Raw genomic sequence first — 125,646 nt, 5'->3', positions numbered from 1 at the left:
CAATGCCGTTCTAAGGATGGTAAGGCCTGAGCATGTACAGGCATTAGTCAATTGGGTGGCCGACAGTGGATCCAGCACGTTCACATTATCTCCCACCCAGTCTTCTGCAGAAAGCGCACAGATGGCGCATGCAAACCAAGCCCATCGGTCTGTCACATCACCCCCATGCATATCAGGGAAACTGTCTGAGCCTCAAGTTATGCAGCAGTCTCTTATGCTGTTTGAAGACTCTGCTGCCAGGGTTTCCCAAGGGCATCCACCTTGCCCTTCCCCAGGGGTGGAAGAGATAGAACGCACAACCACTTATTTTTCCTGATGATGAGGACATGGGAATACCACCTCAGCACGTCTCTGATGATGACGAAACACAGGTGCCAACTGCTGCGTCTTTCTGCAGTGTGCAGACTGAACAGGAGGTCAGGGATCAAAACTGGGTGGAAGACGATGCAGGGGACGATGAGGTCCTAGACCCCACATGGAATGAAGGTCGTGCCACTGACTTTCACAGTTCGGAGGAAGAGGCAGTGGTGAGACCGAGCCAACAGCGTAGCAAAAGAGGGAGCAGTGGGCAAAATCAGAACACCCGCCGCCAAGAGACTCCGCCTGCTACTGAACGCCGCCATCTGGGACCGAGCACCCCAAAGGCAGCTTCAAGGAGTTCCCTGGCATGGCACTTCTTCAAACAATGTGCTGACGACAAGACCCGAGTGGTTTGCACGCTGTGCCATCAGAGCCTGAAGTGAGGTATTAACGTTCTGAACCTTAGCACAACCTGCATGACCAGGCACCTGCATGCAAAGCATGAACTGCAGTGGGGTAAACACCTTAAAAACAAGGAAGTCACTCAGGCTCCCCCTGCTACCTCTTCTGCTGCTGCCGCCTCGGCCTCTTCCTCTGCCTCTGGAGGAACGTTGGCACCTGCCGCCCAGCAAACATGGGATGTACCACCAACACCACCACCTGCGTCACCAAGCATCTCAACCATGTCACACGGCAGCGTTCAGCTCTCCATCTCACAAAGATTTGAGAGAAAGCGTAAATTCCCACCTAGCCACCCCCGATCCCTGGCCCTGAATGCCAGCATTTCTAAACTACTGGCCTATGAAATGCTGTCATTTAGGCTGGTGGACACACACAGCTTCAAACAGCTCATGTCACTTGCTGTCCCACAGTATGTTGTTCCCAGCCGGCACTACTTCTCCAAGAGAGCCGTGCCTTCCCTGCACAAACAAGTGTCCGATAAAATCAAGTGTGCAATGCGCAGCGCCATCTGTGGCAAGGGCCACCTAACCACAGATACGTTGACCAGTAAGCACGGCCAGGGACGCTATATCTCCCTAACTGCACACTGGGTAAATGTAGTGGCGGCTGGGCCCCAGGCGGAGAGCTGTTTGGCGCACGTCCTTCCGCCGCAAAGGATCGCAGGGCAACATTCTTTGCCTCCTGTCTCCTCCTCCTCCTCCTACTCAGCTTCCTCCTCCTCTTCTTCCACCTGCTCATCCAGTCAGCCACACACCTTCACCACCAACTTCAGCACAGCCCGGGGTAAACGTCAGCAGGCCGTTCTGAAACTCATATGTTTGGGGGACAGGCCCCACACCGCACAGGAGTTGTGGCGGGGTATAGAACAACAGACCGACGAGTGGTTGCTGCCGGTGAGCCTCAAGCCCGGCCTGGTGGTGTGCGATAATGGGCAAAATCTCGTTGCAGCTCTGGGACTAGCCAGTTTGACGCACATCCCTTGCCTGGCGCATGTGCTGAATTTGGTGGTGCAGAAGTTCATTCGCAACTACCCCGACATGTCAGAGCTGCTGCATAAAGTGCGGGCCGTCTGTTCGCGCTTCCGGCGTTCACACCCTGCTGCTGCACGCCTGTCTGCGCTACAGCGTAACTTCGGCCTTCCCGCTCACCGCCTCATATGCGATGTGCCCACCAGGTGGAACTCCACCTTGCACATGCTAGACAGACTGTGCGAGCAGCAGCAGGCCATAGTGGAGTTTCAGCTGCAGCACGCACGGGTCAGTCGCACTGCGGATCAGCCCCACTTCACCACCAATGACTGGGCCTCCATGCGAGACCTGTGTGCCCTGTTGCACTGTTTCGAGTACTCCACCAACATGGCCAGTGGCGATGACGCCGTTATCAGCGTTACAATACCACTTCTATGTCTCCTTGAGAAAACACTTAGGGCGATGATGGAAGAGGAGGTGGCCCAGGAGGAAGAGGAGGAAGAGGGGTCATTTTTAGCACTTTCAGGCCAGTCTCTTCGAAGTGACTCAGAGGGAGGTTTTTTGCAACAGCAGAGGCCAGGTACAAATGTGGAAAGACAGGGCCCACTACTGGAGGACGAGGAGGACGAGGATGAGGAGGAGGTGGAGGAGGATGAGGATGAAGCATGTTCACAGCGGGGTGGCACCCAAAGCAGCTCGGGCCAATCACTGGTGCGTGGCTGGGGGGAAACACAGGATGATGACGATACGCCTCCTACAGAGGACAGCTTGTCCTTACCTCTGGGCAGCCTGGCACACATGAGCGACTACATGCTGCAGTGCCTGCGCAACGACAGCAGAGTTGCCCACATTTTAACGTGTGCGGAATACTGGGTTGCCACCCTGCTGGATCCCCGGTACAAAGACAATGTGCCCACCTTACTTTCTACACTGGAGCGTGATAGGAAGATGTGGCCTGTTCCAGTGGTGGGTGACGTGAAGCCTGATTCTCTGCTATGACATGAAGACTGATTCTGTGCTGACATGAAGCCAGATTCTCTGTTACGCGACCTCTCTCCTCTGCCTGGGTGCCTGGGCCTAAATATGTGACAGTGGCCTGTTCCAGTGGTGGGTGACGTGAAGCCTGATTCTCTGCTATGACATGAAGACTGATTCTGTGCTGACATGAAGCCTGAATCTCTGTTACGGGACCTCTCTCCTCTGCCTGGGTGCCTGGGCCTAAATATGTGACAGTGGCCTGTTCCAGTGGTGGGTGACGTGAAGCCTGATTCTCTGCTATGACATGAAGACTGATTCTGTGCTGACATGAAGCCAGATTCTCTGTTACGGGACTTCTCTCCTCTGTCTGGGTGCCTGGGCCTAAATATGTGACAGTGGCCTGTTCCAGTGGTGGGTGACGTGAAGCCTGATTCTCTGCTATGACATGAAGGCTGATTCTGTGCTGACATGAAGCCAGATTCTCTGTTACGGGACCTCTCTCCTCTGTCTGGGTGCCTGGGCCTAAATATGTGACAGTGGCCTGTTCCAGTGGTGGGTGACGTGAAGCCTGATTCTCTGCTATGACATGAAGACTGATTCTGTGCTGACATGAAGCCTGAATCTCTGTTATGGGACCTCTCTCCTCTGCCTGGGTGCCTGGGCCTAAATATGTGACAGTGGCCTGTTCCAGTGGTGGGTGACGTGAAGCCTGATTCTCTGCTATGACATGAAGACGGATTCTGTGCTGACATGAAGCCAGATTCTCTGTTACGGGACCTCTCTCCTCTGTCTGGGTGCCTGGGCCTAAATATGTGACAGTGGCCTGACCAGTAGTGGGTGACGTGAAGCCTGATTCTCTGCTATGACATGAAGACTGATTCTCTGCTGACATGAAGCCTGAATCTCTGTTACGGGACCTCTCTCCTCTGCCTGGGTGCCTGGGCCTAAATATGTGACAGTGGCCTGTTCCAGTGGTGGGTGACGTGAAGCCTGATTCTCTGCTATGACATGCAGACTGATTCTCTGCTGACATGAAGCCAGATTCTCTGTTACGGGACCTCTCTCCTCTGCCTGGGTGCCGGGGCCTAAATGTGTGACAGTAGCCTGTTCCAGTGGTGGGTGACGTGAAGCCTGATTCTCTGCTATGACATGAAGACTGATTCTGCGCTGACATGAAGCCAGATTCTCTGCTATGGCATGAAGAGACTGATTCTCTGCTGACATGAAGCTATATTCTTTGCTATGGCATGAAGAGACTGATTCTCTGCTGATGTGAAGCCAGATTCTCTGCTATGGGACCTCTGTCCAATTGATATTGGTTCATTTATATTTTTTTAATTTTAATTTTAATTAATTTCCCTATCCACATTTGTTTGCAGGGGATTTACCTACATGTTGCTGCCTTTTGCAGCCCTCTAGCTCTTTCCTGGACTGTTTTACAGCCTTTTTAGTGACCAAAAGTTCGGGTCCCCATTGACTTCAATGGGGTTCGGGTTCGGGACGAAGTTCGGTTCGGGTTCGGATCCCGAACCCGAACATTTACGGGAAGTTCGGCCGAACTTCTCGAACCCGAACATCCAGGTGTTCGCTCAACTCTATTTTTCAACCCAGAACAAAAAATGTACTTTTACGGTCACTACAAATAATTTGACCAGCTAAAACAGTACAGATTTGGTTGAATATAAGTGTCAGGCCTATTTTTTACGCGCTGCTTGACAGATATACCTTTAATCACAGAATTAGACTTTTATCTGCACGGTAGCGTGTGTGTTAAGTTTTTCAGAATGACACTATCAGCACCTTCAATCTAAGATATCCTTTTTGGGATAGATTTAAAGTAGGCCTGATATAGCAGAAACTACTAATTTTGAGAATGGCAAATTTGGGAATAGTTTTTCAACCCAGAACAAAAACTGTGCTTTTACGGTCACTACAAATAATTTGACCAGCTAAAACAGTACAGATTTGGTTGAATAGAAATGTCAGGCCTATTTTTTACGCGCTGTGTGACAGATATACCTTTAATCACAGAATTAGACTTGTATCTGCACGGTAGCGTGTGTGTTAAGTTTTTCAGAATGACACTATCAAAACCTTGAATCTAAGATGTCCTTTTTGGGATAGATTTAAAGTAGGCCTGATATAGCAGAAACTACTAATTTTGAGAATGACAAATTTGGGAATAGTTTTTCAACCCAGAACAAAAACTGTGCTTTTACGGTCACTAAATATAACTTGACCAGCTAAAACTGTACTGATTTGGAGGAATAGAAATGTCAGGCCTATTTTTTAGGCGCTGGGTGACAGGCTCAACTTGCCCCTGATGTAGTATATGGCCAAAAAATAACCACACTGTTGATGGTTAAATGCACTTGGGTGACACAGGCTCAGCCTGCACCTGATGTAGGATATTGCAAAAAATAACCACACTGTTGATGGTTAAATGCACTTGGGTGACACAGGCTCAGCCTGCACCTGATGTAGTATATGGCCAAAAAATAACCACACTGTTGATGGTTAAATGCACTTGGGTGACACAGGCTCAGCCTGCACCTGATATAGGATATAGCAAAAAATAACCACACTATTGATGGTTAAATGCACTTGGTGATAGCTTGTGCTGGCGCACCACAAGCCACAAAATGGCCACCGATCACCCCAGAAAAAAGTGATATAAAAACGCTCTGGGCAGCCTAAAAAAAGTGAGCAATTCAATATCAGCACTTCAATGATCCACAGCTGGAGATCGATCACTGAATTAAGTCTTTTGGAGGAGTTAATCTGCCTAATCTCGCCCTAACGTCGCAGCAGCAACCTCTCCCTATGCTTGAATCAGCAGAGTGACGTTCAGCGCTACGTGACCCAAGCTTATATAGAGGCTGGGTCACATGCTGCACTGGCCAATCACAGCCATGCCAATATTAGGCATGGCTGTGATGGCCTCTTGGGGCAAGTAGTATGACGCTTGTTGATTGACTGCTTTGCAGCCTTTCAAAAAGCGCCAAGAAAGCGCCGAACACCGAACCCGAACCCGGACTTTTACGAAAATGTTCGGGTTCGGGTACGTGTCACGGATACCCCAAAATTCGGTACGAACTATACAGTTCGTGTTCGCTCATCCCTAATGACAAGGTAAAGGCTCTTAACAGATTGTAGAGGGGTAGAAGAGTGTCGTAACACAACTCTGGAGTGTTACAACAGCACCTTTTGGACTTGAACCCTGTTGTGAGAGGAGAAGTCTGTGATTGCAACACCCTGAGAGAGAGCGATCCCTTACAGTAATCTCTGGGAAAAATCTGGCACCAAGTGTAGAATTTTGTGCCACCACAGGGCAAATAAAGCATTACAACACAATACTAATTGAAATCCATGGACTTCTATGTAATGCAATAGAATGATGAGTCCTCCACAATATCTTCTTTAAATGACTGAAATATTTTATCAATTAATGTTTTGTTTATTACTAGCTATTTTGTTGCTTTGATTGGCTTCCTAGGTCATCTGAGTAGACTGTAGTTATCCAACTCATTCAATGTAAACAGAGTTTATAGGGTCATAGGAGTTTTTAATGTGGAACTTTGAGTCCTGGTGCTGATTTAAACCACTCTAAAACACTTATTAAGATATAATTTATGTTGAGTGTCCAACATTTTCTTAGATTCTGCACAAACAGCTGTTTGATTTGGCAGTCAATGGTGAACCAGGTCACCTGAGTGGAATGTGGTACGCTATCAGTTGTGGTGTTCTGCCAGCATCAATAAAGTTTACAAATTCAGAGGACTTTATAACATAGAACTTGTTCATTTACAACAGTGTACAAAGTTCATATTATGCTTCCATATTCTTCGCTCGGCATCAACAAGTTTACTAGATTCATCATTTATTCATGTGGCCATCAATGGCAAATAATAGTGTTCAGAGCTGAAAGCAGGTTCTGCCTTGGTAGTAATGATTTTTTTTAACTTTGTTAGGAAACGATGTGTTCTAGCAAGGTAACGCTCACCCACACACTGCCCACTCCACACACCATGCTGTTCAGGGTATCCAGCAGCTCCCATGGCCAGCCCCATCACCAGATCTCTCCCCATTGAGAATGTATTGGATTGGATGGATGGGGGAGCCGATCTCCCTTACAGAACATCTATAGGATTTCTCCCTGCATCCCCCATACTCTGGAACTTACTACCCCAGTACATCAGACTCTCCCCTAAAATCCAAACCTTCAAAAGCAACCTGAAAACCCATCTCCAGCCAGATCAGCTTTTACCCTAACTTACTGGATCCTTCGCCTTTCCCTGCCTCGCGGGCAGGGTCCTTACCCCCTCTGTACCAGTCAGTTAATTGGTAAGTTCATGTTTATTGGGCTTGTTTTTGTACTTGCTTTGTATTATATTGTGTATGTATTCCCTCTTTTAGATGTATAGAACCTTGGAATTAATGGCGCTTAAAATAAAAAATAATTATTATTTGAGCACAATTTAGTATAAGGTGGAATATATCTGTAGAAGGTATTACACATAACACCATCCAGTAAATCCTTGTACCTATAAATGATATACATACATACAAGTGAAGATATTTCTTCCTTATCTCTTTTTGTAGATGATTAAAATCGAGATATTACTCATGTCTGTCACTTCTAGAAGAGCCAAGGCATGGCATATACAGTGGACATAAAAAGTCTACACACCCCTGTTAAACTGTCAGCTTTCTGTGCTGTAAAAAAATGAGACAAAGATAAATCATTTCAGAACTTTTTCCAACTTTAATGTGACCTATAAACTGTACAACTCAGCCGAAAAACAAACTGAAATCTTTTAGGTAGAGGGAAGAAAAAATATAAAAATAAAATAATTTGGTTGCATAAGTGTGCACACCCTTAAACTAATACTTTGTTGAAGCACCTTTTGATTTTATTCCAGCACTCAGTCTTTTGGGGTATGAGTCTATCAGCATGGCACATTTTGACTTGGCAAGATTTGCCCACTCTTCTTTGCAAAAACACTCCAAATCTGTCAGATTGCGATGGCATCTCCTGTGCACAGCCCTCTTCAGATCACCCCACAGATTTTCAATCGGATTCAGGTCTGGGCTCTGGTTGGGCCATTTCAAAACGTTAATCTTCTTCTGGTGAAGCCATTCCTTTGTTGATTTGGATGTATGCTTTGGTTCGTTGTCATACTGAAAGATGAAGTTCCTCTTCATGTTCAGCTTTCTAGCAGAAGCCTGAAGGTTTTGTGCCAATATTGACTGGCATTTGGTACTGTTCATAATTCCCTCTAGCTTAACTAAGGCCCCAGTTCCAGCTGAAGAAAAACAGCCCAAAGCATGATGCTGCCATCACCACCATGCTTCACTGTGGGTATGGTGTTCTTTTGGTGATGTGCAGTGTTGTTTTTGCTCCAAACATATCTTTTGGAATTATGGCCAAAAAGTTAAACTTTGTTTTTTATTATAACACCTTTTTCCACATGCTTTTGGTAGACTTCAGATGTATTTTTGAAAAATGTAGCATGGCTTGGATGTTTTTCTTCGTAAGAAAAGGCTTTTATTTTGCCACTCTACCCCATAGCCCAGACATACAGGGAGTGCAGAATTATTAGGCAAGTTGTATTTTTGAGGATTAATTTTATTATTGAACAACAACCATGTTCTCAATGAACCCAAAAAACTCATTAATATCAAAGCTGAATATTTTTGGAAGTAGTTTTTAGTTTGTTTTTAGTTTTAGCTATTTTAGGGGGATATCTGTGTGTGCAGGTGACTATTACTGTGCATAATTATTAGGCAACTTAACAAAAAACAAATATATACCCATTTCAATTATTTATTTTTACCAGTGAAACCAATATAACATCTCAACATTCACAAATATACATTTCTGACATTTAAAAACAAAACAAAAACAAATCAGTGACCAATATAGCCACCTTTCTTTGCAAGGACACTCAAAAGCCTGCCATCCATGGATTCTGTCAGTGTTTTGATCTGTTCACCATCAACATTGCGTGCAGCAGCAACCACAGCCTCCCAGACACTGTTCAGAGAGGTGTACTGTTTTCCCTCCTTGTAAATCTCACATTTGATGATGGACCACAGGTTCTCAATGGGGTTCAGATCAGGTGAACAAGGAGGCCATGTCATTAGATTTTCTTCTTTTATACCCTTTCTTGCCAGCCACGCTGTGGAGTACTTGGACGCGTGTGATGGAGCATTGTCCTGCATGAAAATCATGTTTTTCTTGAAGGATGCAGACTTCTTCCTGTACCACTGCTTGAAGAAGGTGTCTTCCAGAAACTGGCAGTAGGACTGGGAGTTGAGCTTGACTCCATCCTCAACCCGAAAAGGCCCCACAAGCTCATCTTTGATGATACCAGCCCAAACCAGTACTCCACCTCCACCTTGATGGCGTCTGAGTCGGACTGGAACTCTCTGCCCTTTACCAATCCAGCCACGGGCCCATCCATCTGGCCCATCAAGACTCACTCTCATTTCATCAGTCCATAAAACCTTAGAAAAATCAGTCTTGAGATATTTCTTGGCCCAGTCTTGACGTTTCAGCTTGTGTGTCTTGTTCAGTGGTGGTAGTCTTTCAGCCTTTCTTACCTTGGCCATGTCTCGGAGTATTGCACACCTTGTGCTTTTGGGCACTCCAGTGATGTTGCAGCTCTGAAATATGGCCAAACTGGTGGCAAGTGGCATCTTGGCAGCTGCACGCTTGACTTTTCTCAGTTCATGGGCAGTTATTTTGCGCCTTGGTTTTTCCACACGCTTCTTGCGACCCTGTTGACTATTTTGAATGAAACGCTTGATTGTTCGATGATCACGCTTCAGAAGCTTTGCAATTTTAAAAGTGCTGCATCCCTCTGCAAGATATCTCACTATTTTTGACTTTTCTGAGCCTGTCAAGTCCTTCTTTTGACCCATTTTGCCAAAGGAAAGGAAGTTGCCTAATAATTATGCACACCTAATATAGGGTGTTGATGTCATTAGACCACACCCCTTCTCATTACAGAGATGCACATCACCTAATATGCTTAATTGGTAGTAGGCTTTCGAGCCTATACAGCTTGGAGTAAGACAACATGCATAAAGAGGATGATGTGGTCAAAATACTAATTTGCCTAATAATTCTGCACTCCCTGTATGAAGAATACGGGGGATTGTTGTCACATGTACCACACAGCCAGTACTTGCCAAATATTCCTGCAGCTCCTTTAATGTTGCTGTAGGCCTCTTGGTAGCATCCTAGACCAGTTTTTTTCTTGTCTTTTCATCAATTTTGGAGGGACCTCCAGTTCATTGTAATGTCACTGTTGTGTCATATTTTCTACACTTGATGATGACTGTCTTCACTGTGTTCCATGGTATATCTAATGCCTTGGAAATTCTTTTGTACCCTTCACCTGACTCATACCTTTTAACAATGAGATCCGTCTGATGCTTTGGAAGCTCTCTGTGGACCATGGCTTTTGCTGTGGGATGCGACTAAAAAAATTTCAGGAAAGACCAACTAGAGCAGCTGAACTTTATTTGGGGTTAATCAGAGGCACTTTAAATGATGGCAGGTGTATGCTGACTCCTATTTAACATGATTTTAAATGTGATTGCTTAATTCTGAACACAGCTACATATATCACCAGTTATAAGAGGGTGTGCACACTTATGCAAAAACATTATTTTAGTTTTCTTTGTTTTCTTCCTTTCAACTAAAAGATTTCAGTTTGTTTTTCAATTGAGTGGTACAGTTTATAGGTCACATTAAAGGTGGAAAAAGTTCTGAAATGATTTATCTTTGTCTCATTTTTTTTAAGCACAGAAACCAGACATTTTAACAAGGGTTTGTAGACTTTTTATGTCCACTGTACTTATAATATCATTTCTATATAGTGCATTTGTATTCTGCAGCAGTTGTGTGCGGTTCTGCTGAGATACTGTAGCTATACAGAGGGACAAACGCTATTGGAACAACTAATTGCAACTGGTGTGATATACCAGTTGCCCACAAAAAAAATGATTGAGGCAGGGTTGTGATATACCTATTTGATACTTTCTATATAGTGCATTTGTATGGTGCACCATTTGTTTGTGGTTATGCTGAGATACCACAGCTATACAGAGGCGCAAAGGCTATTGGAACAAGTAATTGCAACTAATGTGATATACCAGTTACCCTCCAAAAAACTGATAGAGGTAGAGGTGTGATATACCTATAATATACTTTCTATATAATGCATTTGTACTGTGCAGCATTTGTGTGCGGTTCTGCTAAGATACCACAGCTATATAGAGGGACAAAAGCTATTGGAACAATTGATTGCCAGTTGCCCCCCAAAAAACTGATTGAGGCAGGGGTGCAATATAGCTACAATATAATTTCTATATAGTATATTTATATTGTGCCGCATTTGTGTGCGGTTCTGCTGAGATACCGCAGCTATACAGAAGGACAAACGCTATTGGAAGAAGTAATTGCAACTGCTGTGATATACCAGTTGCCCCCCAAAAAAACTGAATGAGGCTGGGGTGTGATACAGTCCTGATCAAAAGTTTAAGACCACTTGAAAAATGGCAAAAAATCTTATTTTACATTGTTGGATCTTAACAAGTTTCCAAGTAGAGCTTCAATATGCAACAAGAGGAAATGAGAGTGAGACAAAACATTTTTTGAGCATTCAATTGATTGAAAATAAAGATTAAACTGAAACAGGCTGCTTTTCAGCTGATCAAAATTTTAGGACCACATGCCTTTAAAAGGCCAAATCTGTGCAAAGATGTGGATTCATTGTCATTTTCTGTCAGGTAGTCACACGTTGTGATGGCAAAGGCAAAAAAAACTCTCCCTTTTTGAACGTGGTCTGGTTGTTGAACTGCATAAGCAGGGTCTCTCACAGCGCGCCATCGCTGCTGAGGTGGGACGCAGTAAGACAGTCATTTGGAATTTCTTAAATGATCCTGAGGGTTATGGAACAAAAAAGTCAAGTGGAAGACCCAAAATAAAATCAGCACTGAGCCGGAGGATCCAATTGGCTGTCCGTCAAGACACTGGACAATCCTCGACCCAAATTAAGGCCCTTACTGGTGCTGACTGCAGCCCCATAACCATCAGACAGCACCTGAGACTGAAGGGCTTCAAAAACAAAAAACGTCTTCAAAGACCTCGTCTCCTTGAATGCCACAGAACTGCTCATTTGGACTTTGCAAGTGAGCAACAAACATGGGACATTCAAAGGTGGAAGAAAGTTTTATTCTCTGATGAGAAAAAGTTTAACCTTGATGGTCCTGATGGTTTCCAACGTTACTGGCATGACAAGCAGATCCCACCTGAGATGTTTTCTACGCGCCACAGTGGAGGGGCGCCATAATGGTCTGGGGTGCTTTTTCCTTCAGTGAAACAATGGAGCTTCAGGAAGTGCAGGGGCGTCAAACGGCCGCTGGCTATGTCCAGATGTTGCAGAGAGCATTCCTAATGACTGAGGGCCCTCGTCTGTGTGGTAACGACTGGGTTTTTCAACAGGACAACGCTACAGTACACAATGCCTGCAGGACAAGGGACTTCTTCCAGGAGAATAACATCACTCTTTAGGCCCATCCTGCATGTTCCCCTGATCTAAATCCAATTGAGAACCTTTGGGGATGGATGGTAAAGGAAGTTTAAAAAAATGGACAACAGTTCCAGACAGTAGATGGCCTTCGTGCGGCCGTCTTCACTACTTGGAGAAATGTTCCCACTCACCTCATGGAAACGCTTGCATCAAGCATGCCGAAACAAATTTTTAAAGTGATAAACAATAACGGCGGAGCTACTCATTACTGAGTTCATGTTTGGAAGTTGGATTTCTGTTTTGGAGGGGTTTAGTTTTTTTTTTTGGAGATGTGGTCCTAAACTTTTGATCAGCTGAAAAACAGCCTGTTTCAGTTTATTCATTGTTTTCATTAAATTGAATGCTCAAAAAATGTTTTGTCTCACTCCCATTTCTTCTTGTTGCATGTTGAAGCTCTATTTGGAGCCTTGTTAAGATCCAGCCATGCTAAATATGATTTTTTGCAATTTTTCAAGTGGTCTTAAACTTTTGATCAGGACTGTATACCTATAATATAATTTCTATATAGTGCATTTGTATTGTGCAGCATTTGTGTGCAGTTCTGCTGAGATACGCAGCTATACAGAGGGACAAACGCTATTGGAACAACTAATTGCATCTGGTATGATATACCAGTTGCCCCCCAAAACAACAGTTTGAGGCAGGGGTGTGATATACCTATAATATAATTTCTATATAGTGCGATTGTATTGTGTAGCATTTGTGTGCGGTTGTGCTAAGATACCGCAGCTATACGAAGGACAAATGCTATTGGAACAACTAACTGCAACTGGAGTGATATACCTGTTGCCCCCCCAAAAAACTTATTGATGCAGGGGTGTAATATACCTATAATATAATTTCAATATAGTGCATTTGTATTGTGCAGCATTTGTGTGCGGTTCTACTGAGATACCGCAGCTATACAGAGGGACAAACGCTATTTTTTTGCGGATAGGATGCGGACCCATTCATTTCAATGGGTCCGCAAAAAACGCGGACAGCACACCGTGTGCTCTCCGCATCCGTATGTCTGTTCCGTTCCTCTGAAAAAAAAATGGTGCATGTCCTATTTTTTTCTAGTTTGCGGACAAGGATAGACATTATTACAATGGATCCGCAAAAAAAAAACGGATCCGCAAAAAAAACGGATGCCATACTGAACGTCATCCGTTTTTTTGCGGATCCACAATTTGCGGACCGCAAAACACATACTGTCGTGTGCATGTAGCCTAAGACAGAGGTGTGATATACCTATAATATACTTTATATATAGTGCATTTGTATTGTGCAGCATTTGTGTGCGTTTCTGCTAAGATACCACAGCTATACAGAGGGGCAAACACTATTGGAACAACTAATTGCAACTTGTGTTATATACCAGTTGCCCCCCAAAAAAACTGAATGAGGCAGGGGTATGATATACCTATAATATATATTTTCTATATAGTGTGTTTACATTGTGCAGCATTTGCATGCGGTTCTGCTGAGATACCGCAGCTATACAAAGGGACAAACACTATTGGAACAACTTATTGCAATTAGTGTGATATACCAGGTGCCAAAAAAAACTGATTGAGGCAGTGGTGTGATATACCTATAATATACTATAATATAATTTATATATAGTGCATTTGTATTGTCCAGCATTTGTGTGCGGTTCTGCTGTCATACCGCAGCTATAGAGAGCGACAAACGCTATTGGAACGAGTAATTGCAACTGGTGTGATATACTAGTGTCTTCCCCAAAAAACTGTTTGAGGCAGGGGTGTGATATGCCTATAATATACTTTCTATATAGTGCATTTGTATTGTGCAGCATTGATGTGCGGTTCTGCTAAGATACTGCAGCTATACAGAGGGACAAACGCTATTGAAACAATTAATTGCAACTGGTGTGATATACCAGTTGCCCCCCCCAAAAAACTGAATGAGTCAGGGTTGTGATATACCTATTATATAATTTCTTTATAGTGCATTTGTGTAGGGATAGGATGCTGCTGCAGTGAGGGAGAGAATAGGAAATAATCTTTAATCAGAAGTGCTGCCCTGAACCCAGTGACATAGAAAAATAACTTTTATCTGTTAGTTAGGTGGGCTTCGGCGGCCATTTTATGCAAATTTAGTGCACCAATTGTGACAGTCAAATACAAGCTTGAAATACTGCAATTACACTGCTCAAAAAAATAAAGGGAACACTTAAACAACACAATGTAACTCCAAGTCAATCACACTTCTGTGAAATCAAACTGTCCACTTTAGGAAGCAACACTGAGTGACAATCAATTTCACATGCTGTTGTGCAAATGGGATAGACAACAGGTGGAAATTATAGGCAATTAGCAAGACACCCCCAATAAAGGAGTGGTTCTGCAGGTGGTGACCACAGACCACTTCTCAGTTCCTATGCTTCCTGGCTGATGTTTTGGTCACTTTTGAATGCTGGCGGTGCTTTCACTCTAGTGGTAGCATTAGACGGAGTCTACAACCCACACAAGTGGCTCAGGTAGTGCAGCTTATCCAGGATGGCACATCAATGCGAGCTGTGGCAAGAAGGTTTGCTGTGTCTGTCAGCGTAGTGTCCAGAGCATGGAGGCGCTACCAGGAGACAGGCCAGTACATCAGGAGACGTGGAGGAGGCCATAGGATGGCAACAACCCAGCAGCAGGACCGCTACTTCCGTCTTTGTGCAAGGAGGAACAGGAGGAGCACTGCCAGAGCCCTGCAAAATGACCTCCAGCAGGCCACAAATGTGCATGTGTCTGCTCAAACGGTCAGAAACAGACTCCATGAGGGTGATATGAGGGCCCGACGTCCACAGGTGGGGGTTGTGCTTACAGCCCAACACCGTGCAGGACGTTTGGCATTTGCCAGAGAACACCAAGATTGGAAAATTCGCCACTGGCGCCCTGTACAGAGTCTGGAGACGCCGTGTAGAACATTCTGCTGCCTGCAACATCCTCCAGCATGACCGGTTTGGCATTGGGTCAGTAATGGTGTGAGGTGGCATTTCTTTGGAGGGCCGCACAGCCCTCCATGTGCTCCCCAGAGGTAGCCTGACTGCCATTAGGTACCGAGATGAGATCCTCAGACCCCTTGTGAGACCATATGCTCGTGCGGTTGGCACTGGGTTCCTCCTAATGCAAGACAATGCTAGACCTCATGTGGCTGAAGTGTGTCAGCAGTTCCTGCAAGACGAAGGCATTGATGCTATGGACTGGCCCGCCCGTTCCCCAGACCTGAATCCAATTGAGCACATCTGGGACATCATGTCTCGCTCTATCCACTAACGTCACGTTGCACCACAGACTGTCCAGGAGTTGGCAGATGCTTTAGTCCAGGTCTGGGAGGAGATCCCTAAGGAGACCGTCCGCCACCTCATCAGGAGCATGCACAGGCGTTGTAGGGAGGTCATACAGGCATGTGGAGGCCACACACACTACTGAGCCTCATTTTGACTTGTTTTAAGGACATTACATCAAAGTTGGATCAGCCTGTAGTGTGTTTTTCCACTTCAATTTTGATTGTGACTCCAAATCCAGACCTCCATGGGTTGAAAAATTTGATTTCCATTTTTTAATTTTTGTGTGATTTTGTTGTCAGCACATTCAACTATGTAAAGAACAATGTATTTCAGAAGAATATTTAATTAATTCAGATCTAGGATGTGTTATTTTTGTGTTCCCTTTATTTTTTTGAGCAGTGTATATTCTGGGTTTAAAAAAATCACCCATTTTTGGCAATACCCTACATCAGGTGCCTTTTCAGCATTTGTCAGTTTGAAATACAAGCTTGAAATACTGCAATAATATTCTGTTATTAAAAAATCACCCATTTTTGGCAATACCCTACATCTGGCGCCTATGCTGCATTTGTTAATGTGAAATACAAGCTTGAAATACTGCAATAATTTTCAGGTTTAAAAAAAATCACCCATTTTTTGCAATACCCTACATCTGGGGCCTTTGCTGCCTTTTTCAGTGTTAAATACAAGTTTGAAATACTGTAATAATATTCTGTTGTTAAAAAAGCCCATTTTTGGCAATACCCTACATCAGTGGCCTTTTAAGCATTTGTCAGTTTGAAATACAAGCTTGAAATACTGGAATAATATTCAGTTATTTAAAAAACACCTCTTTTTGGCAACACCCTACATCTGGGGCCTATGCTGCATTTGTTAGTGTGAAATACACGCTTGAAATACTAATGTGGACGAACAGCTCACTCCCTTCACAATTCTGGAGTGGGTGCTCTAGTCTCAATTGATTCACTCAAATCAAACAAAGGAATAATCAATAAAGTATAATGAGACTGGCACTCCCTCGTACGGAAAATAATCAATATAGTGGTGTTATCTAGGTATAATAAAATATTTAATATGGCACATGGGCTAAAATACAATATTATAATACTTCACAATTGCTGCAGCATAAAATCACAATAAAATCACAATAATTCCTAAAAATACCCAATATTTCAATAAAAAATCAATAAAAATCCTAAAAGAGGGGAAAACATAAGTCCTGAATGAAAGAAAAGTACGGTATATAATGCAGACCAATGTATAGTTTATCCGATCAGTCTATTCCTTATGCTTGTATTGGTCTCTCATATCCATTTTCCTATAGACAATGTCACAAAACATTCAAGGTACTTTTTCAAAAATTCGAAGATATCCGATTTTTAAATATTCGGTGAAGTATCCAATTGAACATAAAGTTTTTACTCACAAGTCGATGTCAATTTTTCCACAATCCAAATATTCGGTTATCACTCACGGTAACTTTTTCGTATTCCCGCGGTTTCGATGTTTGGCGTCCCACTTAGTTCGTGCGTCTCTGGACTCTCTTGATCGTTAATACACCAATCTCGGATCTGGTCATATAGCCAGAGTGTAATATCGCGAGAGGTAAACTTATGCTGACCAGTTTCAGTAGATGGAATTCCGGATCTTTTCTTTTTATGTTGGATCAGTTGTGTCGTGTCCTTTAAATAGGATCTCGTATCTTTGACTAGTGGTTGTAACCACGTATCCAAATATTTAGACAAGTTGGACGTCAGGGACCCAATCCCTGATACTATGGGACGTCCTGGGGGGTCCACTGGGTTCTTGTGTACCTTAGGAAACAATAAAATACAGGGAGTCTCCCTGGTGCTCCCATTATAAAATCAAATTCTTGCTTAGATAAAATACCCACTTCCAAACCTCTATTACAATAATCTCCTAATTCTTTATTATATTTCACAGTGGGGTCTGATTCTAATGTCTTATAGATGGTTGTATCTAATAGTTGTTTAAAACATTCATCATTATATTTATTTTTATTTTAACATTGAATAGATATATGAATAGACACATTGTCACTTTTATAATACAGTAGATTGTCACATGTATATATGTGTAACACTTTGACATTTGTTTTGTCTTTGTTTTCACTTTTACTTTATTAACACATTATAAGGATTTATGTAATAGTATAAATATATATGCACTTATTAAGATGAATACCACAGTATATAATTTAGAATGGACTCCCCTACAGGATACTTGTATATTGAGATGTATTATCATAAATGTATTATTTAGCAATCTTTTTGGAAGATTTCCTTCATAGACCAGATCAATAAGACCATTTGGCACATCATATCCAAAAAACGCACCATTTTTATTTTTTTCGTTCCAGGCCAGATTTTGGTATCCCAGATCAGATCCTTTACTCCAGACCAGATTTCACATGTATCCTGAAAGGGATATAAAAGGAACCACAGGAAGTTGGGATGTCACCACTGAGGAAGGGGAAAGGAGATCCCCGAAATGCGTTTGGTGCTTTTCCAAGACATCCCCAACAAGAGACCCCCACTGAAAGTTCGCACATTGATATCCGGATATATACCGAAAAATTGGAGCGCTCCAACATAAAAAGAAAAGATCCGGAATTCCATCTACTGAAACTGGTCGGCATAAGTTTACCTCTCGCGATATTATACTCCGGCTATATGACCAGATCCGAGATTGGTGTATTAACGATCGAGAGAGACCAGAGACGCACAAACTAAGTGGGACGCCAAACATCAAAACCGCGGGAATACGAAAAAGTTACCGTGAGTGATAACCGAATATTTGGATTGTGGGAAAATCGACATCGACTTGTGAGTTATAACTTTATGTTCAATTGGATACTTCACTAAATATTAAAAAATCGGATATCTTCGAATTTTTGAAAAAGTACCTTGAATGTTTTTTTGTGACATTGTCTATAGGAAAATGGATATGAGAGACCAATACAAGCATAAGGAATAGACTGATCGGATAAACTATACCTTGGTCTGCACTATATACCGTACTTTTTGTCATTCAGGGCTTATGTTTTCCCCTCTTTTAGAATTTTTATAGATTTTTTATTGAAATATTGGGTATTTTTAGGGATTATTGTGATTTTATTGTGATTTTATGCTGCAGCAATTGTGAAGTATTATAATATTGTATTTTAGCCCATGTGCCATATTAAATATTGTATTATACCTAGATAACACCACTATATTGATTATTTTCCGTACGAGGGAGTGCCAGTCTCATTATACTTTATTAAGCTTGAAATACTGCTGTTATATTCTGTTATTAAAAAAACACCCACTTTGGGCAAGATCCTAAATTTGCGGAGACTGAGGAGAGCGTCAAATAAGGGACATGTCCCCGATCGTGGTGCTGCTAGTGGAGCTCCTGTTAGAGGGAGAGGACATGGTTGATCTGTGCCAGCTTCATGCACAAGTGAAACACCTTCCTCAGGTGCGAGTAGGTGACAGAACCTTCAGCATTATTTGGTCGGGCCTAATGTAGCTCTACGAATGGTGAGGCCAGAACAAGTACAGGCGATAGTAGATTGGGTTGCTGACAGTGCCTCCAGTTCCTTCACATTGTCTCCCACCCAGTCTCCTGCAGAAATATCGGAGTTGGCGACTGCAGCCGATGTCCATCAGTCTTTCACCTCACCTCCTTGCAAATCAGCCAAGCAGTCTAAACCCCAAGTCATGCAGCAGTCTCTTCTGCTTTTTGATGACTCTGCTAGCAATGTTTCCCAGGGCCATCCACATACTCCTGCCACTTATGTTTCAGGATGAGTACATAGGGGGACGACTGCAGCACGTGGTGATGACGAAACACAGGTGCCAACTGCTGTGGCTTTCTGCAGTGTGCAGACCGACAAGGAGGGCAGGGGTAAAGACTGGGTGGAAGATGATGTAGAGGTCGATGAGGTCCTCGACCCCACATGGAATCAAGGTCATGCAAGTGACATCTGTAGTTCGGAGGAAGAGGCGGTGGTCGCACAGAGCCACCAGCACAGTAGAAGAGGGAGCAGGGTGCAAAAGCCGAGCGGCCGTCGCCTAGACAGTACACCTGCTACTGCCCACTGCACCAAGGGGCCAAGCACACCAAAGCCAGCTCCAAGGAGTTCCCTGACGTGGCAGTTCTTCAGACAATGTGCTGACGACAAGACACGAGTGGTTTGCACGCTGTGCAATCAGAGCCTGAAGTGAGGCATAAACGTTCTCAAACTGAGCACAACCTGCATGACCAGGCATCTAAATGCAAAGCACGAGCTGCAGTGGAGTAGACATCTCAATAACCAGGAAAGGTCTCTGGCTCCTCCTGCTTCCTCTTGTGCTGCAGTCTCTGCCTCTTCATCCACCTCTGGAGTGACAGTGGCACCTGCCACCCCGCAAACAGAGGATCTGCCAGCAACACCACCACCTGGGTCACCAAGCATCTCCACAATGTCCCATGGAAGTGTCCAGCTCTCTATCTCTTAAACACTGTAAGAAGAGGAAGAGGAAGTACCCCCCTACCCACTCGCGATACCTGGCCCTGAATACCAGCATTTTAAAGTTACTGGCCTTTGAAATGCTGTCAATCCGTCTGGTGGAGACGGATAGTTTTAAAGGCCTTATGGCGGTGGCTGTCCCACAGTACATCGTGCCCAGCCGCCAATACTTTTCCATTTGAGCCATCCCTTCCCTGCACAACCAAGTAGGGGACAAAATCAGGTGTGCACTGCGCAAAGCCATCTGTGGCAAGGTCCACCTAACTACGGATACGTGGACCAGTAAGCATGGTCAGAGCTGTTTTATCTCCATAACAGCTCAGTGGATCAATGCAGTGGCGGCTGGGCCTGAGGCGGATAGCAGTTTGGCGCATGTCCTTCCACCACCGAGGATTGCAGGGCGCTTCAGTTTGCCTCCTATTGCTTCCTCCTCCTACTCCGCTTCCTCACCCTCTACCGGCTCCTCATCCGGTCAGCGTAACACCTTCACCACCAACTTCAGCATAGCCAGGTGTAAACGACAGCAAGCAGAGGTTCCTTAAAAATTACAGCGATATGTCAGAGCTGCGGCAGAAAGTGCGTGCCGTCTGTGCGCGCTTTCGGCGTTCTCACCCTGCTGCTTGCCTGTCAGCGCTGCAGCTTAACTTCGGCCTTCCCGCTCACCGCCTCATATGTGACGTGACCACAAGGTTGAACTCATCCTTGCACATGCTGGCCAGACTGTGCGAGCAGCAGCAGGCGATAATGGAGTTTTAGCTGCACAACACGGGGGAGTCGCTCTGCGGAAAATCACCACTTCACCACCAATGACTGGGCCTCCATGCGAGAACTGTGTGCCTTGTTGCTCTGTTTCGAGCACTCCACCAACATGGCCAGTATCGATGATGCCGTTCTCAGTGTTATTATCCCACTTCTATGCCTCCTTGAAAAAACACTTTGGGCGATGATGGAATTGGATGTGGCACAGGAGGAGGAGGAGGAAGAGGGTTCATTTCATAGGGTTTCAGGCCAGTCATTCATAAGTGGCTCCGAGGGTGGGTTCCTGCATGCACAAACGGCAGGTACCCAATTGTCCAGCCAGGGAACAGTTCTGGAGGTTGAAGAGGTGGAGGATGAGGAGATGGAGGAGGAGGAAACATGTTCAAAGCAGAGTGGCACCCAAACCAGCTCATTGCCATCACTGGTGCGTGGCTGGGGGGATACAGAGGACACAGACGATACACCTCCCACAGAGGACAGATTTTCGATGCCTCTGGTCAGCTTGGCACCCATGCTGCAGTGTCTCCGTAACAACTGCCGAGTTGCCCACATTCAAATTTGTGCTGATTACTGGGTGGCCACGCTGCTGGATCCCCGTTACAAGGACAACGTACTGTCCTTAATTCCGTCACTGGAGTGTGATCGTAAGATGCGCGAGTACAAGCACACGCTGGTAGACGCGCCGCTGGTGGCATTCCCACCTGACAGTGGGGGCACAGTGGAAGCATAAGGTGAAGGCAGAGGAAGAGGTCGCCAACCAGCTGGGGCACCACAAGCACCTCAGAAAGCAGGGTTAGCATGGCCGAAATGTGGAAAAGCTTTGTTAGCACGTCACAGCAACCAGCACCACCAGCTGATATAGAACATCTTAGCACGAGGCACCATTTCACCAACATGGTGGAGCAGTATGTGTGCACACGCCTACACGTACTGAATGATGGGTCTGCCCCATTCAACTTCTGGGTCTCCAAATTGGGCACGTGGCCTGAGCTTGCCCTTTACGCCTTGGAGGTGCTGGCCTGCCCTGCAGCCAGTGTATTGTCTGAACGTGTGTTTAGCATGGGAAGGGGCTTTATCACAGACAAGCGCAGCCACCTGTCCACAGCCAATGTGGACAAGCTCATGTTCATTAAAATGAACCAGGCATGGATCCCACAGGACTTGTCCCTGCCTTGTGCAGAAAAGACATGTATACCGGCATTAAACAGCTATTGTTATACTACAGCGCAATTGCTCATTGTTGCATTTTTGATATTTCCCACTCTTTTGGCGTGTACCCTAATAAGAAAAAAAAGAAAATAAAACCAAAAACCAGTGTTGGCTACCTCGTCCTGCTCCACCACCGCTTATACCTACACCGCTACATCCACCGCCTCCTCAACCTCCTACTCCATATGAACCTCCACCTCATACATTAAGAATATTTATTGTTAATTTTTACGTATTTTATTTTAAGTAATTTCACTTATATGTCTGATACATTTTTGGGTTACATATCCTAAATTTTTGGCTTTGATATACCCCTGCTCTACCTAGTGGAAAGGTTAATAAATTTCACAAATTTGTCTCTTACATTGTCGGGTGAAATTCACCAATTTTTGGCTGTGGTATACCCCTACTTGACCTAGTAGAGAGATTAATACATTTTGCTAATTTTTCTGTTACATAGTTGGGTGACATTCACCAATTTCTGGCTGTGATATACCCCTGCTCTACCTAGTGGATAGGTTAATAAATTTCACTAATTTGTCTGTTACATTGTCGGGTAAAATTCACCAATTTTTGACTGTGATATACCCCTGCGTTACCTAGTGGACAAGGAAATACATTTCACTAATTCGTCTGTTACATTGTCAGGTGATATTTTACCATTTTTGCAGTATACAAACCCCTGCTCTGCATAGGTGACTGGGACCTTATTTTTTGTAAAAAAAAATCGTCTGTTCAATTGGTGGGTGACATGAACACAGTTTTTCTGTGAATAAACCCCTGCTCTACAAAGTTGACAGGGCGCGAAATTTTTAAAAATCGTCTGTTCCATTGGTGGGTGACATTAACCCATTTTTGCTGATGAAAAACCCCTGCTCTGCATAGGTGACAGGGACTTAAATTTCTAAAATTCATCTTTAATTGGCCCTTTCATTCGATCCTTTAATAACTTGTCCCACATTTCAGCTCGATCACATTGCAGCCATTGACCTGCCTTGGATGTGGCATCCCTTTCTCATGCTCCCTTTCCAGCGTGGAACCCTGATTCGCCGCTAACTGTGATTAACATGGTGGGAGCAGAAAAGAACACGGGGACGTGCGATCAGGCAGAAGTTATCTAGAGTCAACAAAGCGGCAGCAGGGCCTCTCCTGTCTAACATTTCCAAATCCAAAATACCCCAGTGACATTCCCTATAATTTTTTATTAATCATTCCAATAACAGGGCATCTTAATAGTCCTGTATTGTTATTTATCGTCACTACCTCCCCGAGTCGGGAGTGGGTAATTGCCGCGCGCCCCCTCCTTTACTTGGAAGCTTCGGCTACAATAATTTGTTCGACATTTCCGCTCGATCACATTAAATTTCATACACTGACCTCCCTTGGATGTGGTCTCCCTTTCTCACGCTCCCTCTCCGGCGTGGAACCCTGATTCGCCACCAACCGTGATCAACATGGTAGGCTCAGAAAAGAACATCGAAAGTTGATAGAGCAGATATCCAATTGGATCATGGACATCACGGGGACGTGCGACATGGTGGAGCAGTATGTGTGCACACGCCTACACGTACTGACTGATGGGTCTGCCCCCTTCAACTTCTGGGTCTCCAAATTGGGCACATGGCCTGAGCTTGCCTTTTACACCTTAGAGGTGCTGGCCTGCCCTGCAGCTAGTGTATTGTCTGAATGTTTGTTTAGCATGGCTGGAGGGGGTTATCACAGGATATATTTCCCAATGTTTTGGGGTGTACCCTAATTTAAACAAAAAAATTAATTAATTAATTAAAACAAAAAAACTGTGTTGGCAACCTCCTCCTCCTCCACCGCCGCTTCCACCTACACTGCCACATCCACCGCCTCCTCAACCTCCTACTCTATATAGACCTCGTCCTCCTAGATCAAGATTATTATTTTTTATTTTTGCGTATTTTTTGTTATTTTAAGTCATATTCCTATTCACATTTGTTTGCAGAGCACTTGCCATGCTCTTAACCACATTTTGATGCCATTTGCAGCCCTCTAGCCCTTTCCATTACTTTTTTACAGCCATTTTGGAGCTCCAAAGTTCGGGTCTCCAAAGTTGACTTTAATTAGGTTTGGGTTCGTGCTCAAGTTTGGGTCAAGTTCGGGTCCCAAACTAGAACTTTTTTGGGAAGTTCGGCCGAACCCATCGAACCTGAACTTTCAGATGTGCGCTCAACGGCTGATGTGGATGCTCTGAGAAGCGAGGAAACCCTTGACTACTGGGTGTGCAGGCCTGTGGCCAGAGATGGCAAAATTTGCCTTGGAACTCTTGGCTTGCCTCTCGCCGAGTATCCTGTCCGAAAGGACGTTCAGCGCAGCAGGTGAGATCATGACCGATAAGCGCACTAGCCTAGCTTACGACAGTGTGGACTACCTCACATTTCTAAAATTTAATGAGGCATGGATCTCGGAGAATTTCAACACTTGTGATGACCACGTTTAATTGAATTTCCTCATGCCAGCCCACACATATCCGCCACCACACAGAACAAAGAATCGTCCCTGTCTTATGTAAATACAGCTGCATAAAAGGCCTTTTCAGCCTGGTGAATGCCTAATGTTTGGGACTTGGAGGAATTCAACACCTGTGACGACCACGTGTTATCGAATTTCAACTATTATCATTTGTTTTTTTTTCAAGAGGGGGGATTTCGTTAGCCATGTTTTTAATCCAATTTAATATTATTTGTTCTTTTAAATATATGTATTTGACCTGTATTTGTACTGGCCTGCAGTAAAATTAATATCCAATGACCGCATAATATACCTCCAGCCACATAATCACTTGATGTTTTCTGTCCGGTGAATTAATATTTTTGGGGCCTTTAATCTAACTGGCCAACAGTAAAATTGTTATACAGTGACTGCCTAATATACCTCCAGCCACATTATCAATTGTACTTCTATGTAGGGTAAATTAATAGTTTTTGGGGCCTGTAGTCCACTGGCCTGCAGTAAAATTAATATTCATTGACCGTCTAATATATCTCCAGCCACATAATCACTTGATCTTTTCTGTACAGTGAATGCATAATTTTGGGGCCTGTAGTCTACTGGCCTGCAGTAAAATTGATATCCAATGACCGTCTAATATTCATCCAGCCACATAATTAATTACTTGATCTTTTATGTACGGTGAATGCATAATTTATGGGGCCTGTAATTTAACTGTCCAACACAAAAAATTTTATACGATGACCACCTAATGTACCTCCAGCCACATTATCAATTGTTCTCCTATGTATGGTAAATTAATCATTTTTGGGGCCTGTAGTCCACTGGCCTGCAGTAAAATTTATATCCATTGACCGTCTAATATACCTTCAGCCACATAATCACTTGATCTTTTCTGTACGGTGAATGCCTAATTGTTGGAGGCTTGGAGGAATTCAACACCTGCGACGACCAAGTGTTATCGAATTTCACCTATTATCATTTGGGGTTTATTCAAGAGGGGGGATTTTGTTAGCCATGTTGTTAATCAAATTTTATATTTTTAGTTATTTTAAACATATGTATTTGACATTTATTTGTACTGGCCTGCAGTAAAATTGATATCCAATGACCATCTAATATACCTCCAGCCACATAATTACTTGTTCTTTTCTGTACATTGAATTAATAATTTTTGGGGCAAGTAGTCCACTGACCTGCAGTAAAATTGTTATCCAATGACCATCTAATATACCTCCAGCCACATAATCACTTGATGTTTTCTGTCTGGCGAATGCCTAATGTTTGGAGCCTGTACTCCCGTGGCCTGAAATAAAAATTTTCTAGGCTCCAGCAGGCCACATTTTTGACAGTTTCCCTTATAGATACATAAAAATGGCCCCTGATTAAAATACATATTTTTTGTGGGAATTTTTGCCATCGATCCCCCTCTTGTATGTCACTGTCCATGTTGTGGGACGATTTGTGCACTTCTTGTAAGTATTTGGTGGCTGCAATAATGACCTGAATGTTTTTCAGGTTCGCCTGCCATTAAAGGGAATGGGGGGGCCCATTGCAAACTCGGGAATGGTCCCGGCCAATGTTCGTTCATCACTACGAAATATGTCCAAGGTCTAGTGGTCTTTTTGTGGCCTAGATTCAGGCTACCTATTGGATTCTTCCAAAATAGAGGAGTACTTGATTTTGTGAATACTCACTTTAATGAGTAGTCATACATAGGTTTGGAGAGAGACCTCTTCCACGCCTAGGGTCTCCCTTTGCTCCTTTCTTACACCCTTAAGAGGGGGAAGGAGAAAGGGGAGGAATGCACATAAGGTCTCACACGCAACTGCTGACAGGAGGTAGGTGTGGTGAGTAACCTCTTCAACTCCTGGGTTCTCCCTTTACTCCCTTCCTAGATCCCTATATTGGGGAAGGAAAGGGGGGAGAATGCACGTAAGGACGCACACATTCAAAAAATTTTGTCTGATGCACCTGAATAGGCTAAGAAATTCAATTTGGGTATGAATTGATTTTACCTGAATCGAAAGGGCTTTAAATGCCTGGAAAATCCCTCTCTGGAAAAAAATACCTAAATGAATCCGAAGATTTTCATATCGAATTAGATTTTAAAAAAAATCTGGCTAAATTTTTATTCTTATTGATCGATTTGCTCACCTTCTGTAAAGACATTGATACACAAATTAATATAGGGGGAGCTGCCAATAATCCTGTATGGATTTAATGTGCTTTTGTATCCTAAATAATTTCCAATGACATATACCTATAAATCACAGAGCTCAGCTTCTCTCCCTCCATAATATACTGCTATCAGATAGGGCAGCATAAATCACTTCACAGGTTTACTTTGATTGTTGGATGATTAGATAAATGGAGAAGAGAAGAGGTGCTAGTTTATTCAAGATCATTTCACCATGTAATGTTCATAAAAGGTTCCACACATTTGTAGAAGTCATCTCATTTTATTATAAACTGTGTTCACCTTGGTTGTAAATAAGTTGCGGCTAAACTCTGAAAGTCAAGAGCTGATTCAGCACTGTTAAATGCCAAGACCATATATATATCACGGATAATGGGGAAGGGGAAAACACCAGATACACACAAATGAAATAGACAACAGTCTAGGCCTCAAAAGCTAAGTAAGAGGGATGGTGACCTCCTAGTAATCCCTAGGCCTTTCCCTAACTCCTGCCAGTATGATCAGATCCTGATGGTGGAAATGCTCATACGCCGGATATCTATGCCCTGCTAAAACTGACGAGCCCTAGGATAGGTAGCAGGAGACGAGACAGCTGATTCCTTCCCAGATGAAGAAACCCACATCTCCCTGAGGCCGAGAACCAAAACACACCAGAGAACAACAAGCAGAACAGGCAACTAGTACTTAGCTTTGAGATGTATGGAGAAGAAGGAGATCCAAGACAAACAAGCTCTAGCAACTCCAAGAGAAAATATTAACCGCATGGTCAGCAGTGTGAGGCGGACCTAAATAGATCCTCATCACTGATAACCAGTAGAACCTGAGGAGAGGTGAGATCCTGCCAAACAACAACATACAAATAGGAAAACATAGAGACCTGTCAGATAGCCTCAAGTGCAGTAAGTCTATCTGATTTTCTCACCCCTATCACGGGAGGGACCATGACAGTACCCCCCCTTCTATGTGTGACCTTCAGACACCCAGGACCGATCTTATCAGGATGCTCCCTGTGAAAGGCCTTCTGGCATTTACGTCGGTCGCCGGAACCCACATTCTTTTCTCTGAACCGTAACCCTTCCAGTGCACAAGATATTGAAGAGATCCACGAAGAATACATGAGTTCACTATTCTGGCAATCTGAAACTCAAGATTACCATCCACCATGACGGGAGGGTGGTGGCAGGGAGGACGGTTCAGCAGGTTCGACATATCTTTTAAGCAATGACTTGTGAAACACATTAGCCTGCGGAAGTTCAAGACGAAAAGCCACCGGATTAATAATGGCAGAGATCTTGTATGGCCCAATAAACCTTGGCCCCAACTTCCAAGAGGGCACCTTCAACTTAATGTTTCTAGTGGACAGCCACAACTCTCAGGTCCGGACCACTTATACGTCTCTTGTCAGCCATACAGTTTTACTTTTTGGCCATTTTATTTTAATTGTTTTGAATCTTCCGCCAAATAGATGACAACGAAGAAGAAAATCTTTCCTCTTCAGGTATACCAGAAGTCTCAGTACCAGAAAATGTTCCAAACTGCGGATGAAACCCATATGCACCAAAAAATGCTGACTTATCAGTGGACTCCTGTCTACGGTTATTTATGGCAAACTTGGCAAATGACAAAAATGAAGACCACGCCTGATTCTCAGAGACAAAACAGTCTCCAGATTCTGGATAGTGTGCTCAGCCTGTCCGTTTGACTGAGGATGAAAGGCAGAAGAGAAGGACAATTGGACCCCCAGACAGAACGCCTTCAGGAATCTGGAAACAAATTGAGTCCCTGTATCAGACACCACATCAGAGGGAATGCCGTGTAGTTTCACAATGTTATCGACAAACACTTGAGCGAGAGTTTTGGCATTAGGTAATCCTGATAATGGTATAAAGTGCGCCATCTTGCTGAAGCGGTCAACAACCACCAGAATCACAGTTTTCTCCAGAGGAATTAGACAAATCTGTGATAAAGTCCATCGACAAATGAGTCCGGATCCTCCGAATCACCCCCACCCCCCAGAGAAAGCTACGCGACAATGCATCCGGTTTGACGTTTTTTAATCCCAGGGCCATAAGTGACAATGAAAGGAAATCTAGTAAGAAGAAAATAACCATCTGGCCTGCCTTGGGTTCAGACATTTAGCCAACTCCAGGTAAGCCAGATTTTTGTGATCATTAATTACCGTAATGGGATGAATACCTCCTTCCAACCAATGACGCCATTCCTCAAAAGCCAATTTAATGGCCATCAACACTCTATTACCTACATCATAATTTCTTTTGGCAGAAGAGAGTTTTTTTTAGAGAAAAAAGCACAAGGGCTCCATTTGCTCGGAGAAGGACCCTGCGACAAGACTGCTCCAAGCCCTACCTCTGATGCATCAACATTCACAATGAATGGTTGTAACACATCAGGTTGGACCAGAATAGGAGCAGAAGCAAAACATTCCTTTATCGCTGAAAAAGCATGTAATGCTTCTTTAGACCAAACTGAGAAATCCGTGCCTTTCTTAGTCATATCAGTTAAAGGTTTAACAACAGTTGAGTAATTCAAGATAAATTTACGGTAGTAGTTGGTGAACCCCAAAAATCGCATGAGTGCCTTCAGATCTTCAGGTCGATCCCAGTTCAACACAGCACAGACTTTTTCTGGATCCACACGAAAACCCGAAGATGAGAGTAGGTACCCCAGGAATTGCAGTTCTGGGACCGCAAATACCAACTTCTCCATTTTAGCATACAATTTATTCTCTCTTAAGATCTGTAAGACCTGTCGCACATGATCCTCATATGTCTCCATATCAGGGGAATAAATTAAAATATCTTCCAGATAAACCACCACAAACCTGCCCACCAGATGATGAAAGATGTCATTGATGAAGTGTTAAAAAACAGCAGGAGCATTGGTCAAACCAAAAGGCATGACCAGATTCTCAAAATGACCCTCTGGAGTATTAAAGGCCGTTTTTCATTCTTCCCCTTCCTTGACTCTTATCAGATTATTTGCCCCCCTCAAATCCAACTTAGAAAACACCTTGGCGCCGACAATCTGATTGAATAAATCTGGGATCAAAGGAAAGGGATAGGGATCACGGATAGTGATGCGATTAAGCTCACAGAATTCCAAACATGGCCTAAGAGTTCCATCCTTTTTTTTAACAAAGAAGAACCCCGCCGCCATTGGTGATTTGGATGGTCTAATAGGACCGTTAGCCAAACTCTCTTTGATATACTCTCACACGGCTACTCTTTCGGGTTGAGAAATATTATACAACCGAGACTTTGGCAATCTAGCATCGGGAATAAGGTTGATGGGGCAATCATACTCCCGATGAGGAGGCAACTCCTGGTCTCCACCCTCAGAGAAAACATCAGAAAAATCCAAAAGGAAAGCAGTTAACATTTTAGTAGTTACAACAGAAAGAGAAGTGCTGAGACAGTTGTCAAGGCAGTAATCACTCCAATCAAGAATCTGTCTCACTTGCCAATCGATGGTAGGGTTATGTTTGGTTAACCATCGTAAACCTAGCACCAGAGGAGCAGGAAAAGCCTCCAGCATAAAACATGAAATGGATTCGGGTACTACCAGTAAATGACAAAAGTACATTCTCAGATTCCCCAACCACACTACAAAGAGTGAGAAGAGGACTAAACACATTAGTTTTTTTTTTCTTTTCACCTTGATGTTTAACATAAGGACATACGTTAACAAAATGTCCTCCTTTACCACAGATAAAGCAAAGTCTTTTCTTAATCCTAAAGTTTTTATCACCTGGTCCAGGAGTGACCTGCCCCAATTGCATTGGCTCATCACAAGACATGAGCTCGAGTGTCTCTTTACCCAGTGTCAGAAGAGGCCGCTTCCCCATATGATAGTACATCCCGGGCAAGAGGAACTTTATATCTCTCCCTCAGGCATCTATCAATACGTACTGCTAGAGACATGGCTGCCTCCAATGATTCTGGATTTTCGCGAAATGCCAAGGCGTGCTTCAGGTTCTCAGACAGCCCTTGACAGAATTGACTACGAAGAGCTGGGTCATTCCACTCCGTATCAGTTGCCCACCTCCTAAATTCAGAGCAATAGGACTCTGCAGAATGCTCTCCCTGCCGCAAATCATGCAACTTAGATTCGGCCAGGGAAACCCGATCTGGGTCATCGTAAATAAGTTCCAGAACTCTGAAAAACTCATCCACCGACCGAAGGGATTGTGATCCGGTTGGCAAGGAGAAATCCCAAGACTGAGCATCACCTTTAAGTAATGAAATAATAATCCCAACTCTTTGACTCTCGCCCCAGAAGAGTTAGGACGTAGTCTAAAATATAATTTACACGACTCCCTAAACCGAACAAAGTTTTCACTTCCCCTGGAAAACCTATCCAGGAGAGCGACCTTATGTTCAGGGCAGGCTTGGTTCCAACTGCCAGAACCCACCGCTTGTGGTCTCTGAAATTGTGCAACGGCCGTACGGAGGTCAGCTACCTCCAAAGACAGCCCCTGCATATGATCGACCAGTGCAGAAACAGTATCCATAGCTGCACTGAAAAACACAAAGAATAACGTTTTTTTTGGGCGTTTGATAATGTCACGGATAATGGGGAAGGGGAAAACACCAGATGCACACAAAAGAAATAGACAACAGTCTAGGCCTTAAAAGCTAAGTAAGAGGGATGGTGACCTCCTAGTAATCCCTAGGCCTTTCCCTAACTCCTGCCAGTATGAGCAGATCCTGATGGCGGAAATGCTCATACGCCAGATATCTGTGCCCTGCTAAAACTGACAAGCCCTAGGATAGGTAGCAGGAGACAAGATAGCTGGTTCCTTCCCAGATGAAGAAACCCGCGTCTCCCTGAGGCCTAGAACCAAAACACACCAGAGAACAAAAAACAGAACAGGCAACTAGTACTTAGCTTTGAGATGTATTGAGAAGCAGGAGATCCAAGACAAACAAGCTCTAGCAACTCCAAGAGGAATTATCAATCGCATGGTCAGCAGTGTGAGGCGGACCTAAATAGAGCCTCATCACTGATAACCAGCAGAACCTGAGGAGAGGTGAGATCCTGCCAAACAACAACATACAAAGAGTAAAACAGAGAGACCTGTCAGATAGCCTCACATGCAGCAAGTCTATTCGATCTTCTCACCTGTCACAGGAGGGACCGTGACACTTGTAGGTTGTTGAAACTGGCATCCACCTGGTCCCATAAATGCTTGATTGGTGATAAATCTGGTAACTGGGCAGCCAGGAAAGCATTGTAATCTGGCAGAGATGTTCCTGGGAAATGCTTGCTGTGTGAGGGCGAGCATTAACCTGTTGAAAAATGCCAGTTGGATGCCCTGCCATGAGAGGAACGAATGTTCTGCACTAGTGTTGAGGGAATCGAACTTCGGATCATAGATCAAAAGTCAATTCATTCAAAATTTCGTTTTAATGCTATACGGAGACGCAAAATGTATGGACTCCAAAGAGGTGAAATTCGTTATCACTGAAGTCTCGCCAGACTTCAGTGAATAACTTTCGACTTTGCTTTTTAAACTTAAAAAACATTTTAAGACTTCATTCCGAAGTCAGCTTCGGTACCGGCTAGTACCTCGGTACCGAAGCCGACTTTGGATCCAAGGGAGACTTTGATGATAACAAATTCCCCTCGCTGGAGCACATACACTTTAATTCTGTACGGAGACGGGTCTACATACAGCATTAAAACAAAGTTTTGAATGAATAGACCTCAGATCTGTGATCCGAAGCTTAATTAGCTCAATGCTATTCTGCACATATCGCTGAGCTGTTAGTGTCCCTTGTATCACTAGAAGTGACCAATTCTCATATGCGATGGCTCCCTAGCCAGTTGGGCAGTGTTGCTCCACAGCAAAAGCAGGATTGAAGCACTCACCACAAGGCTTACAAACTCAAACCCATTGTGATATCCCAAACAGAACCTGGATTAATCGCTAAAGAGGATACGGTTCCAGCCTGTAGCAGTCCAGGAAACCTAATGGTTATTGTAATAATGTTGCAACATGTATCTTGAGGGTAAATAATGAAACTGTGGGAGCTGCTTGTGCATGTCGGCAGATGAAACAATCCTCTAAATAGGATATGTTCCTTTCCATAACGCACCAAGTTACTCATTCACGGCACCACCTCAAACAGTCAATGGCAGAACAAATAATTGGCACCATGATACCAAGTCTCCTTCTGCTAAGCATCTGGAACTGGTCCAACCAGAGACAGGAATTTGTAATAAAGATGTTGCCAACGAATGGTGATCAACGAAAATATGGAAGCTGATTGTGCATTTTGGTGAATGAAAACATCCTCTCTACTGAGGGCCTGCCTGGGTCATCTGGAGCATATTCGTCGTGTGTGTGTCCTCACATAACCACTGCTCTAAACCCCTCCTAATAGCTACGTCAGAATGCCCTAGATGCCAGACAGGCAGGGCATGCTGGGGTAGAGTTACAATTCTGATCAATAATATATTTACATGCTAGCATATTAAGCTAGATTAATTTAGGACTAGAAAAAGAGAAGTCTTATTTGTCCCTAATACTTTCTCTAATTTTACAATTTTGCCAGCATTTGCAACATACCGTATTATGCAATTGAGCTATAACTCTACACCAACATGTTCAACCTGTTCTTGATGATCACATGTTCACTGGATTGTTGCCATTTACCTGGTCATATAAATATACAGAAGGACATAGTGCAGACAGAGCTGCAATCACTAGTATACAGAATGGCTCTGCACATTGCTTCAACACTTCTCCTGGTTACAGGACTCACTCTCTTAATTTATCTCATTAAATGGTGGAGTGGGGTCAAACTCAAGAACCTACCCCCAGGACCTACACCTCTACCAGGCTTGGGGAATATCCTTCAGATCAGCACCTCAGAACTACCACAGTCTTTAGTCAAGGTGTGTACTATAATACCTGTAAACTTACTTAAAATGTTAACCTAACTAGGACATTGGTTCCATATGAATCTCTACCATAAAACTGTTTTAAAAATAGCTCCCAAATCAGGGTGATCTAGTAATATACAGGAAAGCCTTAGAGAATTCATATCACTTACAGCTGTCCTTCAGGTCCATTATCATATACAAGTTTTTTTATGAAATTATGTGTCTGCAACCATAAATGATAGCTTATATTCTGAGGGGAAACTCTCAAAGAAAGGGGGTCATTAGATTCCCTCACTGCTGCCCAGTTGTGTTATGGGATTGATGCTGTCTAGAAAGGTTATCCTGATGTTAAATGTATGTTAGAGAAATTATGTACAGAATATGTCAATATGTGCACAGTGCATACATTAGAACATAGGTTTCTTTGTGAAGAATTGAAGGGGTTGTGCAACAGTTTTATCACAAGGATCCCTTGACAATAAGCTGATCACAGGAGTTTTTCACAATCAGCTGTTAACTATTGAAAACAACAGCAAATGCTCAATGTTTCTGATGCACCTCCGCAGGATAAATTGAGAATTATATGATGTCCATTGAAATGAATAGGTTGAGTTAATGCACAAGTTTGTTGGGTCCTCCAGAAAGGTGTTCTGTGTAGTTGTTCTCAATTCTGGCTACTAAAAAAGACATGTTCCTCCTCTCTAAGTATACAGATCCTGCTAAGACCTATATGAAAAAAGCCAGTGTTAAGCCTCATTCACACATCAGTGTTTTAGTCAGTGATTTCCATCAGTGATTGTGAGTAGAGTTGAGCGAACACCTGGATGTTCGGGTTCGAGAAGTTCGGCCGAACTTCCCGTAAATGTTCGGGTTCGGGATCCGAACCCGAACCGAACTTCGTCCCGAACCCGAACCCCATTGAAGTCAAGTGCAGAATCTGTCTTCATGTCATAGCAGAGAATCAGGCTTCACGTCACCCACCACTGGAACAGGCCACTGTCACACATTTAGGCCCAGGCACCCAGGCAGAGGAGAGAGGTCGCGTAACAGAGAATCTGGCCTTATGTCAGCGCAGAATCTGTCTTCATGTCATAGCAGAGAATCAGGCTTCACGTCACCCGCCACTGGAACAGGCCACTGTCACACATTTAGGCCCCGGCACCCAGACAGAGGAGAGCGGTCCCGTAACAGAGAATCTGGCCTTATGTCAGCGCAGAATCTGTATTCATGTCATAGCAGAGAATCAGGCTTCACGTCACCCACCACTGGAACAGGCCACTGTCACACATTTAGGCCCCGGCACCCAGACAGAGGAGAGCGGTCCCGTAACAGAGAATCTGGCCTTATGTCAGCGCAGAATCTGTATTCATGTCATAGCAGAGAATCAGGCTTCACGTCAGCCACCACTGGAACAGGCCACTGTCACAATTTTGGGCCCAGGCACCCAGGCAGATGAGAGCGGTCCCGTAACAGAGAATCTGGCCTTATGTCAGCGCAGAATCTGTCTTCATGTCATAGCAGAGAATCAGGCTTCACGTCACCCACCACTGGAACAGGCCACTGTCACACATTTAGGCCCAGGCACCCAGGCAGAGGAGAGAGGTCCCGTAACAGAGAATCTGGCCTTATGTCAGCGCAGAATCTGTCTTCATGTCATAGCAGAGAATCAGGCTTCACGTCAGCCACCACTGGAACAGGCCACTGTCACACATTTAGGCCCAGGCACCCAGGCAGAGGAGAGCGGTCCGTAACAGAGAATCTGGCCTTATGTCAGCGCAGAATCTGTCTTCATGTCATAGCAGAGAATCAGGCTTCACGTCACCCACCACTGGAACAGGCCACTGTCACACATTTAGGCCCCGGCACCCAGACAGAGGAGAGCGGTCCTGTAACAGAGAATCTGGCCTTATGTCAGCGCAGAATCTGTCTTCATGTCATAGCAGAGAATCAGGCTTCACGTCAGCCACCACTGGAACAGGCCACTGTCACACATTTAGGCCCAGGCACCCAGGCAGAGGAGAGAGGTCCCGTAACAGAGAATCTGGCCTTATGTCAGCGCAGAATCTGTATTCATGTCATAGCAGAGAATCAGGCTTCACGTCACCCACCACTGGAACAGGCCACTGTCACACATTTAGGCCCAGGCACCCAGACAGAGGAGAGCGGTCCCGTAACAGAGAATCTGGCCTTATGTCAGCGCAGAATCTGTATTCATGTCATAGCAGAGAATCAGGCTTCACGTCAGCCACCACTGGAACAGGCCACTGTCACACATTTAGGCCCAGGCACCCAGGCAGAGGAGAGAGGTCCCGTAACAGAGAATCTGGCCTTATGTCAGCGCAGAATCTGTCTTCATGTCATAGCAGAGAATCAGGCTTCACGTCACCCACCACTGGAACAGGCCACTGTCACACATTTAGGCCCAGGCACCCAGGCAGAGGAGAGAGGTCCCGTAACAGAGAATCTGGCCTTATTTCAGCGCAGAATCTGTCTTCATGTCATAGCAGAGAATCAGGCTTCACGTCACCCACCACTGGAACAGGCCACTGTCACACATTTAGGCCCCGGCACCCAGACAGAGGAGAGCGGTCCCGTAACAGAGAATCTGGCCTTATGTCAGCGCAGAATCTGTATTCATGTCATAGCAGAGAATCAGGCTTCACGTCACCCACCACTGGAACAGGCCACTGTCACACATTTAGGCCCCGGCACCCAGACAGAGGAGAGCGGTCCCGTAACAGAGAATCTGGCCTTATGTCAGCGCAGAATCTGTATTCATGTCATAGCAGAGAATCAGGCTTCACGTCACCCACCACTGGAACAGGCCACTGTCACACATTTAGGCCCAGGCACCCAGGCAGAGGAGAGAGGTCCCGTAACAGAGAATCTGGCCTTATGTCAGCGCAGAATCTGTCTTCATGTCATAGCAGAGAATCAGGCTTCACGTCATCCACCACTGGAACAGGCCACTGTCACACATTTAGGCCCAGGCACCCAGGCAGAGGAGAGCGGTTCCGTAACAGAGAATCTGGCCTTATGTCAGCGCAGAATCTGTATTCATGTCATAGCAGAGAATCAGTCTTCACGTCACCCACCACTGGAACAGGCCACTGTCACACATTTAGGCCCCGGCACCCAGACAGAGGAGAGGTTCATTCAACTTTAGGTTGCCCCGCTATATAATGGTAAAATGAAATTAAAAATAGTATTGAATGAGGAAGTGCCCTGGAGTAGAATAATATATTGTTAAGGGGAGGTAGTTAATATCTAATCTGCACAAGGGATGGACAGGTCCTGTGGGATCCATGCCTGGTTCATTTTTATGAACGTCAGCTTGTCCACATTGGCTGTAGACAGGCGGCTGCGTTTGTCTGTAATGACGCCCCCTGCCGTGCTGAATACACGTTCAGACAAAACGCTGGCCGCCGGGCAGGCCAGCCCCTCCAAGGCATAAAAGGCTAGCTCTGGCCACGTGGACAATTTGGAGACCCAGAAGTTGAATGGGGCCGAACCATCAGTCAGTACGTGGAGGGGTGTGCACAGGTACTGTTCCACCATGTTAGTGAAATGTTGCCTCCTGCTAACACGTTCCGTATCAGGTGGTGGTGCACTTAGCTGTGGCGTGTTGACAAAACTTTTCCACATCTCTGCCATGCTAACCCTGCCCTCAGAGGAGCTGGCCGTGACACAGCTGCGTTGGCGACCTCTTGCTCCTCCTCTGCCTTCGCCTTGGGCTTCCACTGGTTCCCCTGTGACATTTGGGAATGCTCTCAGTAGCGCGTCTACCAACGTGCGCTTGTACTCGCGCATCTTCCTATCACGCTCCAGTGTAGGAAGTAAGGTGGGCACATTGTCTTTGTACCGGGGATCCAGCAGGGTGGCAACCCAGTAGTCCGCACACGTTAAAATGTGGGCAACTCTGCTGTCGTTGCGCAGGCACTGCAGCATGTAGTCGCTCATGTGTGCCAGGCTGCCCAGAGGTAAGGACAAGCTGTCCTCTGTGGGAGGCGTATCGTCATCGTCCTGTGTTTCCCCCCAGCCACGCACCAGTGATGGGCCCGAGCTGCTTTGGGTGCCACCCCGCTGTGAACATGCTTTATCCTCATGTAGTGTCCCCACTAGATAAGCGTGGGCACTACCCAAGGGTCAATTGGTGTGTGCGTTACTCCTCCTCACTTGGGACAGGAATGTTATCTCTAATTGTGCATTTTATGTAATTTATAAGGTATTGTTTGCATGCAATGTTCCCCTGTAATATATAACATCAGGCCTAGTTAGCTGCAGTTAGTCATCCCAGACGTTAGAGGGAGTTAGAGAACCCCTGGTATATATATTCAGGCCCAGACAGGGAAGGGGTGTTGAAGGTCAGGAGGCTGCAGAAACAAGTCAGAAGGCACAAGGCAGAGCCTTCTCCTGACATGCAACTAGACAGCCCAGGCTTCTAGCTGCTACCAGGAGACTAGTAGAGGGATCCTAGTCTACCTGCTGATCAAGAGAGCCATGGTTAGCTCAGAAGATCTACCCCAAGGGAAGAGTTTACCTCCTGGGAGAGCAACCCTGTAGTTCCCATCAAGCCAAGCAGAGTCAACATGTCCAGCTAAAACAAGTAAGCTGAAGGGCAGAAAGAGTAGAAATGTAAGGCAAGAAGGAGTACCTGAGGAGGATTATTTACCAAGGATAAAAGCCTACAATAAGGTATCTGGGCCTTGGGATCAAAGCCAGACAGGAGTTCTAATGAACGTTGTACACTATCTACGAGGAGTCTGTACAGCCTGATTCTGCGCATGTGGATGTTTACCCTCTGTGTATCTTGTCAAGAAACAGTATACCTGCCATAATTGTGAAACCCTGCTTGCGAAGTGTACTTGATATGTGGAACTGAGTTTGACATCCAACTGTATAAAGTTGAATTGATCGCAGTAAAGCAAAGTTTGGTTCACCCTACCATCTGTGTACCTCACTTATTAATACTACCAATCGGTGTGCCACCGTTACAGGCACTGGCGTCACGAACCTTAAAGGGACCTTGCCCCAGGCACATAAAACACCTGCAACATCCAGGGCACCTCATCCACCACCAGGCCTGGTCCCTAGATACAGAGTGTGCCCCAGAGGACTCCTGTGCCAGCCTCTCCTTCACTGCTGTATGCCTGCCCAGGGTTTCCTTATAGAACTGTGAGTAACCCTCGCTTGCCATTAACCGTGACCTCACAATCGCATTACCCTGCAGGTCTGGCGTACCGCATAAATTGGCGTCACGAACAGGATACGGAACATTCCTGCGCCATTGCGGATATAAAACTGTGTGCTGAAGACTACCTTAAAGTGACAAGCCCTAATTGTTTTGATTGAAAATTGCTGGGCCCAAAGGACTGTCCTAAGTAGCGGTGTGAAAATAGTGTTTTCTGGACTGTTTGCTGCTTGTTTAAGCCACCGCTTGCTGTCAGTGAATAGACAGCGTTTTGTTAAAGATGGCCGCTGAGCTTGTTTGAGTTTACTGCTGCGTCATCTTCATCCTGAATTGGCGGTAAAAGTTGACGCCTTCTTGCTGAAAAGAGCGGGAAAAAGCTCAAAGTCAGTGCCACCGCCTGTCTGGACATTTGCATGTCTGCAGAAATGGACTCCGCCTCCCCCATACTGGAGTACCTGGGGGGCGGCCTCCCAGTGCAATGGGAGGATCTGTCTGAACTTATTGGCGCCCCCCTGTCGCTCTCCAGAGAGGGATCGAGCATGTTGGAGAGTGAAGACTGCTCTGCTGGGATGTCCGCGCCTGATCTATTAAAAATGGATGACATTGGTGTAGAGCCAGAGGAGGCTCCACCGGCCTACTCTCCGGGACCGGAGAGACCCGCCTGCCCGCCACTGGGGACAGAACCGGAGAATTACTACGGCTCCTGGAGGGACTTCTTTCAGCCCTCTTTCAAGTGGTCAGCACTAATGGCAGAGATCCGGGAGGCCGCCATAAAGAAAAATACCAAGACTAAGATATACTACGAGGAACTGGCAAAGACCGTTCACGAGCGTCACACTAACGCCCAACCCCGCCTGGAAAGGAGAAAGGGGTTGGTTGTGTCTTTTGATAAGAACCGTGGCTACGGGTTCATACAAGACTATATTACCGGCAGAGACTTATACGTAAACCGGAGATCCGTCAAGCGGGGTTACCTCCCCGAGCATCTGCATAACCTCCGCGAGGGAGAAGAAGTGGAATTCACCCCTGCCGAGAGCCTGCGAGGCCCATATTCTACTGCCGTGACCCGTCCTAAGAAAGAACCGGAGGACTGGGAGGCAGATGAGGACTACTCTGGCTGCGAGTGCAAACCAGCGCGCTCTCCAGAACCGGCCCATCACGCATTCCAAGAGCGGGGCTCTTTCATTGGCCCTAACGTATTTTGGCAGCCAACCGTGTTAGAGAAATGGGTGAGTCCCTATCCATCCCCCGAGCTGCCTCGCCGGGAGAAAACCATCCAAGAAATGGAAAAGTTAAAAGGACTCCGCGTCACCCTGGAGAATATCCGGAAGGGTAGGAGACCTGATGCGCCTCCGGAGCCTGCAGCGGCCGCGTCCGATGCATCATATACTGTACCTGTGCCGGCGGCGACAGCGGAAGACAGTGATCCTGAGAACGAGAGCCTCGACGACCAGATCGTCCGACTGGAGGAAAAGTTGCGGGAGCTGCGTAAGATTGCCACCGCCAGGATCCAAACGCCGCCTAAGAAGGAAGAGGTAAGGGTGCCTGTCCCCACCCGTCGACCACCTTCTGCTACCACCGCTACGTTGAGGCCCCCAAGAAGGCCCTCTCACCCTGTGACTTGCTGCGCAGAGCCAGTTGTTCCAGCGCCCACCGGACCGCTTGCGGCGGCGGTATCTAGGCAAGCGCCACCTGCGATTGTCATCCCTGCACCGGTGCGGTCAGCAGCTGTCATCACCCCTAGGCCTATGGGGCCAATACCTATTAGGGGTCCCTTCGTGCTGCAGCTGCCCCCTAATACTGTGTTGTGGGCACATCCGCCTGTGGAGGATTATTACAGACCTCATTTGCCAGCGGAGCCAGGGAGCACCACTGAAGTACCAGGGGATTATGATATGCCCCTGTGAACTAGCCTGCTAGGCCCTTGATTTATTTGTTTGGCCAAGGGATTTATTGCTAGTAGATTTAACCCTTTCAGGACAGGAGTCCTTTGTTATGGTCCTTTGTTGCTGCTGCCAGTTACCCACGGCTCAATGGTAGTGGTCACCCACTGAAATAAAGATGTCAGCAAAACCATCTTGTTTACAGGACCTCCTGCCTGCTTCTACGATCTCACACCAAGTTGTGCCTGTTCCTACGTTGCACCTTTAAACCCTTTAACCCCTTTTCAGGTTGATTAAGGGTATTACAGCACTTGTTTTTTTATATGATGCCATTTGAAAAATGTGGGCTATTTTATGTGCTGTCATTCTATTGTGCAACTGGATTCTAAGGATATGTGCCCAGTGATAGACTCAAAAGCACCTGAGCCTCTGAGATTCTTGTTTTTAAAGAAATGTGCCCAGAGATGGACTCCACTGTAAGCGAGCCTCTGTGATTTGCTACCTTGCCTTGCTGGTGAAAGGCGCTCACTTTAAATAAGAAAGGAACCTGGGTACGGACTCATATTTGTTCTTTGAGCCTCCAAGAACTTTTAAATTGTTTACGTTTTCCTGCTGTTTTAATAAAGACAATTTGCACATATGGACTATCCTGGTAATAATGTTACGCTGCGCCAGGTCAGCGCCCCTGTTCCCTCACATGATCCTGAGAGAAGAGAGCGACGCCCTTTTCACCGTTACTTGTTCCTAAGCCAGTGGACTGCCTGATTTATGCATGTAATGTGCTTCTGCAAATGTAGATGTGTTCTTCCTGCTTTGCATTTTTGTCTCTCTTTTCCGGTGCAGTATCCAGTTGGGCAGGGCCCCTCCATGTTGCGCCGAGGTCGGGCAACGTTAAAGCGTGGTGGTATGTAGTGTCCCCACTAGATAAGCGTGGGCACTACCCAAGGGTCAATTGGTGTGTGCGTTACTCCTCCTCACTTGGGACAGGAATGTTATCTCTAATTGTGCATTTTATGTAATTTATAAGGTATTGTTTGCATGCAATGTTCCCCTGTAATATATAACATCAGGCCTAGTTAGCTGCAGTTAGTCATCCCAGACGTTAGAGGGAGTTAGAGAACCCCTGGTATATATATTCAGGCCCAGACAGGGAAGGGGTGTTGAAGGTCAGGAGGCTGCAGAAACAAGTCAGAAGGCACAAGGCAGAGCCTTCTCCTGACATGCAACTAGACAGCCCAGGCTTCTAGCTGCTACCAGGAGACTAGTAGAGGGATCCTAGTCTACCTGCTGATCAAGAGAGCCATGGTTAGCTCAGAAGATCTACCCCAAGGGAAGAGTATACCTCCTGGGAGAGCAACCCTGTAGTTCCCATCAAGCCAAGCAGAGTCAACATGTCCAGCTAAAACAAGTAAGCTGAAGGGCAGAAAGAGTAGAAATGTAAGGCAAGAAGGAGTACCTGAGGAGGATTATTTACCAAGGATAAAAGCCTACAATAAGGTATCTGGGCCTTGGGATCAAAGCCAGACAGGAGTTCTAATGAACGTTGTACACTATCTCCGAGGAGTCTGTACAGCCTGATTCTGCGCATGTGGATGTTTACCCTCTGTGTATCTTGTCAAGAAACAGTATACCTGCCATAATTGTGAAACCCTGCTTGCGAAGTGTACTTGATATGTGGAACTGAGTTTGACATCCAACTGTATAAAGTTGAATTGATCGCAGTAAAGCAAAGTTTGGTTCACCCTACCATCTGTGTACCTCACTTATTAATACTACCAATCGGTGTGCCACCGTTACAGGCACTGGCGTCACGAACCTTAAAGGGACCTTGCCCCAGGCACATATAACACCTGCAACATCCAGGGCACCTCATCCACCACCAGGCCTGGTCCCTAGATACAGAGTGTGCCCCAGAGGACTCCTGTGCCAGCCTCTCCTTCACTGCTGTATGCCTGCCCAGGGTTTCCTTATAGAACTGTGAGTAACCCTCGCTTGCCATTAACCGTGACCTCACAATCGCATTACCCTGCAGGTCTGGCGTACCGCACTCATCCTCCTCCACCTCCTCCTAATCCTCGTCCTCCTCGTCCTCCAGTAGTGGGCCCTGTCTGGCCACATTTGTACCTGGCCTCTGGTGTTGCAAAAAGCCTCCCTCTGAGTCACTTCGAAGAGACTGGCCTGAAAGTGCTAAAAATGACCCCTCTTCCTCCTCTTCCTCCTGGGCCACCTCCTCTTCCATCATCGCCCTAAGTGTTTTCTCAAGGAGACATAGAAGTGGTATTGTAACGCTGATAACGGCGTCATCGCCACTGGCCATGTTGGTGGAGTACTCGAAACAGCGCAACAGGGCACACAGATCTCGCATGGAGGCCCAGTCATTGGTGGTGAAGTGGGTCTGATCCACAGTGCGACTGACCCGTGCGTGCTGCAGCTGAAACTCCACTATGGCCTGCTGCTGCTCGCACAGTCTGTCCAGCATATGCAAGGTTGAGTTCCACCTGGTGGGCACGTCGCATATGAGGCGGTGAGCGGGAAGGCCGAAGTTACGCTGTAGCGCAGACAGGCGAGCAGCGGCAGGGTGTGAATGCCGGAAGCGCGAACAGACGGCCCGCACTTTATGCAGCAGCTCTGACATGTCGGGGTAGTTGCGAATGAACTTCTGCACCACCAAATTCAGCACATGCGCCAGGCAAGGGATGTGCGTCAAACCGGCTAGTCCCAGAGCTGCAACGAGATTTCGCCCATTATCGCACACCACCAGGCCGGGCTTGAGGCTCACCGGCAGCAACCACTCGTTGGTCTGTTGTTCTATACCCCGCCACAACTCCTGTGCGGTGTGGGGCCTGTCCCCCAAACATATGAGTTTCAGAATGGCCTGCTGACATTTACCCCGTGCTGTGCTGAAGTTGGTGGTGAAGGTGTGTGGCTGAGTAGAAGGAGGAGGAGACAGGAGGCAAAGAATGTTGCCCTGCGATCCTTGGCGGCGGAAGGACGTGCGCCAAATAGCTCTCCGCCTGGGGCCCAGCCGCCACTACATTTACCCAGTGTGCAGTTAGGGAGATATAGCGTCCCTGGCCGTGCTTACTGGTCCACGTATCTGTGGTTAGGTGGACCTTGCCACAGATGGCGTTGCGCAGTGCACACTTGATTTTATCGGACACTTGTTTGTGCAGGGAAGGCACGGCTCTCTTGGAGAAGTAGTGGCGGCTGGGAACAACATACTTTGGGACAGCAAGTGACATGAGCTGTTTGAAGCTGTGTGTGTCCACCAGCCTAAATGACAGCATTTCATAGGCCAGTAGTTTAGAAATGCTGGCATTCAGGGCCAGGGATCGAGGGTGGCTAGGTGAGAATTTACGCTTTTTCTCAAATGTTTGTGAGATGGAGAGCTGAACGCTGCCGTGTGACATGGTTGAGATGCTTGGTGACGCAGGTGGTGGTGTTGGTGGTACATCCCATGTTTGCTGGGCGGCAGGTGCCAACGTTCCTCCAGAGGCGGAGGAAGAGGCCGAGGCGGCGGCAGCAGCAGCAGAAGAGGCCGAGGCGGCAGCAGCAGAAGAGGTAGCAGGGGGAGCCTGAGTGACTTCCTTGTTTTTAAGGTGTTTACTCCACTGCAGTTCATGCTTTGCATGCAGGTGCCTGGTCATGCAGGTTGTGCTAAGGTTCAGAACGTTAATGCCTCGCTTCAGGCTCTGATGGCACAGCGTGCAAACCACTCGGGTCTTGTCGTCAGCACATTGTTTGAAGAAGTGCCATGCCAGGGAATTCCTTGAAGCTGCCTTTGGGGTGCTCGGTCCCAGATGGCGGCGGTCAGTAGCAGGCGGAGTCTCTTGGCGGCGGGTGTTCTGATTTTGCCCACTGCTCCCTCTTTTGCTACGCTGTTGGCTCGGTCTCACCACTGCCTCTTCCTCCGAACTGTGAAAGTCAGTGGCACGACCTTCATTCCATGTGGGGTCTAGGACCTCATCGTCCCCTGCATCGTCTTCCACCCAGTCTTGATCCCTGACCTCCTGTTCAGTCTGCACACTGCAGAAAGACGCAGCAGTTGGCACCTGTGTTTCGTCATCATCAGAGACGTGCTGAGGTGGTATTCCCATGTCCTCATCATCAGGAAAAATAAGTGGTTGTGCGTTAGTGCATTCTATCTCTTCCACCCCTGGGGAAGGGGCTAGGTGGATGCCCTTGGGAAACCCTGGCAGCAGAGTCTTCAAACAGCATAAGAGACTGCTGCATAACTTGAGGCTCAGACAGTTTCCCTGATATGCATGGGGGTGATGTGACAGACCGATGTGCTTGGTTTTCATGCGCCATCTGTGCGCTTTCTGCAGAAGACTGGGTGGGAGATAATGTGAACGTGCTGGATCCACTGTCGGCCACCCAATTGACTAATGCCTGTACCTGCTCAGGCCTTACCATCCTTAGAACGGCATTGGGCCCCACCAAATATCGCTGTAAATTCTGCTGGCTACTGGGACCTGAGGTAGTTGGTTCACTAGGACGTGTGGCTGTGGCAGAACGGCCACGTCCTCTCCCAGCACCAGAGGGTCCACTAACACCACCACGACCATGTCCACATCCGCGTCCGCGTCCCTTATTAGATGTTTTCCTCATTGTTCCCGTTCACCACAATTTTGAGAATGGCAAATTTGGGAATGCTTTTTCAACCCAGAACAAAAAGTCTGCTTTTACGGTCACTACAAATAACTTGACCAGCTAAAACTGTGCAGATTTGGTTGAATAGAGATGTGAGACCTGTTTTTTTTTGCGCTGTGTGACAGTTATAGGTTTAATCACAGAATGACACTTCTATCAGCACGCTAGCGTGTGTCTTAGGTTTTTCTGAATGACACTATCAATAACTTCAATGTAAGATTTTCTTTTTGGGATAGATTTCAAGTAGGCCTCAAATACCACAAACTAGTTATTTTCAGAATGGCAAATTTGGGAATGCTTTTTCAACCCAGAACAAAAAGTCTGCTTTTACGGTCACTACAAATAACTTGACCAGCTAAAACTGTGCAGATTTGGTTGAATAGAGATGTGAGACCTGTTTTTTTTTTGCGCTGTGTGACAGTTATAGGTTTAATCACAGAATGACACTTCTATCAGCACGCTAGCGTGTGTCTTAGGTTTTTCTGAATGACACTATCAATAACTTCAATGTAAGATTTTCTTTTTTGGATAGATTTCAAGTAGGCCTGAAATACCACAAACTAGTTATTTTGAGAATGGCAAATTTGGGAATGCTTTTTCAACCCAGAACAAAAAGTCTGCTTTGACGGTCACTACAAATAACTTGACCAGCTAAAACTGTGCAGATTTGGTTGAATAGAGATGTGAGACCTGTTTTTTTTTTGCGCTGTGTGACAGTTATAGGTTTAATCACAGAATGACACTTCTATCAGCACGCTAGCGTGTGTCTTAGGTTTTTCTGAATGACACTATCAATAACTTCAATGTAAGATTTTCTTTTTGGGATAGATTTCAAGTAGGCCTCAAATACCACAAACTAGTTATTTTCAGAATGGCAAATTTGGGAATGCTTTTTCAACCCAGAACAAAAAGTCTGCTTTTACGGTCACTACAAATAACTTGACCAGCTAAAACTGTGCAGATTTGGTTGAATAGAGATGTTAGACCTGTTTTTTTTTGCGCTGTGTGACAGTTATAGGTTTAATCACAGAATGACACTTCTATCAGCACGCTAGCGTGTGTCTTAGGTTTTTCTGAATCACACTATCAATAACTTCAATGTAAGATTTTCTTTTTGGGATAGATTTCAAGTAGGCCTGAAATACCACAAACTAGGTATTTTCAGAATGGTAAATTTGGGAATGCTTTTTCAACCCAGAACAAAAAGTCTGCTTTTACGGTCACTACAAATAACTTGACCAGCTAAAACTGTGCAGATTTGGTTGAATAGAGATGTGAGACCTGTTTTTTTTTGCGCTGTGTGACAGTTATAGGTTTAATCACAGAATGACACTTCTATCAGCACGCTAGCGTGTGTCTTAGGTTTTTCTGAATCACACTATCAATAACTTCAATGTAAGATTTTCTTTTTGGGATAGATTTCAAGTAGGCCTGAAATACCACAAACTAGGTATTTTCAGAATGGCAAATTTGGGAATGCTTTTTCAACCCAGAACAAAAAGTCTGCTTTTACGGTCACTACAAATAACTTGACCAGCTAAAACTGTGCAGATTTGGTTGAATAGAGATGTGAGACCTGTTTTTTTTTTGCGCTGTGTGACAGTTATAGGTTTAATCACAGAATGACACTTCTATCAGCACGCTAGCGTGTGTCTTAGGTTTTTCTGAATGACACTATCAATAACTTCAATGTAAGATTTTCTTTTTGGGATAGATTTCAAGTAGGCCTCAAATACCACAAACTAGTTATTTTCAGAATGGCAAATTTTGGAATGCTTTTTCAACCCAGAACAAAAAGTCTGCTTTTACGGTCACTACAAATAACTTGACCAGCTAAAACTGTGCAGATTTGGTTGAATAGAGATGTGAGACCTGTTTTTTTTTGCGCTGTGTGACAGTTATAGGTTTAATCACAGAATGACACTTCTATCAGCACGCTAGTGTGTGTCTTAGGTTTTTCTGAATGACACTATCAATACCTTCAATGTAAGATTTTCTTTTTGGGATAGATTTCAAGTAGGCCTCAAATACCACAAACTAGTTATTTTCAGAATGGCAAATTTGGGAATGCTTTTTCAACCCAGAACAAAAAGTCTGCTTTTACGGTCACTACAAATAACTTGACCAGCTAAAACTGTGCAGATTTGGTTGAATAGAAATGTCAGGTCTATTTTTTAGGCGCTGGGTGACAGGCTCAACTTGCCCCTGATGTAATATATGGCCAAAAAATAACCACACTGTTGATGGTTAAATGCACTTCGGTGACACAGGCTCAGCCTGCAGCTGATGTAGGATATAGCACAAAATAACCACACTATCGATGGTTAAATACACTTGGTGATAGCTCAAGTCACAAAATGGCTGCTGATCACCCCAGAAAAAAGTGATCTAAAAACGCTCTGGGCAGCCTCAAAAAAGTGAGCAAGTCAATAATAGCACTTCAATGATCCACAGCTGCAGATCGATCACAGAATGAAGTCTTTTGGAGGAGTTAATCTGCCTAATCTCGCCCTAACGTCGCAGCTGCAACCTCTCCCTATACTGATCATAGCAGAGTGACGTGCGGCGCTACGTGACTCCAGCTTAAATAGAGGCTGGGTCACATGCTGCACTGGCCAATCACAGCCATGCCAATAGTAGGCAAGGCTGTGATGGCCTCTTGGGGCAAGTAGTATGACGCTTGTTGATTGGCTGCTTTGCAGCCTTTCAAAAAGCGCCAAGAAAGCGCCGAACACCGAACCCGAACCCAGACTTTTACGAAAATGTTCGGGTCCGTGTCACGGACACCCCAAAATTCGGTACGAACCCGAACTATACAGTTCGGGTTCGCTCATCCCTAATTGTGAGCCAAAACCAGAATTCCAGCTACACAGAGATAAGTTATAAGGGATGGATCTGCACCTGTTCTGTGTTTAGAGTCACACCTGATTTTGGCTCACAATCACTGACCAAACACTGACGTGTGGATGAGGCATTACTCGTTTTATGTTTTTTGTTATATCTCTCCAGCTGAGCGAGAAGTATGGACCTGTCTATACCCTCTACATAGCCAACCTACCAATGATAGTACTGATTGGGTACGATGCTGTGAAGGAAGCATTGGTGGACCACAGTGATGCATTTAGTGACAGGGGAGACATTGGAGCAGGAGAAATTTTCACTAAGGAATTTGGTAAGCATATATAGCAAATGACTAGAGATGAGCGAATCTTTTAAAAAATTCGATTTGCCGGTTCGCCAATTTTTTGGGGGAGAAATTCAGTTTGATACGATAATATTCGCAGCGAATCACATAAAAAAAACTGCTATTTCCTGGCTGCAGAGAGCCTTTATAGTGGTGTAGAACACTGTGCCTTGCAGCAACAGGCATAGGGAGTCTGCTTTGCTAGTGAAATAATACTGTGAATCAGTATGACATGCAGATGACAGGCGTCACTCTTAGAATCTCTGCACACTTCACTTATTTGGGCAGTCACGGGGCCAAAACTGACTAAATAACTCAAGTATAAACTCAGCCTTACAGGTCAATGTTAGAGCCAGGAAGTGCACACCTTTTAGACCATCGTCAGCTGAATCAACAAAGATATCTACAGAACCTGTTCTATTAAACGCTTATACAAGTAGAGCCCCTCCGACACAGTGGAGAGGGTGTCAGCAGTAAGTTTGTGTTGACGTCACTCATTATTTTGCCCTTCCTCTGATCTGTCAGAAAAATAACCCACAATGAACGTATCCTGTCTGTTCAGCATCCGCCTTTCCTCGGTAAGCATTTGCTCAGTAATCCATCAGTATTGCTAATGCAAAAAAAAAAAACAGGAGTGTGTCCAAAACTGAGATAACACGTGAATGGAATATTTGCATGTCTTCTGTGTTTTGTACCCACTCCTGCTTTTGGCTACCAAATCACAAGTCAATTCTGTTGGGACCATACAGGCCTTACAGTTGCTACACAGACAGGATCCATTGTGCGTCTCATTTTTCCTTCCTTTTGAAAGATCAGAAGAAGGGTCAAATAGGCCAACAAGCAAAATAGTGGCCCTGTCATAAAGTGGGGAGGGTGGGAACAGCATGAGAAGTCCACAGAGTGACCCAATGACATAGTGGTGAGGTGGAAGCAGCATGAGACCACAGAGTGGCCCAATGACAGAGTCTGGAGGTGGGGGCAGCATTAGGAGGCCACAGAGTGGCACAATGACTGAGTGTGGAGGTGGAAGCAGCATGAGGAGACCACAGAGTGGCCCAATAACAGAGTCTGGAGGTTGCGGCAGCATCAGGAGGCAGAAGAGTGGCACAATGACAGAGTCTGGAAGTGGCAGCAGCATGAGGAGACCACAGAGTGGCACCATGACAGAGTCTGGAGGTGGAAGCAACATGAGGAGACCACAGAGTGGCCCAATGACAGAATTTGAAGGGGATGGCAGCATCAGTAGGCCACAGAGTGGCTAAATGACAGAGTCTGGAGGTGGCAGCAGCATGAGGAGACCACAGAGTTCCCCAATGACAGAGTGTGGAGGTGGCGGCAGCATCAGGAGGCCACAGAATAACTAAATGATAGAGTCTGGAGGTGGCACCACCATTAGGAGACCACAGAGTGGCCCAATGACAGAGTCTGGAGGTGGCGGCAGCATTGAGAGGCAGCAGAGTGGCACAATTGCAGAGTCTGGAGGTAGCAGCAGCATTAGGAGACCACAGAGTGGCCCAATGACAGAGCCTGGAGGTGGCGGCAGCATTAGAATGCCACAGACTGGCACAATGACTGAGTGTGGGGGTGACAACAGCATGAAGAGACCACAGAGTGGCCCAATGACAGAGTCTGGAGGTGGCGGCAGCATCAGGAGGCAGCAAAATGGCACAATGACAAAGTCTGGAAGTGGCAGCAGCATGAGGAGACCACATAGTGGCCAAATGACGGAGTCTAGAGGTGGCGACAGCATTAGGAGGCCACAGAGTGGCAAAATGACAAAATGTGGAGGTGGCAGCAGCATAAGGAGACCACAGAGTGGCACAATGACAGAGTCTGGAGGTGGCGGCATCATCAGGAGGCAGCAGAGTGGCAAAATGACAGAGTCTGGAGGTGGCATCAGCATGAGGAGACCACAGAGTGGCCTAATGACATATACCAAGGCATATCAGTAGTGTTGAGCAAAGAGCGCTTCAGATCACAGGTCCAAAGTTGCTTTGTTCAAAACTTTCTTTGAATACTGTACTCCGTCTCCATGCAGTAGTCAAATGTATGGGCTTTGCAGAGGTGAAATTCATTTTACAACTTGAAAACCATTTTAAAACTGCAATGCGAAGCATGCTTTGGTACCAAGGTTCTATTCATCACCGAAGCCGTCTTTGGATTTTAGTTTTAAAATGGTTTTCAAGTTGTAAAATCGAAAGCTGAAGTTCTTCACCGAAGTCTCGTAAAACTTCAAACTAAGCAAATTTCACCTCCATGAAGCCCATACATTTGAATGCTGTAAGGTGACGGATCTCTGTACAGCATTCAAATAAAGTTTTGAATGAAGGGACTTTGGATCTATGATCCGAAGCGTGCTTTGCTTAACACTACATATCACACCAAACTGGCGATCTGCTGTTCCCTGCACAACATTTCCCATGGTCAGGTTCCCACTATGGATAACAATATGTTGCTGTTTTCACAACAAACCACCTAAAGTTTTATAATCCTCGACAAACTCTTTAAAGGGTTTTTCCAGTTACTACAGGTTAACTTATCTACTGGAAAGGAATAGTGATGAGCGGCATAGGCAATATAAATTTTCGCGATATTTTGCTAATTTTTCGCATAATATTCGCAATAAATTCTAGAATTCGTGATCTCATCATTATTTTTGAGATTGCGCAAATCAGTACTAATGATGCGTATATTTTTTGCGCAATACATGCAACTTCACATTTTGTCAGGTCTGAGTAGATATTACGGATTGGTGCAAGTATTGTTGTGACATCACAGCACTGTGTCTGTAGCATGTATGTATGGACAGCAGAGAAACTGTTATTCCTATCACACTACCTAACACCCTGCACTGGAATCAGCTACACTATATCACTATCTAACCTACACTGACTATTTCCCACTAACTATCTGTATTATATATATGAGCTAAATAACTATCTAATGTAATTGGATAAGGAATAGGATCCAGATGAAAGCACAGAGCACAGCAATGTCACTGCTCTCTCTCTCTCTCTCAGAACTTTAAAAAAAACAGCAGAAATTGGCTACTGGAGAGTTTCTTATATAGCAAGAGGTAGACAACTTTCCTATTGGTTGCTAGGGATGTTGCTGATCTCTGACAAAGAAATTGCGGCCTTCTCATTGGCCCACAAGCAAAAAGGGAGGTTACTGAAAAAAAATCTAGAATATTCGCGATTGCGTAAATATAGAGCACTAAATTCTACATCTTTGCGTATTCTCGAAGTGCCGATATTCACGATAAAAATTTGCAATTAGAATATTTGCGATCAACACTAAAAAAGGAAATAATAAAGGTTTAATTCCCCCATCCTAATGGAGGAGCCAGTTAACCATGTGCTCTGCCACTCTATTTATTCTCTTTGGAACTGCCATAGATAGCCCAGCATTGCAATAGGCGATCTCTGACAGTCCCTTACCTAATGAATGGAGCAGAAGGGCATGTGTTTGACTGTATGCTCCATTAAGATGATGGAATGAGAACCCCATTCTCTGGGTTGGTGGTGGTCCCAGTGGTCCCTACTGATCAATTAGTTATCAGCTCACCAGTAAAAAAAGGAAAAGTTTGTTGCAACCAGAATGCCCCTTTAAAAGTTTGCTTTAATTTACAGGGGTTATTGCAAGCAATGGAGAAAGGTGGAAAATTATTCGCAGATTTTCGCTGACAACTTTGAGAAATTTTGGAATGGGAAAGAGGAGCATTGAAGAAAGAATCCAAGAAGAAGCCCAACGTCTTGCTGATAAATTTATGAAGGAAAAAGGTGAATTTCTAAAATATTTGTCTTATACTTTCAGGCCACCATAAATATTAGTTTGCTGTTGGACAACAGCCCTCTCTTCTCTATTGAATTTCCCATGAACACATTTGGCATGTGTGGAAAAAATTATCGGGAATGTTAAAAATCACTTGCTTGATTTTTTAAGGTCTGTAATTTGTATACTGCACTATACATATTAGATCAATGACTGAACGCCTTTGTACAGTTAACTTTAATATGATATTGGTGACCTGCTGTAGTAAGATCGCCAAACATACAACACCATACTGTGTAGTAATCCATACCATGGTCCATATTTTTCCAGTGTTCGAATTATACTATATAGTCAAAGCAATGTCTGACCACCTCTTTATATTTACTAACAGATACCCCATTTGACCCAACATATATATTACGACTCGCTGTTTCCAATGTCATTTGCTCCGTTGTGTTTGGTGAAAGATTTGAGTATGAAGACAAAAAATTCTTGACTCTCTTGTCATGTCTTCATGAAATTTCCATATTGTTCAACAGCCGTTCAGGGCAGGTAAGTATCACGAATTACATAAACATTATGTACTGTTGGTGAAATGTTAACATGAATGAAGAACTATTATAATTAAGAACTCAAAGATGGTGGCTCACCTCAGGCGGGGTTCTGGATGAAGGTGCTGCTAGCCCAGACTAGAGGAACACCCCTCCTCTAATAGCGTATATAAATAAAAATCAAGTTTGGGGCGAGCACTCAACACTTGGACCAATAAAATAGGAATAAAAATATTTATTAAATCACAATTTGGAACACGTGTACATTTCAATAAAAGGATAAAATACATACAAAATGCCACATATAGGGATAAGAGTCGTGACAAAGCTAGTCAAGAAACTTGTTGGATACTGTGTAGGATCTAACACTTGTGGTGGAGCAACTGATATGTATTCAGCCAGCACAATAGAATGTAGCCGAGGGCATAAATCCCATGCGCAGATGAATTGATCAATCAATAGTGCTGGCTTGTAACCGCAGCTCCAATGTTGATAACGTAGCAGCAACTGAACGCAACAATTGTTCCTATGGTGTGAACACAGGCTACAAAGTCCTTCAATAGTGATAGTAGATAGTAATAGCTGATATATGCGGCTCCTGTGATGATGACGTGATGGAGCGGCTGAGTTCAACAATTGCTACTAGTGATTAAACACGAGTATCACTGTCCCTCAATAGCAATAGTTCGGTCTAGTAGCCGTTACATTCAATAGTATGCCTGATCGCATACAAACTGCAACTCTAATGTTCCTACCTTCCTCTTTGGTCAATAGCGAGGACGTCTCTATGGATGTGTGCGGTGGGTAAGCTGCAGGTGGATCATTCCGGCGTCTGGATGGTGACTGCTGTAGTTCGCTGTCTCCAGATAACGCGGGATTTAGGGAAGCAGTAAGTGTCCTGGACAGCCCAAAGCGCTGTTTGGCAAATAGTATGCTTGGCGTCCTAGAAATCCATATTCCTCCGATTTAAATTGATGTTTGCATGGCCATGCATAAGGTGCGGAGGTGCTTCTGTTACAGGTGTGCGGCCAAGCATACTATTTGCCAAACAGCGCTTTGGGCTGTCCAGGACACTTACTGCTTCCCTAAATCCCGCGTTATCTGGAGACAGCGAACTACAGCAGTCACCATCCAGACGCCGGAATGATCCACCTGCAGCTTACCCACCGCACACGTCCATAGAGACGTCCTCGCTATTGACCAAAGAGGAAGGTAGGAACATTAAAGTTGCAGTTTGTATGCGATCAGGCATACTATTGAATGTAACGGCTACTAGACCGAACTATTGCTATTGAGGGACAGTGATACTCGTGTTTAATCACTAGTAGCAATTGTTGAACTCAGCCGCTCCATCACGTCATCATCACAGGAGCCGCATATATCAGCTATTACTATCTACTATCACTATTGAAGGACTTTGTAGCCTGTGTTCACACCATAGGAACAATTGTTGCGTTCAGTTGCTGCTACGTTATCAACATTGGAGCTGCGGTTACAAGCCAGCACTATTGATTGATCAATTCATCTGCGCATGGGATTTATGCCCTCGGCTACATTCTATTGTGCTGGCTGAATACATATCAGTTGCTCCACCACAAGTGTTAGATCCTACACAGTATCCAACAAGTTTCTTGACTAGCTTTGTCACGACTCTTATCCCTATATGTGGCATTTTGTATGTATTTTATCCTTTTATTGAAATGTACACGTGTTCCAAATTGTGATTTAATAAATATTTTTATTCCTATTTTATTGGTCCAAGTGTTGAGTGCTCGCCCCAAACTTGATTTTTATTTAAGAACTATTATAGGTTGTATGGAGCGAAGCGAAGCATTCAAAGTGGAATTTGGTCTGAAGTTTTAAGAAAACTTCGATTCGAAACAAATCCTAATTTTCTCTCTCTTCGTGGCAACGAATCAGGCTTTCTTTAAATGGTGGCTGCAAGTGTTACAAAGCGAAAACTAAGTGTAGAGGAGACAAGCCCAGGAAATCAAGATCACCCATAATGTCCTGTAGCCAGCCAATTCGCAGATAGCCATCCCCTATGATGTCACAGCCCTATAAAACACAAATTCCGCGCTCTCTCTGCCATTGTCCTGTTAGCTGAGCATAGGATAGACGTGCCAAGTGCTTATGCGCCAGGGACAGTGTTGCTTCAAATTATTAATAGAAGAATATTGGACAGAGAGAGTATAGGGAGAGTGCAGGGAGAGGTATTTATTCTGTGTCAGTTTTCTTTATTTATTCCTACATTAACTTATTCCTAGTGATGAGTGGCAGAGGTCATATTCGAATTCGCGATATTTTGTAAATATTTTGTAGAATATTTAGTGAATATTCGCGATTTCAAAAATTTGTTATATTCTGTGATTTTTTTACTCGAACAATCGACAAGGTAATGATCACGTAATATGCAAATTTTCATAATGCCAATTTTTTATCGCAAATTTTTCAATTGCCGAGCAAAAACATGATTCCTCCCTGCTTCTTGCTTGTGGGCCAATGAGTCATCGCACTATATCGAATATATTTGTTTTTTCAAATATTCGTAATATTCTGAAACAAGAATATATAGCAATACAGCGAATATTCGAAAAAACTAATGTAGAACAATTTAGCTAATACAGTGCTATAATCTTTTTTTTATAGTTGTAATTTTTTTCCAATCTGTATTTCAGATGAGAAAAAAATTACAACTATTAGGCAAAGAAGATTATAGCAATATATTAGCTAAATTGCTCTATATTCATTTTTTTTTTATATTCGCTATATTGCTATAAATTCTTGTTTTAGATTATTACGAATATTCGAAAAAACTAATATATTAGTTTTTTCGAATATTCGTAATATTCTAAAACAAGAATATATAGCAATATAGCGAATATTTGAAAAAAAAAACGAAAATAGAAAAATTTAGCTAATATAGTGCTATAACCTTTTTTTAAATAGTTGACATTTTTTTCCAATCTGGACTTCAGATGAGAAAAAAATGACAACTATCAGACAAAGAAAATTATAGCACTATATTAGCTAAATTGCTCTATATTCGGTTTCTTTTTATATTCGTATATTGCTATATATTCTTGTTTTAGAATATTACGAATATTCGAGAAAACGAATATATTCAATATAGTGCTATATATTATTTTTTAGAATATTTATCATTTTTCCCATTTAAAGTCATGATTCCTCCCTGCTTCTTGCTTGTGGGCCAATGATTTATTCGCCCACAAGCAAGAAGCAGGGAGGAATCATGTTTTTACTCGGCAATTGAAAAATTTGCGATAAAAATCCGCATTACGAAAACTCTCAATAAAAAAATCTCGAATATTCGAAATTACGAATATATATCACTATATTCTAAATATTCACGAATTTTCAAATTCCCTATATTCGCGATAAAAATTTGCAAGTCGAATATTCGTGATCAACACTACTTATTCCTACATCAGCTGTAAACTAAGATATATAATTCAATATCAATAAGATGGAAGCCTTTATTATTCCACTGTCAGCATGCCAACCAAAACCATACAGTCTGCACCCTTAGGGGGGCAGGTCTTATTGATGACGATCCTCATCTTTTGCTGGCCTTACTTCCTAGAAAAGTCAGCAAGACACAGAGAGAGAAGGAGCTGGATGTTCCTGATGACATATTCTCATCGATATTAGATGATGTGGAAAAGTAGAAATAGCAGATGGCAGAAGAAGGGCTCCCACCTGTAGTGCAAGCACTGGGGTTGGAGAAGTAGGTATGCCAGAGCTTATTAATATTCTGTCTTTACTGTCAAATAACCTGAAGGAGATTGCAGGCCAGAACAGCAATAATTTGCATATTGTGCCCCCACCTAATCAGCCAAACCCCATACTAGCAACAGCCCCTGTTCACAAGTGCATTACAGGTGCCGGGCAACCATTAACAATAAAGACAGACTATACAGTCATTTATCAGTGACTAGAAAAAAAACTTATTAAAATATAACTTTTAATAATACTAATTAAATCCCCACATTATCAATATTCACTCTGATCATAACGCACATGTAGATTTGTTATCAATAACTTTTAGGTTACTATAAACGTTCGGGAATGAGGTAGGGCATAGATATATTTCATATCTAGCCCATCCTTACTCTCGGTTTGCTCTGTGTTTCTACCTCAGTAGTGGTTCAGGTTGGATAAATATTTCCAGCTTACATGCACTTTGTCCAACATCCAATAATCGCTTCCAGTTGCCACCAGAGATGTGAAGTTCCCAGTTGTAGGGTTGGGGTCAGGTCACCTGTCCCTGATTCCTCCCTTAACTCTTCCTACCTACAAGCAGAGGTTTTTCTAGTCAGTGATAAATAAATATATAAAACCTCTTGGTCATATATGCAGACTATACAGTCATTATTAAATGAAAGGCAGCTGAAGGCTAATTGGTCATGTGGTTCTTAACCTCAACGTGGCCGCAACCCGCCCGCTGCATGGGTGCTCCGTGTGGCTGTCTCCTAAGGCGCAGTGGCCTTGGTATACCTAATTTATAGCGACTTGTGATTGATTAATTAATTCAGAATGAATAGAATTTCTTTACGAATTTCAGAGAAGTTGCTGAATCAAACTTTTCAAAACTTTGCTTGACTCTAATTATAGGTTGTACTATTATTTCTAACTTTAGCCTGTAGAGTTAAAGGTATACAGCATGTTGTTTCCATTATACAGTATAAATTCAAAAACTGGTATCTTTATAATGAACAGGTCATTAAAGCCTTCAGATGCCATGAGCAAGTGTGATCACAGCATCTTAAAGCTAAAAAAAAAACGGAAGCTTGTGTTTCCGGGCTTATTACTGGCATCCTTTATGGCCAATGAGGTTGCCGGTAATTGAATTCAATACACTTGGTCTCTCTGTAGAAATCCAGGGTATAGAAGCTGCAATTCTTAATTTGGCCAGCAGATGACAGGTAAACATAAGAAATTAGCAATTCTATTACCAATATGGATCTAAGAAACATAATAGTACCGAATAAAAAAAAATAGAGTCTTGTAGCCTTAAACACAAGATACAAAACCATAAAAAAGTTTAAAAAAAATTCATATAAAAAATATAAAAATTTAAATCACCCCCTTTCCATAGAATAAAAAAAAATAATACATAAATAATAAAAACTTTAAACATCATGGGCATCACCACGTCCAAAAACATCCATACTATTAAAATATAAAAATATTTTTACAATACGGCGAAAGGCATAACAGAAAAAAGGGTCAAAATAGCCGATTAGCCATTTTTTCATAGTTTCTCTTACCCCAAAAAAGTATTAAATGTGATCAAAAAGTCACACACACCAAAATGGTATCAATGAAAACTACAGATCGTCCCACAAAAAATGAGCGCCCACACAGCTCAGTAGATCTAATTATAAAAAAAAGTTATGGGGGTCAGAATTTGGTGATGTAAAAAAAAATTTTTTTTTCAAAGTATTCATTTACCGTTATTTTTACACTATTTACACATAAAAACGATCCATATGTGGTATCATTGTAATCATACTGACCCAGAGAATAAAGGGGACAGATCAGTTTTGCCGCAAAGGGAAAGTCGTAGGGACAAAGCCCGTAAAGCGGTGGAGGAATTGCGGGTTTTTCCAATTCCACCACATTTAGAATTGTTTTCCCACTTCCTACTATATTGTATGCCATATTAAATGGTGTCATTGGAAAGAATAACTTATCCCACAGAAAATAAGCCCTCATATGGCTACATGAATAGAAAATTTAAAAAGTTATGGCTCAAGGAAACTAGGGAAGAAAATATAAATCGCAAAAACAAAAAAACCTCCAGTATCCTAAGGGTTAAGAAATAGACCCCGATGGCATGTGATTAGCTCAAAAGATCACTTAAAATGTGTTTTTTTTTGCTGGATCTTTGAAGCCCACTATGGTAACAGACCCTGCTGGTACTCTGGTGGGCCAGTCTGTCCCTGGCAGCAGTCGTACCCCCATGCTAAAGTGTTTACTCATACAACCTATAGCAACATAAGACATAATTTTTATAAACAACACATGGAAGGTGAGGGGCCCTGTTACAAATTTTGCTCTGGGGTCCAACAGCTTCAAGTTAAGCCTCAATATGCAGACCAAAGTATAATCATGGTTGCAGACTAAAAATTAGCCCTTTACAACTTGATCCTGCATACAATAATCCCACTATCTGTTGCTTACATTTTGGTAGCTTAGAATAAAGTAGGGGACATTTGGAAAAGAGTATGACTGCAGGATCAGACTACACAGGTTTTGTTTGTAGTCTGTAACCATGGAAGCACAAAGGTCAGCATAGGAGCTATAAACTATATGCAAAGTTGGTTATTTTTTATTTTGCCTGCACTAGGTAGTATAAAACATTTTTTAAAAGGGTGGCATACAGTATGATATAAGTACAGTGTATAATGAATATGACAAAATATGGCAATGAACAGAAGAATATTGACGCAGTTTTGTATGACTTTTTCTCTCAATTAGCTTTTAAACATGTTCCCAAACATAATGCCCTACATTCCTGGTCCTCACCTGAAACTCTTTAAAATTATGGACAAAGTCAAACAATTTATTAAGGATATGGTGAAAACCCATCGAGCCACCCTGGATGAAAATTACCCTCGGGATTTCATAGACTGCTTCCTCATGAGGATGGAAGAGGTGAGTTTATAGATAGTTAAAACAAAAGAAGCTTTTGAGAGTAAGACATTTTAGGATTTCAAAATTCAAATGTTTGGGAATTTAATAATATTTGATTGTTAAAAATATTAGGGGTTCTGATTTTTTATTTTTTTAGGAAAAAAATTATCCAGACACCGAATTTCACGATGAGAACCTAAATGGAACAATATTAGACTTATTCTTAGCTGGAACAGAAACTACAAGTTTGACATTAAGATATAGCTTTCTTATACTCTTGAAATATCCGGAAATACAAGGTGATCAGTTTGATGCGTATTATGAATAGCACAAGGTATGTAGGTGGCCTTTTAGATAAAGATTTTGCATTTAGTGCAAGACCTTCAAGTTATATCAGTATCCCCATCTATCTACTAAATTGCCCAATGTTATTGGTCCCTCTAAGGTAGTATAGATATATCCCTCTCTTCCCTCCCACCAGAGCTACAGTTTCTTATACATACAAAACACAAAAGTCCCCACCACAACCTTCATCCAGAAGCCATGAAATCAGTTTTAACAGAATTCCTATTAGTGAGTTTCAGCTATTTCTGAGTTGCTTGTACTATATAAATCTATAGAACCTACTGTAAGGCTCATTTTATAGGTGTAAGTTAGGGAAAAAAGGGATATCAGGCTAATTAGAACCAAGGCAGCTCATTGTATCTTTTCCCAAACTAATGGCAAGCCTAGTCATGGCTCCACGTAGCTCATTCACATAGAATTATAGTGCTCTAGGCAGTCTGTGTGCCACCATACAATGTCTCTGTTTACAATGGGGAAATTATCTCTGCATATGGTATGTGATGTAGCATGGTAAGATTTTTTTCATACAAATTCCATATAAATGCGTGAGGAAAAAATAAAACTCTGCATGTCCCCAGAATCTGAAGCATATGGAACTAAATCATGGGCCCACGGATTTCAATTGGAATTGTATTATTCATCAGTGTTTGCCATGTGTATGAGACCTAAAGGGGTTGTCTCACTTTAGTAAATGGTATTTATCATGTAGAGAAAGTTAATACAATTCCCCTAGCAATGTATTCTGATTATCCATATTGCCCACTTTGCTGGCTGAATTCATTTTTCCATCCCATTTTATACTGCATGTTTCCAGGGATTTCGACCACTAATGCAGCACAGATACCAGGTGACTGAGACACTGTGTATGCATGCTTATGCGTGCTCCCAAAGTCCTGGCCATCAGAGAGGTCACAAATGTTTTCTATAGTGTGTAAGCACGGCAATTGCTGCTAGATTGCAGGGCGGTCATAACCATTTATATGAGCAGTGTATAATGTGATGGAAAAATGAATTCAGCCAGCAAAGGAAGCAATATGAATAGTGTTGATCGAGCACCAAAGTGCTCGGGAGCTCGAGTAGAACACTTTGGGATGCTCGGGTGCTCGGCAGAGCACCTGAGCACAATGGAAGTCAATGGGAGAACTTGAGCATTAAACCAGGCAACCCCTGCTCTGAAGAGGGGAGGGTGGTTCATGGGAAAAGGTCATAAATGGATGGAAACACCACTGAAAACAGCATCGAGAGGATGTCTGGATGCATCTTGGACTCCCAGGTCGCTGCTGGAAACGATGTTGTCCGAGTAGTACGCCACTTTTACAGACTGACAATAATATGCACAAAACCAAATATAAAATAGATTTTAGAGGAAAAATTGTTAGGAAACATACATTCCTGTATATTTACTTGTATGTAAAGTGCAAGTCCTGCCAAAAACTACAAGGAAGAGGCACTCCGATACAACCTGTATATCACATAAAGGAGGGCCTCATTCACATTGTGGTACAATTGTTCAGGTAGTGGGACTCCTGCACTCATAAAGCCTTTTATCGTCCGCACTTTCCTCAAAAAAACGCAAGAATTCGGAACACCAACCCCATGGCAAGGGAGATTGCCGCAAAGTGGTGCTTAGGGGAACAGTTGCGAGCCTGTTTGGTGTGGCCCGCCTTCTCCCTTTGCCACCCCACTACCTCTTCCAGCCTGTTGTGGTGCTGCGCATCCCTTCCCCTCTGTACTGCTGTCCTCGCTCTGGTTGCCACCTTCACAGGTTTGGTCAGTGATTTCATCGTCCACAACCTCCTCTTCCACTTCCTCACTCTGGTCATCCTCCTGACTTGACCTAACAACAACCTCACTTATTGACAACTGTGTCTCATCCTCATGATCAACGTCTTCAGACACTAATTGTCGTTGACTTATTGGCAACTGTGTCTCATCATCATCATCCACCTCGTGAACCACTAATTGCCGTTCCCCACTATCATCTTCTTGTGACTGCGGATGCTCAAGAGTTTGGGCATCAGTGCACACAATCTCTTCATGTGCCTCTTCAAGCGATCTTGGCGAGAGGCCCAAATCAAGTAATCGCGATTAAAAGAGCTCCTCGGAATGTCCGAGTGTGGGATCACTTATTTGGCAAGACTCTCCATGGTGGGAGGAAGGAGGATCAGGTGAGGATTCTGTTGACCAGACTCTTGGCTACTAAGACTGGACTTTGTGGAAGACAGGGTAGTGCTTAACCGACTGGAAGCATTATCCGCTGCAATCCAACCGACAACCTGGTCGCACTGGTCTGACTTCGAGAGTGGTGTCCTGCGCCACCCTGCAAACTGGGACATGAAGCTAGGTATCGTGGATGAGTGTGTTTCTTGTGCTCTGGCAGGAGGCACAGTTTCACCGCTCCCAGGGCCACGGCCACTGCGTGCACCATCAGCATCACGGCCTCTTCCCCGTCCCTTACTGCTCGCCTTCGTCATATTAAATGGTATATACTGTATGTTTGCAAGTATGTCACACGTACAGTAGTGCAGGTTTTATAAGTGTATGCGCAAATAAATTAAACTGAATGCCACTGATATTTAGGATGTGCAAAAGTTATACAGGAGCTATAGCGCAGGTAATGTCGCTGTCACCAATGGCAAAAAATTTAACTGAATGTCACTGATATTTATAATGTGCAAATGTTATACAGGAGATCTACCGCAGGTAATGTCGCTGCTGTCACCAGCGGCTAATAAAAAATTACAGGGAATGTCACTGATATTTATGATGTGCAAACGTTATACAGGAGATGTAGCGCAGGTAATGTCACTGTCACCAGCGGTGAAAAAATTTAACTGAATGTCACTGATATTTATGATGCGCAAACGTTATAAAGGAGATGTAGCGCAGGTAATTTCGCTGCTGTCACCAGCGGCTAATAAAAATTTACAGGGAATGTCGCAGCTATTTGGGATGCGCAAATGTTATACAGGAGATGTAGCGCAGGTAATGTCCCTGCTGTCACCAGTGGCTAACGTTATACAGGAGATGTAGCGCAGGTAATGTGGCTGCTGTCACCAGCGGCTAACGTTATACAGGAGACGCAGGGCAGGTTATGTCGCTGCTGTCACCAGCAGCCAAACAGTTGCACGCAATTTAGCGCACATTGCGCTAATATATTTAGCAGCCAGATAAAACAATAGTCCTTAAAAAGACTGTTGGGTCTCTAACACCTTTCAACACTCAAAACTCCCTTAAAGAAAAAGCACAATTCCTCTCCCTACACTATCTGTCCCTTCTGCTGCAGCTCTATGAGCCGAACCACGTATCATCTAGCACCCGGTGACGCGTTCCGGCCAGCCAATCACTGTAATGCCAGTAACCAACATGGCTACGCTATTATGTTGAGTGGCAGCAATCTCCCACATGTTTATTGGCTGCGTAGCAGCCAACAAACGTGTGCGGAGGAGACTCGAGCATCGCGCTCGAGCACACGCAGTGTTTGGCCGAACACCGCGATGTGCTGAGCATCCCGATGCTCGAGTGAAAAAGGTGGTCGGCCGAGCATGGCCAACACTGAATATGAACAATCACAATGCATTAGTAAGCATATGTATTCAGTTTCTCTACATGAAAAATGCCATTTACTAAAGTGAGACGACCCCTTTAAATATTGAAACTGAAAAAATCTTGGATCATTAGTTTGAGTGTAACTGCCCAATGATTCAATTATAACATAATTATAGATTAAAAATATGTTTTTTTTTTGTTCTGCCTAGAAAAGATCCATAAAGAGATTGACAATGTAATCGGGAAAGATCGTTGTCCATCAATAGAAGACAAGAGTAAAATGCCGTATACAGAAGCTGTAATCCACGAGATCCAAAGATTTGCTGATATTGTCCCTTCAGGATTACCCCATTCTGTCAGCAAGAACATAACCTTCAGAGGATATGACATTCCAAAGGTATCTGGAAGAATAAATCTTCTTATTCTGGAGGCCATCAAGTTGCAACAGAGAGGTTTATATGCCAGGAAGTGCATTCTGGGAAACAGAAAAGTGCATTCTGGGAAACAGAAAATGTAAATAAGCTCTTCGGAGGACAAAAGATGCAGTATCTAGTGTAATTGATTGGATGGTTATCCTTTAGGACAGGCATGCTCAACCTGCGGCCCTCCAGCTGTTGCAAAACTACAACTCCCATCATTCCCTGACAGCCTACAGCTATCATCCTACAGAAGGGCATTGTGGGAGTTGTAGTTTTACAACAGCTGGAGGGCCGCAGGTTGAGCATGCTTGCTTTAGGACAAAACCAAATTTTTTTTCATAAGAAAAAGATGGAAATCCACAGGTAGTTCTATTTTTACACCCTTATTGGTGTAAAGCTGTGTACTGGTTGGGCTGGGTGAGATGTCTTTTTCAAACCGTATACTTCTCTATCTTAAAACTAGCATGTATGTATGCTTCATGGTTAATCAGGCCTCACTATCTAAAAAGGGTAGTAAAAGTCCTGCTGATCTTCTGAATGTCTTGGTTCAATTCTTCCTATAAATTACCAACCAGTCCCACCTTTTAACACTTCTCTTTTTCTAGATCTACATACTTTATACTTTTACTTTCAGGGTACCATGGTGATTCCAGTCCTGACCTCTGTCTTGAAAGACCCAAAACAATTCAAGAACCCAGATGAATTTGATCCTGGACACTTTCTCAGTGAAAATGGTTCCTTTAAGAAAAACGATGCATTCATGCCATTTTCTACAGGTAAGACATGATCTTCATATTAAACCGGGTTTGGTATAGGAAAATATGGTGAGGACAAACATTATATGGTCTGGTGTGGAACTAAGCTGTGTTTAAGAAGTCCAAAACATGATTTATTTTGCCGAGGGACCTATTGTCTTGACTCTTCTTTACATACCCACATATTAATGTAAATAACAGCCACATCACATAAAACACTAAAATGGTTACTACCTTTTCACACAACTTTGCATACAAGCAACTTTGTAATACGTCTTATCAGTGGAAAATGCCTAGCTCACATGTTATCAGCTGTTTATCCACCCTAAGCCAACAGTTCTCTTTACCAGACAACCCCATTGAGTTTACCTTGACTTCTTATTGCATATGCTTGCTCTGTCTTCTCAGGTAAACGTATATGTATGGGAGAAGGCCTGGCTCGCATGGAGCTCTTCCTGTTTCTAATCACCATACTGCAAAAGTTTACCTTGGAGCCTACAACAGACAGAAAGAATCTCAGCATAAGACCAGAGCCCAACACCAACGCTTCGAGACCTCATTCATACCAGATGAAGGTTGTGCCTCGTTCCTGAGCTTAAGATGGACTTGATGCATAAAGGAAACCTAGAAGATCTAGAACTTGCAAACAGAAGGCAGTTGTAATTTTTGAAGACTATGAATTTTTTAAATATTCATATATTCTTTCTTTCTTTTTAGCACTTGTCATATCTGCATGAATGTAAACCATATAATACAATTCTCATATTTTGTAACTATTTTGTGTTTATAAAAAATCAGACTGTACTGTGTATTTTGTCTTTATTGGGTACATTCTACACTAAGGGCACATTCACTCAACAGTGGAAAACGGATGTGTAATTGTAAAATCAATGGGCCCATTTTTATCTGTCATTTAGACAGAAGTGCACCCATCTTATGGCTGTTAAAAATGGGTACATGAGTGGAACAGAGTAAAAAAAAAAATTACTCACGTCACCAATGGCTCTCAGGGAAGCCCTTGTTCTTCACTGGATGCAGCAAGACCTGACACTTCCAGTGTTGTGATGTCACATGATCTCACTGGAGCATCAGGTCCTGCTGCCTTCAGTGTAGAGCAAGTGTTCCAAAAAGTAGCATAGGGGTAGTGTTGAGCGAGCTCGCGATGCTGGGTGTTCTACCGAGCACCCAAGCACAATGGAAGTTGATGGGAGAAACCCAGGAACCCCTTGCCCTGAAGAGGGGAGGGTGTTGGGACTCTAGTTCTGCTTAGAAGTCCCTGATCTGACTTTGGGACACCACAGTGTATTTAAATCTAATTTCTGAAAAGTTTCTGCCAGAATTTGAACTCCCATTGTTGTACATTAGAGGCAAGGACCTTATCCACTCAGCTATAAAGCTTAATGCTAAACTGTGTCAGAAAAACCTCATAGTAATTTCTGATTTTAGTGAGTATTCCTATTCAGCAGAAGACTTATTTCATATTTCTGTGCAGGTTAACATGTATCTATATAGTGTAGTGTTTAACATCCATGCCTCTAATGTACAAGCTTGGGAGTTTGAACTCTGGCAGAGACATTTCAGAAGTAGAGATTAAATTTATATATTTTATATTTTTTTAGTAATTGTAAAAAATTTATGGCACAAAATAAATGTGTATTTCCGAAAAAAATAAATAAATAAATAAATAAATATATATAGATAAAATCATACTTCTGATATATATGAATGCATAATATGTGGGAAACTACTACTGATGTTTTTAGCCATAATATATTTATATATATTATATATTCTAAATATGTAATAATATATGTAAAAACGGCGAAATGATGGCAGCACTCCGGTCTTCAAGTGAAAAAAAGGTGGATTTTATTAGACCCAACAGCTTGACAAAGGCTCCATTGAGAGAGCTGAAATGCTGCATTGCTGTTGGGTGTAATAAAATCCACCTTTTTTTTCACTTTAAGACCGGAGTTCTGCCCTCAATTCGCCGTTCTTATTTCACTGTTCCTGGTCCAGGAATTTTTTGTGGGAATTGCACCTGGCATTTTGTGGGAATTGCACCTGGCATACTTATAAAGTGCTGCTGCTTTTTTTCTTTTTATAATAGTATATGTAAACAGTGTCGGACTGGGGTACCTAGGGCCTACTAGTAAAATTTATTTTGGGGGCCCACCATACGGATACATTCAAATATAATAAATAATTTAACAAGTTTTTTATATTAACATAGGCTGGTTGAGGTGCTGTACATTGAATATATGTATGTAGTGCAGTAAATCTAATGTGTTATGTTCCACTTGTGCAGGGGGTGGGAGACTAGGGGCCCACCTTGCTAAGGGGCCCACTGGGGGATTCCCCTGTACCCCTGTGGGCCAGTCTGAGCCTGTATGTAAATATATTATGGCTAAAAACGTATATATATAAAAAAAAAAAAATCTGAAATGTTTCTGCCAGATTTTGAAGTCCAAACCTTTTACATTAGAGGCAAGGACATTATCCACTACACTATGCAGCTACACATTAACATGCACAGAAATATAAAATAAGTCTTCTGCTGAATAGGAATCCTCACTAAATCAGAAACTAATATGTTTTTTTTTACATGGTTTAGCATTCAGCTTTATAGTTGAGTGGATAAGGTCCTTGCCTCTAATGTACAACATTGGAAGTTCAAATCCCGGCAGAAACTTTTCAGAAATATTTATATACGTTTTTAGCCATAATATATTTACATATATTATTATTAGAGTTGATCGGACACCTGGATGTTCAGGTTCGACGGGTTTGGCCGAAATTCACAAAAAAAAACATTGACCCGAACATTTGAGCACTAAAATGGCTGTAAAAATGTAATGGAAAGGGCTAGAGGGCTGCAAATGGCATCAAAATGTGGTTAAGAGCATGGCAAGTGCTCTGCAAACAAATAGGGAAATGACTTTAAATAGCATAAAATACATAAAATAAATAAATAATAAACTTGATCTAGGAGGATGAGGTCCATATGGAGTAGGAGGTTGAGGAGGCGGTGGATGTGGTAGTGTAGGTGGAAGCGGCGGTGGAGGAGGAGGTAGCGTACACTGCTTTTTGGTTTTAAATTTATTTATTTATTTTTAAATTAGGGTACACCCCAAAACATTGGGAAATATAACCTGTGATAACCCCCTCCAGTCGTGCTAAACACTCGTTCAGATAATACACTGGATGGGGGGCAGGCCAGCACCTTCAAGGCGTAAAGGGCAAGCTCAGGCCATGTGCCCAATTTGGAGACCCAGAAGTTGAAGGGGGAAGACCCGTCATTTAGTACGTGTAGGCGTGTGCACACATACTGCTCCACCATGTTGGTGAAATGCTGCCTCCTGCTAAGACGTTCCATATCAGCTGGTGGTGCTGGTTGTTGTGGCGTGCTGAGAAAGCTTTTCCACATTTCGGCAATGCTAACCCTGCCTTCTGAGGTGCTGGCGGTGCCCCAGCTGCGTTGGCAACCTCTTCCTCCTCCTCTGCCTTCGCCTTGTGCTTCCACTGTGCCCCCGCTGTCAGGTGGGAATGCTACCAGCAGCGCGTCTACCAGCGTGTGCTTGTACTCGCGCATCTTACGATCACGCTCCAGTGAGGGAATTAAGGACGGTACGTTGTCCTTGTAACAGGGATCCAGCAGCGTGGCCACTCAATAATCAGCACAAGTTAGAATGTGGGCAACTCAGCGGTTATTGCAGAGACACTGCAGCATTTAATCGCTCATGTGTGCCAGGCTGCTCAGAGGCAACAAAAATCTGTCCTCTGTGGGAGGTGTTTCGTCTGTGTCCTCTGTATCCCCCCAGCCACACACCAGTGATGGCCATGAGCTAGTCTAGGCATGAGGCAAACTGCTATTCGCCTCAGGCCCAGCCACCACTGCATTTACCCAGTGTGCTGTTATGGAGATATAACGTCCCTGACCGTACTTACTGGTCCACGTATCCGTAGTGAGGTACACCTTGCCACAGATGGCGTTGCGCAGTGTACACCTTATTTTGTCCCCCACTTGGTTGTGCAGGTAAGGGATGGCACGCCTGGAAAAGTTGTGGCGGCTGGGCACGACGTACTGTGGGACAGCCACCGCCATAAGGCTTTTAAAACTCTCCGTCTCCACCAGACGGAATGACAGCATTTTAAAGGCCAGTAATATTTAAATGCTGACATTCACGGCCAGGGATCGTGGGTGGGTAGGGGGGTACTTCCTCTTCTGCTCCAGTGTTTGGGAGATGGAGAGCTGAACGCTTCCATGGGACATTGTGGAGATGCTTGGTGACGCAGATGGTGGTGTTGCTGGCAGATCCTCTGTTTGCGGGGTGGCAGGTGGCACTGTCACTCCAGAGGTGGATGAAGAGGCCGAGACTGCAGCAGAAGAGGAAGCAGGAGGAGCCAGAGACCTTTCTTGGTTTTTGAGGTGTCTACTCCACTGCAGCTCGTGCTTTGCACATAGATGCCTGGTCATGCAGGTTGTGTTCAGGTTGAGAACGTTTATGCCTCGCTTCAGGATCTGATTGCACAGCATGCAAACCACTCGTGTCTTGTCATCAGCACATTGTCTGAAGAACTGCCATGCCAGGGAACTCCTTGGAGCTTGCTTTGGTGTGCTCGGTCCCTTGCTGCGGTGGGCAGTAGCAGGCGTACTGTCTAGCGGACGGCCGCTCCGCTTTTGCACCCTGCTCCCTGTTCTGCTGTGCTGGTGGCTCTGTGCGCCCACTGACTCTTCCTCCGAACTACACAGGTCACTCGCATGACCTTGATTCCATTTGGGGTCAAGGACCTCATCGTCCTCCACATCATCTTTCACCCAGTCTTCACCCCTGCCCTCCTTGTCGGTCTGCACTCTTTCGAAAGCCCCAGCAGTTGGCACCTGTGTTTCGTCATCTTTCGAGATGTGCTGCGATGGTCCTCCCATGTACTCATCTTGAAACATAAGTGGTTGAGCATCGGTGCACTCAATCTCTTCCACTTCTGGGGCAGGGATAGGTTGATGGCCCTGGGAAACTCTGCTAACAGAGTCATCAAAAAGCAGAAGAGACTGCTGCATGACTTGGGGCTCAGACTGCTTGGCTGATTTGCAAGGGGGTGAGGTGAAAGACTGATGGACAGCAGAAGCAGGTGCCAACTCTGATCTTTCAGCAGGAGACTGGGTGGGAGATAATGTGAAGGAACTGGAGGCACTATCAGCAACCCAATCTACTATCGCCTGTACTTGTTCTGGCCTCACCATTCGTAGAGCCGCATTAGGCCTGACCAAATACCACTGCAGGTTCTGTCCCCTACTCGCACCTAAGGAAGGTGTTTTACTTGTGCGTGTAGCTAGCACAGATCGACCACGTCCTCTCACTGCAACAGGAGCTCCACCAGCAGCACCATGACCTGGGCCACGTCCCTTATTTGACACTCTCCTCATATTTCTCAAATTTAGGATCTTTCCCTAAATGGGTGTTTTATTAATAGCAGAATAGAACCACAGTATGTAAAGGGTGTATCTCACATGTACAGATGCAGACTAGGCCGCAATTAAAGATTTTTGACCAAAATGGGTGTTTTTTAAATAACAGAATAGAACCACAGTATCTAAAGTGTGTATCTCACACGTACAGATGCAAACTAGGCCGCAATTAAAGATTTTTACCCAAAATGGGGGTTTTATTAACCACCTCAGCTCCCCTACCTTAAACACCCTTAATGACCAGGCCACTTTTTACACTTCTGCACTACACTACTTTCACCGTTTATTGCTCGGTCATGCAACTTACCACCCAAATGAATTTTACCTCCTTTTCTTCTCACTAATAGAGCTTTCATTTGGTGGTATTTCATTGCTGCTGACATTTTTACTTTTTTTGTTATTAATCGAAATTTAACGATTTTTTTTCCAAAAAAAAGACATTTTTTACTTTCAGTTGTAAAATTTTGCAAAAAAAACGACATCCATATATAATTTTTTCTCTAAATTTATTGTTCTACATGTCTTTGATAAAAAAAAAATGTTTGGGTAAAAAAAAAATGGTTTGGGTAAAAGTTATAGCGTTTACAAACTATGGTACAAAAATGTGAATTTGCGCTTTTTGAAGCAGCTCTGACTTTCTGAGCACCTGTCATGTTTCCTGAGGTTCTACAATGCCCTGACAGTAGAAAAACCCCACAAATGACCCCATTTCGGAAAGTAGACACCCTAAGGTATTCGCTGATGGGCATAGTGAGTTCATAGAACTTTTTATTTTTTGTCACAAGTTAGCGGAAAATGATGATTTTTTTTTTCTTACAAAGTCTCATATTCCACTAACTTGTGACAAAAAATAAAAACTTCTATGAACTCACTATGCCCATCAGCGAATACCTTGGGGTGTCTTCTTTCCAAAATGGGGTCACTTGTGGGGTAGTTATACTGCCCTGGCATTCTAGGGGCCCTAATGTGTGGTAAGTAGTTTGAAATTATAATCTGAAAAAAATGGCTGGTGAAATCCGAAAGGGGCTCTTTGGAATGTGGGCCCCTTTGCCCACCTAGGCTGCAAAAAAGTGTCACACATGTGGTATCTCCGTACTCAGGAGAAGTTGGGCAATGTGTTTTGGGGTGTCATTTTACATATACCCATGCGGGGTGAGATAAATATCTTGGTCAAATGCCAACTTTGTATAAAAAAATGGGAAAAGTTGTCTTTTGCCAAGATATTTCTCTCACCCAGCATGGGTATATGTAAAATGACACCCCAAAACACATTGCCCAACTTCTCCTGAGTACGGAGATACCACATGTGTGACACTTTTTTGCAGCCTAGGTGGGCAAAGGGGCCCACATTCCAAAGAGCACCTTTCGGATTTTACCGGCCATTTTTTACAGATTTTGATTCCAGACTTCTTCTCACGCATTCGGGCCCCTAAAATGCCAGGGCAGTATAACTACCTCACAAGGGACCCCATTTTGGAAAGAAGACACCCCAAGGTATTTCGTGATGGGCATAGTGAGTTCATGGAAGGTTTTATTTTTTGTCACAAGTTAGTGGAATATGAGACTTTGTAAGAAAAAAAAGAAAAAAGAAAAAAATCATCATTTTCCGCTAACTTGTGACAAAGAATAAAAATTCTAGGAACTCGCAATGCCCCTCACGGAATACCTTGGGGTGTCTTCTTTCCAAAATGGGGTCACTTGTGAGGTAGTTATACTGCCCTGGCATTTTAGGGGCCCGAATGCGTGAGAAGAAGTCTGGAATCAAAATCTGTAAAAAATGGCCGGTGAAATCCGAAAGGTGCTCTTTGGAATGTGGGCCCCTTTGCCCACCTAGGCTGCAAAAAAGTGTCACACATGTGGTATCTCCGTACTCAGGAGAAGTTGGGCAATGTGTTTTGGGGTGTCATTTTACATATACCCATGCTGGGTGAGAGAAATATCAACTTTTCACATTTTTTTATACAAAGTTGGCATTTGACCAAGATATTTATCTCACCCAGCATGGGTATATGTAAAATTACACCCCAAAACACATTGCCCAACTTCTCCTGAGTACGGCAATACCACATGTGAGACACTTTTTTGCAGCCTAGATGCGCAAAGGGGCCCAAATTCCTTTTAGGAGGGCATTTTTAGACATTTGGATCCCAGACTTCTTCTCACGCTTTAGAGCCCCTAAAATGCCAGGGCAGTATAAATACCCCACATGTGACCCCATTTTGGAAAGAAGACACCCCAAGGTATTCAATGAGGGGCATGGCGAGTTCATATAAATATTTTTTTTTTGCCACAAGTTAGCGGAAATTGATTTTTTTTTGTTTTTTCTCACAAAGTCTTCCTTTCCGCTAACTTGGGACAAAAATTTCAATCTTTCATGGACTCAATATGCCCCTCAGCGAATACCTTGGGGTGTCTTCTTTCCGAAATGGGGTCATTTTTGGGGTGTTTGTACTGCCCTGGCATTTGAGGGTCTCCGCAATCATTACATGTATGGCCAGCATTAGGAGTTTCTGCTATTCTCCTTATATTGAGCATACGGGTAATGAGATTTTTTTTTTTTCGTTCAGCCTCTGGGCTGAAAGAAAAAATGATTGCCACAGATTTCTTCATTCGCATCAATCAATGTGGATGAAAAAATCTCTGCCAAAAAAAAAAAGGAGGGGAAAGGCGTCTGCCAGGACATAGGATCTCCGCCCAACATCCATACCCACTTAGCTCGTATGCCCTGGCAAACCAGATTTCTCCATTTACATCAATCGATGTGGATGAATAAATCATTGCCGGGATTTTTTTTTTTATATATACAAAGTGTTTGCCAAAGTATATGAACACCGCCACCTCCTCAGCTCATATGCCTCGGCAAACGTATCTTTTACTGCAGAGGAGAAATCTCGTCTTGCAGCGCCGCATACACTGACTTTTGTGTAATCTGACAGCAGCGCAATGCTTCTGTCAGAATGCACATCAGTGCTGCAGCTAGTCGATCGGTTGGTCCACCTGGAAGGTAAAAAAAACAAAACAAAAAAGAAAAAAACAGGCCGCAACGCAATAAATTTATTAACTTTATAATAAAATTTGAACGGAACATATAAACTTTAACTTTTTCAACTGAACGTTAACTTTTTTGCTTACCGGTAATTTTTTTTTTTTTTTTTTACCTTTATAGAACAAACCTCTCCTTCCCCATGGGACAATGTGCAAAGCGCAAATCGCCCAAAGATGTGGCGAAGTACATTATGCACTTTATCCCAGGTGAAAAGAGAGGTTTGCAGCAGCTGTGAGTAAAAGGGCCCTAATAGCCCTATGTGCCTGTCCTGTGAGATGCAATCCCTATGCTAAGTGTACCTGTGTGTGGTACTTCCGGAAACATTCCCCTAAGCATAGGGCAGGGTGGTCAAGGCAGTTAGGAAAGAAATAGCGGGTGTCACGCCTTATTCCACTCCTGCTACAGACACGACATCTTTTTCGGGGTGACGGTTGGGTTGAGGTACCAGCAACGACATTGGGGAAATGTCGCTCGTGTAGACGGCTCACACTGGTGGATGGGGCCACGGAACCTTCTGGATAAAGGAGGTTCTCGATGATCTCTTCCTGAAATTTGAGGAAGGATCCTGTTCTCCCAGCCTTACTGTAGAGAACAAAACTATTATAGGCAGCCAATTGAATCAAATATACAGACACCTTCTTATACCAGCGTCTGGTGCGTCGGGAAACTAAATAAGGAGCCAACATCTGGTCATTGAAGTCCACCCCTCCCATGAGCGCATTATAGTCGTGGACTGAGAGGGGCCTTTCAATGACACGGGTTGCCCGTTCTATTTGTATTGTCGTGTCTGCGTGAATGGAGGAGAGCATGTAAACGTCACGCTTGTCTCTCCATTTCACCGCGAGCAGTTCTTTGTTACACAAGGCAGCCCTCTCCCCCCTTGCAAGACGGGTGGTAACGAGCCATTGGGGGAAGCCCCGGCGACTAGGTCGCACGGTGCCACAGCAGCCAATCTGTTCTAGGAACAAATGCCTGAAGAGGGGCACACTTGTGTAAAAATTGTTACCCCTTGCCAAATAAGGGTGACACCAAGTCCCAGACTGTCTTCCCACTGCTCTCCAAGTAGTTAGGGCAACCGACCGGCTCCAGGGTCTGATCTTTTCCCTCATAGATCCGAAATTTGTGGGTCTAGCCTGTGGCCCTTTCACAGAGCTTATACAATTTGACCCCATACCGGGCGCGCTTGCTTGGGATGTATTGTTTGAAGCCAAGGCGCCCGGTAAAATATATAAGGGACTCGTCTATGCAGATGTTTTGCTCAGGGGTATACAAATCTGCAAATTTCTGGTTGAAGTGGTCTATGAGGGGCCGAATTTTGTGGAGCCGGTCAAAAGCTGGGTGGCCTCTGGGACGAGAGGTGCTGTTGTCGCTAAAGTGCAGGAAACGCAGGATGGTCTCAAAACGTGTCCTGGACATAGCAGCATAGAACATGGGCATGTGATGAATCGGGTTCGTGGACCAATATGACAGCAATTCATGCTTTTTAGTTAGACCCATGTTGAGGAGAAAGCCCAGAAAAATTTTAATTTCGGAAACTTGGAGTGGTTTCCACCGGAAAGGCTGGGCATAAAAGCTTCCCGGGTTGGCGGCTATAAATTGAGTGGCATACCGATTTGTTTCTGCCACAACTAAGTCCAAGAGCTCCGCAGTCAAGAACAGCCCAAAAATCCCAGGGCCGAACCGATCTGAGCTGTCACAACCCGAACTCCAGACTGGGCGGTGAAAGGGGGAACTACAGGTGCGGCTGAAGTTGGTGACTGCCAATCAGGGTTTGCCAGCACCTCAGGGACTCTAGGGGCTCTACGGGCCTGTCTTTGCGGTGGCTGCGACGGGGGAACTATTGAACGTGCCACCGTACCAGCTTCAACTGCCCTTCCGGTGCTCGCCACTTCACCATGTTGTACGGCAGTGCTGGTTCTAGGTCCAGGATGGGCTGCGCTGCTGGTGTATGCCTCACCACGTGATCCGACAGCGCCAGCCCCACTCTGCTGCCCTTGAAACGGATCCTGCACAACCTGTGGTCTAGCGACACGGGGCCGGGTACGCCTGGTGCTATCAGGGACCTCAACCTCCTCGTCCGAACTTTGGGTCAGACTGACACTGCTTTCTACAGGTTCATATTCTGACCCGCTAGATTCATCAGATGAGGGTTCCCATTCCTCATCCGACTGGGTCAGAATCCTGTAGGCCTCTTCAGAAGAATACCCCCTGTTTGACATTTGGACTATTAAATTTAGGGGTATTCCCTGAGACTACCCAACAAAAAAAGCAAGCCTGTCTTACAAATGGGAGGCTAGCGAAGTACCGGAGGCCGCTGCGATTGATAAAAAATATCAAAACAGATTTTTTTATCGCCGCAGAGCTTGGAAAGTGATTGTGCAGTGATCAAAAAATAATAATTTTTTGTCACTGAGGTGGGGCGGGCGTGGGTGAACGCACGTGTGGGCGACTGATCAGGCCTGATCGGGCAAACACTGCGTTTTGGGTGGAGGGCGAGCTAAGGTGACATTAATACATTTATAGATCTGACTGTGATCAGTTTTGATCACTTACAGATACTATAAAAGTACAAATGCTGATTAGCGATACGCTAATCAGCGAATAAGTGACTGCGGTGCGGTGGGCTGGGCGCTAACTGACGCTAACTACCTAACCAAGGGACCTAAACTAACCTAAACCTAACAGTCAATAACAGTGTGAAAAAAAAGTGACAGTTTACACTGATCACTTTTTTCTTTTTCACTAGGTGATTGACAGGGGGCGATCAAGGGGTTAATTGGGATGATGGGGGTGATGGAGGGTGATCTGGGGCTAAGTGCAGTGTTTGGTGGGTACTCACAGTGATGTCTGCTCCTCTGCTGCAACCAACCGACGAAAAGGACCAGCAGAGGAGCAGAGAAGCCATTTAACACTTTATATTTATAAATATAAGGTGTTAGATGGCTTCTGATTCGATTTTTTTAAAATCAGCAACCTGCCAGCGACGATTATTGGCTGGCAGGTTGCTGACGAAATACTCCTTGAACTTTTGCCGGCCCGCGATACGCATGCGCGGGCCGGCTCTGACCGAAATCTCGCGTCTCGCGAGATGACGCACGGATGCGTCCAGGAGGAATGAATCGACCGCCTTCAGGACGCATCCGTGCGTTAGGCGGTCGGGAGGTGGTTAATAGCAGAAATTAACCACAGTATGTAAAGGGTGTATCTCACACGTACAGATCCAGACTAGGCCGCAATTAAAGATTTTTGCCCAAAATGGTTGTTTTATTAATAGCAGAATAGAACCACAGTATGTAAAGGGTGTATCTCACACGTACAGATCCTGACTAGGCCGCAATTTAAGTTTTTTGCCCAAAATTGTTGTTTTTCAAATAACAGAATTGAACCACAGTATCTAAAGTGTGTATCTCACATGTACAGATACAGACTAGGCCGCAATTTCAGTTTTTTGCCCAAAATGGCCGTTTTTTTATTAACAGAATAGAACCACAGTATCTAAAGTGTGTATCTCACACGTACAGATGCAGACTAGCTGCAATTAAAGATTTTTGCACAAATTGGTTGTTTTATTAATAGCAGAATAGAACCACAGTATGTAAAGGGTGTATCTCACACGTACAGATCCAGACTAGGCCGCAATTAAAGATTTTTGGCCAAAATGTGAGTTTTATTTATAGCAGAATAGAACCACAGTATCTAAACGGTGTATCTCACAATGACATATGCAGCAAAGGCTGCAAAACTAAGTTTTTTGTCCAAAATAGGTGTTTTTTTTTTATAACAGAATATGACAGCTGTATATACTGCTTGAATTTCACACGTGCAGATGCAGCAAGGGCTGTAAAATTGTGTATTTTGCACAAAAAGGGTGTTTTTTTAAAACCCAGAAAATTATAGCTGTATTTCTAGCTTAAATTCCACACTGACTAATGCGGCAGAGGCCCAAAATGAAGGTTATTGCCAAAAATGGGTGTTTTTTCTAAGCCAGAAAATTATTAAAGTTTTTAAAACTTTTTTTTAACAATCACAGATGCAGCAAGGGCTGCAATATTAAGTATTTTGCAAAAAACGTTTTTTTTTTTTACTAACATATAAAAGCTGTATATAACGCTTGAATTTCACACGTGCAGATGCAGCAAGGGCTGTAAAATTGTGAATTTTGCCCAAAAAGGGTGTTTTATTAATAGCAGAATAGAACCACAGTATCTAAAGTGTGTATCTCACACGTATAGATCCAGACTAGGCCGCAATATAAGTTTTTTGCCCAAAATTGTTGTTTTTCAAATAACAGAATAGAACCACAGTATCTAAAGTGTGTATCTCACACGTACAGATGTAGACTAGGCCACAATTAAATATGTTTGCCCAAAATTTGTGGTTTTCTAATAGCAGAATAGAACCACAATATCTAAAGTATGTATCCCACATGTACATATACAGACTAGGGCGCAATTTAAGTTTTTTGCCCAAAATGGTTGTTTTATTAACCACTTCAGCCCCCCTAGCTTAAACACCCTTAAATGACCAGGCCACTTTTTACACTTCTGCACTACACTACTTTCACCGTTTATTGCTCGGTCATGCAACTTACCACCCAAATGAATTTTACCTCCTTTTCTTCTCACTAATAGAGCTTTCATTTGGTGGTATTTCATTGCTGCTGACATTTTTACTTTTTTTGTTATTAATCGAAATTTAACGATTTTTTTGCAAAAAAATGACATTTTTCACTTTCAGTTGTAAAATTTTGCAAAAAAAACGACATCCATATATAAATTTTTCTCAAAATTTATTTTTCTACATGTCTTTGATAAAAAAAAATGTTTGGGTAAAAAAAAAAATGGTTTGGGTAAAAGTTATAGCGTTTACAAACTATGGTACAAAAATTTGAATTTCCGCTTTTTAAAGCAGCTCTGACTTTCTGAGCACCTGTCATGTTTCCTGAGGTTCTACAATGCCCAGACAGTAGAAAAACCCCACAAATGACCCCATTTCGGAAAGTAGACACCCTAAGGTATTCGCTGATGGGCATAGTGAATTCATAGAACTTTTTATTTTTTGTCACAAGTTAGCGGAAAATGATGATTTTTTTTTTTTTTTTTTTCTTACAAAGTCTCATATTCCACTAACTTGTGACAAAAAATAAAAACTTCCATGAACTCACTATGCCCATCACGAAATACCTTGGGGTGTCTTCTTTCCAAAAGGGGGTCACTTGTGGGGTAGTTATACTAACCTGGCATTTTAGGGGCCCAAATGCGTGCAAAGTAGTTTGAAATCAAAATCTGTAAAAAATGGCCGGTGAAATCCGAAAGGTGCTCTTTGGAATGTGGGCCCCTTTGCCCACCTAGGCTGCACAAAAGTTTCACACATGTGGTATTGCCGTACTCAGGAGAAGTTGGGCAATGTTTTTTGGGGTGTCATTTTACATATACCCATGCTGGGTGAGAGAAATATCTTGGCAAAAGACAACTTTTCCAATTTTTTTATACAAAGTTGGCATTTGACCAAGATATTTATCTCACCCAGCATGGGTATATCTAAAATTACACCCCAAAACACATTGCCCAACTTCTCCTGAGTACGGCAGTACCACATGAGTGACACTTTTTTGCAGCCTAGGTGGGCAAAGGGGCCCACATTCCAAAGAGCACCTTTAGGATTTCACAGGTCATTTTTTACACATTTTGATTTCAAACTACTTACCACACATTAGGGCCCCTAGAATGCCAGGGCAGTATAACTACCCCACAAGTGAGCCCATTTTGGAAAGAAGACACCCCAAGGTATTCCATGAGGGGCATGGCGAGTTCATACAATTTTTTATTTTTTGTCACAAGTTAGCGGAAAATGATGATTTTTTTTTTTTTCTTACAAAGTCTCATATTCCACTAACTTGTGACAAAAAATAAAAACTTCCATGAACTTACTATGCCCATCACGAAATACCTGGGGGTGTCTTCTTTCCAAAATGGGGTCACTTGTGGGGTAGTTATACTGCCCTGGCATTTTAAGGGCCCGAATGCGTGAGAAGTAGTTTGAAATCAAAATCTGTAAAAAATGGCCAGTGAAATCCGAAAGGTGCTCTTTGGATTGTGGGCCCCTTTGCCCACCTAGGCTGCAAAAAAGTGTCACACATTTGGTATCACCGTACTCAGGAGAAGTTGGGCAATGTGTTTTGGGGTGTCTTTTTACATTTACCCATGCTGGGTGAGAGAAACATTTGTAGTCCTTGAGGGGTATGGTGAGTTCATGTGAGATTTTATTTTTTGACACATGTTAGTGGAATATGAGACTTTGTAAGAAAAAAAATAAAAAATTCCACTAAAATGTCTGAATGGAGCCTTACAGGGGGGTGATCAATGACAGGGGGGTGATCAGGGAGTCTATATGGGGTGATAACCCCCCTGTCATTGATCACCCCCTATAAGGCTCCATTCAGATGTCCGTATGTGTTTTGCGGATCGGATCCATGTATCCGTGGATCCGTAAAAAACATACGGACATCTGAATGCAGCCTTACAGGGGGGTGATCAATGACAGGGGGGTGATCAATGACAGGGGGGTGATCAGGGAGTCTATATGGGGTGATCACCCCCCTGTCATTGATCCCCCCTCTATAAGGCTCCATTCAGATGTCCGTATGTGTTTTGCGGATCCGATCCATGTATCCGTGGATTCGTAAAAAACATACGGACATCTGCATGCAGCCTTACAGGGGGGTGATCAATCACAGGGGGGTGATCAATCACAGGGGGGTGATCAGGGAGTCTATATGGGGTGATCATCCCCCTGTCATTGATCACCCCCTATAAGGCTCCATTCAGATGTCCGTATGTGTTTTGCGGATCCGATCCATGTATCCGTGGATCCGTAAAAAACATACGGACATCTGAATGCAGCCTTACAGGGGGGTGATCAATGACAGGGGGGTGATCAGGGAGTCTATATGGGGTGATCATCCCCCTGTCATTGATCACCCCCCTATAAGGCTCCATTCAGATGTCCGTATGTGTTTTGCAGATCCGATCCATGTATCCGTGGATCCGTAAAAAACATACGGACATCTGAATGCAGCCTTACAGGGGGGTGATCAATGACAGGGGGGTGATCAATGACAGGGGGGTGATCAGGGAGTCTATATGGGGTGATCACCCCCCTGTAAGGCTCCATTCAGACGTCTGTATGTGTTTTGCGGATCCGATCCATGTATCCGTGGATCCGTAAAAAACATACGGACATCTGAATGCAGCCTTACAGGGGGGTGATCAATGACAGGGGGGTGATCAATGACAGGGGGGTGATCAGGGAGTCTATATTGGGTGATCACCCCCCTGTAAGGCTCCATTCAGACGTCTGTATGTGTTTTGCGGATCCGATCCATGTATCCGTGGATCCGTAAAAAACATACGGACGTCTGAATGGAGCCTTACAGGGGAGTGATCAATGACAGGGGGGTGATCAATGACAGGGGGGAGATCAGGGAGTCTATATGGGGTGATCACCCCCTGTCATTGATCACCCCCCTATAAGGCTCCATTCAGACGTCCGTATGTGTTTTGCGGATCCGATTTATGTATCAGTGGATCCGTAAAAATCATACAGACGTCTGAATGGAGCCTTACAAGGGGGTGATCAATGACAGGGGGGTGATCAATGACAGGGGGCTGATCAGGGAGTCTATATGGGGTGATCAGGAGTGATCAGGGGTTAATAAGGGGTTAATAAGTGACAGGGGGGGTGTAGTGTAGTGGTGTTTGGTGCTACATATTACTGAGCTGCCTGTGTCCTCTTGTGGTCGATCCAAACAAAAGGGACCACCAGAGGACCAGGTAGCAGGTATATTAGACGCTGTTATCAAAACAGCGTCTAATATACCTGTTAGGGGTTAAAAAAATCGCATCTCCAGCCTGCCAGCGAACGATCGCCACTGGCAGGCTGGAGATCCACTCGCTTACCTTCCGATCCTGTGAACGCGCGCGCCTGTGTGCGCACGTTCACAGGAAATCTCACGTCTCGCGAGATGACGCATATATGCGTGACTCTGCATAGGGCTGCCGCCTCCGGAACGCGATCCTGCGTTAGGCGGTCCGGAGGCGGTTAATAGCAGAATAGAACCACAGTATGTAAAGGGTGTATCTCACACGTACAGATGCAAACTAGGCCGCAATTAAAGATTTTTGACCAAAATTGGTGTTTTATTAAAAGCAGAATAGAACCACAGTATATGAAGGGTGTATCTCACAAGTACAGATCCAGACTAGGCCGCAATTAAAGATTTTTGCCCAAATTGGTTGTTTTATTAATAGCAGAATAGAACCACAATATGTAAAGAGTATATCTCACACGTACAGATGCAAACTAGGCCGCAATGAAAGATTTTTGCCCAAAATTGGTGTTTTATTAATAGCAGAATAGAACCACAGTATATGAAGGGTGTATCTCACAAGTACAGATCCTGACTAGGCCGCAATTAAAGATTTTTGGCCAAAATGGGTGTTTTATTAATAACAGAATAGAACCACAGTATCTAAAGGGTGTATCTCACAATGACATATGCAGCAAAGGCTGCAAAATTAAGTTTTTTGTCCAAAATGGGTGTTTTTTTCAATAACAGATTATGACAGCAGTATATAACACTTGAATTTCACACGTGCAGATGCAGCAAGGGCTGTAAAAATGTGTATTTTGCACAAAAAGGGTGTTTTTTAAAACCCAGAAATTTATAGCTGTATTTCTAGCCTAAATTGCACACTGACTAATCCCGCAAAGGCACCAGATATTGGATATTGCTAAATATGGGTATTTTTTCAAAGCCAGAAAATTATTGAAGTTTTTAAAACTTGTTTCTAACAATCACAAATTCAGCAAGGGCTGCAATATTAAAGGGGTTATCCGAGTTAATAAAAAAAAAAAAAACACTTAAAATGCATCAGGATATACATATAATTTGGTTAAGCTAGATTTCATCAAGTTAAAACCCATATTTACACCTTTTCATGGTTCTGTCATTGCTGTGTTTACATGCTGAAGTACATGCTGAGGGGGCGTATAACAACAAAGCCTGAGCTCTGCCTCATGAATATTTCTGGGCGTGAACAACCTGACCTTTCCCTCACCCTGCTCTGCACTTTGCAAAAAAAAATAAAAAATACACACTTGTCATGCGGATGGACGGATCCCTCTGTCAGTCTTTTTCACAGTATTCCCGGTTTGTACATGTGCAGACCGGAAGGACGGATCCGCAAGGCAGCTCCATCGTCGGAGCTGCGTGCCTGCTGGATCCGCCGATCAGTGTGACAACTGACAGCATTTGTAGACGGATCCAGTTGCGGATCCGTCTAGAAATTCATTGCAATAACGGATCCGTCTATCCGCTTGCCATGTGGATGGACGGATCCCTCTGTCAGTCTTTTTCACAGTTTTCATGGTCTGCTCAGGCGCAGACCGGAAGGACGGATCCGTCCTTCAGTTGTTTTGCAACGCCGGATCCGCAAGGCAGCTCCATCGTCGGAGCTGCGTGCCTGCTGGATCCGCCGATCAGTGTGACAACGGATAGCATTTGTAGACGGATCCAGGTGCGGATCCGTCTAGAAATGCATTGCAATAACGGATCCGTCCAGCGGCACGGGCAAATAGCGGCAGGGCGGATCCGACAGGGTGAACAGCCTGTCGGATACTTCCTGCCGCTAGTGTGAAAATATCATTAGCATTATCTGTATCTAAGCAATATCTATATTATTCAAATATATATTCAATATGGATATTGCTTAGATAAATACATATATTGGTGGCAGATAAGGATTTTATATAGCTGAATAATGATGATGATGATGATAATAATGATGGCCAATTATTTATTTATATTTCCCAGGCGGTGTTCAATGTGTACTAGTGGGGGAGGGGGGGGGGGACAGGGCTGTAATAACGATCCCCAGATGCAGAGGGGAATTTTTACAAACTGCCACCTCTAGCCCCAGTGAATGCAGGAGGGAATAACATACCCTGATGCCGGAGAAGATATCGCCTCGGCTCTGGTATGTACTGCACATGAGCGATCGCATACCAGAGTCGAGGCAGTGAGAAGAGCTGGAGGGGGGAGGGCACCAGAGGCTCTGACGTTTCGTTTACAGAGCCTGGCCACTCCCTCAAGCAGGGAGACGGCTGTAAACGAGACGTCATCAGCAGAGCAGGCTTGCTGACGTCGGTGGTCACATGACCCAGAACTGAACTGGCCAAATAGTGATAGATAGGTGATGAAAGCGATTTTATGAAACTTTCAGTGGACTACAATAAAAGCAATTAGAATACATTTATTTAAGTCGGATAACCCCTTTAAGTATATTGCAAAGAAAAGGGTGTTTTTTTTACTAACAGAATATGAAAGCTGTATATAACACTTGAATTTCACACGTGCAGATGCAACAAGGGCTGTAAAATTTTGTATTTTGCCAAAAAAGGGTGTTTTTAAAAACTCAGAAAATTATAGCTGTTTTTCTAGCCTAAATTGCACACTGACTAATCCTGCAAAGGCACCAGATGTTGGATATTGCCAAAAATTTGTGTTTTTTTAAAACCAGTGTATTATTGCAGTTGTTCAAACTTGGATTTGAATGTCACAAAAGCTCAGATGCAGTGCTGGTGCACTGAGCTTGCATAAAATGGCCGCCGCCGCCTACCTACTTAACAGACGGATAAAAGTTCTTTTTCTCTGTCACTGGGCTCAGGGCAGGGTAAAAAGATTATGCACTGCACCCACACAACTAAATCACAGTTCTGATCACAGTTTCTTTCCTATTCTCTCCCTCACAGCAGCAGCATGTTCGGGTCCGGTGTCCAAAAATCCTAAAGTTCGGTACGAACCCGAACTTTACAGTTTGGGTTCGTTCAACCATAGTTATAACATTAAATGAATCCTGCTTATTTTGCCAGCATTTGCAACATACCATATTATGCAATAGAGCTGTAACTCTACACCAACCTGTTCAACCTGTTCTCGATGATCACATGTTCACTGGATTGTTGCCCTTTACCTGGTCATATAAATATACAGAAGGACATAGTGCAGACAGAGCTGCAATCACTAGTATACAGGATGGCTCTGAACATTGCTACGACTCTTCTCCTGGCTACAGGACTCACTCTCTTAATTTATCTCATTAAATGGTGGAGTGGGGTCAAACTCAAGAACCTACCCCCAGGACCTACACCTCTACCAGGCTTGGGGAATATCCTTCAGATCAGCGCCTCAGAACTACCACAGTCTTTAGTCAAGGTGTGTACTGTAATAACTGTAAACTTACTTGAAATGTTAACCTAACTAGGACCCTGGTTCCATAGCAATCCCTATCATAAAACTGTTGTCAAAATAGCTCCCAAATCAGGGTGATCTAGTAATATACAGGGAAAGCCTTAGAGAATTCATATCACTTACAGCTGTTCTTCAGGTCCATTGTCATATACAGGTTATTTTATAAAAATATGTGTCTGCAACCATACGGTAGTTTATATTCTGAGGACACACTCTTAGGCCTCATGCACACGACCGTTTTTTTGCGGTCCGCAAAACGGTGTTCCGTTTTTCCGTGATCTGTGACCGTTTTTTCGTCCGTGGGTCTTCCTTGATTTTTGAAGGATCCACGGACATGAAAAAAAAGTCGTTTTGGTGTCCGCCTGGCCGTGCGGAGCCAAACGGATCCGTCCTGAATTACAATGCAAGTCAATGGGGACGCATCCGTTTGACGTTGACACAATATGGTGCAATTTCAAACGGATCCGTCCCCCATTGACTTTCAATGTAAAGTCAGGAGTTAATATACCATAGGATCGGAGTTTTCTCCAATCCGATGGTATATTTTAACTTGAAGCGTCCCCATCACCATGGGAACGCCTCTATGTTAGAATATACCGTCGGATTTGAGTTACATCGTGAAACTCAAATCCGACAGTATATTCTAACACAGAGGCGTTCCCATGGTGATGGGGACGCTTCAGGTTAGAATATACTAAAATAACTGTGTACATGACTGCCCCCTGCTGCCTGGCAGGTGCTGCCAGGCAGCAGGGGGCAGCCCCCCCCTGTAGTTAACACATTGGTGGCCAGTGCGGCCGCCCCCCCCCTCCCCTGTAGTTAACTCATTGGTGGCCAGTGGGCCCCCCTCCCTCCCCTGTAGTTAACTCGTTGGTGGCCAGTGGGCCCCCCCTCCCTCCCCTGTAGTTAACTCATTGGTGGCCAGTGGGCCCCCTCCCTCCCCTGTAGTTAACTCGTTGGTGGCCAGTGGGCCCCCCTCCCTCCCCTGTAGTTAACTCGTTGGTGGCCAGTGGGCCCCCCTCCCTCCCCTGTAGTTAACTCGTTGGTGGCCAGTGGGCCCTCTCCCCTCCCTCCCCCTCCTAATTAAAATCTCCCCCCTATAATTGGTGGCAGCGGAGAGTACCGATCAGAGTCCCAGTTTAATCGCTGGTGCTCCGATCGGTAACCATGGCAACCAGGACGCTACTGCTGTCCCGGTTGCCATGGTTACTTAGCAATTTGTAGAACCATTATACTTACCTGTGAGCTGCGATGTCTGCGTCCGGCCGGGAGCTCCTCCTACTGGTAAGTGACATGACCTGTGACTTACCAGTAGGAGGAGCTCCCGGCCGGACGCAGAGATCGCAGCTCGCAGGTAAGTATAATGGTTCTACAAATTGCTAAGTAACCATGGCAACCGGGACAGCAGTAGCATCCTGGTTGCCATGGTTACCGATCGGAGCCCCAGCGATTAAACTGGGACTCCGATCGGTACTCTCCTCTGCCACCAATGATAGGGGGGGAGATTTTAATTAGGAGGGGGAGGGAGGGGAGAGGGCCCACTGGCCACCAACGAGTTAACTACAGGGGAGGGAGGGGGGCCCACTGGCCACCAACGAGTTAACTACAGGGGAGGGAGGGGGGGGGGGGCCGGCAGCACTGGCCACCAATGTGTTAACTACAGGGGGGGGCCCACTGGCCCCCAATGAGTTAACTACAAGGGAGGGAGGGGGGGGGGCGGCCGCACTGGCCACCAATGTGTTAACTACAGGGGGGGGGGTCACTGGCACCTGCCAGGCAGCAGGGGGCAGTCATGTACACAGTTCTTTTAGTATTTTCTATCCTGAAGCGTCCCCATCACCATGGGGACGCCTCTGTGTTAGAATATACTGTCGGTTCTGAGTTTTCACGAAGTGAAAACTCAGCTATGAAAAAGCTTTTATGCAGACGGATCTTCGGATCCGTCTGTATAAAAAGTAACCTACGGCCACGGATCACGGACACGGATGCCAATCTTGTGTGCATCCGTGTTCTTTCACGGACCCATTGACTTGAATGGGTCCGTGAACCGCTGTCCGTCAAAAAAATAGGACAGGTCATATTTTTTTGACGGACAGGATACACGGATCATGGTCTCAGCTGCAAAACGGTGCATTTTCCAATTTTTCCACGGACCCATTGAAAGTCAATGGGTCCGCGAAAAAAAACTGAAAGCGGCACAACGGCCACGGATGCACACAACGGTCGTGTTTATGAGGCCTAGAAAGGGGGTCATTAGATTCCCTCACTGCTGTCCAGTTGTGTTATGGGATTGATGCTGCCTAGAAAGGTGATCCTGATTAGTGATGAGCGGCAGGGGCTATATTCGAATTCACGATATTTCACAAATATTTTGTAGAATATTCGGCATATATTCGTGAATTTCAAATTTCAATATTTTATTGAATGCGATAAATCGGCAATGTAAAAATTGCGTAATGCAATTTCGTAATGCAAAATAGAAGCGTAGGTCACTTTGGTTACATTTTTCAAGCTGCTATAAGTTTCCTGAGACTGGAGAAAATAGTTGGCACGGCAGAACATTAGAATAGCGTTATATGCAGATAGAGTCCAGTGCTCCAATATATTTGCGATTGCGCTAATCGGCAGTGATTAGAATATTTTTTCGCACTACGTGCAACTTCTTATTTTAGCAGGTCTGACTACAGATTACTGATTGGTGCACTAAGTATTGTTGTGATTACTTGACATTGCTTCCTTCTCATTTTCCCATAAGCAAGAAGCAGAGCGGAATCATGTGTTCAGATGGAAAAAAAATTCAAAATATTAGATATAACAAAAATATAGCACTACAGTATATTCTAAATATTCACGAATTCTCAAAGTGGCGATATTCGCAATAAAAATTCGCTATTCTAATATTTGTGCTCAACACTAATCCTGATGTTAAATGTATGTTAGAGAAATGATGTACAGAATATGTCAATATGTGCACAGTGCATATTAGAACATAGGTTTCTTTGTGAAGAATTGAAGGGGTTGCGCAACAGTTTTGTTACAAGGATCTCTTGCCAATAAGCTGATCACAGGAGTTTTTCCCACAATCAGATGTTAACCATGGAAACAAACCGGCAAATGCTCAATGTTTCTGCTGCACCTCCGCAGGATAAATTAAGAATTACATGATGTCCATTGAAATTAATAGGTTGAATTAATGCATGAGTTTGTTGGGTCCTCCAGAGAGGTGTTCTGTGTAGATATTCTCAATTCTGGCTACTAAAAAAGACATGTTCCTCCTCTCTAAGTATACAGATCCTGCTCAGACCTGTATGGAAAAAGCCAGTGTTAAGCCTCATTCACACGTCAGTGTTTTAGTCAGTGATTTCCATCAGTAATTGTGAGCCAAAACCAGGACTGGAGCCTGTGTTTAGAGCCGCACCTGGTTTTGGCTCACAATCACTGACCAAACACTGACGTGTGGATGAGGCATTACTCATTTTAAGTTTTGTTTATATCTCTCCAGTTGAGTGAGAAGTATGGACCTGTCTATACCGTCTACATAGCCAACCTACCAATGATAGTACTGATTGGGTATGATGCTGTGAAGGAAGCATTGGTGGACCGCAGTGATGCATTTAGTGACAGGGGAGACATTGGAGCAGGAGCAATTTTCACTAAGGATTTTGGTAAGTATATATTGCAAATGACCAAAATAGCAATGTCTTAATTTTAGTTGTTTGTATCTGATTTACTTTAAACTTCTCTACACAAACCATTTTAACAAACATTTGTAATATTTGACAAATAGGGTATAATTTAAAATATATATGCAGTGAAAGTATATTTATCTCAGTTCACATCACAAAAATACAGGCAGAACCTTTTTAACACTTGGATGGTATAAGGAATCTTGGAGAGAAAATTGTAACTTAAACAAGATTAACTTTACTGACTCAAATTGAGCAACAATCTTAAAGGGTTTGTCTCATCTCAGACAATGGGGGCATATCGCTACGGTATGCCCCATTGTCTGATAGGCACCCGCACCTATATTGAGAAAGTGGTGGAGGGCACTCTGCGCATGCGCGACCACCCTCTATTAATTTTTTATTGGGTCTTGGCTATTTCCGTACTGCCAATAGAAGTGAATGGGAGCAGTGGCGGTCATACGCGGTGCGCTTCCATTCACATCAATAGGAAGAGCGCTTTCCGGGGCTCCGTTTCCAACTTACGTGCAACAGGTTAAATGGGTACACTGTCTCTGCAAGTGGGTAAGTGGTAACTGTCAAATAGAACATGGTCCCTTTAAAGGGATTCTGTCACCAGGTTTCACCCCGTCAGCTAAACATATGCTGATGTTCAGGGCCTCATCAGGATTCCTAATGTGGGCTTCTAAATGTGATCCGTAGCCTTATTTTGCTAAAAAAACAGGTTTTACTAACCTGTCACTGAAAGAAATAAGGTGCCCAAAGGGATGTCAAGGGATGCAAGGTGCCGGCCGCACCCACCGCCGTTCGTGCCCAGCGCCGCCTTTCCAGACTTCTGCACCGCCTCCTAATCCTCTGTGCCGCCTCTCGCTCTCCCTCCCTCCCCCCTCCTCCTGCTGTAAGATATCGCACGTGCGCACAGGGAGGGAGGAGGGGGGATGGAGGGAGGAGGGGGAGAGAGGGAGAGCGAGAGGCGGCACAGAGGATTAGGAGGCGGTGCAGAAGTCTGGAAAGGCAGCGCTGGGCACGAACGGCGGTGGGTGCGGCCGTCACCTTGTATCCCTTGACATCCCCTTGGGCACCTTATTTCTTTCAGTGACAGGTTAGTAAAACCTGTTTTTTTTTTTAGCAAAATAAGGCTACGGATCACATTAAGAAGCCCACATTAGGAATCCTGATGAGGCCCTGAACATCAGCATATGTTTAGCTGACAGGGGTGAAACCTGGTGACAGAATCCCTTTAAGAAACAACATCACTCTCCTTCTCGCTTACATTTCTCTCTGCCCTCTGGGCATCAGCACTCTGCATCTGGGCTTCTCAGAGTGACAGGAATGACGACAGTTGTCTCTGAAGTTATCTCCATTGCTCTATCTCCATGTGGTGCAGCAGCACACAATCTGAACAGGCAGGTGTTCCCAGGTGGCGGTATCTCTGATGTAACAGTCGCAGTGCACACTCTTTTCAGTTCTTCTTTGGAACACATAATATTGCACAACATTAGGCTGCAAGCTGGTAAGTCTTAAGCCTGTATTACACTGGCTGACAGTCGGCCAGATAATTGCTAACGAGCATTCTCAATACTGTCGCCGAATACCCGATGAACGACCAAAAATCATCGTTTGCCGGGGCACATAGTACTGTCTAATCACAATATGCTGCCAGCAAACAATGACTCTGTGTGAGGAATATGGATTAATATTTACTGTCAGCCATGGCCTCACACCCCCATGTGCTGACAGATAGCGGAGGTAGTGACCTCCACAGGAGGGCCCTGCTTCCCTGCTTCAAAGCCCCAGGCTTCTTGGCATACTCAGTGTACATGCAAAATTAGGTTCCACCCCCCCCCCCCCCTAGGGGGTCCAGGCTTCAAGGAGAAGGTCACACCTCACCTCCACCAGTTTGGAGCCAACGGAATATTGCAGGAAAACCCCCAGCAGGGGGTATCTGCCTTTGCCCAGGATCAATGAGACCTCCCAGACATGTTGGCACCTACCTTTCATAAGGAATTATGAACCGCCTGGCCATCGCAGGCGCAAACCGGATACATATTTGTGTCCCGGTGGCCACGAGGTACGTTCCCATGGTCTTTGTTTAATGAGACTAGGTCAGGGTAGAGAGATATCCATATCTCCCCATAGAAACCACATAACGGTACCAGGTTTGGGCTCTACTTGTAGCCGGAACCCAGGCAGGTCCATTGGTCCCGGAACCATCTCCCTATGAATCTCTGGTCTGGAGCTATGAACCCTAAAGGGTTTTGTGGGTCATTTGCTGCCAGCCCAGAAGAGGGGGAGTGGACCCCTCCCTGAGGCCGGGAGGGGAGGGGCTGGCTACAGGTTAAAGGTCTGGTGCCAGCAAGTAGGCGCGTCTTTCTCTGAAGAGGGGTCACATCCTACACATGTGTTTAGAGGGACCCAGGAAATAGCTGAGTTCATGGCCCTTCATGTGGACTCCAGCAAAGAACATCTCAAAGGAACTTTCATCATACTCGGTAACTGACTTTTCCACTGTTTAACCCTGTTGTAACCATATAACCTGTAATCTGTAACCTCAGACCACTGTATATATTCTTAGTGTATATTGTGTTATATCTAGTGTGCCATACGGCGATTAAATCTATAATTTAATCTTGTGCTATCTTGTATCTCGATCACGAATCCCCACGTCCGTGTTTTGGCCTAGTTATAAGCTACCGCGGGTTGGTTTCTGACCCTATATAATCCCGTTAGCGGACCGGGCTTATATCAAACTAGAACTGGTGGCAGATACCCAGGCTGAGGAGTCGCTGTTTCACTGCGGCAGTGAAAAGGCTCTCTCAGCTTGTTGCCTCTCTGTGCCCGCGTGGACAGAAGGTGTGTGTAAGCTATACCAACCTGACCTTACGTGCTCCCCTGTAGGGCGTAACTTCACGTTTTTGGTAAACCCTGTGATCATACCAGGTCTCGTGAGCTCGGCGTGGTTGACGTCAGCGGGCACGAGGGGTGGTATTCATCACACTCTGTATGGGGACGAGCGATGGCATTATCAATTTCTCCTCCCCATGCAGCATGGTGGCTCAGTGGTTAGCACTGTTTCCTTGCAGCGCTGGGGGCCTAGGTTCAAATCTGACATAGGACAACATCTGCATGGAGTTTGTATGTTCTCCCCGTGTTTGTGTGGGTTTGCTCCGGGTACTCCCGTTTACTCTCACAGTCCCAAGACATACTGATAGGGAACTTAGATTGTAAGCTCCACTGGGAACAGTATAATGCTCATGTCTGTAAAGCGCTGCGGAATATGTAAAAACTATTCAAGTGAGTATAATATATAAATACAATTGTCTGCCTGATCTTTTAATCTAGTGCAGCCCTTAGTTACAGGCCCATCTTTTACTCAGGGCAGGCCTTAGCTGCTTCCATGATGCTCAGTCTAGTCTTCTTCCTCCTGTCCCTTAGCTTCTGTCTAAACTCCTCTGGGATGTTTGGCTTTGGAAACCCTAGCTAGTTCTTGAAGTGTTATGCCCTTATTTCTAGTACCAAACACCTTCACCATCTAACTTTTTGCTTTTATAATTAATGCTGGCTTTGTTCCCAGTACCCGATTCTCTTCTCACTCTCCAATCTCCTGCCTGCTAATCACCATGTGGCATACGTGTACTTCTTTTAATGCTGCCTTCCATGTACTCTACCTGAGCTTTCTACAGCTTAAGGATCCTATGCAAATCCGATCAGGTGACCCAAAGGGTCTTTACACGCACACATAGGGGGTCATTTACAAACAGATATATGCCACTTTTTGGCATATATCTGTTGCAGAGTTATTTGCGCTGCAATCTGCGACTTTTCCCCGGCTCACACCGGGTCTAAAAAAGAGGGCATGGCGTGGGTGGGTAAGGGGGCGGACTGGCAGGACCATTTCATTTATCATTTTCTACACCAGTTTTAGGTGTAGAAAATGGTCTAAATCTACACCAGCAAGATGGTGTATAAGCCTAAGTTATGTAGAGGACAGCGCCGCTACATAACTTAGACGCATAGACTGCTAGTGCAAATGGTATTAAGAACGGCATCTAAAACATCGGTCTAAATAAATGACCCCCATAATATCCATCAATAATTATACAATTAGTCGGTACATGTTAGGATAACCTTGCTTCCAACAATATATCATGCATACATTTATATCACAGTACAATACCTATTAACCCCTTAGTGACCAGCCTGTTTTGGGCCTTACTGATCAAGCGTTTTTTTTTTCCTTTTTTCATCATTGCATTCTAAGAGCTAGAACTTTTTTTATTTTTCCGTCTATATAGCTTTATGAGGGCTTGTTTTTTACAGGACAAGTTGTAGTTTTTAATGGTGTCATTTTTGGGTACACAAAACTTTCTGATTAACTTTTGTTAACTCTTTCTGGGAGGGAGATGGGAAAAACAGCAATACTGCCACTGAGTTTTTATGTTATGCATTTTACGGCGTTCATTTTTTGGTATAAATAACATAATATCTTTTTTCTCTGGGTCAGAGATACCAAATACATATCGTTTTTTTTTCTGTTACTACTTTTGTTCAATAAAACCCCCTTTTCAAAAGGAATAAATTCTTTTTGCATCGCTGCTTTCCAAGTCCCATTACCTTTTTTATTTTTCTTTCTATGGAATTGTGTGAGGGCTTTATTTTTGCGGGATGACTTGTAGTTTTCATTGCTATCATTATGGAGTAAATTACACTTTTTGATCGCTTGTTATTAAGTTATTTAAGTGGAAACTAAGTATAAATTAGCAATTCTGTCATTTTTTTATTTCTTTGTACGGTGTTCACTGTAGTGGATAATTTACATAATATTTATGTAGTGTTGGTTGTTATGGATGTGGTGATACTTAACTTGTGGGGGGGGGGTAGCAGTTTTTTTCATTGAAAAGCGTATTTTAAATGGGAAAAAAAGCCTATTTTTATTTTTACTGGAGTTTTTTTATTTAATAAATATGTATTTTTTAACTTTTTTTTACCACTTAATAGTTCCACAAGGGGACTATAACATGCAACATTCTGATTTATTTTACAATGCAATGCACTATTCCTATAGTGCATTGCAATTTAATGTGAGTGCTTTACTAACATTGACCAGCAGGCTGCACCAGAGAGGCACAGCCTGCTGGAAACTATTCAAGGCTGGTTTGGGGCCTACATCAGACCCCAGCCAGCCTTTACATTAATCGGCACCCTGCGATCACATTTGTGGGGTGCCGATGGGAGACAGAGGGAGTTCGCTCCCTCTGTCAGCGCTTTACATGCGGCAGGCACCATTGCCCACTGCATGTAACGCGTCAAACAGCCCGGATTGGCATTCCAGCCGGTCCAGGCTAATAAAGAAGGACCACGGCTCTCATGTGATAGCCGGCTCTCCGCTCCCCTCATAGACCGGGCCACCATAAAAAAGCGGCGGCCCCGTGGAAGGCCCCTTAGTTACCACCATAAAAAGGCATATGGGGGATCACTAAGGAGTTAAAGTGCATTAACGCATCATACAGTGAGAGTCATCTGTAAAGTTCATCATATCCTATACCAAGGCATATCAGTAGTGTTGAGCAAAGAGCGCTTCAGATCACAGGTCCAAAGTTGCTTTGTTTAAAACTTTCTTTGAATACTGTACTCCGTCTCCGTGCAGTAGTGAAATGTATGGGCTTTGCAGAGGTGAAATTCATTTTACAACTTGAAAACCATTTTTAAACTGCAATGCGAAGCATGCTTTGGTACCAAGGTTCTAGTCATCACCGAAGCCGTCTTTGGATTTCAGTTTTAAAATGGTTTTCAAGTTGTAAAATTGAACTTAGCAAATTTCACCTCCCTGAAGCCTACACATTTGAATGCTGTAAGGAGACAGATCTCTGCACAGCATTCAAATAAAGTTTTGAATGAAGTGACTTTGGATCTATGATCCGAAGCGTGCTTTGCTTAACACTACATATCACACCAAACTGGCGATCTGCTGTTCCCTGCACAACAATTCCCATGGTCAGGTTCCCACTATGGATAACAATATGTTGCTGTTTTTACAACAAAGCACCTATGGTTTTATAATCCTCGACAAACTCTTTAAAGGGGTTTCCCAGTTGCTACAGGTTAACTTATCTACTGGAAAGGAATAGTGATGAGCGGCATAGGCAATATAAATTTTCGCGATATTTTGCAAATTTTTCGCATAATATTCGCAATAAATTCTAGAATTTGTGATCTCATCATTATTTTTGAGATTGCGCAAATCAGTACTAATGATGCGTACATGCAACTTCACATTTTGTCAGGTCTGAGTAGATATTACTGATTGGTGCACTAAGTATTGTTGTGACATCACAGCACTATGTCTGTAGCATGTATGTATGGACAGCAGAGAAACAGTAATTCCTATCACACAACCTAACACCCTGCACTGGAATCAGCTACACTATATCACTATCTAACCTACACTGACTAATTCCCACTGACTATCTGTATTATATATATATGAGCTAAATAACTATCTAATGGAAATGGATAAGGAATAGGATCCAGATGAAAGCACAGAGCACAGCAATGTCACTGCTCTCTCTCTCTCTCTCAGAACTGCAAAAAAAAACTGCAGAAATTGGCTCCTGGAGAGTTTCTTATATAGTAAGAGGTAGACAACTTTCCTATTGGTTGCTAGGGATGTTGCTAATCTATGACAAAGATATTGAGGCCTTCTCATTGGCCCACAAGCAAAAAGGGAGGTTACAGAAAAAAAATCTAGAATATTCGCGATTGCGTAAATATAGAGCACTAAATTCTACATCTTTGCGTATTCTCGAAGTGCCGATATTCACGATAAAAATTTGCAATTAGAATATTTGCGATCAATACTAGAAAGGAAATAATAAATGTTTAATTACCCCTTCCTAATGAAGGAGCCAGTTAACCATGTGCTCTGCCACTCTATTTATTCTCTTTGGAACTGCCATAGATAGCCCAGCATTGCAATAGGCGATCTCTGACAGTCCCTTACCTAATGAATGGAGCAGAAGGGCATGTGTTTGACTGTATGCTCCATTAAGATGATGGAATGAGAACCCCATTCTCTGGGTTGGTGGTGGTCCCAGTGGTCCCTACTGATCAATTAGTTATCAGCTCACCAGTAAAAAAAGGAAAAGTTTGTTGCAACCAGAATGCCCCTTTAAAAGCTTGCTTTAATTTACAGGGGTTATTGCAAGCAATGGAGAAAGGTGGAAAATTATTCGCAGATTTTCGCTGACAACTTTGAGAAATTTTGGAATGGGAAAGAGGAGCATTGAAGAAAGAATCCAAGAAGAAGCCCAACGTCTTGCTGATAAATTTATGAAGGAAAAGGGTGACATTTCCAAAATATTTGTCTTATACTTTCAGGCCACCATAAATATTAGTTTGCTGTTGGACAACAGCCCTCTCTTCTCTATTGAATTTCCCATGAATACATTTGGCATGTGTAGAACAAATGATCGGGAATGTTAATAATCACTTGCTTGATCTTTTAAGGTCTGTAATTTGTATACTGCACTATACATATTAGATCAATGACTGAACGCCTTTGTACAGCCAACTTTAATATGATATTGGTGACCTGCTGTAGTAAGATCGCCAAACATACAACACCATACTGTGTAGTAATCCATACCATGGTCCATATTTTTCCAGTGTTCAAATTATACTATATAGTCAAAGCAATGTCTGACCACCTCTTTATATTTATATTTACTAACAGATACCCCATTTGACCCAACATATATATTACGAGCTGCTGTTTCCAATGTCATTTGCTCAGTTGTGTTTGGTGAAAGATTTGACTATGAAGACAAAAAATTCTTGACTCTCTTGTCATGTCTTCATGAAATTTCTATATTGTTCAACAGCCGTTCAGGGCAGGTAAGTATCACGAATTACATAAACATTATGTACTGTTGGTGAAATGTTAACATGAATGCAGAACTATTATAGGTTGTATGGAGCAAAGCAAAGCATTCAAAGTGGAATTTGGTCTGAAGTTTAAGAAAACTTTGATTAAAAAAAAATCCAAATTTTCTCTCTCTTCGTGGCAATGAATCAGGCTTTCTTTAAATGGTGGCTGCAAGTGTTACAAAGCGAAAACTAAGTGTAGAGGAGACAAGCCCAGGAAATCAAGATCACCCATAATGTCCTGTAGCCAGCCAATTCGCAGATAGCCATCCCCTATGATGTCACAGCCCTATAAAAATTCTGCGCTCTCTCTGCCATTGTCCTGTGAGCTGAGCATAGGAAAGACGTGCCAAGTGCTTATACGCCAGGGACAATGTTGCTGCAAATTATTAATAGAAGAATATTGGAGAGAGAGAGAGTGCAGGGAGAGTGCAGGGAGAGTGCAGGGAGAGCGCAGGGAGAGGAATTTATTCTGTGTCAGTTTTCTTTATTTATTCCTACATTAACTTATTCCTAGTGATGAGCGGCAGGGGTCATATTCGAATTCGCGATATTTTGTGAATATTTTGTAGAATATTCGGTGAATATTCGCAATTTCGAATATTCGTTATATTCTACGAATCGTAATGCAAATTTTTATCGCAAATTTTTAAATTGCCGAGCAAAAACATGATTCCTCACTGCTTCTTGCTTGTGGGCCAATGAGTCATAGCACTATATCAAATATATTTGTTTTTTCAAATATTCGTAATATTCTAAAACAAGAATATATAGCAATACAGCGAATATTCGAAAAAACAAATGTAGAACAATTTAGCTAATACAGTGCTATAATCTTTTTTTTTATAGTTGTCATTTTTTTCCAATCTGAACTTCAGATGAGAAAAAAATTACAACTATTAGACAAAGAAGATTATAGCACTATATTAGCTAAATTGCTCTATATTAGTTATTTTTTTGAATATTCACTATATTGCTATAAATTATTGTTTTAGAACATTACGAATATTCGAAAAAACAAATATATTAGTTTTTTAGAACATTCGTAATATTCTAAAACAAGAATATATAGCAATATAGCGAATATTTGAAAAAAAAAACTAATATAGAGCAATTTAGCTAATATAGTGCTATAACCTTTTTTTTAATAGTTGAAATTTTTTTCCAATCTGGACTTCAGATGAGAAAAAAATTACAACTATTAGACAAAGAAGATTATAGCACTATATTAGCTAAATTGCTCTCTATTTTTTTTTTTTGAATATTCGCTATATTGCTATATATTCTTGTTTTAGAATATTACGAATATTCGAGAAAACGAATATATTCAATATAGTGCTTTATATTCGTTTTTTAGAATATTTATCATTTTTCCCATTTAAAGTCATGATTCCTCCCTGCTTCTTGCTTGTGGGCCAATGATTTATTCGCCCACAAGCAAGAAGCAATAAAAATCTGCATTACGAAAATTCTCAATAAAAAAATCTTTGAAATTACAAATATATATCACTATATTCTAAATATTCACGAATTTTCAAATTCCCTATATTCACGATAAAAATTTGCAATTCGAATATTCGTGAACAACAATACTTATTCCTACATCAGCTGTAAACTAAGATATATAATTCAATATCAATAAGATGGAAGCCTTTATTATTCCAATGTCAGCATGCCAACCAAAAACATACAGTTTGCACCCCTTAGGGGGGGCAGGTCTTATTGATGACGATCCTCATCTTTTGCTGGCCTTACTTCCTAGAAAAGTCAGCAAGACACAGAGAGAGAAGGAGCTGGATGTTCCTGATGACATATTCTCATCGATATTAGATGATGTGGAAAAGCAGAAATAGCAGATTGCAGAAGAAGGGCTCCCACCTGTAGGGCAAGCACTGGGGTTGGAGAAGTAGGTATGCCAGAGCTGATTAATATTCTGTCTTTACTGTCAAATAACCTGAAGGAGATTGCAGGCCAGAACAGCAATAATTTGCATATTGTGCCCCCACCTAATCAGCCAAACCCCATACTAGCAACAGCCCCTGTTCACAGGTGCATTACAGGTGTCGGAAAACCATTAACAATAAAGACAGACTATACAGTCATTTATCACTGACTAGAAAAAAAACCTTATTAAAATATAACTTTTAATAATACTAATCAAACCCCCACATTATCAATATTCACTCTGATCATAACGCACATGTAGATTTGTTACCAATAACTTTTAGGTTACTATAAACGTTCGGGAATGAGGTAGGGCATAGATATATTTCATATCTAGCCCATACTTACTCTCGGTTTGCTCTGTGTTTCTACCTCAGTAGTGGTTCAGGTTGGATAGATATTTCCAGCTTACATGCACTTTGTCCAACATCCAATAATCGCTTCCAGTTGCCACCAGAGATGTGAAGTTCCCAGTTGTAGGGTTGGGGTCAGGTCACCTGTCCCTGACTCCTCCCTTAACTCTTCCTACCTACAAGCAGAGGTTTTTCTAGTCAGTAATAAATAAATATATAAAACCTCTAGGTCATATATGCAGACTATACAGTCATTATTAAATGAAAGGCAGCTGAAGGCTAATTGGCCATGTGGTTCTTAACCTCAACGTGGCCGCAACCCGCCCGCTGCATGGGTGCTCCGTGTGGCTGTTCCCTAAGGCACAGTGGCCTTGGTATATCTAATTTATAGCGACTTGTGATTAATTAATTCAGAATGAATAGAATTTCTTTACGAATTTCAGACAACTTGCTGAATCAAACTTTTCAAAACTTTGCTTGACTCTAATTATAGGTTGTACTATTATTTCTAACTTTAGCCTGTAGGGTTGAAGGTAAACAGCATGTTGTGTCCATTATACAGTATAAATTCAAAAACTGGTATCTTTATAATGAACAGGTCATTAAAGCCTTCAGATGCCATGAGTAAGTGTGATCACAGCATCTTAAAGCTAAAAAAAAACGGAAGCTTGTGTTTCCGGGCTTATTACTGGCATCCTTAATGGCCAATGAGGTTGCTGGTAATTGAATTCAATACACTTGGTCTCTCTGTAGAAATCCAGAGTATAGAAGCTGCAATTCTTAATTTGGCCAGCAGGTGACAGGCAAAATAAGAAATGAGCAATTCTAGTACCAATATGGATCTAAGAAACATAATACTACCGAATAAAAAATAGAGTCTTGTAGCCTTAAACACGAGATACAAAACCATAAAAAAGTTTAAAAATATATATATACAGTACAGACCAAAAGTTTGGACACACCTTCTCTTTCAAAGAGTTTTCTTTATTTTCATGACTATGAAAATTGTAGATTCACACTGAAGGCATCAAAACTATGAATTAACACATGTGGAATTATATACATAACAAACAAGTGTGAAACAACTGAAAATATGTCATATTCTAGGTTCTTCAAATTAGCCACCTTTTGCTTTGATTACTGCTTTGCACACTCTTGGCATTCTCTTAATGAGCTTCAAGAGGTAGTCCCCTGAAATGGTTTTCACTTCACAGGGGTGTCCTGTCAGGTTTAATAAGTGGGATTTCTTGCCTTATAAATGGGGTTAGGACCATCAGTTGCGTTGAGGAGAAGTCAGGTGGATACACAGCTGATAGTCCTACTGAATAGACTGTTAGAATTTGTATTATGGCAAGAAAAAAGCAGCTAAGTAAAAAAAAACGAGTGGCCATCATTACTTTAAGAAATGAAGGTCAGTCAGTCAGCCGAAAAATTGGGAAAACTATGAAAGTAAGGGCTATTTGACCATGAAGGAGAGTGATGGGGTGCTGCGCCAGATGACCTGGCCTCCACAGTCACCGGACCTGAACCCAATCAAGATGGTTTGGGGTGAGCTGGACCGCAGAGTGAAGGCAAAAGGGCCAACAAGTGCTAAGCATCTCTGGGAACTCCTTCAAGACTGTTGGAAAACCATTTCAGGGGACTACCTCTTGAAGCTCATCAACAGAATGCCAAGAGTGTGCAAAGCAGTAATCAAAGCAAAAGGTGGCTACTTTGAAGAACCTAGAATATGACATATTTTCAGTTGTTTCACACTTGTTTGTTATGTATATAATTCCACATGTGTTAATTCATAGTTTTGATGCCTTCATAGTCATGAAAATAAAGAAAACTCTTTGAATGAGAAGGTGTGTCCAAACTTTTGGTCTGTACTGTATAAAAAAAAAAAAATATTAAATTACCCCCCTTTCCGTAGAATAAAAAAAAATTATACCTAAATAATAAAAACTTTAATCATCATGGGCATCACAACGTCCAAAAACATCCATACTATTAAAATATAAAAATATTTTTCCAATAAGGCGAATGGCGTAACAGAAAAAAGGGTCAAAATAGCCGATTAGCCATTTTTTCATAGTTTCTCTTACCCCAAAAAAGTATTAAATGTGATCAAAAAGTCACACACACCAAAATGGTATCAATGAAAACTACAGATCGTCCCACAAAAAATGAGCCCCCACACAGCTCAGTAGATATAACTATAAAAAAAAGTTATGCGGGTCAGAATATGGTGATGTAAAAAAAACTTTTTTTTTTTCAAAGTATTCATTTACCGGTATTTTTACACTATTTACACATAAAAAAAACTATACATATGTGGTATCATTGTAATCATACTGACCCAGAGAATAAAGGGGACAGATCAGTTTTGCCGCAAAGGGAAAGTCGTAGGGACAAAGCCCGTAAAGCGGTGGAGAAATTGCGTGTTTTTTCCAATTCCACCACATTTAGAATTATTTTCCCACTTCCTGCTATATTGTATGCCATATTAAATGGTGTCATTAGAAAGAATAACTTATCCCACAGAAAATAAGCCCTCATATGGCTACATGAATAGAAAATTTTAAAAGTTATGGCTCAAGGAAACTAGGGAAGAAAATAAAAAACGCAAAAACAAAAAAACCTCCGGTATCCTAAGGGTTAAGAAATAGACCTCGGTGGCATGTGATTAGCTCAAAAGATCACTTAAAATGTTTTTTTTTTTTGCTGGATCTTTGAAGCCCACTATCGTAACAGACCCTGCTGGTACTCTGGTGGGCCAGTCTGTCCCTGGCAGCAGTCGTACCCCCATGCTAAAGTGTTTACTCATACAACCTATAGCAACATAAGACATAATTTTTATAAACAACACATGGAAGGTGAGGGGCAGGTGAGGACAAATTTTGCTCTGGGGTCCAACAGCTTCAAGTTAAGCCTCAATATGCAGACCAAAGTGTAATCATGGTTGCAGACTACTAATTAGCCCTTTACAACTTGATCCTGCAGACAATAATCCCCCTATCTGTTGATAACATTTTGGTAGCTTAGAATGAAGTAGGGGACATGTGGAAAAGAGTATGACTGCAGGATCAGACTACACAGGTTTTGTTTGTAGTCTGTAACCATGGAAGCACAAAGGTCAGCACTAGGTAGTATAAAACATTTTTTAAAAGGGTGGCATACAGTATGATATGAGTACAGTGTATAATGAATATGACAAAATATGGCAATGAACAGAAGAATATTTATGCAATTTTGTATGACTTTTTCTCTCAATTAGCTTTTAAACATGTTCCCAAAAATAATGCCCTACATTCCTGGTCCTCACCTGAAGCTCTTTAAAATTATGGACAAAATCAAACAATTTATTAAGGATATGGTGAAAACCCATCGAGCCACCCTGGATAAAAATTACCCTCGTGATTTCATAGACTGCTTCCTCATGAGGATGGAAGAGGTGAGTTTATAGATAGTTAAAACAAAAGAAGCTTTTGAGAGTAAGACATTTTAGGATTTCAAAATTCAAGTGTTTGGGAATTTAATAATATTTGATTGTTAAAAATATTAGGGAATCTGATTTTTTATTTTTTTAGGAAAAAAAGAATCCAGACACCGAATTTCACGATGAGAACCTAAATGGAACAATATTAGACTTATTCTTAGCTGGAACAGAAACTACAAGTTTGACATTGAGATATAGCTTTCTTATACTCTTGAAATATCCGGAAATACAAGGTGATCAGTTTGATGCGTATTATGAATAGCACATGGAATGTAGGTGGCCCTTTAGATAAAGATTTTGCATTTAGTGCAAGACCTTCAAGTTATATCAGTATCCCCATCTATCTACTAAATTGCCCAATGTTATTGGTCCCTCTAAGGTAGTATAGATATATCCCTCTCACCCCTTCCCACCAGAGCTACAGTTTCTTATACATACAAAACACAAAAGTCCCCACCACAACCTTCATCCAGAAGCCATGAAATCAGTTTTAACAGAATTCCTATTAGTAAATTTCAGCTATTTCTGAGTTGCTTGTACTATATAAATCTATAGAACCTACTGTAAGGCTCATTTTATAGGTGTAAGTTAGAGAAAAGAGGGATATCAGGCTAATTAGAACCAAGGCAGCTCATTGTATCTTTTCCCAAACTAATGGAAAGCCTAGTCATGGCTCCACGTAGCTCATTCATATAGAATTATAGCGCTCTAGGCAGTCTGTGTGCCACCATACAATGTCTCTGTTTACAATGGGGAAATTATGTCTGCATATGGTATGTGATGTAGCATGGTAAGATTTTTTTCATACAAATTCCATATAAATGCGTGAGGAAAAAATAAAACTCTGCATGTCCCCAGAATCTGAAGCATATGGAACTAAATCATGGGCCCACGGATTTCAATTGGAATTGTATTATTCATCAGTGTTTGTCATGTGTATGAGACCTAAAGGGGTTGTCTCACTTTAGTAAATGGTATTTATCATGTAGAGAAAGTTAATACAAGTCAACTAGCAATGTATTCTGATTATCCATATTGCCCACTTTGCTGGCTGAATTCATTTTTCCATCCCATTTTATACTGCATGTTTCCAGGGATTTCGACCACTAATGCAGCACAGATACCAGGTGACTGAGACACTGCGTATGCATGCTTATGCATGCTCCCAAAGTCCTGGCCATCAGAGAGGTCACACATTTTTTCTATAGTGTGCAAGCACAGCCATTGCTGCTGGATTGCAGGGCGGTCATAACCATTTAATTGAGCAGTGTATAATGTGATGGAAAAATGAATTCAGCCAGCAAAGGAAGCAATATGAATAGTGTTGATCGAGCACCAAAGTGCTCGGGAGCTCGAGTAGAACACTTTGGGAGGCTCGGGTGCTCGGCAGAGCACCTGAGCACAATGGAAGTCTTGAGCATTAATGAGCACAATGGAACTTGAGCATTAAACCAGGCAACCCCTGCTCTGAAGAGGGGAGGGTGTTTCGTAGGAAAAGGTCAGAAATGGATGGAAACACCACTGAAAACAGCATCGAGAGGATGTCTGGATGCATCTTGGACTCCCAGGTCGCTGCTGGAAACGATGTTGTCCGAGTAGTACGCCACTTTTACAGACTGACAATAATATGCACAAAACCAAATATAAAATAGATTTTAGAGGAAAAATTGTTAGGAAACATACATTCCTGTATCTTTACTTGTATATCACATAAAGGAGGGCTTCATTCACATTGTGGTACATTGTTCAGGTAGTGGGACTCCTGCACTCATAAAGCGTATGCAGTAAGTGAAAGGGCTGCCAAAAATTACATCTGTAAATCTGTACACTTCGCTTTGACACAGAAGTGAATCTGCTAGCTGATTGTGCTTGCGAAGGTCCAGGTGCAAAGCGGGAGGCATCCGGGCCTGCGTCTTGGACAGAGGATTGGCCAGGTTGTAACACAGGGGAAGAGGAGGCAGTGGTGTGACCCGCAGACACTGATTGTGGACCCAGGCGTTCGGCCCACCTATTAGGGTACTTTGATGCCATGTGGCGGATTATGCTGGTGGTGGTGAGGTTACTAGTGTTCACGCCTCTGCTCATTTTGGTACGGCACAGGTTGCAAATGACAATTCTTTTATCGTCCGCACTTTCCTAAAAAAAAAAACGCAAGAATTCGGAACACCAACCCCTTGGCAAGGGAGATTGCCGCAAGGGGGTGCTTAGGGGAACAATTGCGGGCCTGTTTGGTGTGGCCCGCCTTCTCCCTTTCCCACCCCACTACCTCTTCCAGCCTGTTTTGGTGCTGCGGATCCCTTCCCCTCTGTACTGCTGTCCTCGCTCTGGTTGCCACCTTCCCAGGTTGGGTCAGTGATTTCATCGTCCACAACCTCCTATTCCACTTCCTCACTCTGGTCATCCTCCTGACTTGACCTAAAAACAACCTCACTTATTGACAACTGTGTCTCATCCTCATGATCAACGTCTTCAGACACTAATTGCCGTTGACTTATTGGCAACTGTGTCTCATCATCATCATCATCCACCTCGTGAACCACTAATTGCCGTTCCCCACTATCATCTTCTTGTGACTGTGGATGCTCAAGAGTTTGGGCATCAGTGCACACAATCTCTTCATGTGCCTCTTCAAGCGAGCTTGGCGAGAGGCCCAAATCAAGTAATGGCGATTAAAAGAGCTCCTCGGAATGTCCGAGTGTGGGATCACTTATTTGGTAAGACTCTCCATGGTGGGAGGAAGGAGGATCAGGTGAGGATTCTGTTGACCAGACTCTTGGCTACTGAGACTGGACTTTGTGGAAGACAGGGTAGTGCTTACCCGACTGGAAGCATTATCCGCTGCAATCCAACCGACCACCTGGTCGCACTGGTCTGACTTCGAGAGTGGTATCCTGCACTGCCCTGCAAACTGGGACATGAAGCTAGGTATCGTGGATGAGTGTGTTTCTTGTGCTCTGGCAGGAGGCACAGTTTCACCGCTCCCAGGGCCACGGCCACTGCGTGCACCATCAGCAGCACGGCCTCTTCCCCGTCCCTTACTGCTCGCCTTCGTCATATTAAATGGTATATACTGTATGCTTGCAAGTACACTGCGTGCAGAATTATTAGGCAAATGAGTATTTTGACCACATCATCCTCTTTATGCATGTTGTCTTACTCCAAGCTGTATAGGCTCGAAAGCCTACTACCAATTAAGCATATTAGGTGATGTGCATCTTTGTAATGAGAAGGGGTGTGGTCTAATGACATCAACACCCTATATTAGGTGTGCATAATTATTAGGCAACTTCCTTTCCTTTGGCAAAATGGGTCAAAAGAAGGACTTGACAGGCTCAGAAAAGTCAAAAATAGTGAGATATCTTGCAGAGGGATGCAGCACTCTTAAAATTGCAAAGCTTCTGAAGCGTGATCATCGAACAATCAAGCGTTTCATTCAAAATAGTCAACAGGGTCGCAAGAAGCGTGTGGAAAAACCAAGGCGCAAAATAACTGCCCATGAACTGAGTAAAGTCAAGCGTGCAGCTGCCAAGATGCCACTTGCCACCAGTTTGGCCATATTTCAGAGCTGCAACATCACTGGAGTGTCCAAAAGCACAAGGTGTGCAATACTCAGAGACATGGCCAAGGTAAGAAAGGCTGAAAGACGACCACCACTGAACAAGACACACAAGCTGAAACGTCAAGACTGGGCCAAGAAATATCTCAAGACTGATTTTTCTAAGGTTTTATGGACTGATGAAATGAGAGTGAGTCTTAATGGGCCAGATGGATGGGCCCGTGGCTGGATTGGTAAAGGGCAGAGAGCTCCAGTCTGACTCAGACGCCAGCAAGGTGGAGGTGGAGTACTGGTTTGGGCTGGTATCATCAAAGATGAGCTTGTGGGGCCTTTTCAGGTTGAGGATGGAGTCAAGCTCAACTCCCAGTCCTACTGCCAGTTTCTGGAAGACACCTTCTTCAAGCAGTGGTACAGGAAGAAGTCTGCATCCTTCAAGAAAAACATGATTTTCATGCAGGACAATGCTCCATCACACGCGTCCAAGTACTCCACAGCGTGGCTGGCAAGAGAGGGTATAAAAGAAGAAAATCTAATGACATGGCCTCCTTGTTCACCTGATCTGAACCCCATTGAGAACCTGTGGTCCATCATCAAATGTGAGATTTACAAGGAGGGAAAACAGTACACCTCTCTGAACAGTGTCTGGGAGGCTGTGGTTGCTGCTGCACGCAATGTTGATGGTGAACAGATCAAAACACTGACAGAATCCATGGATGGCAGGCTTTTGAGTGTCCTTGCAAAGAAAGGTGGCTATATTGGTCACTGATTTGTTTTTGTTTTGTTTTTGAATGTCAGAAATGTATATTTGTGAATGTTGAGATGTTATATTGGTTTCACTGGTAAAAATAAATAATTGAAATGGGTATATATTTGTTTTTTGTTAAGTTGCCTAATAATTATGCACAGTAATAGTCACCTGCACACACAGATATCCCCCTAAAATAGCTAAAACTAAAAACAAACTAAAAACTACTTCCAAAAATATTCAGCTTTGATATTAATGAGTTTTTTGGGTTCATTGAGAACATGGTTGTTGTTCAATAATAAAATTAATCCTCAAAAATACAACTTGCCTAATAATTCTGCACTCCCTGTATGTCACACGTACAGTAGTGCAGGTTTTATAAGTGTATGCGCAAATAAATTAACTGAATGCCACTGATATTTAGGATGTGCAAACGTTATACAGGAGATGTAGCGTAGGTAATGTCGCTGTCACCAATGGAAAAAAATTTAACTGAATGTCACTGATATTTATGATGCACAAACGCTATACAGGAGATGTAGCGCAGGTTATGTCGCTGTCACCAGCGGCAAAAAAATGTAACTGAATGTCACTGATATTTATAATGCGCAAACGTTATACAGGAGATCTACCGCAGGTAATGTGGCTGCTGTCACCAGCGACTAATAAAAAATTACATTGAAAATCACTAATATTTATGATGCACAAACGTCATACAGGAGATTTACTGCAGGTAATGTCACTGTCACCAGCAGCTAATAAAAAATTCAACTGAATGTCACTGATATTTATGATGCGCAAACGTTATAAAGGAGATGTAGCGCAGGTAATGTCCCTGCTGTCACCAGCGGCTAATAAAAAATTACAGGGAATATCACAGCTATTTGGGATGCGCAAACGTTATACAGGAGATGTAGCGCAGGTAATGTCCCTGCTGTCACCAGCGGCTAACGTTAAACAGGAGATGTAGTGCAGGTAATGTGGCTGCTGTCACCAGCGGCTAACGTTATACAGGAGATGTAGTGCAGGTAATGTCGCTGCTGTCACCAGCAGCCAAACAGTTGCACGCAATTTAGCGCACATTGCGCTAATATATTTTGCAGCCAGATAAAACAATAGTCCTTAAAAAGACTGATGGGTCTCTAACACCTTTCAACACTCAAAACTTCCTTAAAGAAAAAGCACAATTCCTCTCCCTACACTATCTGTCCCTTCTGCTGCAGCTCTATGAGCCGAACCACGTGTCATCGGGTGCTATATAGCACCCGATGACGTGTTCCGGCCAGTCAATCACTGTAATGCCAGTAATAAACATGGCTATGCCATTACGTTGAGTGGCAGTACTCCCCCGCATGTTTATTGGCTGCAAGGCAGCCAACAAACGTGTGCGGAGGAGACTCGAGCATCGCAAGTGAAAAAGGTGGTCGGCCGAGCATGGCCAACACTGAATATGAACAATCACAATGCATTAGTAAGCGTATGTATTCAGTTTCTCTACATGAAACATGCCATTTACTAAAGTGAGACGACCCCTTTAAATATTGAAACTGAAAAAATCTTTGTTCATTAGTTTGAGTGTAACTGCCCTATGATTCAATTATAACATAATTATAGATTAAAAATATGTTTTTTTTTGTTCTGCCTAGAAAAGATCCATAAAGAGATTGACAATGTAATCGGGAAAGATCGTTGTCCATCAATAGAAGACAAGAGTAAAATGCCGTATACAGAAGCTGTAATCCACGAGATCCAAAGATTTGCTGATATTGTCCCTTTAGGAGTTCCCCATTCTGTCAGCAAGAACTCAACCTTCAGAGGATATGACATTCCAAAGGTATCTGGAAGAATAAATCTTCTTATTCTGGAGGCCATCAAGTTGCAACAGAGAGGTTTATTGGCCAGGAAATGCATTCTGGGAAACAGAAAATGTAAATAAGCTCTTTTAAGGACAAAAGCTGCAGTATCTAGTGTAATTGATTGGATGGTTATCCTTTAGGACAGGCATGCTCAACCTGCAGCCCTCCAGCTGTTGCAAAACTACAACTCCCATCATTCCCTGACAGCCTACAGCTAGCATCCTACAGAAGGGCATCGTGGGAGTTGTAGTTTTACAACAGCTGAAGGGCCGAAGGTTGAGCATGTATTCTTTAGGACAAAACCAAAATCTTTTCCATAAGAAAAAGATGGAAATCCACAGGCAGTTCTATTTTTACACCCTTATTGGTGTTAAGCTGTGTACTGGTTGGGCTGGGTGAGATGTATTTTTCAAACCGTATACTATTCTATCTTAAAACTAGCATTTATGCTTCATGGTTAATCAGGCCACACTATCTAAAAAGGGTAGTAAAAGGCCTGCTGATCTTCTGAATGTCTTGGTTCAATTCTTCCTATAAATTACCAACCAGTCCCACCTTTTAACACTTCTCTTTTTCTAGATCTACATACTTTATACTTTCACTTTCAGGGTACCATGGTGATTCCACTCCTGACCTCTGTCTTGAAAGACTCAAAACAATTCAAGAACCCAGATGAATTTGATCCTGGACACTTTCTCAGTGAAAATGGTTCCTTTAAGAAAAACGATGCATTCATGCCATTTTCTACAGGTAAGACATGATCTTCATATTAATCCTGGTTCGGTATAGGAAAATATGGTGAGGACAAACATTATTATGGTCTGGTGTGGAACTAAGCTGTGTTTAAGAAGTCCAAAACATGATTTATTTTGCCGAGGGACCCATTGTCTTGACTCTTCTTTACATACCCACATATTAATGTAAATAACAGCCACATCACATAAAACACTAAAATGGTTACTACCTTTTCACACAACTTTGCATACAAGAAACTTTGTAATACGTCTTATCATTGGGAAATGCCTAGCTCACGTTATCAGCTGTTTATCCACCCTAAGCCAAAAGTTCTCTTTACCAGACAACCCCATTGAGTTTACCTTGACTTCTTATTGCATATGCTTGCTCTGTCTTCTCAGGTAAACGTATATGTATGGGAGAAGGCCTGGCTCGCATGGAGCTCTTCCTGTTTCTAATCACCATACTGCAAAAGTTTACCTTGGAGCCTACAACAGACAGAAAGAATCTCAGCATAAGACCAGAGCCCAACACCAACGCTTCGAGACCTCATTCATACCAGATGAAGGTTGTGCCTCGTTCCTGAGCTTAAGATGAACTTCATGCATAAAGGAAACCTAGAAGATCTAGAACTTACAAACAGAAGGCAGTTCTAATTTTTGAAAACTATCAATTGAAAAAAAATTGAAAATCTAATTTTTTTAAAAATTCATATATTCTTTCTTTCTTTTTAGCACTGGTCATATCTGCATGAATGTACACCATATAATACAATTCTCATATTTTGTAACTATTTAGTGTTTATAAAAAATCAGACTGTACTGTGTATTTTGTCTTTATTGGGTACATTCTACACTAAGGGCACATTCACTCAACAGCGGAAAACGGATGTGTAATTGTGAAATCAATGGGCCCATTTTTATCTGTCATTTAGACAGAAGTGAACCCATCTTATGGCTGTTAAAAATGGGTACATGAGTGGAACAGAGTAAAAAAAAAAATTACTCACGTCACCAATGGCTCTTGGGGAAGCCCTTGTTCTGCACTGGATGCAGCAAGACCTGACACTTCCAGTGTTGTGATGTCACATGATCTCACTGGAGCATCAGGTTCTGCTGCCTACAGTGTAGAGCAAGTGTTCCAAAAAGTAGCATAGGGGTAGTGTTGAGCGAGCTCGCGATGCTGGGTGTTCTACCGAGCACCCGAGCACAATGGAAATCAATGGGAGAAACCCAGGAAACACTTGCCCTGAAGAGGGGAGGGTGTTGGGACTCTAGTTCGGCTTAGAAGTCCCTGATCTGACTTTGGAAGTCCCTGATCTGACTTTGGGACACCACAGTGTATTTAAATCTAATTTCTGAAAAGTTTCTGCCAGAATTTGAACTACCAATGTTGTACATTAGAAGCAAGGACCTTATCCACTCAGCTATAAAGCTTAATGCTAAACTGTGTCAGAAAAACCTCATAGTAGTTTCTGATTTAGTGTATTCCTATTCAGCAGAAGACTTATTTCATATTTCTGTGCAGGTTAACATGTATCTATATAGTGTAGTGTTTAACATCCTTCCCTCTAATGTACAAGCTTGTGAGTTTGAACTCTGGCAGAAACATTTCAGAAATAGAGATTAAATTTATATATTTTATATTTTTTTTTGTAATTGTAAAAATGTATGGCACAAAATAAATGTGATAATGGTAGGTTAGTTGGACGCACAGGATAGTTGATACCCCCACAAAAGGGTGCTCTCAGTCTGACAGCGTCACCCCGCTGTTAGAAAAAGCAGAAATTAGAAAGAAAAGACTGGGCACACCTAAGATATTGGGAGCTAGTGTTTATTGGGATAAAGTAGTAAAATAGTAACGCAAGTCCAATACGTATATAATTGTAATCTAAAATTATGAGGTGCTGCCTAAGTTAGGCAGTGATCAACATCAATTGATCCACGTACTGATGGTTGGAACGGAGCTAAGTCGGTCACTCACAAGGGGTATTGTGACCCGACAGCCTCACTTCGAACACATCACACGTGGACACCTGGAGCTAATGAAAATGTGGCCACAAGCAATATAGTATGATAAAAGCAATAAATGTACAATATAAATAGCGCTAATGATATATAAAATCAGGTACCAAGAAGATCAAATGTGAGCATATAAGTAGATCATTGCATGAGTCCGCTTGCACTAACAATATCCAAATGTAGCAAATGGGGTCCCACAGTTGGTAGATTTTAAATATCGGAGTGATAGTTATATGCAGTGATTTGTCCCGTCACTGACTTGGCGGCGTCCCGCTTACAGTCAGGAATGGATCCAAGAAAGAAACAGTAGTAAGTACAGGAACGCTCTTACCAGTGTTGGAGGGTTCTCAGGATGAAAGAGACACCTCTGCCGTCTATCGGAACCTAATCCCGGGTATCACGTAGCGGTCCGGTGAATCCCGTATTACGTAGTATGGGTCACCTGTTTGCAATGAGGTTCCTGCACGAGGTCCCGCTCGATTAAATCAGCTGTACTGGCTCGGCTTTTCGGGTAGAGGTTTCAGACCGGCTGTTTCTTCGTGAATGGCTTCAGAGTTGTTCCTTACAAAAAATCAATGCGGTGCACTCGCATAGAATGTATACTTGGGGGGTCAGACCAGACGCGTTTCGGGGTTAGAGTGTCCCCTTCCTCAGTGGCTTATCCGACCTCCCCAAACGACCGTTATTTTATGCTCATACAAAGAGCCTTGCAAAACCTGGATCGGGTTGTGGTTCCGGAAGTCCTAAATTAAGTCATTAACCCAGTGAGGGAATATTTCCTTTATTACTATAATATAGCGACTTTGTTTGTTCTATTTGTTTAAACCATTGTTAGTGTAAAACCGCTTCTATGGAGAAGTGATATATTGTCGGCTTATTTTGCAAAGTATATAATTGCTTTATGCTATCAGTGCGGTTCATTGGCGTTTTTTGTAGTCACTGCAAGAAATTGCATATTAATAAATGGTACAACATACATAGGGGACATTTTAAGATTTATTGTCAGCATGTATATATATGTGTATTCCACCGATATATTCACGCATTATTGTTTTGGTTATCCAAAAAAATGGATGTCCAATCCCTATATACGGTCATAGACCATGAACAAGGGAAAAGAGCAATCAAAAAACAGCTAGGTACGGAGGGTAGACTTACAGAGAAACAGATAGACTTTTTGATTGAAGGGATTGATTTTATTTTAAATCATAATTATTTCTATTTTAATGGATCGTTTTATCTGCAGATTCGGGGCACAGCCATGGGCATCAGGTTCGCCCCCAGCTACGCCAATTTATTCATGGCCGATTGGGAAGCACAATTTGTGGCCCATAGACTGGGGACGGACCTGGTGCTCTGGCAAAGGTATATCGATGACGTGTTTTTTATCTGGCAATCTGGCCCCGAATCACTTAATCAATTTTTAGCTGATATTAACCATAATGATTTTAATCTCAAATTCTCAGGAACTAACAGTCAAGAAATTTTAGAATTTTTAGATTTAAAAATTTATTTAGATGAAAATGTTCTTAAAACATGTACGTACATCAAGCCCTCAACGAGGAACAGTTATATTTTATTTAACAGTTGCCATCTACCTAGTTGGCTTACCAATATTCCGCAGGGCCAATTCCAGAGATTAAGAAGAAACTGCACAATGATTGACCAATTTGAAATTGAGGCAGAAAAGATGAAATCGGAATTTTTAAAAAAGGATTATCCAGAAGAAATTCTAAATTTAGCCTTAGTTAAAGTCACTCAAATGGATAGAAGAGAATTTTTTAAAGACAAAACTAATGCTGGTAAAGAGAAAATAGACAATCAGGTGAAAATAATACTACCATACAGCAGTGAACATGGCAAGATCAAAAACATTATACACAAACATTGGGACATTATCAAAAAAGAAAAAACCATAGGTACATTAATCCCACTGAAACCACTGATCATCTTCACCAAAGCACCAACTTTAGGAAATAAAATAGCCCCTACAATTAAGGAGGACGGACAACGCACAAATACCCCATCAATACATAAATGGATGGACCTTAAGGGTTTTTTCAGGTGTGGCCAATGTGGTAACTGCAAATTAACATCATTTACAAAACAAACAAAAGAAATATTTGCAACCACAAATGGACACAAACACACCATAAAAGAATTTTTAACCTGCAGCACGGAAAATGTCATTTACATGATAGAATGTCCATGCAAGCGCCAATATATAGGCAGGACCAAAAGAACCCTTAAGAAACGACTTTCCGAACACATATCCAATATTAAAAAGGGTGTAGAGACTCACTCACTCTCTAAACATTTCAAAATTGCTCATAATAGTGACCCATTCAATTTAAAATTTGCTGCCATAGATAAAGTACCAAGGAGCTGGAGAAAAGGGAATCATATCAGTAAAATGTCCAGATTAGAAACGCAGAGAATCTTCGAAATGGAGACAATGATTCCCGACGGCCTAAATGCTGAATATGAACTCTTTGGCTTCTTATAAATATAGCTGGGGGCCTGCCTTTGAGGGTAAACTTTGCAGAGTAGCTCTGCGCCACGGCTGGCTTCCCCTCGACGGCAGTCCCCTCACTTGCCACACCGACCGATTGCACAAGGTTTTTATTGGAATTTTTTACTTAACAGTATTTTAATACGAAAATCCTTTTTAGGCAACTTTTATGTAATTTCTATGCAAATTCTTAACTTTTAGGCAGCACTATGTAATCAATTTGTACCTCGTTAAATGCGGAATTTGATAGGGTCCTCTATAAAGGAAATCTTGTATGTATTTGTTTTTTTTAATATTTTTATCAAATTATATGTAACAAACTATATGCTGGAATTGACATTCAATATAACATGTCTATATGTCCAATTCAAATCTTAAATATTTTGGAATACTGTTGAATGTATAGATTAGTTAGACACACAATGTTCTTCGGAACGTTGAAAAGATGACACATGGATCAACATGTGAATATATATCAGTGGCTTTATTCATTTATATATGTATACAAATATAGAAATTTATGGGATATGCGGCTACGGATATATATTTATTTATCCATGCATCATAACCTTTGGATTGGAATATATACATTATAAACACTGAACTATGCAAGTTTGCTCAATATCTAGCGGATTGGGAAGCTCTCTCCCTCCGCTTTTAAATTTTTTAACCTTTAATACCTTCCACTTTTTAACTTTTTTAATCTCCTATTCTTTATTCCTGATCCTACAAAAAGAATGTTTTTTGAATAAATATATATTTTTTTTTTGGGATAACCAAAACAATAATGCGTGAATATATCGGTGGAATACACATATATATACATGCTGACAATAAATCTTAAAATGTCCCCTATGTATGTTGTACCATTTATTAATATGCAATTTCTTGCAGTGACTACAAAAAACGCCAATGAACCGCACTGATAGCATAAAGCAATTATATACTTTGCAAAATAAGCCGACAATATATCACTTCTCCATAGAAGCGGTTTTACACTAACAATGGTTTAAACAAATAGAACAAACAAAGTCGCTATATTATAGTAATAAAGGAAATATTCCCTCACTGGGTTAATGACTTCATTTAGGACATCCGGAACCAGAACCCGATCCAGGCTTTCCAAGGCTCTTTGTATGAGCATAAAAGAACGGTCATTTGGGGAGGTCGGATAAGCCACTGAGGAAGGGGACACTCTAACCCCGAAACGCGTCTGGTCTGACCCCCCAAGTATACATCCTATGCGAGTGCACCGCATTGATTTTTTGTAAGGAACAACTCTGAAGCCATTCACGAAGAAACAGCCGGTCTGAAACCTCTACCCGAAAAGCCGAGCCAGTACAGCTGATTTAATCGAGCGGGACCTCGTGCAGGAACCTCATTGCAAACAGGTGACCCATACTACGTAATACGGGATTCACCGTACCGCTACGAAATACCCGGGATTAGGTTCCGATAGACGGCAGAGGTGTCTCTTTCATCCTGAGAACCCTCCAACACTGGTAAGAGCGTTCCAGTACTTACTACTGTTTCTTTCTTGGATCCATTCCTGACTGTAAGCGGGACGCCGCCAAGTCAGTGACGGGACAAATCACTGCATATAACTATCACTCCGATATTTAAAATCTACCAACTGTGGGACCCCATTTGCTACATTTGGATATTGTTAGGGCAAGCGGACTCATGCAATGATCTACTTATATGCTCACATTTGATCTTCTTGGTACCTGATTTTATATATCATTAGCGCTATTTATATTGTACATTTATTGCTTTTATCATACTATATTGCTTGTGGCCACATTTTCATTAGCTCCAGGTGTCCACGTGTGATGTGTTCGAAGTGAGGCTGTCGGGTCACAATACCCCTTGTGAGTGACCGACTTAGCTCCATTCCAACCATCAGTACGTGGATCAATTGATGTTGATCACTGCCTAACTTAGGCAGCACCTCATAATTTTAGATTACAATTATATACGTATTGGACTTGCGTTACTATTTTACTACTTTATCCCAATAAACACTAGCTCCCAATATCTTAGGTGTGCCCAGTCTTTTATTTCTAACAAAATAAATGTGTATTTACGGAAAAAAATAAAAAATAATAATATATATACATATGCAAACCGGATTCCAAAAAAGTTGGGACACTAAACAAATTGTGAATAAAAACTGAATGCAATGATGTGGAGATGGCAAATGTCAATATTTTATTTGTAATATAACGTAGATGACAGATCAAACGTTTAATCCGAGTAAATGTATCATTTTAAAGGAAAAATACGTTGATTCCAATTTTCACGGTGTCAGCAAATCCCCAAAAAGTTGGGACAAGTAGCAATAAGAGGCTGGAAAAAGTAAATTTGAGCATAACGAAGAGCTGGAAGACCAATTAACACTAATTAGGTCAATTGGCAACATGATTGGGTATAAAAAGAGCTTCTCAGAGTGGCAGTGTCTCTCAGAAGCAAGATGGGTAGAGGATCACCAATTCCCACAATGTTGCGCAGAAAGATAGTGGAGCAATATCAGAAAGGTGTTACCCAGCGAAAAATTGCAAAGACTTTGCATCTATCATCATCAACTGTGCATAACATCATCCGAAGATTCAGAGAATCTGGAACAATCTCTGTGCGTAAGGGTCAAGGCCGTAAAACCATACTGGATGCCTGGGATCTCCGGGCCCTTAAACGACACTGCACCACAAACAGGAATGCTACTGTAAAGGAAATCACAGCATGGGCTCAGGAATACTTCCAGAAACCATTGTCAGTGAACACAATCCACCGTGCCATCCGCCGTTGCCAGCTGAAACTCTACAACGCAAAGAAGAAGCCATTTCTAAGCAAGATCCACAAGCTCAGGCGTTTTCACTGGGCCAGGGATCATTTAAAATGGAGTGTGGCAAAATGGAAGACTGTCCTGTGGTCAGACGAGTCACGATTCAAAGTTCTTTTTGGAAATCTGGGACGCCATGTCATCCGGACCAAAAAGGACAAGGACAACCCAAGTTGTTATCAACGCTCAGTTCAGAAGCCTGCATCTCTGATGGTATGGGGTTGCCTGAGTGCGTGTGGCATGGGCAGCTTGCATGTCTGGAAAGGCACCATCAATGCAGAAAAATATATTCAGGTTCTAGAACAACATATGCTCCCATCCAGACGTCATCTCTTTCAGGGAAGACCCTGCATTTTTCAACAAGATAATGCCAGACCACATTCTGCATCAATCACAACATCATGGCTGCGAAGGAGAAGGATCCGGGTACTGAAATGGCCAGTCTGCAGTCCAGATCTTTCACCTATAGAGAACATTTGGCACATCATAAAGAGGAAGGTGCAACAAAGAAGGCCCAAGATGATTGAACAGTTAGAGGCCTGTATTAGACAAGAATGGGAGAGCATTCCTATTTCTAAACTTGAGAAACTGGTCTCCTCGGTCCCCAGACGTCTTTTGAGTGTTGTAAGAAGAATGGGAGATGCCACACAGTGGTGAAAATGGCCTTGTCCCAACTTTTTGGGGATTTGTTGACACCATGAAATTCTGATTCAACATATTTTTCCCTTAAAAAGGTACATTTTCTCAGTTTAAACTTTTGTTCCGTGATTTATGTTCTATTCTGAATAAAATATTAGAAGTTGGCACCTCCACATCATTGCATTCAGTTTTTATTCACGATTTGTATAGTGTCCCAACTTTTTTGGAATCCGGTTTGTATATATATAGATAAAATCATACTTCTGATATATATGAATGCATAATATGTGGGAAACTACTACTGATATTTTTAGCCATAATATATTTACATATATTATAATTAGAGTTGAGCGAACACCTGGATGTTCGGGTTCGAGAAGTTCGGCCGAACTTCCCGGAATTGTTCGGGTTCGGGATCCGAACTCGACCCGAACTTCGCCCCGAACCCCATTGAAGTCAATGGGTACCCAAACTTTTCGGCACTAAAAAAGCTGTAAAATAGCCCAGGAAAGGGCTAGAGGGCTGCAAGAGGCAGCAAAATGTAGGTAAATCCCCTGCAAACAAATGTGGATATTGAAATGAATTAAAATAAAAATAAAATAAATTAAAATTAACCAATATCAATTGGAGAGAGGTCTCATGGCAGAGAATCAGGCTTCATGTCATAGCAGAGAATCAGGCTTCTCGTCACCCACCACTGGAACAGGCCATTGTCAGATATTTAGGCCCCGGCACCCAGACAGAGGAGAGAGGTCCCATAGCAGAGAATCAGGCTTCATGGCATAGCAGAGAATCAGGCTTCACGTCACCCACCACTGGAACAGGACATTGTCAGATATTTAGGCCCCGGCACCCAGACAGAGGAGAGAGGTCCCATAGCAGAGAATCAGGCTTCATGTCATAGCAGAGAATCAGGCTTCAAGTCATAGCAGAGAATCAGGCTTCATGTCATAGCAGAGAATCAGGCTTCACGTCACCCAACACTGCAACAGGCCATAGTCAGATATTTAGGCCCAGGCAACCAGACAGAGGAGAGAGGTCCCATAGCAGAGAATCAGGCTTCGTGTCATCCCACCACTGGAACAGGCCATTGTCAGATATTTTTAGGCCCCGGCACCCAGACAGAGGAGAGAGGTCCCATAGCAGAGAATCAGGCTTCATGTCATAGCAGAGAATCAGGCTTCATGTCACCCAACACTGGAACAGGCCATTGTCAGATATTTTTAGGCCCCGGCACCCAGACAGAGGAGAGAGGTCCCATAGCAGAGAATCAGGCTTCATGTCATAGCAGAGAATCATGCTTCATGTCACCCAACACTGGAACAGGCCACTGTCAGATATTTTTAGGCCCCGGCACCCAGACAGAGGAGAGAGGTCTCATAGCAGAGATTCAGGCTTCATGTCATTGCAGAGAATCATGCTTCATGTCACCCAACACTGGAACAGGCCATTGTCAGATATTTTTAGGCCCCGGCACCCAGACAGAGGAGAGAGGTCCCATAGCAGAGAATCAGGCTTCATGTCATAGCAGAGAATCATGCTTCATGTCACCCAACACTGGAACAGGCCACTGTCAGATATTTTTAGGCCCCGGCACCCAGACAGAGGAGAGGTTCATTCAACTTTGGGTTGCCCCGCAATATAATGGTAAAATGAAAATAAAAAAAGGATTGAATGAGGAAGTGCCCTGGAGTACAATAATATATGGTTAAGGGGAGGTAGTTATAAATGTCTAATCTGCACAAGGGATGGACAGGTCCTGTGGGATCCATGCTTGGTTCATTTTTATGAACGTCAGCTTGTCCACATTGGCTGTAGACAGGCGGCTGCGTTTGTCTGTAATGACGCCCCCTGCCGTGCTGAATACACGTTCAGACAAAACGCTGGCCGCCGGGCAGGCCAGCACCACCAAAGCATAAAAGGCTAGCTCTGGCCACGTGGACAATTTGGAGACCCAGAAGTTGAATGGGGCTGAACCATCAGTCAGTACGTGAAGGGGTGTGCACACGTACTGTTCCACCATGTTAGTGAAATGTTGCCTCCTGCTAACACGTTCCGTATCAGGTGGTGGTGCAGTTAGCTGTGGCGTGGTGACAAAACTTTTCCACATCTCTGCCATGCTAACCCTGCCCTCAGAGGAGCTGGCCATGACACAGCTGCATTGGCGACCTCTTGCTCCTCCTCTGCCTTCGCCTTGGGCTTCCACTTGTTCCCCTGTGACATTTGGGAATGCTCTCAGTAGCGCGTCTTCCAACGTGCGCTTGTACTCGCGCATCTTCCTATCACACTCCAGTGCAGGAAGTAAGGTGGGCACATTGTCTTTGTACCGGGGATCCAGCAGGGTGGCAACCCAGTAGTCCGCACACGTTAAAATGTGGGCAACTCTGCTGTCGTTGCGCAGGCACTGCAGCATGTAGTCGCTCATGTGTACCAGGCTGCCCAGAGGTAAGGACAAGCTGTCCTCTGTGGGAGGCGTATCGTCATTGTCCTGCGTTTCCCCCCAGCCACGCACCAGTGATGGGCCCGAGCTGCGTTGGGTGCCACCCCGCTGTGAACATTCTTCATCCTCATTCTCCTCCACCTCCTCCTCATCCTCCTCCTCCTCGTCCTCCAGTAGTGGGCCCTGTCTGGCCACATTTGTACCTGGCCTCTGCTGTTGCAAAAAACCTCCCTCTGAGTCACTTTGAAAAGACTGGCCTGAAAGTGCTAAAAATGGCCCCTCTTCCTCCTCCTCCTCATCCTCCTGGGCCACCTCCTCTTCCATCATCGCCCTAAGTGTTTTCTCAAGGAGACATAAAATTGGTATTGTAACGCTGATAACGGCGTCATCGCCACTGGCCATGTTGGTGGAGTACTCGAAACAACGCAACAGGGCACACAGGTCTCGCATGGAAGCCCAGTCATTGGTGGTGAAGTGGTGCTGTTCCGCAGTGCGACTGACCCGTGTGTGCTGCAGCTGAAACTCCACTATGGCCTGCTGCTGCTCGCACAGTCTGTCCAGCATGTGAAAGGTGGAGTTCCACCTGGTGGGCACGTCGCATATGAGGCGGTGAGCTGGAAGGCCGAAGTTACGCTGTAGCGCAGACAGGCGAGCAGCGGCAGGATGTGAACGCCGGAAGCGCGCACAGACGGACCGCACTTTATGCAGCAGCTCTGACATGTCGGGGTAGTTGTGAATGAACTTCTGCACCACCAAATTCAGCACATGCGCCAGGCAAGGGATGTGCGTCAAACCGGCTAGTCCCAGAGCTGCAACGAGATTTCGCCCATTATCGCACACCACCAGGCCGGGCTTGAGGCTCACCGGCAGCAACCACTCGTTGGTCTGTTGTTCTATACCCCGCCACAACTCCTGTGCAGTGTAGGGCCTGTCCCCCAAACATATGAGTTTCAGAATGGCCTGCTGACGTTTACCCCGTGCTGTGCTGAAGTTGGTGGTGAAGGTGTGTGGCTGACTGGATGAGCAGGTAGAAGAAGAGGAGGAGGAAGCCAAGTAGGAGGAGGAGGCAACAGGAGGCAAAGAATGTTGCCCTGCGATCCTTGGCGGCGGAAGGACGTGCGCCAAACAGCTCTCCGTCTGGGGCCCAGCAGCCACTACATTTACCCAGTGTGCAGTTAGGGATATATAGCGTCCCTGGCCGTGCTTACTGATCCACGTATCTGTGGTTAGGTGGACCTTGCCACAGATGGCGTTGCGCAGTGCACACTTGATTTTATCGGACACTTGGTTGTGCAGGGAAGGCAAGGCTCTCTTGGAGAAGTAGTGGCGGCTGGGAACAACGTACTGTGGGACAGCAAGCGATATGAGCTGTTTGAAGCTGTCTGTGTCCACCAGCCTGAATGACAGCATTTCATAGGCCAGTAGTTTAGAAATGATGGCATTCAGGGCCAGGGATCGAGGGTGGCTAGGTGGGAATTTACGCTTTCTCTCAAATGTTTGTGAGATGGAGAGCTGAACGCTGCCGTGTGACATGGTTGAGATGCTCGGTGACGGAGGTGGTGGTGTTGGTGGTACATTCTCTGTTTTCTGAGCGGCGGGTGCCAACGTTCCTCCAGAGGCGGAGGAAGAGGCCGAGGCGGCGGCAGCAGCAGAAGAGGAAGCAGGGGGAGCCTGAGTGAGTTACTTGTTTTTAAGGTGTTTACTCCACTGCAGTTCATGCTTTGCATGCAGGTGCCTGGTCATGCAGATTGTGCTAAGGTTCAGAACGTTAATGCCTCGCTTCAGGCTCTGATGGCACAGCGTGCAAACCACTCGGGTCTTGTCGTCAGCACATTGTTTGAAGAACTGTCACGCCAGGGAACTCCTTGAAGCTGCCTTTGGGGTGCTCGGTCCCAGATGGCGGTGGCCAGTAGCAGACGGACTCTCTTGGCGGCGGGTGTTCTGCTTATGCCCACTGCTCACTCTTTTGCTACGCTGTTGGCTCGGTCTCACCACTGCCTCTTCCTCCGAATTCTGAAAGTCAGTGGCACGACCTTCATTCCATGTGGGGTCTAGGACCTCATCGTCCCCTGCATCGTCTTTCACCCAGTCTTCCTCCCTGACCTCCTGTTCAGTCTGCACACTGCAGAAAGACGCAGCAGTTGGCACCTGTGTTTCGTCATCATCAGAGACGTACTGAGGTGGTATTCCCATGTCCTCATCATCAGGAAACATAAGTGGTTGTGCGTCAGTGCATTCTATGTCTTCCACCGCTGGGGAAGGGCTAGGTGGATGCCCTTGGGAAACCCTGGCAGCAGAGTCTTCAAACAGCATAAGAGACTGCTGCATAACTTGAGGCTCAGACAGTTTCCCTGATATGCATGGGGGTGATGTCACAGACTGATGGGCTTGGTTTTCATGCGCCATCTGTGCGCTTTCTGCAGAAGACTGGGTGGGAGATAATGTGAACGTGCTGGATCCACTGTCGGCCACCCAATTGACTAATGCCTGTACCTGCTCAGGCCTTACCATCCTTAGAACGGCATTGGGCCCCACCAAATATCGCTGTAAATTCTGACTGCTACTGGGACCTGAGGTAGTTGGTTCACTAGGACGTGTGGCTGTGGCAGAACGGCCACGTCCTCTCCCAGCACCAGAGTGTCTACTAACACCACCACGACCATGTCCGCGTCTCTTACTAGATGTTTTCCTCATTGTTACCGTTCACCACAATAATAAAAAAATTATTTGGCCCAATGTATTGAATTCAAATTCAGGCCTTTTTTTACAGGCACTTAACACTATCTGGCTATCTATTTAGGTACCGTATTACACTAATACAGGCACAGCAGTAACGACAGATTTAGCTGAATATAAATTGTAGGCCTAGTATTTAGGCCCTGGATGACAGGTATCCCTTTTACGGACAGAATTAGACTTGGAAATGCATGGTAGCCTGTGAAGTTATTGAGGATGACCCTATCCGCACCTTCAATCTAATATACCCTTTTATGGATAGATTTAAACTTGGCCTGATAGAGCAGAAACCACTAATTTAGGGAATTGCTAAGTTGGGAATTGTATTTCAACCCAGAACAAAAACTGTGCTTCGGCAGACAGCAGACAGTATTACAATTGGCTAGCCACAGCTGAAACACCAGATTTAGGGTACTGCTATTTTGGCAATTGTATTTTACCCCTCAATAAAATAGCAAGCACAGCCAAGCCCCTGATGTAGGATATAGCAAAAAAAAACAAAGCACTATTGATGGTTAAAAATGGACTTGGTGGCAGCTTGTGCTGGCGCACCACAAGACACAAAATGGCCGCCGATCACCCCAGAAAAAAGTGACTGAAAAACGCTCTGGGCAGCCTTAAAACAGTGAGCAATTGAATAGCAGAGGTTGTATGATACACAGCTGTATATCGATCACTTCAGTAAATAAATCCCTGCCTAATCTCGCCCTAACAGCAGCATCTGCATCCTCTCCCTACACTGATCAGAGCAGAGTGATGTGCGGCGCTACGTGACTCCAGCTTAAATAGAGGCTGGGTCACATGCTGCAATGGCCAATCACAGCCATGCCAATAGTAGGCATGGCTGTGATGGCCTCTTGGGGCAAGTAGTATGACGCTTGTTGATTGGCTGCTTTGCAGCCTTTCAAAAAGCGCCAAGAAAGCGCCGAACACCGAACCCGGACTTTTACGAAAATGTTCGGGTTCGGGTCCGTGTCACGGACACCCCAAAATTCGGTACGAACCCGAACTGTACAGTTCGGGTTCGCTCATCCCTAATTATAATATATTATATATTCTAAATATACAATAATATATGTAAGAACGGCAAAATGAGGGCATCACTCCGGTCTTCAAGTGAAAAAAAAGGTGGATTTTATTACACCCAACAGCTTGACAAAGGCTCCATTGAGAGAGCTGAAATGCTGCATTGCTGTTGGGTGTAATAAAATCCACCTTTTTTTTCACTTGAAGACCGGATTGCTGCCCTCAATTTGCCGTTTTTTTTTCACTGTTCCTGGTCCAGGAATTTTTAATGGGAATTGCACCTGGCATTTTGTGGGAATTGCACCTGGCATACTTATAGAGTGCTGCTGCTTTTTTTCTTTTTATAATAATATATGTAAACAGTGTCGGACTGGGGTACCTAGGGCTCACTAGTAAAATTTATTTTGGGGGCCCACCATACGGATACATTCAAATATAATAAATAATTTAACAAGTTTTTTATATTAACATAGGCTGGTTGAGGTGCTGCACATTGAATATATGTATGTAGTGCAGTAAATCTAATGTGTTATGTTCCACTTGTGCAGGGGGTGGGAGACTAGGGGCCCACCTTGCTCAGGGGCCCACCGGGGGATTCCCCTGTACCCCTGTGGGCCAGTCCAAGCCTGTATGTAAATATATTATGGCTAAAAACTTATATATATAAAAAAAAAACTGAAATGTTTCTGCCGGATTTTGAAGTCCAAACCTTTTACATTAGAGGCAAGGACATTATCCACTACACTATGCAGCTACATGCTAACATGCACAGAAATATAAAATAAGTCTTCTACTGAATAGGAATACTCACTAAATCAGAAACTAATATGTTTTTTTTTACATGGTTTAGCATTCAGCTTTATACTTGAGTGGATAAGGTCTTTGCCTCTAATGTACAACATTGGAAGTTCAAATCCCGGCAGAAACTTTTCAGAAATATTTATATACTTTTTTAGCCATAATATATTTACATATATTACTATTAGAGTTGAGCGGACACCTGGATGTTCAGGTTCGACGGGTTCGGCCGAACGTCACAAAAACCCCATTGACCCGAACATTTGAGCACTAAAATGGCTGTAAAAATGTAATAGAAAGGGCTAGAGGGCTGCAAATGGCATCAAAATGTGGTTAAGAGCATGGCAAGTGCTCTGCAAACAAATGTGGATAGGGAAATGACTTTAACCACCTCAGCTCCCCTAGCTTAAACCCCCTTAATGACCAGACCACTTTTTACAATTCTGCACTACACTACTTTCACGATTTATTGCTCGGTCATCCAACTTACCACTCAAATGAATTTTACCTCCTTTTCTTCTCATTAATAGAGCTTTCATTTGGTGGTATTTCATTGCTGCTGACATTTTTACTTGATATTGATATTGATATTAATCAAAATTGACCGAATTGTTTGCAAAAAAATGAAATTTTTCACTTTCTGTTGTAAAATTTTTCAAATAAAACTACATTTCTATATAAATTTTTCTCTAAATTTATTGTTCTGCATGCCTTTGATAAAAAGAAATGCAATAAGTGTATATTTATTGGTTTGGGTAAAAGTTATAGCGTTTACAAACTATGGTGCAAAAATGGGAATTTACGCACTTTGACTTTTTGAGCACCTGTCATGTTTCCTGAGGTTCTACAATGCCCAGACAGTAGAAACACCCCACAAATGACCCCATTTTGAAAAGTAGACACCCTAAGGTATTCGCTGATGGGCATAGTGAGTTCATGGAAGTTTTTATTTTTTATCACAAAGTTAGCGGAAAAAGATTTTTTCTTTTTTTTTTTTTCTTACAAAGTCTTATATTTCACTAACTTGTGACAAAAAATAGAATTTTACATGAACTGACCATACCCCTCACGGAATACCTTGGGGTGTCTTTTTTCTAAAATGGGGTCACTTGTGGGGTATTTATACTGCCCTTGAATTTTAGGGGCCCTAAAGTGTGAGAAGTAGTTTGGAATCCAAATGCATAAAAATGCCCTGTGAAAACCTAAAAGTACTCATTGGAATTTGGGCCCCTTTGCGCACCTTGGCTGCAAAAAAGTGTCACACATGTGGTATCGCCGTACTCAGAAGAAGTCTCCCTTTCCGCTAACTTGTGACAAAAAGTTCAATTTTTCACGGACTCACTATGCCCCTCAGCGAATACCTTGGGATGTCTACTTTCCGAAATGGGGTCATTTGTGGGGTGTGTTTACTGTTCTGACATTTCGGGCGGGGCTAAATTGTGAGTAACCCTGTAAAGCCAAAAGGTACTCGTTGGACTTTCGGCCCCTTTACGCACATAGGCTGCAAAAAAGTTTCACACATGTGGTATCGCCTTACTCAGGAGAAGTAGGGCAATGTGTTTTGGAGTGTATTTTTACATATACCCATGCTGAGTGAGAGACATATCTCTGTAAATTGACAACTTTGTATTTTTTTTTTTTTAAAGTTGTCATTTACAGAGATTTTTCTCACACACAGTATGGGTATATGTAAAAATACACCCCAAAACACATTGCCCTACTTCTCCTGAGGACGGCAATACCACATGTGTGACACTTCTTTGCAGCCTAGGTGCGCAAAAGGGGCCCAAATTCCAACGAGTATCTTGCATTTGGATTCCAAACTACTTCTCACGCTTTAGGGCAACTAAAATGCCAGGGCAGTGTAAATACCCCACAAGTGACCCCAATTTGGAAAGAAG

General features: G+C 43.4%; 2 protein-coding genes across 2 annotated transcripts; both read left to right on the top strand.

Annotated features, from left to right (window-relative positions):
* Positions 1-33,461: 33,461 nt before the first annotated feature.
* LOC121009413 (cytochrome P450 2C8-like) lies at positions 33,462-65,312 on the top strand. The gene is made up of 9 exons (XM_040442520.1): positions 33,462-33,679; positions 48,404-48,566; positions 52,211-52,360; positions 52,744-52,904; positions 59,408-59,584; positions 59,721-59,862; positions 63,667-63,854; positions 64,511-64,652; positions 65,040-65,312. The coding sequence occupies exons 1-9, from the start codon at positions 33,500-33,502 to the stop codon at positions 65,222-65,224; spliced, it is 1,488 nt and encodes a 495-aa protein (XP_040298454.1). The 5' UTR covers positions 33,462-33,499; the 3' UTR covers positions 65,225-65,312.
* Positions 65,313-84,206: 18,894 nt separating this feature from the next.
* On the top strand, positions 84,207-109,555 carry LOC121009416 (cytochrome P450 2C8-like). Its single transcript, XM_040442524.1, has 9 exons — positions 84,207-84,419; positions 87,958-88,120; positions 95,334-95,483; positions 95,874-96,034; positions 101,621-101,797; positions 101,934-102,075; positions 107,790-107,977; positions 108,608-108,749; positions 109,136-109,555. The coding sequence occupies exons 1-9, from the start codon at positions 84,240-84,242 to the stop codon at positions 109,318-109,320; spliced, it is 1,488 nt and encodes a 495-aa protein (XP_040298458.1). The 5' UTR covers positions 84,207-84,239; the 3' UTR covers positions 109,321-109,555.
* Positions 109,556-125,646: the final 16,091 nt, after the last annotated feature.

Source organism: Bufo bufo, chromosome 8 (assembly GCF_905171765.1).
Source record: "Bufo bufo chromosome 8, aBufBuf1.1, whole genome shotgun sequence".
Taxonomy (NCBI): Eukaryota; Metazoa; Chordata; class Amphibia; order Anura; family Bufonidae; genus Bufo; species Bufo bufo.
The sequence above is the reverse complement of the archived record's forward strand: the minus strand, read 5'-3'. Positions and strand labels throughout refer to the sequence as shown.

Coding starts and splice junctions, on each gene's coding strand:
- LOC121009413 (XM_040442520.1), top strand. CDS start 33,500: ATGGCTCTGCACATTGCTTCAACACTTCTCCTGGTTACAGGACTCACT. Junction 52,361..52,743: donor TAAATTTATGAAGGAAAAAG/GTGAATTTCTAA, acceptor ATTTACTAACAG/ATACCCCATTTGACCCAACA. Junction 63,855..64,510: donor GAGGATATGACATTCCAAAG/GTATCTGGAAGA, acceptor TTTTACTTTCAG/GGTACCATGGTGATTCCAGT.
- LOC121009416 (XM_040442524.1), top strand. CDS start 84,240: ATGGCTCTGAACATTGCTACGACTCTTCTCCTGGCTACAGGACTCACT. Junction 102,076..107,789: donor GAAATATCCGGAAATACAAG/GTGATCAGTTTG, acceptor TGTTCTGCCTAG/AAAAGATCCATAAAGAGATT. Junction 107,978..108,607: donor GAGGATATGACATTCCAAAG/GTATCTGGAAGA, acceptor TTTCACTTTCAG/GGTACCATGGTGATTCCACT.